The sequence below is a fragment of the Coregonus clupeaformis genome, chromosome 7 (assembly GCF_020615455.1).
Source record: "Coregonus clupeaformis isolate EN_2021a chromosome 7, ASM2061545v1, whole genome shotgun sequence".
NCBI lineage: Eukaryota > Metazoa > Chordata > Actinopteri > Salmoniformes > Salmonidae > Coregonus > Coregonus clupeaformis.
This window is the reverse complement of record NC_059198.1, coordinates 35094406-35216301: the sequence shown is the minus strand read 5'-3', so window position 1 is coordinate 35216301 and position 121896 is coordinate 35094406. Positions and strand designations below refer to the sequence as shown.

The window sequence follows — 121896 nt, the reverse complement described above, 5'->3', positions numbered from 1 at the left end:
CAGACAAGCAAATATTATTTACATCATCAACATAGCAATCACTACGAAACTTATTGTCGGACCTCTTATACACTATATTAGGCCCAGCCTTTGGAACTTTGGTTTTCCTAGATATGGCTACTATATTTTGATCACTACATCCAATGGATTTGAATACAGCTCTAAAGCAGATTTCTGCAGCATTTGTAAAGAGGTGATCAATACATGTTGATGATTTCGTTCCTGTGCTGTTAGTAAATACCCTGGTAGGTTGACTGATAACCTGAACCAGGTTGCAAGCACTGGTTAAAGTTTGAAGCTTTTTCTTGAGTGGGCAACTTGATGAAAGCCAGTCAATATTAAGGTCACCCAGAAAATATACCTCTCTGTTGATATCACATACATTTTCAAGCATTTCACACATACACTACATGTATTGTCAATAATCTCATTCCAAAATCATGGGCATTAATATGGAGTTGCCACCCCCCCTTTGCTGCTATAACAGCCTCCACTCTTCTGGGAAGGCTTTCCACTAGATGTTGGAACATTGCCGTGGGGACTTACTTCCATTCAGCCACAAGAGCATTAGTGAGGTCGGGCACTGATGTTGGGCGATTAGGCCTGGTTCGCAGTTGGCGTTCCAATTCATCCAAAAGATGTTTGATGGGGTTGAGGTCAGGGCTCTGTGCAGGCCAGTCAAGTTCTTCCACACCAATCTCGACAAACAATTTCTGTATGGACCTCGCTTTTTTTGCACGGGGGCATTGTCATGCTGAAACAGGAAAGGGCCTTCCCCAAACTGTTGCCACAAAGTTGGAAGCACAGAATCGTGTAGAATTTCATTGCATGCTGTAACGTTAAGATTTTCCTTCACTGGAACTAAGGGGCCTAGCCCAAACCATGAAAAACAGCCCCAGACCATTATTCCTCCTCCACCTAGCTTTACAGTTGACACTATGCATTCGGGCAGGTAGCGTTCTCCTGGCATCCGCCCGTTCTGTGAGCTTGAGCTTGTGTGGCCTACCACTTCACGGCTGAGACGTTGTTGCTACTAGACGTTTCCACTTCACAATAACAGCACTTACAGTGGACCGGGGCAGCTCTAGCAGTGTAGAAATTTGATGAACTGACTTGTTCGGAAGGTGGCATCCTATGACGGTGCCACGTTAAAAGTCACTGAGCTCTTCAGTAAGGCCATTCCACTGCCAATGTTTGTTTATGGAGATTGCATGGTGGTGTGCTCGATTTTATACACCTGTCAATAACGGGTGTGGCTGAAATAGCCGAATCCACTAATTTGAAGGGGTGTCCACATACTTTTGTATATATAGTGTTTTATCCAGATACTGACTGTTAGCACTTGGTGGTGGTGAGGCAGGTGAACCTGTAGCCATATTACTTCAACACTATTTAACATGAGCTCCTCTCTGAGCTTTACAGGAATGCGTCTCTGTATATAGGCCACAACACCATTCGCATTTCTGTATTTTCTGTAGATGTTATATATAAATATAGACCAATGAAGACAACCCTTACAAAAAAAGATTGCAGTTAGAGTGCAGTATAACTGCAGGGTGCTGCAAATACTGCATCCCAATTTTTTTTTTACTGCACTAGTTTTGCAGTGTAACTGCAGTTACAGTACAGTATAGCTGCAGTTCAACTGCAGTACACTGCAGTTATTGTGCAGTGAATGTGTCCAAAATACCACAATCGACTGCAGTTACTGCACTTTTACTGCAGTTTCTAAACTAAAATATTTTTTTGTAAAGGAATGTTTTAGATAACGTATAGTGTCAAGAGAAGAGATGATATGGTTTTGCACAAATAAATGCTTTTCGCCACGGGAATTGCAGCTGCATGTTTTTTTAAAACGCCTCTGCAACAATAGCGTCAGAAAAGGTACGATTCATCACAATAAAAGGCAAAGGTCTTCAGGCGAATTGATGATGACGAACAAATGGAGCGCGTGCGCGCGCGCGTTAGCGTCGGCAGGGGCGCTGATTGGTTGAAAATGACATCACATACAATTGTACTATTCTTAGTTTGTAGAAACAGCATTACCTCATCCTTTTCCCCTCGCGCAGGTATAGACGTACAACAACAAATAATGTTACAGTCGCAGACTGGACGAGGACGATGAAGGGAGTGGAAGTCGAGAGAGAGAGAGAGAGAGAAAGAGAGAGAGAGAGAGAGAGGGAGAGAGGTCTATACTCTACTGATGATTAATTAAGCATAACATATCCTTTTGGATTCTTCATCAATTTGCTTTGAGACCATTCGGTTGATTATATCGAGTTATATGGTGTGCAAGTTGATTTCTGCGATATTTCCAGTATCTTCGTTTGGAAAATCGTCACTGTAAGTACAATGTAATATTTATTGCATTTTGCTTGCATCATTTATGTCTGGTCTTATATTATCTTATGATCATCTAATGTATGTGAACTTGCAAAATCCATGACGTAATGTAAAGAGAACATCATTCTGCAGCAGCAATAGACCGAAGTAATGTTTTCTTAATTAACATTCATGCCAATAATAATGCTAATATATTTTACGCAACTGTTAAAATGATTGGCAAAGTTGCAGTATTTTCTTCGATTCCTATGTATTGTAGCCTAATACATAATTGTAATCCCTTCATATTGAAATGAACACAGTTTTCTCTCATGTTTCGGTACCAGACACAAAGGACAGAGATGGTGTTCTACGGGGAGAGAGAGAACGGGACACGCGAGCGGCCACCGCTGTCTCTCATCCTACCGCATCTTTACCTAGGTGCAGAGACTGACGTTACCCAGGTAATAATGTTTTCATTCAGTAGGTCAGTCTCTAGAATTGATAGCCTAGCTCTCGTCATTGGCCAAAGCATTGTATTTTCACAATGCACCGGAAATGCACCTCTTCCAGAAGACCAGAATGTATTAATATTGCCTGTTCTCGGTCTCTCGTTTCTCCGTGCTCTCCTGCTCGGCTGCAGGATTGCCTCGGCGCCCGCGGGATCTCATACGTGCTAAGCGTGAGCCGCTGCAGCCCGCAGCCTACTTTCCTTTCCCGTTCCCAGTACCATCGCATCCCCATTGACGACTCTCTCCTTGACGACCTGCTGCCCCATATCCCGGAGGCACTGCGTTTTATCGGTGAGAATAATGATGAGATTGTGTTAGTTATGTGTCAAATGGATGGCACTCTATTCCCCATATAGTGCAACTGCACTATTTTCGACAAGACAGAGAGCTAGTGCACTATAAGGGGAATATGTCATTGGAGATTTGACCAAGGCAAATCCTGCAGGTTAGGTAGTAGAACACTTCTGCATGTCATCATTATGCTATAGTCTGCATCATCATGGATACATTACACACTGGTGACTGTCTGTCTGGAAGAAACACAGATGACTCAGTTCAAGTGATGAGCAGTTATTGATCAGGGTTTCATGCCAGTTATGCTCCTATGGTTTCAGAAATATTGAATGCTGTTACAGCCCATTCAGTACCACGGAAATTGATACAAGCCTACTGTTGCAGGAAGCCCATTCATGACAGTTGATATAAGCTGTGTGTCCTTTGCACAGTTTGCAGTCTGGCTGATGTGATGTCATGCGATACAGTATGGATGATTTCAAATAAACAATTGACTTATCTATCTCTTCTCTCTCTCTCAGATGGGGCTATGTCATCAGGTGGATCTGTGTTAGTTCATTGTGCTGCAGGAATCTCTCGCTCCCCTGCCCTGGCTGTGGCCTACATTATGTACAACCTGGGGATGGACCTTGACCATGCCTACAGGTGTGTTTGACGGTGCTGTGTGTGTGTGTGTGTGTATGTATTCATGCATTTTAATGATTGGTTTGTGCGCATATAAAGCATCCACATCTAATCTTGTCTGTTCCTCACTTTCAGGTTTGTGAAAGAGCGCAGGCCTTCAATCTCCCCAAACTTCAATTTTCTGGGTCAGCTACAACACTTCCAGGGAACCCTTGCTCAGAAGGCCTCTAATGGCAACCCCACTATCCAGCCAATCAGATCACTGGACACATGCCTGCAGTCAAGCAATGAAAACATTAGCCGCGGTTCCTCTGTCCCCCTGTCAGCCAATCAGATCATGAATATTCAGGACAATGGCTATGTTGCTAAGGACTTTTTAGAGGTTGCTAAAGTGCATAATATGTACAATGAGAATTCCACTTGTAACATAGAGAACATAGAAACTCAGAGTCTATCAGAGAAGCCACAGCAAGATCAGAGGAGCGTATCGTCACAACTGACGCTGTCTCTCTCCAGCAGACTCAGAACGCTCACTCTCAACCTGAACCAGAACCAGAGGGAGGCCCAGAGCCTGTGTGGAGCAATGACTCCAAGCCCCAACGAACCAGCGATACCAACACCAAAGCCCAGTACACTACAAATCCCAACAGGCATTGTGTCTCTCTCTGAGAAGCGCAAGAGCCTCACCCTCTCCCTGTCTCCCGTTGGTGCAATTCCCCCTACTCCCCACCAGAATCAGCCAGAAAGCAGCAACAGCATTAGCCACAAGCCAATGCGCTCCAGCGCTTCCAACACCAACCACAAGATGGGGGTAGAAGGCACCAGTGGTTCAAAAAGGCACGGTCGACCTTCGACGGTGGCCCTTTCCTCCTCACAGACAGATGTACAACAGAGAGAGAGGAGCACATCCTGCGGTTGGCCCAATCGCTGCTCCTCCCGAACCCAGGCGAAGGGAGAGAAAGAGGGAAGAAGCCAGGGTAAAAGAGAGCCCGGCCAGAGTGTGGAGAAGGGGAGGCCTAACTTAACTCCAAAGACAGGGAAGGACCACAGCAAGGGAAGAGCAGAGAGGGAGACACTAACAGGGAGCCTGAGCAGCAGTTCTGTTTTGAACCAGCACAGTATCGTAGTTGACCAGCAGGTGTCACCAGCAGCTACGCTGTCTGCATCTGCAGTGGAGGCTGAGGAAGGAGTGGATGCTGAACAGGGCCACCTGTCTCCTCTCAACCTGACTGTCAACAAGCTGCTGGGCTGGGGTGAGAAGATGCTGCTGGGGGTGCTGCTCGGCCCCCGGATCAAAGTGGGACAGGCTGTTCTGCCCTATAGGTGCTGATGCAGTAAGAGACCACTGGCGAGGACAGAGAGAGGACTGATAAATGCCAGGAGATTGATTTGTGTGCGTGTGAGGAACTAAAGAACAGAGAACTGAACTGCATGTATAATATTTGTCTGCCCATACCATGTTCACGGAGCTCTGAGTGAATGCTTTGTCCTATAAATGCCAATTTATTGTTAACTTCCTTCAAAAGCACTATATATATTACATATAGGAGCAGTTTATGCCTCCAACACAATGCACATAGATTAAGTTTATGGCTTGATTATTTTTATTTTTATTTATTGATTGACATGAATCAAGTGATCAGTTTATTGTTGTTATTTATACAATTAATATTTTGAGGATGGTATTTTGGCACTGTTGTTTCTAATGGGATCACAGTGTTAATTAAAGATGACATATTTTACTCCTGTTCTCTCCTGGCTCTTCTACTCATCTCCCATGTATTTCACCATAAATGTACAATCATTTAGGCCTATGAGGAAAAAATCTGATTCACAATTCAAACTGATATGGTTATTAACTTATTTCATAAAATATTACAAGAATGCAGTCTTGAAAATAAAGTTTTGATTATTTTCACTTTTAGACGACAGTCTGCCCTTGAAAATCAACTAATTGTTTGGGTTAATATGGAGGGGTTGAGGGTGAATGTGGGTGTGGTAAAAATGAGCAACATGCGCATGTAAATGAGTCACATCCGGTTGAGGGGATGGGCAAATCAGGGAGGGAAAGGAAGACAAGAATGCTTTACCTGGCAAGAACTATTAGTATAAAGTACTTTATGCTAGGAGTTTTCCCTCCAATATCTCCTCATATTCTCAACAGGTAGGCTAAAGTCGTTTGAGGGTAATCATACAATACTCTCAAATGCATAGGCTAAAGTACTAAACGCGAAACAAAAATAATAATAAAGGGGTTATAAAACATTCCATGTGCCAAGGATCAATTCACCCCCCAATACGTTGCAAAAGCAGCTTTATAGGTCTACTCCGCTGCTCTAGCTATATGTACACCCTGCAGTAAAATTCCCCATTAAACAAATGAATGACTAGACCTAAATACAACTGGGCTCAATAGCCAAATAAGGTAGTACACGTAATGTAGTACACATAATGTGTGAATACTATATATAGTTCACTCATTTAAAATCTGGTTAAACCATATTGTTTCAGCTTCATGAATAAACGTGCAGTGTTGATTAAAGAAACATTGTAGAATGCATCTCATTCTAAAAGAGCCTTTGCTGATTCATGAAAAGAGGGAGATAGGGACGCATACATACCATTGAAAGGTTGAAGCGTGAGAATTTATACAATGAGGAAACAGTGTCGTTAAAACACGCCCATTTTTACATACGCATGAGATTTCGAGAAACCCTTCTTGGTTGAGAAAAAAAAAGTTGCCTTGGAGCGATTAAAAAATAAGTTAATGAAGACCAGGAAAAAATGAAGACATCGCCAAGAAAAACCCAGTAGACATCACAAACGTTATTATATAATGCGTCTGCAGAGATATGTAGATGGATCAATCTAGTGATAATTAAAGTTAGACAAGCGCGTTGAAGTTTGACGGTGTAGTTGATAATCAAGTTCATTTGTTTTTTTTTCTGGAGTCACAAAGTTGTCATCGATAGCCTAATTTACTTAAGGCGGGTGCGGAAGGATTTTCACCCGACAACAATTATGAGAGATAGGCCGATAAACCGTTAGATTTTAACAATAATACTTTATTTCTATTTTACCAGGTTATGTAGCGACCTATGAATTTTAGGAGCAGTGATACGAAACTCTATTGGTGTTAGAGCCTACTTTTGTGGATAGTTTACAACACTGGGCCAGACTAAAACCGTAAGCTTTTCAATGTTATGAAATATTATCATAAAACTAACTATACATTTTTATATTTGAGATATTGATAACCTATCGTAGGTAATTCAAGTTAAATATATTGGCGTCATACCGAGGTAAAAACCCAACTCCGCTACCTTCTAGGATTTTTCTTTGAGCTACCTTGATAAAAGTAGTTTGCTCAATCGTTGGAGAAGTGGACTTTCATTTTTTCCACTCATCTACCCTGCGGATTACTAAATTGCACTTCATCAATAGATCCTATCAGCTAATCAGTTTTATCATTTCGTTTTTCAACAACCGTTGAAAGTATTTTACCGAACTAATCATGTCTGCTGAGGAGGAGAGATTCAAACTGGTCGTCGTGGGCGGGGGCGGTGTGGGGAAAAGCGCCTTGACAATACAATTCATTCAGGTGAGAGAATCCCCCAACTGTTTGATCATTGTCAACTGTGTGTTGTTTGTCTTGAATTTGTCACATCTTCTGATATGACGAGTATGTTATAGTGGTAATTGAATATGTGCATGTTAACCCATATAGGCTAAATAGTGTAGGCTATTTGGTTAAAAACATCGCTTTCCTCATAACCACCAAAGCAATAATCACCACTTTTACCAGACAACAAACACAGTCTTCACCCATGCTCTCCCATCTCTTTCGCAGTCATACTTTGTATCGGATTATGACCCCACCATTGAAGACTCCTACACCAAAATATGCACAGTGGATGGGAAAGAGACACGATTAGACAGTAAGTCATACTGTAGGTTTACTGACATTCTTTGCTCCAAACATAGAGGGAAAGCGTAAACTACTTGAGCCAGTCTGTATGATTCACCCACATCTGCTCTGTTGGGACTTGCAGTTGGCAGATGTTGATACTCTAAGCCAAGGTGTAGTCTTTTCACTATGCCGTAACAAAATTGTTTCTGTCCATCTGTGTTCATATTCAAGGGATATAACAATATGTAAGTGTACTTACTATGGCCTGTTGGCCTTTGTCGAGTCTGTTAACCCTGGGCATTTACATCTAAAAGGACCCATGAGGACCAACATGAAGTTCATAGGAGCATGTCAAATGAAAGCTAAGTCTATATAAAAAATAAAGACATAAATACATTTTCAACCATTTTCCATCCTAAAAATGAGGAACAATCAAAGGCTTTGATTTCTGTTCGAACAGAAAATTGTCTTAGACAATTTTTTAAAGGTATTATAAATACATCAAAACACAATAATGTTGAAGTAAAGACCCCTGCCAACTAATATCAACACTTATATTTAGTTCTAGAGAAATGATTTGCCTTCTGTAAGTTTAAGAAACATTGCCTTGTCTTGTAATAACCCACATATCTTTAAGATATTTTCTAATGAAAGTTCACAGAAGTAACAAGCAAAGGTAGACCTACTAATTAGTTATAGGGTTCGTACTGATATCAAGTTTGTTTATGAATTATTAAGTGATTAAAACGTGGCATTCTGTTATCAAATCTGTAATGGAATTACTGAACAATCAGTAAAGGAATTACTGCGATTGAATTGGCTAAAATGGGAAGTCAGTAGTCACAAAACATTTAGATTTTTACAATTGTGTCATTTAGCAGATGCTCTTATCCAGAGCGACTTACAGTAGTGAGTGGATACATTTTTGTACTTTTTCTCCATACTGGTCTCCCGTGGGAATCAAACCCACAACCCTGGCGTTGCAAGCGCCATGCTCTACCAACTGAGCCACATGGGACATTTGGGTCCACAGTTGGGTCACCTGCTACTGTCCTCCCTTCCACTGGCATACTGTTATGTTCAGCTCATAACTGTTTTCTTTCTCTTTCTTTCGTCTGGTGGTCAAAGCAAGACTGCGAAAACAGTCTGGACAACCCCTCTCTCTCTTTCTCTTCTTTCTCTCTCCAGTTAATGTCACCTCACCCAACTCTTACTGACACCTACTACCCTCTTTCCATTTACTGTAACAAGCATCCTCAACCACTGAGCACCAACCGACACCGGACCTCCTTGGATGTTAAAAAGTAATAAAAATTTGGTCAGTTCGCCCTGGCCGGACCAAATCTGAACCAATCATAGACGTCTATGTTTCACAAGTTTGGACAGTACAGTAAAGAAAATGTAGTACAGCAGAGCACACTAGAGTACAGTATATTATACTGTACATAACATATCTACTGTTCTGAACTGTACTCTACTGTGCTGTACTGTAATGTCCAAACTTGAGAAACATAGACGTCTATGATTGGTTCAGATTTGGTCTGGTCCGGACCAACCAAATCTGGTCTTGTTTGGGGGCAGAGCTCATTAGAATAATAGCCAGTGTGTACGATAATACCCAAATATGCAAAATAAGGATATTGCATATTTCTACCTTTTGTGTACTGTGTACGGTAGCGAGGGGTGGCGTAAACAGAGGAAGAGTGGGCTTTTTTAAGTTGCAAAAATCTAAATGATATATTTAATGTTCACCAAATGAAACTCGGCCGGTTCAAGAAAGGGGAAACAAAATCCATGCCCGGTTCAGAGCACTTCACTTACAAACCAAAGATCCTTTTGATAATCACCTAATTAAATAGTCTATTTTGTGGCCAAACCTGGCTTTGGCTCGCGGCTACGGGAATCCCTCACGCAAGCTCTTCCTCTTTTAAGCCGTTCTTTGTCTCTCAATGTCCTCTTCTGTCATTTTTATCCTCTCTTCGTTCTATATTTCTCCTTATTTCTTTGTCCGTTCCTTTCTCTCCCCCCCCCCTCCTCTTTTTCTTGTGCGTAATTGCCCCCTTCCCTTCACCTGTGCTGGTAATAAGGGGTGTGTTAGGGGAATCCTGTGATGTCGGCGGGATTCCTGGAGTTGCCCTGCCCTTCTGACTCCCATTGGCCCCCACACCTCTGGATGGTTCAGGATACATCACCATGAAGAGAATGATATTCATATCCATAATTATGCATTTCTGTATAGTACAGATCAGGGATGTAAATCCACTTCACCTACTGTAGTTCAATAACCAAAATACTTTATTTTAAACTCAAGGTGTCATGTCATAACTGACACCCCATTCTTTCTGCAGACATCTTTTAATCTTAATTTGGAGCAGATATTTAACAGTTTTTGGAAAACGTGACAAAGCAAAAACTGGTTTTAGAGATTTTTTTCAAATGTATTAAAAATAAAAAACAGAAATGCCTTATTTACATAAGTATTCAGACCCTTTGCTATGAAACTCGAAATTGAGCTCAGGTGCATCCTGTTTCTATTGATCATCCTTGAGGTTTCTTCAACTTGATTGGAGTCCACCTGTGTTAAATTCAATTGATTGGGCATGATTTGGTAAGGCACACACCTGTCTATATAAGGTCCCACAGTTGACAGTGCATGTCAGAGCAAAAATCAAGCCATAAGGTCGAAGGAATTGTACGTAGAACTCCGAGACGGGACTGTGTCGAGGCAGAGATCTGGTGAATGGTACCAAAAAATGTCTGCAGCATTGAAGGTCCCCAAGAACACAGTGGCCTCCATCATTCTTAAATGGAAGAAGTTTGGAACCACCAAGACTCTTCCTAGAGCTGGCTGCCAGGCCAAACTGAGCAATCGGGGGAGAAGGGCCTTGGTCAGGGAGGTGACCAAGAACCCCAATGGTCACTCTGACAGAGCTCCAGAGTTCCTCTGTGGAGATGGGAGACCCTTCCAGAAGGACAACCATCTCTGCAGCACTCCACCAATCAGGCCTTTATTGTAGAGTGGCCAGACGGAAGCCACTCCTCAGTAAAAGGCACATGACAGCCCGCTTGGAGTTTGCCAAAAGGCACCTAAAGGACTCTCAGACCATGAGAAACCAGATTCTCTGATCTGATGAAACTAAGAATGAACGCTTTGGCCTGAATACCAAACGTCACGTCTGGAGGAAACCTGGCACCATCCCTACGGTGAAGCATGGTTGTGGCAGCATCATGCTGTGAGGATGTTTTTCAGCGGCAGGGACTGGGAGAATAGTCAGGATCGAGGGAAATATGAACGGAGCAAAGTACAGAGAGATCCTAGATGAAAACCTGCTCCAGAGCGCTCAGGACCTCAGACTGGGGCGAAGGTTCACCTTCCAACAGGACAACGAAAAACCTGTTTTTGCTTTGTCATTATGGGGTATTGTGTGTAGATTGATGAGGGGGCAAAAACAATTAAATACATTTTTGAATAAGGCTGTAATGTAACAAAATGTGGAAAAAGTCAAGGGGTCTGAATACTTTCCGAATGCACTGTATGTCACTGTATCCATATATTTATCTCTGTGGACGTACATCTGAATCTGTGTGTGTGTGTGTGTCAGTCTTGGACACAGCAGGTCAAGAGGAGTTTGGGGCAATGAGGGAGCAGTACATGCGCTCAGGAGAAGGCTTCTTGCTGGTGTTTGCTCTGAATGACACTGGCAGGTAAGAATCGTGTGTGTGTCTGTCTCTCTGTTTGGGTGGATGCATGTACACAGTCGATCTCGAGTCACAGGCAAACTGTAGATTCAAACCAGTGTTCCCAACTACACAACATACTCTGAAGTCCTCAGAGCTAAAGCATTTGTCAGGGCTACAGTACTCAAGGTTTCAGGAAGGCAACTTCACTGTTTTGTGATTAGGGATGCACATTTCGGTGAATTTTGTTGCCGACTAACTGACCCTCATTAAACGGTCAACGAACTGTAAATTTTTTTCCAAACAGTCAATTTACGTGACCAACAGAAAATACTATCAGAGATCTGTATATAATGTTGAGACGCTTATGTTTTTGCTCTAACAATGGGAGTCGTCCCAAGGCGGGAGGGCAGGTGACAAGCCTAGGCCCAAAATAAGCCCAAAGAAACGCATTGGACAGTATTTGACAGATTTTGGCGCTTCGCCTCTTCCTCTCTGATACTATGCATGCATACAAGGACCAGACATTTTTCATTAAGAGCTTATGGCGAATGGGAGACGTGCTTTACGAGTTGAGATTGAGAAATAAAATAGCTCCTTTTTAACACGCAGTTGCATTTAGAATTGTTATTTGTTGCGCAATGACTGGGCTTACAAAAGCAGGTTTCACTCCAGTAGCCTGCAGGCTTTTTGAGGAGCTACTCTTGTGCTGTCTGGTAGGCTATTCCTCTCCTTAAACTAGGCTCTCTGTATGCTGTGCATGTGTGATAAATAAAATGTTTGATGACTAATGAATACACATGCTGCAATTTAATGTAACAAAATTATGCAAAGTAACCTATAGACCAGGGTTCCCCAACTGGCGTCCCGAATTTGGCCTGTGGGTGGTTTTATTTGCCCCCCCCCCAAGTTTTCTGAGCAAAAATTAAATAAATACATTTGCATTTTCATTGTTGGACATAAGACTAAAAATACCATGAAATCAGCTCCAAGTGTATTTAATTTAGGAAATCTGTTCCCAAGTATTCCAACGCATAATAGAGAGACGTGACCGTAAACAAATAATAAATAATAATTGATTGGATTTATAAAGCACTTTTCTACCAACTGAGGTACTCAATGCGCTTTATATAGTAGGGGGAAACTCACCTCAACCACCTCAGTGATGCACGGCAACCATTTTTGTGCCAGAACTCTCTACACATCAGGTGGAGAGGTGAGGAGTGATATCTGCCAATTAGGAATGAGGGGGATGATTAGGTGGACATGATGGAATGTGGCCAGGTAGAACATTTTGCCAGGACACAGGGGTGAACACCACTACTCTTACAATAAGCGGCATGGGATTTTGAATAACCGCAGAGTCAGGACACCCGTTTAACGTCCCATCCGAAAGACGGCACCCTGCGCAGGGCAATGTTCCCAAATGTAATCAAGGTTTGAAATGATTATTTTAGTATAACATTATATCTGTTTAGGCTTCTTGTGGTCAATTTGCAGTCTAACTTTTTTTTATTGATTATTATGTTCCGGCCCCCCCGACCATCCGCTCAATAAAAAATTGGCCCGCAGCTGAATCTAGTTGATGATCCCTGCTATAGACCGATAATCAGGACTGGTCAAATGAAGTTTCAGCAGCTATTTGCGACGCAAGCGCAGTACACTCATGGTCAAGTGTTGAGGCGTTCAAGCCATGGTCAGTATTACACTTAGTCTATACAGTGTTTTCTGATTGAGGCTATGCAACCCTAATCACAGAGTGATGCTACAGTAACTAGGGGAAGTGAGACTTGTTATAGGCGTTCACCTCTCATAAGAGTCGCATTCATGACATGGTGTCAAATACAGGCAGCATAAAGAGCTGCTGTAGTAGTTCTCTATGACTTGAAAGGTGGATGGGTGCAAGTGCACCTAAACAGAGTTTATGTGTGATGTTAGTTTAGATTGGTTGTGAAGCTCCTATGAATTGCAACAAACCTTTGCCCTCTTATGCGCTGTGTAATGCATCTTAAAGGTGCACTGCAGAAGTCCTGTCCCCATATAAACACAACATTCTAAGAACATATGTAAACCATAGAGCATAGCCTAGTATAACAATTGTCCGTATTTATTTATGATCTGTACCTCCCCCGCAGACTTGACTCCTGCCAGGTCACACAGGATGCCTGGCTTGCTTTGGCAGGGCTCGATGGGTGTCCTTTGTGTCCTGGTAGGACCCAGGCTACCCCTCCCACTTCTATTGTTTGTTGTCAAGTTTGAATGTTGGTTGTCACTGTGCTGTTGTTGTCTTTGTACATTTTAAATAAGAGTATTCAATAAAACAAGAAACAACAAAAAAGTAGTTGGATTTATGCCAATGAATATGACTCTTCTTTGCTTTAGGGGGCATATACACTCGCAAAGAGCCTCTCCTGACAATCCTCCACAAAGCTGCTTTTTTAACAGTAAATGTAACTAATGGATTGCACCTTTTTAAGGACATAAAGGACTTATGATCAGTTCCTAATGTGTTCTCATTTCGGCCACTTTCCTTTCCTTTTTTCAGTTACAATGAGATCCACAAGTTCCACACCCAGATACTGAGAGTGAAGGACCGGGATGACTTCCCCATGGTGCTGGTGGGCAACAAGGCTGACCTGGACCAGTCGAGAGTGGTACTGGCCTTCACTGTCACTCTCATTGTCATGTTAAAGGAGATATTCTGCTAGCTATAATAATGCCAATTTAGATCCTACTGGTTCAAAATCTCAGGCCTCGAAAAGACGTTTGAGTTGCCAACAGGTGGCGAGTGGCTACAAGTGTTTTTTTGGCTAGATCTAATACCACCTTCTTATTCTTACTCAGTTTACCGGAATAAGGAAATGAAACCGCTGCTGGCCTGGCGGGTGCTTTTAACCTGAGTGTATGTACCTCTCTCTGTCCTGTCTGTAGATCTCCAGAGAGGAGGCCCAGGGCTTTGCCAGAGAGAACAGGATCCATTACATGGAGGCCTCTGCTAAGAACCGCTACAACGTAGACGAAGCCTTCCTGGAGGTGGTGCGAGCTATAAGGTAACGTCATAACATTAACAGCTAGCTGCAAGGTAGGCTGTTTTAAATATATAATTATATTGCAGAAAGCTGTAAGGTACTTTATAATAAGTCATCATGTTTATAGCTAGATGATTAGAAGAGTTGGTGACCAGAGGCAGAGTTGAGAGCATGGTGCTTGTAACGCCAGGGTAGTGGGTTCGATCCCCGGGACCACCCATACGTAAAAATGTATGCACACATGACTGTAAGTCGCTTTGGATAAAAGCGTCTGCTAAATGGCATTATTATTATTATTATTATTATTATTGAGGGACAGACATTGTGGTGTCCATTACAGCCTACTGCTGAGTCGAAGTATCCAATGCTTTTTCCCTCACTCTCTCCCACTCCCTCTCTGTCTCTCTCTCTTTCATTCTCTTTTTAAAAAACACAGAAAGTTTCAGGAGACTGAGAGTCCCCCTCTACCTGCAAACCACACAGGAAAACGGAAGAGCGGTGGCTGCCCCTGCACCCTCCTTTAACTGCTCCCTCCACTGGCATAGCACTGTTGTCACAGAGACCAAAACCCCCTCACCTCACCACTGATGCAAGTCTTGTCTGACTTACCTGGAGGGAAATGGGAAGATTGGGCAAGGGAGGGAAGAGATATATACTTGGAAATGCAAAAAAATGTATGGTGAGGTTTGGGGAATGGGGCAGGGATGTGTGTGTGTGGGAGAGGTTGCTTACGTCAATGGTGGGCAAAGTGGTGGAGTGTACTTTTTTTTTATGGTTTCATTCACACTTAGAAATTAGCATCTTCAAACTTTTTTTTATATACTTTTTTTGTATTTGCGGTTTTGTTATTTCATTATTGAGCTAGGATGTATAGGGAGATGCGTTGCGCTAGATGAGAAGAGAGCGAGAGATGAGTCCACAGACTAAAGAGAGAAAGAAGAGGGATGGTAAGGAGGGAGATCTCACAGATACTGTGTTTTGGTTAGCTTCCTACGTTGGGTCAACCTGATGGAAGTCACTGGTTTGACATTGCTGAAAGGAACGGATCATTTAGAAACTAGAGGGCGCTGCCATTCATACCTACAACAGAAAAGGAAGGGAGCCCAGTTCAATGGAATAGAGTAATTCCATTTTTGAAAGACAGAATGGAAAAGAGTGAGATAAAGAAGAAGCAGAATGAGAGTGAAAGGATAAATAAAAAAATAAAAAATTGGTCATTTAGCAGACGCTCTTATCCAGAGCGACTTACAGGAGCAATTAGGGTTAAGTGCCTTGCTCAAGGGCACATCGACAGGTTTTTCACCTAGTCGGCTCGGGATTAGAACCAGCGACCTTTCGGTTACTGGCACAACGCTCTTAACCACTAAGCTACCTGCCGCCCTATGTATTTGAAACACTGGTACTTTTTCAGTGTAGTGTCCATGACCACAGAATATATCATATTTTTTGCACAACTTCATCTTATGAACTGGTAGGCAAAAGTAGTTTGACACTAAAGTGCTATTGTTTATTTTAAAATGACGGGGTGGATGTTTAGGCGTGTCCAGGTACTTTTGTCTATGCATACAGGTGTAGGCCTGCTTTTTAAGTCATTTTTATTGTAATGCTGTTTGCAACTGTTTTAATGTCACACCTGTACCAACCATGTGCATCAAGGAGTTCGTTTTTGAATTGTATTAAATGAATGAGTCAAAGCTAATGAAGATCTGTTGATAAGCTGAAGACAAGGCATCATTCCTGTCGACCAAAATAATTGTGGGTCCAACAATGCGAACAAATGCAGTATATTTATAATCTTGATGTTATGTAAAGATCAATATAGTACAGGCTTAACTGAATGAACAACAGAGACAGAATGCAATGTGGAATTTTATTAAATAGTTTGTGGTATGGCCTCGTCTCCGGGGATTGCTTCTCAGAGCCAGATGCTGATGACGGGTAGCCCTTTACTGGGCAGCTGGCATCGGAAAACAAACCCCCTGCCGGTTATTATAGCTGGTGGTTGTGGGGAGGTGGATGGTTGTCGACAACTGTTGATGTAAAACAGGAAGTTTGAGAACATGGGTAAGTTGACATATAAATACATCCCAAGATTTACGCCCATTGGTTGAGAGAGATGATGGTGATAATTGCAAGAGCGAGCCCATAGGTTGAACAGCAAGTATGAGGAATGTGCATTATTGTGCGGTGCTTATAGGTAGATGGGGGAATGACAATCCGCACGTGGCTAATAGGAAAGACGAGAAGACGCTATGCTGATGATAATACGTTTGTATTCATTCCCACTATGCCCGCATAATAGGAAGCTAAGTAAATTATGTTATGCTTACTTAATGAAGTTAACCGAGCATTCAGACAAGCATTCCTGATTGAACTTCCGTAAACTACATTTGTCTGGCATGAAATAACTTGTTTGTTTAGAGAGGATATGTAGTACTGGTCCTGTAAACCTTCATATCGATGTAATTAACATATGACTAACAGTTCGCCTACTTATCCCCTAGGCGATATTTCAAACAAAGCAGGATAGCCATCTAACTTTCTGAAAGATTCTGAATCTGCTCCATATTTGTGAGTTGAATCGGACTCGAAACCTTGACCCTAATAATATTTTAGATGTTTTGATAAATAATTTGAGTTATTGATGATTGGTTCTCAAAGCTGCCTATTTTCTTTTCTTTGTGATATAGAACCCGGTTGATGATGTAGGATCCACATTTGTCCCCCATTGTTTTTCACCAAATTCTAAAATAATGCATTGACTGTATTTGTATTAAATGAATGAGTCAAAGCTAATGGAGATCTGTTGATAAGCTGAAGACAAGGCATCATTCCTGTCGACCAAAATAATTGTGGGTCCAACAATGAGAACAAATGCAGTATATTTATAATCTTGGTGTTATGTAAAGATCAATAGAGTACAGGCTTAACTGAATGAACAACAGAGACAGAATGCAATGTGGAATTGTATTAAATAGTTTGGGCTATGGCCTCGTCTCCGGGGATTGCTTCTTATTACTGCAGTGTAATAAGCCACGAAAAATAATTGTAGTTAAGTCTGTTATATGTCATTATTTTTAACAGCAAAAAGCTGTTTGTCTTCTTATACCAATGAATCTCAAACGATATTTATCTTGCACCCTGTAATCTGCCAGTATTTGCCAAGTGTATTTTGTACTGAAATAAACCAAATACTTGTTGTACACGTTACACTTTCTATACATTATTTCTCAAATCTTGGAGTTTTTGCTCAGAATGTGTCCGAATGGAATAGGGCAGCTAGTTTGTCTGGACACACCCAACTTTTTTTTCTACTTTACTATTTCTCTTCAACAGCATTGGTGAACGCTTGGTGACAGGAAAGCAGTTTGGCCGAGGTCAAATATGATTTTTAAAAACTCCTGATGAATGCAATGAGAGAAAAAAATAAGCATGTAAATGTACAGATTAATAAAAAGGACTGTTTGAATTGGGATTGTGAAAATTCAATGTACTCAAACATGCGCTTATCTGGTGTTCATCTCATAAATATTATTTATGGTAGCTTGTGTGGTCCAGTGGTTACAGCCACTCCCCTTGATTCGCCCTCCCCTATCTTCCCCGTCTTTCCAACACTGTATCGCTTCAATAAAAGCAAAAAAACCCAATAATATATATATATATATATATATATATATATATATATATACAATAAAAAAATACCTTTAAAAAATATTCTACATGGGGTTGGGGGACCGCCACACGAGGGCAGCACAATACCAAATCCACTGCCCAAAGGGTTATCTCGTTTACCATCATACCTATGAATGGATGATAAGGCTCCTGTTTCAATGACAGAGCCCAGGGGTCACACATTCCTCACCTTAGCCCCCCTCCCTGTGGCTATAGCATAGTATTGAATGTCGTTACAGTAGTAAACATAACACATTTGTAACGTTTTAATTTAAAGAAAATTATAGTTTTATCATGGCAGTTACTAGGCTAAGTAAACTTGATAGCAATTGTTTGCCCAATACAACCGAAAAAACATTTTGATTAGATAGAAAAATTAAATGGTATTTCTTTATTTTCCTTATTATTTATAAGAGAGTAGGCCTACCTACGATAAGTAGGCCTACGATACGTTACAATGTAGGTATTTGTTCCTATGTGATTCAATTTTGTTACATGTCGAAACATTCTAAAGTAGCTTTTGTTTCTTTTTAACCTCCGCCTCTAGAGGGCGACATAGTCAAACAAAATGGCTGATTTTCAGGATCACCTTTTTCTGTTTGTTTATGTGTGTGTGTGTATGTGGGTGCCCCTTTTTACATGAAAAAAAATCACTGAATAATATGTTGAGTATGGCATATTTATTTAGAGCGATAATGAATAAATACATTTTGTTGCAGTTGTCTCTCCTGCTTGAGAGAGATATGTATTGGCATGCTGTTGCTGCTCCCCCTGGCTTGGGCCAGAGTTGTCTACAACCACAATGAAGGTAAACATACATCTGTTCAGTAGCGGTGCGTGGGTAAAATCACTGGGGAAGCCAAGCCAGAAAAAAAAGCCATATTACAACCTATGTGTTGTGATACTTGTGTTGTTTGCTCTATAACCTGTTAGTTCATATGCCTTGCCACCGTGATATATAGGCCTAAGGCCGAGACAATAAGAAGACACAGTGGGAGAATAAATTCAACCACTCCTTTGTTTCATCACAAACCCAGAGAGCAACCTCTGTCTGATGAAGTCCACAAAGCATATTACATGTAACAAACAGTTACATGACCTACAGCATCGTCAAGCAAGTTAATGTTTCCGACATTTTTTGACTACTAAACAACTATTGATTTAGAACCACGGACAGATACCGCAAGTCGCAAAGAAAACAGGAGCTACATCCACTATTCCAGCACCATTTCAACATCATCAAATCACTTATGCTTAGTCTAATACAGTGACAACTAAAAGATACCAAAAACAATTTAGACCATTCACTGTTGAGCTCACTCAATTTAGCTCAACGCTGATTTGCTATTATTTTATACTTTTTTTTTTTTCAAGGGAGGCCAAAGGTTCACTGGCTTCCCTTGCATGCTAGGGGCGGCAATAATGTCATACCCTTTCTGACCAGACAGCATCAGTTAGATGGGCATCACATACAGAGATAAAGGAGCACTGTCTCGGATGCTTTCTCCGATGACATACATTCAGCCTCTTCTTGCAAATTGAAGGAAAATTATGAAACACAGAAAGACTAAAGATAAATTATTTAATGTTATTTATTTATTTTGTCAATTTTTGGGGGGAAGCCTTGCTTTCTTTGGCATCCATGAATACATGCCACTGCGTCTGTTTGTCCTTAACACTCAAGTGTGCACACTAGCACTGAGAGGGAGAGAATGTGTCTGTCCAAATGTGCATTCAGTTCAACCTGTTTTGGAGGCAAGTTTACCCCCTCCTCTTTCACCCTATTTCATGTAGGGTCATATTAGGCCAGTGGTTCCCAAACTGTGAGGCATTAAGAAACTCAGTTGGGCTTTCAACTTACTCTTGAAAGTTGTAATAGTAGAATGCACAATGTGCAATTTCGTGATTGGATAGTGAATCAGCAGTCCTCTTGTCATGTCAGTCATTGCAGACCTTTAGAGAGCTATTTATAACTTGTCAGAAATGTTTTTTAGCCCATTGATTTTGTTGTAATGTTTGAGACACTCAGTTATCACATAAACACATATAAGACATGGCAAAATGTGTAGAATCGCAGGAAATTAGCTTTAAAACGGCAAAAGGTTTTCTCCACCACATGGCAAAATGTGTAGAATTGCAGAAAAGTTGCTTTAAAATGTAAAAAAAAATCACCACCCCATGGCAACATTTATAGAATTGCAGGAAATATGTTTGAAACCTGCAAAATTCTCTCCTCCAACAAGAGGGTTGTGACCAGTTTGTGTCATGGACAGTGTAGGGGTGTTCCCCAATGATGGAAGGGGGGCCCGAGTGAAAAGGTTTGGGAACCACTGTGTTAGGCAATTGTTATTTTGCTTAACTGTTTCTATTTCTATCTGATTGTGAGGTTATCCATTCAACACTGACTTTTCTCTTTTGTCTGTCGAGGTCAGACTTGTGATCAGTGATTGCTAGTGTGTGTATGAGAAAGAGGCTCTGTCTCTATCTCTGACTCCAATGCGATTATATGAACCTCAATATCATGCACATGAATATCCTCTCTCTCTCTTTCTGGGTCCAGTGTTCCTGGGACAACAGTCTGCGTCCTCATACCTGTCTCGCTCACTGCTCTGGAAGAGCTGGGACCTGGAGCTGGTGACGCCAGATAGCCTTGAGAGGGAGTGCATGGAGGAGATGTGCACCTACGAGGAGGCCAGGGAGGTGTTTGAGGGAAGGGGGCAGTGAATGTGGTGGTACCTTTCATGAAAGTCTGTTGGAAATTATGTATTATTTACACACATTAAGAATACTGTAACCTTGTTCAATTAATTGACTAGGAATTTACTTGGAATTACATTTATATTTTCCACAGAATGTATTTTGGGACACATATACCAGCAGTCACTGTAAGACCTTTTTGGGGGGGCTTTTAGTAAAACTATACTAAGTCTATGTTGACATTTACATTCTCACTACTGTCCTCATGTTTCTCTATGGATGATGATTACCTCCTGAGTGGCGCAGTGGTCTAAGGCACTGCTACGCAGTGCTAGCTGTGCCACTAGAGATCCTGGTTCCTATCCAGGCTCTGTCGTAGCTGGCCGCGACCGGGAGACCCATGGGGCGGCGCACAATTGGTCCAGGGTAGGGGAGGGAATGGCCGGCAGGGATGTAGCTCAGTTGGTAGAGCATGGCGTTTGCAATGCCAGGGTTGTGGGTTCGATTCCCACGGGGGGCCAGTATGAAAAATAAAAAAAGTATGTATGCACTCACTAACTGTAAGTCGCTCTGGATAAGAGCATCTGCTAAATGACTTAAATGTAAAATGCTAGCATTAATATAATGTACATTGCAAATGTATTCATTGTGTTGGTTCTTTAGACACAGTGCCCAGAGTGGATGTGTCGGGTCTAGTGGCAGGGATCTTGGCTACTCTAGTGTCTGCTGTCATAGCCGCTGGACTGCTACTGTTACAAGAACAAGGCTGGTAGGACGGCAGGCAGGTAAGATTGAGTGTGTGTGTTGTGTCTATGTATGTTAGTGTGTCGATCTTAGAGTGTAAGTATGTACAGTACAGTCGTGGTCAAAAGTTTTGAGAATGACACAAATACTAATTTTCACAAAGTCTGCTGCCTCAGTTTTTATGATGGCAATTTGCATATACTCCAGAATGTCATGAAGAGAGATCAGATGAATTGCAATTAATTGCAAAGTCCCTCTTTGCCATGAAAATGAACTTAACCCCAAAAAATGTCCACTGTATTTCAGCCCTGCCACAAAAGGACCAGCTGACATCATGTCAGTGATTCTCTCATTAACACAGGTGAGAGTGTTGACGAGGACAAGGCTGGAGATCACTCTGTCATGCTGATTGAGTTAGAATAACAGACTGGAAGCTTTAAAAAGAGGGTGGTGTTTGAAATAATTGTTCTTCCTCTTAACCATGGTTACCTGCAAGGAAACACATGCCGTCATCATTGCTTTGCACAAAAAGGCCTTCACAGGCAAGGATATTGCTGCTAGTAAGATTGCACCTAAATCAACCATTTATCGGATCATCAAGAACTTCAAGGGGAGAGGTTCAATTGTTGTGAAGAAGGCGTCAGGGCGCCCAAGAAATCCAGCAAGCGCCAGGACCGTCTCCTAAAGTTGATTCAGCTGCAGGATCGGGGCACCACCAGTGCAGAGCTTGCTCAGGAATGGCAGCAGGCAGGTGTGAGTGCATCTGCACGCACAGTGAGGCGAATACTTTTGGAGGATGGCCTGGTGTCAAGAAGGGCAGCAAAGAAGCCACTTCCCTCCAGGAAAAACATCAGGGACAGACTGATATTCTGCAAAAGGTACAGGGATTGGACTGCTGAGGACTGGGGTAAAGTCATTTTCTCTGATGAATCCCCTTTCCGATTGTTTGGGGCATCCGGAAAACACCTTGTCCTGAGACAAGGTGAGCGCTACCATCAGTCCTGTGTCATGCCAACAGTAAAGCATCCTGAGACCATTCATGTGTGGGTTTGCTTCTCAGCCAAGGGAGTGGGCTCACTCACAATTTTGCCTAAGAACACAGCCATGAATAAAGAATGGTACCAACACATCCTCCGAGAGAAACTTCTCCCAACCATCCAAGAACAGTTTGGTGACGACCAATGCCTTTTCCAGCATGATGGAGCACCTTGCCATATGGCAAAAGTGATAACTAAGTGGCTCGGGGAACAAAACATCAAAATGTTGGGTCCATGGACAGGAAACTCCCCAGACCTTAATCCCATTGAGAATTTGTGGTCGATCCTCAAGAGGCGGGTGGGCAAACAAAACCCCCCAAATTCTGACAAACTCCAAGCATTGATTATGCAAGAATGGGCTGCCATTCGTCAGGATGTGGCCCAGAAGTTAATTGACAGCATCCCAGGCGGATTGCAGAGGTCTTGAAAAAGAAGGGTCAACACTGCAAATATTGACTCTTTGCATAAACGTAATGTAATTGTCAATAAAAGCCTTTGACACTTATGGAATGCTTGTAATTATACTTCAGTATACCATAGTAACATCTGACAAAAATATCTCATAATACTGAAGCAGCGAACTTTGTGAAGACCAATACTTGTGTCATTCTCAAAACTTTTGACCAGGACTGTATAGCCTACCTAACCTAAGGCATATATTGCCTGGTTGCCCTATCTGTCAGCAAATTTCATATGATAAAATAGACCTATGTAATCCCGGGTAGCCCTATATAGCAGCAACACTATTTCAGAAATAAGCAATGGACCCTGAATCTTCCCATATTTTGTCTTGTCTGTGTGTGGCCAACATTACTTGTGTGTAGCCTAACCTAGTATTACTTTTATGTAATCTGTTTCAGTGCTCCAGTGAGGATGGATGTGGATGGCCAGCCTGCTCCAGAGACAGTGCCTCTCGCTGGGATCATCGCCCCAGGACTGCCCTCCTACGGCGAAGCCCTGACCCGCAGTGGGCAGCATGACGCGCCCCCGCCACCTTACTCTGGGTAGGCCTGTGTGTGTGTGTGTATCACAGGAGGTTGGTGGCACCTTAATTGGGGGGGACGGGCTCATGGTAATGGCTGGAGCAGAATTAGTGGAATGGTATCAAACACATGGTTTCTATGTGTTTGATGCCATTCCATTTACTCCGTTCCAGACATTATTATGAGCCATCCTCCCCTCAGCAGCCTCCACTGGTGTGTATGTATGTTCCACCATAGTTTAAGAATGTGTACTGTGCGTGAATGTATTCCACCTTTGTGTACTATGTGTAGTATGCATGTCTGTCCACTGTGTGTGTGTGTGTGTGTGTCTGTGCATCTTTCATTCATGTCACAACCTCTCTCTCTCATTTTTCCACAGGGGGGCGCCATCAGAACCTCCTGACCCAGCTAACAATACTGAGATTACTGCGAATACTGAGGACACTGAGTGAAAAGGGAAGGACATTTTAAAAAGGAAGTGTGGGTGTGTATTACAAGCTTCAATTGGAGTTCTGGACTGTTATAAGTGAGCACAGCTGTGAACATTTCCATTTCAATTCCTGTGAGTTGTTGAAGTAGACATGGTAAATGTCCATATAATAGGAGAGCGTTTCAATCCCTGTACTGATTGAAATTGGGATGTAATTGACCCAGTTCTAGTTTTTAGGACTTTTTTTATTTGGGGGGAGTTCATAGGGGGGCAAGGCTGAAGGATGTTATAGATAGAGAAATTAAGGGAATGGGATGAAAACTTGTTAAGAGGTTACCTGTGAGAAAGATATTATGTATAAACTAGCAGCTGGTACTGTATTTAGGTCAACATGTTGGCTAATGTTTGTTTTATCTCGGTTGTTTGTATCTGTATTGGTGCATGACAGACCGCTCTGAACCAAAGTCTATATTTATACACATTCCTTAATCAAAACATTTTAATTTTAAAAAATTACACCTAGCCCACTGGTCAGACAGTCATCTAGACTCCATAGAGTTGCATGTTTTCAAAAACGTCTTAAAATATGCCTGGGTGTTAGAAGTGAAAGTCATCGGATTACGTAACTCATTTTGACTAATCCAAAGGTTTACGTTACTGATTACTTTATTTTTCTTAACTATAATCAGTAACAGATTACATTTAAGTAATCTGCCCACCCCTGCATATATCTGCACTCTTTCAACCGAAGTGTATCTTGCATTGCTCCCAAATGTACCCTTTTTCTCCCTGGTTGAGAATTGGCCTGTGCTACACTATATTCTGTCTGAGAATGTCCTCTGTGTATATGACTACAGGCTTTACATGGTCAATCTGCATCTGAGGTGGCCGTATAGCATTTACTGCGATGCAGCCTCCGCAGACATCAGGCTTTTCATACCTGTGCCGAGCAGAGCTATTGTGAAGGAATTTGTCATGGAAGTGAGTTAGTGTTTATACTGCAATTCCCGCCCCCACCTACCGTCAACCAATCATGTCACTGCGGAGCTATACACGCACGGCGATGTGGTACAGAGATTGATTTGGCCTCTGCATTCCTCTGGTGGATCTGCAATTGCGTAACACCCTCCATACGAAGCCTCCGACCACATTTCGGATCAAGCATAAATTGGCTTTTAGCAAGAGTTGGAGTAGCAGACAGACTGCGTTTGAGTGTGCGCACTGGAGAGGGAGAGAAATTGAGTGAGTGGGGAGAGGGAGGGAGTGTGCTAACATGCGATCCAAACAGCAGCTCAAAAATGGCGTCTTCTGAAGAAAATGACGTGAAACCCTCACATCAAGATTCTAGTACGGCCGCGAAACCTCTCTTCAATTCTCTCTGGTCTATTTATAATTGTTTTTACAAAAGAACGCGAGGACTACTACAATATATTTGTATGCGCGGTACGAATATTGTAGTCGTCACTAGTTACCACAGCCAAAGTCAGAAGGTCCGCCTACTTGACCAATCAGATGAGGGAGTGTGATGACGCGTATGGCGGTTTACGGTTCGTGGGAAAAGACCAATCAGATGAGGGAGTGTGATTTCACGTATGCTGACCGGTTTGCATGGGCAAGACGAGAGACATGCATTTATGCCGCGTTCAAATAGTATTCGGAACTAGGAAACTGCCATTTCCAACATGCTAACTGGTTGTAGTTATACACGTGCCACGTTCAACGAATCTGCAAGTCGGAAATTTCAGAGTTTCCTATTTCCGACTAGCACGTGAACGCGGCACCATTTTATCTAGTTATCCATCAATGATTTGTTTATTTATTAGCTATAATAAAACCAACCGTTCTAAATGCAAAGTGCTAATCGGATGTCTTTTTCAAACTCAGCTTGAAAGCTTATCATCATGTTTGCCCTTACTCAGTTACTTGTCTTAACCCAAAATAGGTTTACTACAATATCTGCATTGTTTTTAAATGGCATGTAGACAAACAAATTGACACATCTTGATTTTATTTTTTCAACATCCACAAGTAATCCACAAGTAAAACGTACACAGTTTCAAAGAAATGTTCACAGAATTGTTTTTATTTTAAATCGGTTGATTTAAGACCAACTTCAACCCTGTTACTTTATTTGCCACCTAGGAACTTACTATAGTCATTTATTTAACTTAACAGTACACCTTTTTGGTATTTTGTACCAGTTTCCATCTCTGTACAAAGGCATGGTCTTCAAGTTATGGAAGATGGCAAAACATGTAATAACAATGATTAATTGGACTTACATGGCACTTTTTTAGACACCCAAAGCTCTTTACAGTGTAAGGGGAAACTCACCACCCTAACCCCACTTACAGTGCCTTCAGAAAGTATTAATACCCCTTGACTTATTCCACATTTTGTTGTGTTTTTTAAAATTATTTTTACCCATCTACTATCAGGTGCCCTTTGCGAGGCTTTGGAAAACCTCCCTGGTCTTTGTGGTTGAATCTGTGTTTGAAATTCACTGCTTGACTGAGGGACCTTACATATAATTGTATGTGTGGGGTACAGAGATGAGGTAGTCATTCAAAAATCATATTAAACACTATTATTGCATCCAGCATGAGTCCATGCAACTTATTATGTGACTTCTTAGGCACATTTTTACTCCTGAACTTATTTAGGCTTGCCATAATAAAGGGATTGAATACTTTCTAAAGGCACTGTACATATTCTTTATTTGTATTTATTTTATTGGCCCATCCACCCCCCTCTTTGGAGGACAAAAGTAACCTTGTTTTCCTTTTCTAATTGTATTTAAATTGTACAGATATTTTCTTCCATATACATTATTCATAAACTTTACATACATGGTAATTTTAAACACAGTATTACATGATAGGAATACAGTTTTATATACACATTACTCATCATTACATAATCTTGCAATAAGTGCCATGGGATCTTTAATGACCACATTTTACATTTTAGTCATTTAGCAGACACTCTTATCCAGAGCGACTTTACAGTTAGTGAGTGCATACATTTTCATACTGGCCCCCTGTGGGAAACGAACCCACAACCCTGGCGTTGCAAGCGCCAGCTCTACCAACTGAGCTACAGAGTTAGTACACCCATTTAAAGCCCCATCTTACATTTTATTGAGGTACATTCCATTGTTGGTTGGTACTAGTGTATGGTATAAATGACAGTGATAGGTCTTTGAACTTACTGCCTTCATGTTCATTTCAGCAGCATATTTATCTTTGGCTTTTGTGTGTCTGTCTTTCCCCTGGTGGCATAAAATGTATTTGTGCCCACAACTTCAAGTTGGGAGGCTTTTACTCTCCCAATTGAGTTTTTTTCCTGCCAAAGGCCGTGCATCTGTTGAAGGTCAAGAATATGATATATTACTATTTGAATGAAAGGCTTGTAGGGAAACTAACAACGTTGCTCCATCAAATAGAATAACTTCTCTGTGCTTGGAATGGAATCCCTTACGCTTGCTAGCTAGTTCATTTTAGATGAGAGTAACAAAAGTTAGCTACTAGTTATTTAAAAAATAAAAGAGAATTTACTATTTTCCCCAAAACTTTTGTCCTTTCTCAATGTTATGAATTTGAGTGACGTTGTGTATTTAGTTATTTGGTCATCACACACCCTCATCTGATTGTTCGGGTAGGCGGGCCTTCTGAGCCGGCTAGAGATTATCCAATCGCTGATTACTTTGTTTTGTACAACACCCTTGGCAGTCTCAGACTGAAGTATGTAGCGAACATAGAGCAGCCAAATAATTCAGTTTGATTCGTCAGGCAACTACGGGGGATACGAGTGTATTACCGTCTGGGAACATCAACCCTAGACAATAGTGCAGATCTAGCGCCCACTATCGGCTGCCTAGGCTACCAATATTGGGTAGGGGGTGTGTGTAAATTAATTTTGGAGAGGGAACTGGCAAGCCAAAATATAAACAATAGACACTGTTGCTATAATATAATCGCCCCATTTTATATATATATTTCAAATATTTTTGAAATGCAATACTTCAACAACGGGGGATGGTAAGAGATAGCGTGCTTCATTCTAGAGTGATAAATGGGCACCAAATATTTTGCTGTGCACAGACAGGTTAAGGCTACGCGCAAGCATGAGCTGAATCGCTGGTTGTGCCTAGGAGGACAATAGACATTTAAATATATAGCGGGCTGAAGAGGGGAGGGAAGGAAGAAACCGGATTTTTGTGGTGGTGGTTGGTGTGACCCCCCAACCACCCCCTCCTCCCCTCTCTGTATCCTCCATATCCCCCTCCTCCTTCTCCTCCCCTCCATTCCTCTCCCCCTCCGTGCTGGTCTCAGTCTTGAGGACTTGCTAGTGAATCGGGAGAAATAAACAGACACTGAACAGCGGGAAAAAAAGGACACAGGGAGTGATAGCGTGCGAGAATTTAAGACATCTCCTCCCTCCCCTACCCCCACACTATCTCTCCATCTTCATCCCTAGTCCTTTCTTTAATGGAAAGAAATTATCCTGGTACAGGGTTCGGTGATTTGGGCGCTGGTACGGGATGGAGTTACGAGAGATCGGCCAAGGCAAGGTAAGCATTTGTACCCGTACATGTGCGCCCTCATATATTGGATGCATAAATATGCTTAGCTTGCTGTAACAATGCCCATGCCAATAGAGGCAATGCAATCCGTGCTCCCTCTATCGCTCCGTTTATATATATATTTATAGATTACATTGTTTGCAAGCGCCAGGTAGGCTATAGCAAGGCTATCAGTATTGTCATTAGCAAGATTGGGGGGGGATCTTGAAAATGCAAGGAATGCGATTGAGAGTTAATACGTGATACGGAAGGTAGACCGAGACAGAAAAAAAGAGGGGGGAGAGGGGCGAAAAGAGGGGGGATGGGTTGGACTTGGGAGGATACAGCTAGCTTTAGCTGGCTAGTGTATAATCAGAAATGAAAAGAAAAAAATCCAGTAATGATATTTGCAGAGAACATTTGGATTTTCCACAATTTCCATAATTATATTAATGCATACTGGGTTGTCTTTACTAATGTATTGATTGCGTAATATATATTACAAAGCAATGGTTGGTGCTAATTAGCTATACAAACCAAATATATTTGACGATGCAAAATGCAATGTTTGTAGCTAGGCTACTGTCGGCAGATAACTGTACCTAGCACACTGTCTACAAATGAAATGGCCTTTATGCTAGAAATGGTGGTGCTGCAGGGTTGCTTTTCCCCGTCTCACAATTCTCGCTAATACACTGTAGGATGAGTGTAGGCTAAATCAAATCAAGACATGCAGCTATCATCAAACAATTAGAGTAAACACTTTCCATAACTTAGCTAATAACAGTGATAATTTAGTGACAGCTAGCTAGTAAATTGTAAGGTATTTTAATTAACTCACTCTGCAAGCACGAGTACATTAAATCCCATTATTAAAGCAGCAGCAGTTGCAGCATGGATGATAGTGCAAATATTTTTATATATTGGGAAAATAACCCCTAGATAGCTTTAAGCCTAGCAATTGTATTGATGGAAACGTGGATAAAATTGGTAACGGTACACCGTGTGTAATAACTGTCTAACTTCACTCTCATGCTTAGGTGATAGGCGTATTATTAACAGGTGCAATGATAGGTGTATTACTTTTTGGGGGGCACCAACTGCATTTTCATTCATGCGAGAAATACCTCTACCAGCTAGCCATTTTGGGGTAAAGCTAGCTAGCTTCAAGGTTTCAGGTAATTGTTGTCCTTGCTAGCTAGCTTACGTTAGTTGTTCAGTTCAAGTTAAATGATTAGGCATATTGACTCAATGCTGCAGGTCTTTGGCTACAAAGTAAAAACATAAGAATCGATCATAAACACCAATAAATGTAATTAGCTAAAACGATGGATTGTGTGATGTTTGCTAGAACTCGCTACCCAGCTAGCTAACTCATGTTATGCTGTATTGAGAGACAGTTGGCTAACTCTAACCACCTAGCTAGCTAGCTAACATTAACGTGTTAGCTAAGTTTACGGGCGTACTGGTAAAATATCTCAATAATCTTTCATTTCCGTTAACGCATGAATTAAAACGGGAATGAATTATATACTGTAAGAACGATATTAATGTAACCAAATGTTTCACATTTTGTGTCTTAAAATGCCTCGTCTCTGTGTTTTATGAATTGGGGCCTACTTACATTTCAAAGGCTACCCGGCTACGCACATTACCAGTGGTCGCCGGGACAACCAAATCAATCTTGCGTGCGTAACATGTAGCAACAGTGTAGCTCACAGTAAACACCTGTTTATTTGGATAATTTATTTTTAAAACGCAGATACTGTGAAATTCCAGATTTGGCGATAAGATTTAATATGAGCAAAATACGATTGCATAATGGTAGTAAGGGACATAACTCTCAAGTATTAGTCCCACAGGCAAATGTTGCATTCTGACTGAGGGTGTGCATGGAGTAATTGCTCAATTGCTGCAAGTCATAAAGCCCTAAATCGTGCCCTCTATTACAGTGTCATTCACTGGGAGTGCCACTTATTATATTGTCCTTATAAAGTGTTACCATATTTTTTTATTTTGGGTCTGAATACTCATTGGTTCATCAAAGATGCAAATGATCAAATCACTGCAAAAACACATTTAAATCTATAGTAATTGCTTATGCAGAATAGGCTATTGTATATAACCTTGATAACTGACAGTGTTGAGATACATAAAATACAGTAGTAGGCTACATACAATGTTGTATCTTTGATGAACCAAGGATTATTTAGACCCCACATTTATATATATTTATGTTATTTTGCCGGTCAGCTGATCTAGCCTAGCCAGCAGTTTTTTTTATGGCTGAATCCCAGAGTCAAGGGCATCTCCAAGCCCACAGGCAGATTGATGTAGTCCTGGTGTTCTTATGATGACCTCATACTCCCTAATGTGGGATTGGCTAGCTGCCTTTTTTGCAAACCGTAAAGGAACAGAAACTACTACTACTTTACTGTTCTACTACTGTTCTAGGGTAATGAACCTAACCAACATTGGATGACAGTTACAAAATATTTTCTCTTCAGCCATATTGATTGAAGTGAATACATTTATAGAAACCTTTATTTTAATGTGCAATACATATTTGAATATGTTAATTAATTGTATGAGTAATTTAATCAGTTAATTGATTGTAGGTGGTTACACCTATTTTGGTATCATACCTGTACATACTGGCATGTAGCCTTGACAACATTTTGGTAGTCTGGCCCATTGGTAGTCTGAATCATATTGTATTGTAAATACAGCGGAGTTCCAAAAAAAGCCCTCTGCTGCACTCAACTAACCATAGCAATAATACCAGTAGAATACATTTGTTTAGCTCAGAATCTGCATACCAAGCTCTTACTAGTCCCAGGCATGTCTGTAGAAGACAAATGTCTAGTGTATTAAACTAGTGAGCCTATTATCATCATACACCTGCCCGGACGGAATGGCAGGGTGAAATGAACAGTGGTTGATTGCAAAAGCAGTCTTAATGAAGGATTAATAGCTCCCCCTCCTTTATTCATCCCCTCTTTCACAATCTTGAGGACTGCAGCTCACTCCATCATGGTTATACGGCCCGACAGAGAGTTGGAGAGGAGGGGAGGGTGGGGGAGAAGAGATGGAGTGAGGGTAGAGGAGAGGAGAAAAGAAAGAAGGAATGGTTGAATTTGGAAGAGAGGAGAGGATATGTAGGGAGGAGAGAAGAAGAGGAGATGATGGAGAGAGAAGAGGAGTGATAAGGAAAGGAGGGTGAGTGAGCAGTCGTAAGAGAAGTCTGTAGAAGGGGAGAGAAAATATTGGGAAGAGATGTGGAGAGGTTGTGCGCTCATTTGAAAATTGCATCTGAGCAGTACCAGAGATTAGCACTCAACTAAATACATACTATTGATTAATTTGCTTAGCCCATTGAATTCTCAATTTACATATATTCTGGGAAAGCGGAAGTACTGAACCTGACTGCGTCTAGTATCTAGTGTCTAGTTCCAGAACCATTCATTTCAATGGAACCAATTTCTTAAACATAGAAATCCACATTTTAGGGATTAGGGTTCAGTTAGATATTTTAGCATTTAGCCATAAATATTTATATTGTTAACATATTATGAAGATTTTAATAGAATATATGGATGTGTCAAACTCAAGAATACTGAACACACTGACGGGTCATAGTCAGAGAAAGAATAAACACACACACTCTGATTCCTGAGTCAGAGAGTGGCATATGCTAACCGAGCCGTGGCTAAACTTAGCACGGCTGCTGCTGCGGAGGAGTCAGCGACCTACACACTCAGACAGTCACCACGCTTTTATTAATGAAACCACTATTGGTCTCGCCTGAACACGTTGTTTTCCAGCCATAACCGCTCGCCTCTGCTGCTAGCTGTCTATGCATGACTGGGGAACAGCATTTCCAATCAGCTAAGGTGGTTAGCCACAGTCACACGATTGGTTGATTAGTGACAGAGTGGTGGCCAATCAACATCATATTACACTGAAGAGAACCGAAGGGTGCTATGGCGGCTTTCTCATTTAAGTAAAAGACCATCCTCCGTCCTCTCTCCTCCGTGACCCGGAAACCGATGAGTGGTCGAGGAGTGAGTAAATTCATTAATAGGCAAACAGAAGGCAGTCCTCCCCTCATTGATGGCCTCCTTTTGGCGAGGAAGAACAAGTGTATTCTACCTGAGTCCTTCACGGAAGAGTTTTGAAATCTGCCACACCCCCTTCGAATCAGCTATTTTTTTATCGAAGGAGAAAAGTATGCAAACATTTAAAAACAATATGCTACTTATCCTTTTATCTATAAAAGGTATTTCACTAGCTTAATTGTTTTTATCAGTTTATACATTTAATTTGGGATTCCACCCTGTAAACTTAATTTGCCTGATGACGTGCGATTGGAGAAGGAGAGTCTCATTTCATACAAGCCATTTTCGTCCACTTTCCCTCTCCTCGCCGCCTCTCCTCAATTACCTTTGACCTTTTTCAAAAGGAGGCGAGAGAGGACACAGGAGGTAAGCAAATCTAATTGATAAAAGGCCATGGTTATCGGGCAGTTCAAAAATAGAACCAGAGGACTTCATAAGTAAACAGTTAATAATACCTTTCTTAATAAGGGTAGGTAACAACACATCTGCCACGCTGATCCTCAACACGGGGGCCCCTCAGGGGTGCATGCTCAGTCCCCACCTGTACTCCCTGTTCACCCATGACTGCATGGCCAGGCACGACTCCAACACCATCATTAAGTTTGCAGACGACACAACAGTGGTAGGCCTGATCACCGACAACGATGAGACAGCCTATAGGGAGGAGGTCAGAAACCTGGCCGTGTGGTGCCAGGATAACAACCTCTCCCTCAACGTGACCAAGACAAAGGAGATGATTGTGGACTACAGGGAAAAAAATAGGACTGAGCATCCCCCCATTCTCATCGACAGGGCTGTAGTGGAACAGGTTGAGAGCTTCAAGTTCCTTGGTGTCCACATCACCAACGAACTATCATGGTCCAAACACACCAGTCGTGAACAGGGCACAACAATGCCTATTCCCCCTCAGGAGACTGAAAAGATTTGGCATGGGTCCTCAGATCCTCAAAAAGTTCTACAGCTGCACCATCGAGAGCATCCTGACCGGTTGCATCACCGCCTGGTATGGCAACTGCTCGGCCTCCGACTGCAAGGCACTACAGAGGGTAGTGCGTACGGACCAGTACATCACTGGGGCCAAGCTTCCTGCCATCCAGGACCTCTATACCAGGCGGTGTCAGAGGAAAGCCCTCAAAATTGTCAAAGACTCCAGCCACCCTAGTCATAGACTGTTCTCTCTGCTACCGCACGGCAAGCGGTACCGGAGCGTCAAGTCTAGGTCCAAAAGGCTTCTCAACAGCTTCTACCCCCAAGCCATAAGACTCCTGAACAGCTAACCATGGCTACCTGGACTATTTGCACTGCCCCCACACCTTCACCCCATCTTTTTACGCTGCTGCTACTCTGTTAATTATTTATGCATAGTCACTTTAACTCTACCCACATGTACATATTACCTCAACTACCTCAACTAGCCGGTGCCACCGCACATTGACTCTACACCGGTACCCCCCTGTATATAGCCTCCCTACTGTTATTTTATTTTACTTCTGCTCTTTGTTTCTCAACACTTTTTTGTTGTTGTTTTATTTTACTTTTTTATAAAAAAATAAATGCATTGTTGGTTAAGGGCTGTAAGTAAACATTTCACGGTAATCTCTACACCTGTTGTATTCGGCTCATGTGGCAAATACAATTTGATTTGATTTGATTATTTATGTATAATAGTTTTGAGTGTATTCCACATTAATGAATGCAGGAAATAATATAATTTAAATGTAGAGACTACACTTCATGGTGACTCCATGACTATGCCCAACCTTTGATTTCTTGACTCTGTGGAGATTGTCTGTTCTCTGAGACTCTGGTTGCATCCCAAGTGGCACCCTATGCCTACATAGTGCCCTACTTTTGACCAGGCCATTTGGGACTGTCTCTATGTTTGGGTGTTGATTTTTCCCTCTGTGCAAGTAAGTGATTGGAGGTGGAGGTGGGTGTGATTGTTAAAAATCTTTCTTTTAATTCAGTCTTTCATTCAAATGTTGCTCCCAGTTCTATTTAGCAGCTGATATTGATGAACAATACCTTATTTTGAGTGTTAGGTTACCCTGTGTAAAGTGTAAGACTGGCTCAGATTTTATATGGTGTGGGCTGGAAAGGACGATATTGCCCTTATACAGTATGGAGTATGCCTATGTAAACAACTCTACAAGAGAGTATAGGTAGATTAGAAAGGTAATCCATCACCAAAGCCTGAGAGACACTGTCAGCCGGGACCAGAATGCATTGTTGTTGTTGAGGCTTTGTGGTTAGAACAGGATTTTGTCTGAAGTCGGTGCAGAGAGCCTTGCAGTTGCTGATTCCCTCTCACTACCACTAATGGAAGGACACTTTAAACATTTATCCATTTGCCATATGCCATCACCATTTTGTTGGATGTTTACAGTTGTTTTGGTTGAGAAATGAACTATTTATTTGTTATTTGATTATAGGATGTTATTGAAAATCAAGAAAATAGCCGTATCTAGGCCTAATTGACAATGATGGGTTATCAGTAATATCCTGTACACACAATGCTTCTCTTGCCTCACTATTCGTATACAACCCTCAAATTCAAATCTTGACCTCAGTCAGTTTTACTGCTTTTTTTGTTCTTCTCCTAGTAAGATTTGAATACCCCTGGTATACAACATGAGTATCCCAATTCGCATGTATCAAGTCTGCAGCACTTCTGGTTTTCATAATTGATTGATTGAAGGGCTATTTGATGATTGAAAATAAATATAAAGTCAATGCTGCCTGAGACAACATTACATACATTCACCCTATAATCAGAGACTGATTCAGACCTGAGACACTAAGTGAGTGGACTCTCTGGCCAATCAATTAGGCTACATTAATCAATCAATTATCTACCAAAGAGAAAAGAAAAACAGCTGTACTGCAGATCTCGATACCAGGATTTAGATAACCCCGATATAAAAGTATAATGAAACTTTTCATTAATGAATGATTAATTTAGCTCCCCTTCCTCCCTTCTTTCCTCAGCCTGGTGTATGGAAGTTCTAGGTCTTCCCATCCGGACTCAGAGCTGCTCCATCGCCAGGCTTATGGCACACCCCACCCTCTGCAGGGCTACGCAACCAATCACCATCCTGGCAGCTCTGGACAGGGCGGGGCATGGGGGGCTGGGAGGAGTCTAGGTAAGGGGCCGGGCTAATATAAACTTTGATTCAAATGTAAAATTGAGGTCTCTGCATGATTCCAAAAGGTTGTCAATATAGAATTTTAGTATACCTGTTATTACAGTACAATATTGTCCTATCCTATACACACAGTCAGGGAGCATTTTTCTCTCTATCAAAGTTTTTTTAGTTTAGATTAGACTTTTGTTTATTTGAGTCACTGTAAACAGAAAAATGTGCGTGGTTGAGTAAATGCTTTTGTGTCTATGTCCTCTAGGGTTATCTGGGCTGTTTGATACTGGGCTACACCATGCCAGTCCCTCTGGTCCAGACCCGTCTGTCATGAACCTGATTTCAGCACTGGAGTCCCAGGGTCGGCAGCCGCCCCCCTCAGCCTCCTCCCTCCTCTCCCAGTTCCGAACACCCTCCTGGCAGACTGGTGAGTGCAGGAGCCAGTCATGAGTCATGTTCAAGTACAACTGAGTGTGTTCATCATTTTCTAAGTGTTATGAAAGACAGCAGCACATTTCTAATAATCTCTGTTACTTGTCTTTCTCTCTATCTCCATTTCCCATAGCGATGCACACTCAGCCAGAGCTCTTCATCGGGTCTGGCTCCTTCCCCTCCTCCTCCCTCTCGGCCTACCAGCACCCAGCCTCCTTCTCTGGGCGGTCCTTCCCTGGCGCCTCGCTCTCCCTGCAGGACTCCCCCACCTTCAGCCCCACGTCCAACGGCCTCCTGTCCTCCCACGACCCCCTGCTGCACATCAAGACGCCCTCCCAGTCCAGCCTGGGCTTCGACCGTTTACTCTCCTCACAGGGCGCCGCCTACCGTGGGTCGCAGGACCCCACAGGCCCACCACAAACAACCTCCTCCTCATCAGGCCGCCACCTACCCCCTCCCCAGTTTAACCTGCTGTCCTCCCAGCTCCAGGACCAGTCCTCCCAGTTGTACAACGCCTCTGTGTTCTCATCGGCACCCGCCCCGCCGCCACCCCAGCCACCCCAGGAGAGGGCCATACCCCGGCAGGACAGCGTGATCAAGCACTATCAGCGCTCCTCTCCGGCTCAGTCGCAGCTCTCCTCCTCAGCCCCCCACCCCCTGCAGCACTACCTCAGCTGTGGGGCATCGGGGTATCAGCAGATCTCCCACCACCGGCATGGAGGGGTGTCCTGCAGCCCGCTGGGGGAGCAGAGCCCTTCAGCAGATCCCAAACCCTCCCCCCGGTCAGATCAAGTGTACCGCCCCATCATCCAGACCTCGTACACCTCCTCAGCCGCCTCCTCGTCAGGTGGAGGTCTAGGAAAGGGGGCTAAGAACTCCAGCTCCAGTAGTGGCTACTCTTCCTCGGGCTCCTCGTCATCCCGAACCCCCCACACCCCGCCCTCAGCCTCCTCCACCTCCTCGTCCTCCTCAAACTCCAACCCTTCCTCCAGCTCCTCGTCGGCCCCCTCTAGACAGCAGCCCCCAACTCAGTCTGCACCCCCACCTCCCCCTCCAGTCTCCTCCGCCCCGGCCCAGCAGCCTCCTCCTAAACCCTGCCTGTCAGCATATGGCTCCCCTGTGGCCCCCGTCAAGCCCACTGCAGGCCTCCCTGGACAGACACCTCCCCAGCAGCAGTCCTACTCCCCCAGCCAGCCCCCTCCCTCACACCTCCCCTCCCACCAGCCCTATGGGGGCTTCAGCTCCCCCCAGGCCCAGGACCTGACCTCTGGTACTGGGGGTTCTGGGAAAGGGTATGGAGGACTAGGGCCAGGAGGCCGCTCCTTCTCTGCCGAGGTGGTCTACGGGACGGACTCAGGATACGGCTCGCTGCCTACCTCCCTTGGGGGAGCGGGCAGTCCTTCGTTGGGGTATGGTGGCCCAAGGCACTCCCCTGCCCTCCTGGGGTCTGGAGGGGGTGGAGGGTCAGCCGGCAGCGGGGCAGGGTCCGGGGTTGGTGGAGGTGGATCAGGAGGTGGGGGTGCAGGATCAAGTGGTAGCAGTGGAGCTGGAGGAGGCAGCTCATACAACCTCCCTGACTCCAGCCCTTCTCCCTCCAGCAACTCTGGCATCATTCGACCTGGGCTGCACTCTCCTGCTCCCGCCCGCCCTGCCCAGTCCCCCGGGGGAGCCGGGGGTAACAAATACCTCTCCTCCGTCCTCTCCCCTGCCTTCCTCTCCTCTCCGCAGGGTTACCCCGACACCCGAGGCCCCCAGCCTCAGTCCTACCACCCCACGCCCCCCAAACCCAAGCCAGACACTGACATGCTGGGAGTGGAGCGCTCTCAAGACGAGGAGGATGACGATGACGATGACTTCCTGATCCAGCACTTGCTGCATGCCCAGAGCCCTGCGCCACACCCGTCCCAGCACCACTCCCAGCAGCAGCCGCCCCAGTCCATCCCTCAGGCCAGGGATGGGGTCAAAGGTCTGGCCTACGACCTGAACAAGGCCTCTGAGGAGCGCTACCACCTCCAGAGCGTAATCCGCACCAACAGCGCCACCAACAGCACGGGCCCCGGTACTGCAGGTAACGTCAGCGGAGGTGGCCTGGAGAGCCAGTTGGAGATGTCTCTGAAGAAACAGCAGCAGCAGGCCAAGAACGAACGAGGGCTGTCTGGAGCAGGGGCCAGCGGAGGAAGAGGGGGGGCAGACTCCCTCTCACACCCCAACCCTCACGTCCCCTATCCGCACCAACACGACTCCCTCGGCTCAGTGGTGCACTACGGCAGGGGCGACCCTTACTCCCAACACCCTCACTCCCAGCACCCCCACCATCCCTCGCAGGCCCCCTCACACCCCCAACACACCCAGCACTCCCAACACGCCCACCCCCACTCCCACGCCCACCCTCACATGGAGCTCAAAAAGCCTCCCGACCCGTCCGAGCTGCCATACCTGCGGAAGACACCTGAACTGCAGCAGCAGCCCCGACAGTCCCAGTCCTCTCTTTCCCTCATGGACTCCCCCCCAAATCAGCCCCAGCAGCCTCCCTCTGGCCACATGCTCCAGTCTGTACTGTCCCACACTACCCGCAACAAGATGGACACCCAGCAAGCTGCTTCTCAGCAGCAGCAGCACTCCATGAGTCAGCAGGCCATGATGGGGGCAGGTGGAGAGGCAGAGCCTGGGGGACAAGCGGGGGTGGATCCCCAGCCCCATTCTCAATCCCAGCTGCAGCTCCAACTCCAGTCCCAGGCTATGGAGGCCCACTACAGCCAGAGCCAAGCCAGCCAGAACTCGGTATCTCCGCTAGACATGCTGGAGCGCACCCTGTCTCGGGCCAACAGCAGAGACAGTGGAGGGGCCGTGGAGAGAAGTGGGGTAGGGGGAGGAGATGGGGGCAGTAGTGACGGACACAGACAACAACAACAGCAGCAGCACAGGCTGCCATCTCATCACCACTCCCAACAAACTGCCTCCAAGCTTCACGACTTCCTCTCCGAGCCAGATCTGGGCATAACCACGCCCTCCCACCTGCACCACCTCAACCCACACCACCCCCACGTCCATCACCAACAGCAGACCCACCCGCACCACCCCCTCCCGCACACCCATGCCCACCCCCACTGCCACCACCTGGCGACCAACGCAGGGCCGCAGCAGCAGCAGCCTCCGCCCCATCAGAGGGACCAGGAGCCCCAGCTCTGCCAATCCCAGTTGGACCAGCTCAAAGAGCACCAGTTTGACACCGTGAGCCCCGTGGGGAAAGCGGGCCAGAACCAAGGCCAGCAGCAGCAGCAAAGGTTTGTGCCTCTGACCTCCATCTGTTTCCCAGACTCCCTCTTACAGGATGAGGATCGCTCCTTCTTCCCCGGCATGGAGGATATGTTCTGCTCTGACGACTACTCCAAGTCAAGCTGCGCCGGGGGTCCCGGGGCAGGCCAAAGGGTGCAGGAAGGTATGTCTGAGGCACGTGGACAGGGACCAGACAGCATGGAGGACGTCAAGACCAGTGATGGAGGAGGTGGCTATGACATGATGGGTCACCATGGCGACCATGGGTATGGGTACTGCCACGGCCTCACGGAAACAGAAAACAGCACCATGCATCTGGACCTGGACTCCCTGAAAACCCACGAGCTCCCCTCCACTGTGAACACAGAGCAGCTCGGCCTCATCCAGTCCCAGACCCCGGGCCTTGGCTTGGGGGGTCCAGGGGGAGTTCCTGGGGATGGCTCCGCCAACAAGATGATTGGAGGTACAGGCGTGGGCGGAGGTTCCGGTCTGGCCGGGCTGACGTCGCCCATCTTCTGCTCCTCCCGACCCAAGAAGCTGCTGAAGACCAGCTCCTTCCACCTGCTGAAGCAGCGCCGCGACCCGCAGCCGCAGGCCAAGAAGAACTACGCCCAGGAGTACGAGTTCGAGGACGACGAGGACAAGGCTGATGTTCCCGCTGACATCCGCCTGAACAGCCGGCGGCTCCCTGACCTCCTCCCCGACCTGGTGTCCAGCTGCAGGAAGGCTGGAGGAGGGGCCTCTGGGGTGGGCTCCCTCAGCCCTCTGATGGGCGACCTGGACTTCTGCCACCCGTCCGGCTACCCCTCCCTTGGCCCCCCTCCCCAGCTCCTACCCCACGACGGGCCCAAGAAGAGGGGCAGGAAACCGACCAAACCCAAACGTGAGGGGCCGCCTCGGCCCCGAGGGCGCCCTCGCATTCGCCCGCTCCCGGAGCCGCCCTACTGTAGGGGGCTGATGGGAAATGTAGGCGGGGAGACCCGCAGGGGTCGTGGGCGGGGTAGGGGGCGTGGCAGGAAGGAGGAAGGGATGATAGAGATGCACCGAGACAAAGTACCCGACCTCCAATATCAGCAACAACAACAGCAGTTCCACCAACAACAGCACTTTCAACAACAGCAGCACCAACACCATCACCTCCAACAGCAGCAGAATCTACAACCTCAACATCAACAGCAGCAACAGCAGCAGCACCTACAACACCTTCATCAACAACAACCACAGCATCCACAGCACCAGAAACTTTTCAAGCCTATTAAGGTAAGGGAGACATGAGCAGAGTGATATAATTTTTAGATAGCGAGTTGTATGGACTCCGTAAAGCTTACAGTGCCTTCAAAAAGTATTCATACCACTTGACCTATTCCACATTTAGTTGTGTTGCAGCTTGAATTCAAAATTGATTAAATATTATTTTTTTCTCAACAATCTACACACAATACCCCATAATGACAAAGTGAAAACATGTTTTTAGAAATCTTAGCAAATGAATTGAAAATGAAATACAGACATATCTAATTTACATAAGTATTCACACCCCTGAGTCAATACGTTAGAATCACCTTTGGCAACGATTAAAGCTGTGAGTCTTTCTGGGAATGTCTCTAAGAGCTTTGCACACCTGGATTGTACAATATGTGCATATTTTTTTTGTTGGTGAATTCTTCAAGCTCTGTCAAGTTAGTTGTTGATCATTGCTAGACAGCCATTTTCAAGTCTTGCCATAGACTTTCAAGCCGATTTAAGTCAAAAGTGTAACTCGGCCACTCAGAAACATTCAGTGTCGTCTTGGTTAAAAACACCAGTCGTGGTCAAAAGTTTTGAGAATGACACAAGTATTGGTCTTCACAAAGTTCGCTGCTTCAGTGTTATGAGATATTTTTGTCAGATGTTACTATGGTATACTGAAGTATAATTACAAGCATTCCATAAGTGTCAAAGGCTTTTATTTGGCAATTACATTTAGTTTATGCAAAGAGTCAATATTTGCAGTGTTGACCCTTCTTTTTCAAGACCTCTACAATCCGCCCCATAGATTTTCAATGGTAAGCAACTCCAGTGTATATTTGGCCTTGTGTTTTAGGTTATTGTCCTGCTGAAAGGTGGATTTGTCTCCCAATGTCTGTTGGAAAGCAGACTGAACCAGGTTTTCCTCTGTGCTTAGCTGTATTCCGTTTCTTTTTATCCCCCAAAAAACTCCTAGTCCTTGCCGATGACAAACATACCCATAACATGATGCAGCCACCACCATACTTGAAAATATGAAGAGTGGTACTCAGTGATGTGTTGTGTCCATGCAACTTATTATGTGACTTGTGTGACTTGTTAAACACTTATTTAGGCTTGTCATAACAAAGGGGTTGAATATTTATTGACTCAAGACATTTCAGCTTTTCATTTTTTATTAATATGTAAAAAACAGAATTCCACTTTGACATTATGGGGTATTGTGTGTAGGCCAGTGACACAAAATCTCAATTTAATCAATTTTAAATTCAGTCTGTAACACAACAACATTTTGAAGAAGTCAAGGGGTGTGAATCCTTTCTGAAGGCACTGTAAATAATCAGTCGTGTTATTTCCTCTCTTACCCCAATAACTCTCTTTCTCTCTGCATTTTCTCTTCCTCTATCCCTATACCCCTCACTTCAACTATCCCTTTCTTTTTCCCTCGCCATTCCCCTAATACCCTCATTCCTCCTTTTCTCCATCTGGCTCTTTTCCTGTTTTCCCTCCACCCCTCACTCTCCTCCATCCCCTCTTTACATCTCTCAGATCAAGCTGCCTATCCCCTCTATGTCTCCCTCGGACTCCTTGCTGAGGACAGACTCTCTGTCCAGCACCGACCCGGTTCTCTCTGACGGGTCAGTGGGCTCGGCCCCCTCCCTGGGCCTGAGTCCTGGACCCACCGCTGGGATGGACATGAACATGACCAGGAGCCAGGAGAAGATGAAGCAGAAAGCTCAAGCCCAGGAGGTGAGTGCATCTGCCTTTGTATTTTTTTGATTCTACCTGCTGTTTAAGGGCCTTTTTTTTCCATTAACCTCTTCTGACATCTGGACTTATTTAAAGGGAAAGGGCAGGGAGTTGCATGAATACCATTTACTCACCTTTGTATTTGGTAAATAGTACCTATTACGTTATTATTGTTTGCGTTAGTGTTTACTTCACTCACCATCTGTAATTTTGTGTTCAGCTTTACCCCAACTTATTTACCACTACTTGTACATCTCTGGGCAAGGGGGATAGGTAGGCCTCTCTCCTATTGGACACTAAGGGATAGTTTCAGAGAATCAGTAGTGATCCATTGCGAAAAAAAAAAAAAAAACTAAGATAACATTTTTTAATATTTCATCAGCAATTTTGTTTATTTTTTATAATTTTCTACTGAACTCACTGATCAGTCCTTCATTGTTGATTTGTTGTTATGCACTGTAGCTACAGTATCTGAGGTTTAAGAAGAGATTCCTTCTCATTAGTGGGTGTACCTGATATACAGTGGGGGAAAAAAGTATTTAGTCAGCCACCAATTGTGCAAGTTCTCCCACTTAAAAAGATGAGAGAGGCCTGTAATTTTCATCATAGGTACACGTCAACTATGACAGACAAATTGAGGAAAAAAAATCCAGAAAATCACATTGTAGGATTTTTTATGAATTTATTTGCAAATGATGGTGGAAAATAAGTATTTGGTCACCTACAAACAAGCAAGATTTCTGGCTCTCACAGACCTGTAACTTCTTCTTTAAGAGGCTCCTCTGTCCTCCACTCGTTACCTGTATTAATGGCACCTGTTTGAACTTGTTATCAGTATAAAAGACACCTGTCCACAACCTCAAACAGTCACACTCCAAACTCCACTATGGCCAAGACCAAAGAGCTGTCAAAGGACACCAGAAACAAAATTGTAGACCTGCACCAGGCTGGGAAGACTGAATCTGCAATAGGTAAGCAGCTTGGTTTGAATAAATCAACTGTGGGAGCAATTATTAGGAAATGGAAGACATACAAGACCACTGATAATCTCCCTCGATCTGGGGCTCCACGCAAGATCTCACCCCCGTGGGGTCAAAATGATCACAAGAACGGTGAGCAAAAATCCCAGAACCACACGGGGGGACCTAGTGAATGACCTGCAGAGAGCTGGGACCAAAGTAACAAAGCCTACCATCAGTAACACACTACGCCGCCAGGGACTCAAATCATGCAGTGCAAGATGTGTCCCCCTGCTTAAGCCAGTACATATCCAGGCCCATCTGAAGTTTGCTAGAGTGCATTTGAATGATCCAGAAGAGGATTGGGAGAATGTCATATGGTCAGATGAAACCAAAATATAACATTTTGGTAAAAACTCAACTCGTCGTGTTTGGAGGACAAAGAATGCTGAGTTGCATCCAAAGAACACCATACCTACTGTGAAGGATGGGGGTGGAAACATCATGCTTTGGGGCTGTTTTTCTGCAAAGGGACCAGGACGACTGATCCGTTTAAAGGAAAGAATGAATGGGGCCATGTATCATGAGATTTTGAGTGAAAACCTCCTTCCATCAGCAAGGGCATTGAAGATGAAACGTGGCTTGGTCTTTCAGCATGACAATGATCCCAAACACACCGCCCGGGCAACGAAGGAGTGGCTTCGTAATAAGCATTTCAAGGTCCTGGAGTGGCCTAGCCAGTCTCCACATCTCAACCCCATAGAAAATCTTTGGAGGGAGTTGAAAGTCCGTATTGCCCAGCGACAGACCCAAAACATCACTGCTCTAGAGGAGATCTGCATGGAGGAATGGGCCAAAATACCAGCAACAGTGTGTGAAAACCTTGTGAACACTTACAGAAAACGTTTGACCTGTGTCATTACCAACAAAGGGTATATAACAAAGTATTGAGAAACTTTTGTTATTGACCAAATACTTATTTTCCACCATAATTTGCAAATAAATTCATAAAAATCCTACAATGTGATTTTCTGGATTTTTTTTTCTCATTTTGTCTGTCATAGTTGACGTGTACCTATGATGAAAATTACAGGCCTCTCTCATCTTTTTAAGTGGGAGAACTTGCACAATTGGTGGCTGACTAAATACTTTTTTTCCCCACTGTATTTGTTAAATTATTCATGTTCGGCAGAGCTTCTCACTTCAAAGTGGTGAATTTGGGATTTGTCTCTGAGAACGACAAAGGTATTTGAAGTGTAAATCCGTCTGTCATGCACATAGTGTAGGAATGGTCATTTTTTTACTTATAAAAAGGGTTGGGGGTGGGGGGTGAATCACGTCAAATCAGTAATACTTTTACTATGCTAATTTATGGGGATTGACGCTCTGTGGAGTGTGACCAAACCTGAGAGTTTTCTCCTCTTTCCTCTCACGTTATACACACCAGCCTGGGAGAGGGGTCACTAAAACGGACAAACATTTTGCAAAGAAAACTGAAATTTTCTGATATGAAAAAGTAGGCCCAAAAAAGAACTTGGACATCTGCTAGATGTGATAACGAGTATGTTTTTAATCTACATCTGACTTTATATATTTAAATTCAGCATATAAAGTATTCAATATTTACAGTGACTTCAGAAAGTATTCATGCCTCTTGACATATTACACATTTTGTTGTGTTACTGCCAGAATTCAGAATGGATTAAATATTTTAAAAAATTGCACCCATCTACACACAATAGCCCATAATGACAAAGTGAAAACATGTTTTTAGAAATGTTTGCAAATGTATTGAAAATGAAATACAGAAATATCTAATTTACACCCCTGAGTCAATAAATGTGAGAATCACCTTTGGCAACGATTACAGCTGTGAGTCTTTCTGGGAAGGTCTCTAAGAGCTTTGCACACCTGGATTGTACAATATTTGCACAACAATTCTTTTTTAAATTCTTCAAGCTCTGTCAAGTTAGTTGTTGATCATTGCTAGACAGTCATTTTCAAGAATTGCCATAGATTTTCAGGCCGATTTAAGTCAAAACTGTAACTCGGCCACTCAGAAACATTCAGTGTCGTCTTGGTAAGCAGCTCCAGTGTAGATTTGGCCTTGTGTTTTAGGTTATTCTCCTGCTGAAAGGTGAATTTGTCTCCCAGTGTCTGTTGGAAAGCAGACTGATCCAGGTTTTCCTCTAGGATTTTGCCTGTATTTAGCTCCATTCCGTTTATTTTTATCCCCCAGAAATCCCTAGTCCTTGCCGATGACAAGCATACCCATTGATAATGATGCAGCCACCACCATGCTTGAAAATATGAAGAGTGGTACTCAGTGATGTGTTGGATTTGCCCCAAACATAACGCTTTGTATTCAGGACATAAAGTTAATTTCTTTGCAACATTTCTTGCAGTTTTACTTTAGTGCCTTATTGCAAACAGGATGCATGTTTTGGAATATTTTTATTATTTACAGGCTTCCTTCTTTTCACTCTGTCATTTAGGTTAGTATTGTGGAGTAACTACAATGTTGTTGATCCATCCTCAGTTTTCTCCTATCACAGCCATTACTTTTATTTTTATTTCACCTTTATTTAACCAGGTAAACCAGTTGAGAACAAGTTCTCATTTACAACTGCGACCTGGCCAAGATAAAGCAAAGCAGTGCGATAAAAACAACAACACAGAGTTACATATGGGGTAAAACAAAACAAAGTAAAAAATACAACAGAAATACATATAATATACAGTGTGCAAATTTAGCAAGTTATGGAGGTAAGGCAATAAAATAGGCTATAGTGCAAAATAATTACAATTAGTATTAACACTGGAATGATAGATGTGCAAGAGATGATGTGCAAATAGAGATACTGGGGTACAAATGAGCAAAATAAATAACAATATAGGGATGAGGTAGTTGGACGGGCTAATTTCAGATGGGCTGTGTACAGGTGCAGTGATCGGTAAGGTGCTCTGACAACTGATGCTTAAAGTTAGTGAGGGAGATAAGTGTCTCCAGCTTCAGAGATTTTTGCAATTTGTTCCAGTCATTGGCAGCAGAGAACTGGAAGGAATTGCGGCCAAAGGAGGTGTTGGCTTTGGGGATGACCAGTGAGATATACCCGCTGGAGCGCAGACTACGGGTGGGTGTTGCTATGGTGACCAATGAGCTAAGATAAGGCGGGGATTTGCCTAGCAGTGATTTATAGATGGCCTGGAGCCAGTGGGTTTGGCGACGAATATGTAGTGAGGACCAGCCAACAAGAGCGTACAGGTCACAGTGGTGGGTATTATATGGGGCTTTGGAGACAAAACGGATGGCACTGTGATAGACTACATCCAATTTGCTGAGTAGAGTGTTGGAGGCTATTTTGTAAATGACATCGCCGAAGTCAAGGATCGGTAGGATAGTCAGTTTTACGAGGGCATGTTTGGCAGCATGAGTGAAGGAGGCTTTGTTGTGAAATAGGAAACCGATTCTAGATTTAACTTTGGATTGGAGATTCTTAATGTGAGTCTGGAAGGAGAGTTTACAGTCTAACCAGACACCTAGATATTTGTAGTTGTCCACATACTCTAGGTCAGACCCGTCGAGAGTAGTGATTCTAGTCGGGTGGGCGGGTGCAAGCAGCGTTCGGTTGAAGAGCATGCATTTAGTTTTACTAGTGTTTAAGAGCAGTTGGAGGCTACTGAAGGAGTGTTGTATGGAATTGAAGCTCGTTTGGAGGTTTGTTAACACAGTGTCCAATGAAGGGCCAGATGTATACAAAATAGTGTCGTCTGCGTAGAGGTGGATCTGAGAGTCACCAGCAGCAAGAGCGACGTCATTGATATACACAGAGAAAAGGGTCGGCCCAAGAATTGAACCCTGTAACTGTTTTGATGACACTCTGTAACTGTTTTGATGTCACCATTGGCCTCATGGTGAAATCCTTGAGCGGTTTCCTTCCTCTTCGGCAACTGAGTTAGGAAGGACGCCTGTATCTTTTTAGTGACTGGGTGTATTGATACACCATCCAAAGTGTATTTAATAACTTCACCATACTCAAAGGGATATTCAACGTCTGCTTTTTATTTTATTTTTACCCATCTACCAATAGGTGCCCTTCTTACTTACTTCTTCTTACTTAATACTTATTGACTCAAAACATTTATGCTTTTCATTTTTTATTAATTTGTAAACATTTCTAAAAACATAATTCCACTTTGACATTATGGGGTATTGTGTGTAGGCCAGTGTCACAAAATCTCAGTAGAATTTTTTTTTCATTCAGGCTGTAACACAGCAAAATGTGGAAAAAGTCAAGGGGTGTGAATACTTTCTGAAGGCACTGTATATTTATATTCTGTATTTGTATGATAATGATCGGAATCTCATAGGAAGTAATTAAGATGGTACATATAATGCCACATTTAACGCCTAACCTTTACATTGCCCTTTTCCAGGTGCTCATAGCACTTAGTCACCTCATCCTCTATCAATATGTGATTGTAGTCTGAGCGTTACAGTGTAGCAGCAGCCAGCCATGTATGATATTAGGTGGGGGGGTGGGGCTTTTGAATGTTGGCCTAGAGATAGATAAGATGGAGTCTTTTTGTGTGAGTTTGATGTTCTGGATTCCATCTGTTGATGTCTGCTGGTTGGTCATGGTAAAAGTAAGATGGTGGCTGTTGCCTCAGCAACAGGGAGAGTGTGGACACAGGAAAGTGGCCAATGAAATGAACAGTGTATATTTCTGTGCGATTTGCAGGGGTAGGGGGGTAGGGGGGTGAGGAGCGGTATCCCCCATCTAATTAAATCTCTCCCTAACTCTCATCACTTGCCTTTTACTCATTGTAAAGCGGTTGTAATTGCAAAAATATACCAGTATCAATTGACTTTAATGCCTTTTTAACATAATGCAGTAAATTTAATTGATGAGATGATACATTTTCACAGTGGTGCAACAAAGACTGTTGTTTTGTCTTAATCAAGTGTGTTCAGATGTCCATATTGATTGAAGCGTGTTGAACAGCCAAAACAGTGGCGGCCGGTTTCCTCACGTCAGTCTATAGAACATGGAATATAACCTCAACTAGACAACAATGCAAAGTCAATCAATCAATTAATCAATCATCAATTTAATCATTAATTCAACCTCTCTTGTAGCACACAGCAGTGCCGATATGCCAGAAAATGTAAATGTAAATGTTGCCCCATGAAGGAAGTGGGCCGGACAACGCTTTTGATTGAATATGGGTTTAGTTTTTTGAACATATGATTAATGTCTTTGCTTTGTGTCCACCACAGATGACGTGGGAGAGGGACATGGATGAGCAGCTGACCCCAGAGGCCTGGGCTGCCATGCAGAAGCTCTCCAACACGGTGAGAAACCTCAATCCGTCCCTAGCTACACCTCCTAATAACCCACAGTATCATCTATAATTCATTACTCATATTTCACAAGTCATATAACTCAGAGATCCCTTCAGCGCTTGGTAACTCGCCAGGCAAGAAGGCTGCAGGGCTCTACCCCAGTCAGAACAGTGATGGGCTAACGATGACTGGAACACAAACATCCAAAGGAAAGTTTATGTGTGTAGTTAGAGTTTGTGGTTAGGGGGCTCCACAAGTGATATTTCAAGCTTCCGAGTGAAGTCGGGGAAAGACAAAAGAGAACGCAATGGTGTGTGTTAGTTTTTTTCAATCACTTTGGTGCTATTTTCACAAGTGTGTGGGACATTTTCACAACTCTAAACATTTTCGATTAACTGAGTACAACAAAGAACTTCACAAAGTCACTTGTTCACTGCATCAAATCACTCTTTCGATTTTCTTGTCATTTTTTAACAAACAACTATCACTTAATCAAACTGCTAAAAAACGGATAACTGCTGAACCAAAAGTATGCAATGCCTAGTTACTGTAACGTATATAATTTGATAACTTCTGAACACTACATTTCTATATTTTTCTCTTATAAATGTATCAAATTTACATCAAATTATGTTGGAAGGTAAAACCAAATCATATATATGGATGTGGCTGTAAATACTGCATTATCATTCTCCATCAGCCAGTGTGCTTCAATAGGGCAAAGTAAAAAGAGTCACTCTATGCTACCAGTTGGAATTATAGTGTTGTATATAACAATATACAGTGAGCTCCAAAAGTATTGGGACAGTGACACATTTTTTGATATTTTGTCTCTGTACTCCAGCACTTTGGATTTGAAATGATACAATGACTATGAGACTATGAAGTGCAGACAATCAGCTTTAATTTGAGGGTATTCATCCATATCGGGTGAACAGTTTAGAAATTACAGCACTTTTTGTACATAGTCCCCCCATTTTAGGGGACTAAAAGTATTGGGACAAATTCACTTATATGTGTATTAAAGTAGTCAAAATATTAGTATTTGGTCCCATATGTCTAGCATGCAATGAATGCTTGTGACTCTACAAACTTTTTGGATGAATTTGCTGTTTGTTTTGGTTGTGTTTCAGATTATTTTGTGCCCAATAGAAATGAATGGTAAATAATGCATTGTGTCATTTTGGAGTCACAAATATTATACCCCCAAGACAAGCTAACCTCTCACTGTTACAATAACAGGGGAGGTTAGCATTTTGGGGGGGAATGATATTTGTGCGTCTGTAACTTTCTCACTCATCATTATTCACAATTAATTCAGGACTCTCCGTAATCTTGGTAGCATCAACATTAATGTAGAAGTGTTTAGAAACATATTCTATTCTTATTTACAATAAAAGTGACTCCAAAATGACAGAATACGTTATTTACCATTTATTTATATTGGGCACAAAATAGAAATGAAACAAAATACCCTCAAATTAAAGCTGACAGTCTGCACTTTAACCTCATAGTCATTGTATCATTTCAAATCCAAAGTGCTGGAGTACAGAGCCAAAACAACAACAAATGTGTCACTGTCCCAATACTTTTGGAGCTCACTGTATTCCACTCATTCATTGATACTCTGTAAGATGATGAATTTCAAGCAGACAGGCGATACTGTATCAGTTGACAAGTCACGTAGAAATGTTGCATGGGGCTGAAATGGCATACAACACTGTGCTACGTTTTTACAGTAGCAAACTGCTTGTCAATACTCCTATTTCTGATGATTTATCCTACGTATGTACTGTATAAGGATAATGAAACTGTAAGACTGGCATACACTACATTACCAAAAGTATGTGGACACCTGCTCGTCGAACATCTCATTCCAAAATCATGGGCATTAATATGGAGTATGGGACCCCCTTTGCTGCTATAACAGCCTCCACTCTTCTGGGAAAGCTTTCCACTAAATGTTGGAACATTGCTGCAGGGACTTGCTACCATTCAGCCACTAGAGCATTAGTGAGGTCGGGCACTGATGTTGGGCAATTAGTCCTGGCTCGCAGTCTGCGTTCCAATTCATCCCAAATAATGTTTGATGGGGTTGAGGTCAGGGCTCTGTGCAGGCCAGTCAAGTTCTTCCACAAATATCTCGACAAACCATTTCTGTATGGACCTCGCTTTGTGCACGGGTGCATTGTCATGCTGAAACAGGAAAGGGCCTTCCCCAAACTATTGCCACAAAGTTGGAAGACAGAATTGTTTAGAATGTCATTGTATGCTGTAGCGTTAATATTTCCCTTCACTAGAACTAAGGGGCCTATCCCGAACCATGAAAAACAGCCCCAGACCGAACCATGAAAAACAGTCCCAGACCATTATTCCTCCTCCACCAAACTTTACAGTTGGCACTATGCATTGGGGCAGGTAGCGTTCTCCTGGCATCCGCCAAACCCAGATTCGTCCGTCGGACTGCCAGATGGTGAAGCGTGATTCATCACTCCAGAGAACGCGTTTCCACTGCTCCAGTGTCCAATGGCGGTGAGCTTTACACCACTCCAGCCGATGCTTGGCATTGCGCATGGTAATCTTAGGCTTGTGTGCGACTGCTTGGCCATGGAAATCCATTTAATGAAGCTCCCGACTAACAGTTCTTGTGCTGACTTTGCTTCCAGAGGCAGTGTGGAACTCGGTATTGAGTGTTGCAACTAAGGACTGACAATTTTAATGTGCTTCGGCGGTCCCGTTCTGTGAGCTTGTGTGGCCTACCACTTCACTGCTGAGCCTTTGTTGCTCCTAGACGTTTCCACTTCCAAATAACAGCACTTACAGTTGACCGGGGCAGCTCTAGCAGGAAATACATTTGACGAACTGACTTGTTAGGAAGATGGCATCCTGTGACGGTGCCATTTTGAAAGTCACTGAGCTGCCAATTGATACAAATCATAAAGAAAATGTGTGCATGTCAAGTTATAGCCAAATACTGTATGGAAAATTATATTTACCATCTACTATTCTTTCTATTCAGGACTTCAAAAAGAACAGTGTTGAAATGTGTATCTTGTATTTTTTGCTATTGGATTGAATGGTAGTTAAATTGACTAAATGGTGAGCCTATCATCATTATCTGATGTATTGGTGACTAAATAACATTTTCTCATGGTATTTCACAAAAAACGTGGATTTTGCATGAATGACTCAGGGGTGAAAGATGTGTGAAACCCCAATGAATGAACAATCAAATGTTCTGAACATAAGATAGGTGGGCATTACAAGTGTTTTGTACTTAGAGTTTAGAAAATATCCCACTGGGTACAAACTGGTTGAATCAACGTTGTTTCAATGTAATTTGTCAACGTATTGTGACGTGGAATCTACGTGGAAAATACATTGGATTTGAAAAAGGTAATCAACTATCGTTTTGAGGTTGTCAACCTCAGGATTATGTCATCATGGTAACCAAATTTAAACATAGACAAACATTGTATAAAATATGTTGAATTTGTATTGTACCTTTAAAACAATGTCAGATTTTCACTGTTATATCCACTGTCAGAAGAAAAAAAACTATAGGCTGGGCAGCACCTCCAGCTGGAGAATTGATCCATCTTCAGCTACATTTTACATTTTAGTCATTTAGCAGACGCTCTTATCCAGAGCGACTTACAGTTAGTGAGTGCATACATTTTCATACTATAGCTACCCTCCCATCCAAAGTTTTAACCAAGCCCAGCTATTATATTTGTCACTGACTTTTAGCAATGTGCTATTGTGAGAGTGATTGTTGAGAGATCTCCATTTAATAACTAAATAGAGTCACTGTTGCTATCATTCCAAAGGGTAGGTTTAACAGAGCAAATATGTGACCATACTATTGTTTCAATTCAACCCAGATTTAAACTAAAAATAGACAATACATTAGGCCTAGGGTTTCAAATGTAATTATATTTAGTGATATTGAATTTAGTGTTTGGTTATCAACGCAACCAAATATGGCCAAGCTTCCTGCCATCCAGGACCTCTATACCAAGCGGTGCAGAGGAAGGCCCTAAAAATTGTCAAAGACTCCAGCCACCCTAGTCATAGACTGTTCTCTCTGCTACTGCACTGCAAGCGGTACCGGAGCGCCAAGTCTAGGTCCAAGAGGCTTCTAAACAGCTTCTACCCCCTCTTTTACGCTGCTGCTACTCGCTGTTTATTATCTATGCATAGTCACTTTAATAACTCTACCTACATGTACATATTACCTCAGTTACCTCGACTAACCGGTGCCCCCGCACATTGACTCGGTACCGGTACCCCCTGTAAATAGCCTCGCTATTGTTATTTTTACTGCTGCTCTTTAATTATTTGTTACTTTTATTTATGTATTTGTTATTCTTTCATAAAACTGCATTGTTGGTTAAGGGCTTGTAAGTAAGCATTTCACTGTAAGGTCTACACCTGTTGTATTCGGCGCATGTGACAAATAAAATTAGATTTTATTTGATATCAACATTTGAAGGAGATGTATCTTCTGCTTGAAATGTTCCATCTGTGCCACTGACTTAAGTCTGGCTTTAATTCCAGTTTGTCTACAAATTAAAAATGAATATGTTGGATTCACGTCTCCAACTCAAACAAAAATCGAAGTTAAAGAATAGGACTAAATCAAATCAAACTGTATTTAAAGTTAATTTAAAGTTTGATTTGATTTAGTCCTATTCTATAACTTAGATTTTTGGTTGCGATGGAGACGTGAATCCAACATATAAATTATTAATTTGTAGACAAACAGGAATTAAAGCCAGACCAAGCAGAAGATCAAAATCTTCTTCAAATGTTGATATTTGGTTGCATTGACAACCAAACTCAATTCAATATCACTTTTGAAATACAATAATATGAGTAACCCATCCATGGCCACATTTTGAGGTTACTGTAACTATACATTTCTTATGTTATCATATAAAACATACATGTTCAAGATTGCATGCATAGGTCATCGCAGGTCTGTGGAGATCTTCACAACTGCTGTAATAATCTCTGCAGAATCTCGAGCGGCATTGATCACTTGCACCATGTCCTTTTATTGTAATCTCAACTGCAATCCAGGTCATTTGGTTCTGCTATTAGATGAAGCACAGTGATATCACATTAATCTATTGTATAAATAAACAAAATATCTGACTTTGTATTCCCATTTGAACTTTGCTGTGCATTTATATGGTTGAAAGCGCAGTGATAGACATTTGGGTGACAACTAAACCAAAAATCGGACATTGTTTTTCTATTGGAATTTGGTTGTGCTTTTAGATGTTTGAAAGCATAGTGATAACACATTGGAAAATTCTACTAACTTTTGGCATTTTTTTTGAGTGGGTGAATATCGATTGTAATCTCATTGATCAACGTCTCAACCAAATATTTGCCAATGATCCACGTTGAAATGACGCAGTGTGCCCAGAGGGATACCACTTACATCTGAAAAATGTACAAATGTAAAAATGTGCCAAAGTGATTGAAAAGAAACTGTCAGGACAGCCAAAACAGATGACCTCACCATTTGGCTGTGCTTTGAAGATGCATTAGAGGTGTGTGTCTATGTGAGGATGTGTGTGTGTGTGTGTGTGTGTGTGTGTGTGTGTGTGTGTGTGTGGTATCTACATATAACTGTGTGTGTGAGGCTGTGTGTAAGGCTGTGTGTGTGTGTGTGTGTGTGCGTATCAGCAGCCTATAGAGGGCGAAGCGGAGACATGAGTCTGAGGTGATTGACAGCAGCCTCTCTGACTGACAATAAAACAGAGAGAAAGGGAGAAGAGAGAGAAGGCTGTTGCCAGGGTAGCTGTTGCCATGGTTACCCAATTATATTTTATTACCGCCCTGAGACCCCCCCTGCTGTTGTTAAGGTGAACTACCTCTATTCAGAGGAAGATAAAGGTTTCTAAACCCCAACACAAAGCATGGAAAAATACAGTTATATAGCATTTATGGAGATATTACCACTGGTTTTTGTCCAAGCTTTATTATAATAAAATATTTAAAAATATATATTTTCCCATTCACACCTTTTTGTCATTATTTATCCTGCCATTCATTTTCTTGTTATTTCTTTCCTCTCCTGTCTTATCTGCACCTCACCTTTCCTCTCCCCTCTCTTTTCTCCTCTCCTCATCTCCTCTCTCCCCTCCTCTTAGACAGAGGACAAGCCCCCGGAGCTGAAGTCTAATTTCATGGCCTCCTTCCTGGACTTCCTCAAGACGGGGAAGAAGCAGCCTGAATCTGGACCTGGTGGACCACAAGACCTCGGAGGGCCGGTGGAAGGAGCTGAAACTACAGACTCTTCCTCCCTGAAGGGTAGGATCCTGTCCCCGCCTCCCCCTCCACTGCCCCCTCCTCCACCCCCTCCGTTTGGGGACAGTAGCGAGGACGGGCTGAGCCCCTGCAAGCGTCTGGACGACGAGCTGAAGAGGAACCTGGAGACGCTGCCATCCTTCTCCTCCGACGAGGAGGAGGACTCTGTCAGTAAGAACCAGGACCTGCAGAAGAGCATCTCCTCTGCAATATCTGCCCTTTACGACACGCCCCATTCGCTGGCTGCAACCGTGGCCCCGCACCCTCCCAGCCCATCTCCGCCCCAAAGCCCATTGCTGCCACCAACGCCGCCACTCGTGGCCCAAACGCAGCTGGACTTGGCCGATCTGGAGGAGCAGGACGATGACGTGGAGACACACATGCAACTTCACAACACGCAGGCCAACGCACAGCCAAATACACCGTCCCCAGAACAGGTTGGACTGAATGGAATGGACGGAGAGGACGAACAACAAGTGGAGATGGAGGAAGAGGAGGAGATGGAGAAGGAGGAGAGGGTAAAGGAAGACCAGAATGTAGAGCGCGGGGGTGTGGAGGAAGAGGTAGAGGAGAGGGAAGAGGAGGAGGAGGGGGAGGAGGAGAGAGAGCCTGAGTTTGAGATGCTGGATGCTCCTAAAGTGGAAGGTGAGTAGCCTACAATCTCAGATATTCTGAAATGGTCTGACAAACAGTAGTTAATTTCCAAAGACGTAATATACTCTGAACCCCTCCCCAGATTCTCCATCCAGGCCTCCCCTCGCCCCCACAGCCCCCCTCTCCCCCCATCCCTCTCCCCATCCCGTCTCACTTCTTCCTCCCCCTCCCCCCTACCTCCCCCACCCCTCTCCCCACCCTCCCCTCTGCCCTTCCAGCATGTGGATGATAAAGAGGAGCAGCAGCAGCCGTCCCCCAAACAAACCCACCACCCCCACCACAACCCCTCTGCCTCTCCTCCCCCCAGCTCCTCTCCCCCCGACCCTGCCCTCTCCACCCTCCCCTTCCCCTGCAATGCCCCCCTCCACTACCCCCCCTCCCTCCTCCTCCCCTCCCCTTTCGGATGCTCCAGAGCTGGCCCAGCCTTCCTCCTCGCCCTCCTCTTCCCCACCCTCACCCCCCACCCCTGAGGATGCGCCAGCCCCCAAGATCACCTCTCTGCACCTGGCCAAAAAGCAGGACAATGCGGCCATCGCTGGAGAGAGCGAGGAGGAGGACAGCGAGAGTGGCGGTGAGGGCATCTTCCGGGAGAGGGACGAGTTTGTGGTGCGGACTGAGGACATTGGCACGCTCAAGGTGAGGGCTTCTGGCATTCACTGTGGGGGGTGGTATGTCATGTCTTCACACACACACACACACACACACACACACACACACACACACACACACACACACACACACACACACACACACACACACACACACACACACACACACACACTTACAATGCCTTCAGAAAGTAGTCATATTCCTTGACTTTTTCCACATTTTGTTGTGTTACAGCCTGAATTAAAAATGTATTAAATTTAGATTTTGGGGGACTGGCCTACACACAATACCCCATAATATCAAAGTGGGATCATGTTTTTATAATTTTTTACAAGCTAATAAAAAATGAAAAGCTGACATGTCTTGAGTCAATAAGTATTCAACCCCTTTGTTATGGTAAGCCTACAAATGTGCTTAACAAGTTGCATAATAAGTTGCATGGACTCCCTCTGTGTGCAATAATAGTGTTTAACATGATTTTGAATAACTACCTCATCTCTGTACCCCGCACATACAATTATCTGTAAGGTCCCTCAGTTTAACTGTGAATTTCAAACACAGATTCAACCACAAAGACCAGGGAGATTTTCCAATGCCTCATAAAGAAGGGCACCTATTGGTAGATGGGTAAAAAAACAACAACATTGAATATCCTTTTGAGCATGGTGAAGTTATTAATCCTTAAGAGACACACCCGTGCGTCAATCTAAGTAACATAATAAAAAAAAAAACATCAAAATCCTTCAGTTTAAGCTAGAGATATCAATCCACCCCATCCGCCTTGTCGGCCTTCCGCATCTGCAGTGGAAGGTGGCCGAGCTACAGCGGTGTTTGTCAGACCATGAGACATCCCGAAAATCGGTCTTCTCACGAAAACGTCTGTAGCGTCCGAACGGCGCTAAGACCCCCACAAGTGTCACGGGACTCGTCTGAAGTCGGTAACGCTGATGTGCCAACTTCTGTCTGTAGCGTCCAACCGTTTGGGCAACAAACTAATATCCGTTTTGCTCTACGACCCCCACAAGTGTCACAGGACTCGTCTGAAGGTAACCCATACAAATAAATGGAAGTATGGAGGTAGTTTAGTGCAAACAACAATAAGGGGTTAAATATGTGTCGAAACAATATATAATATTTCCTGAGCTTTCTTATATCTCCTAGATATAGGACAGACACTTCAAAACCGTATTCTTTATTATCAATTTTTAGCCAATTTTTTTGCCATTTATGAACGTGATTTTCTGTCACGATCGTCGTATGGAGTAGACCAATGCGCAGCGTTAGTTGCAAACATATTTATTTATTTAATGAATGCACGAACAAAACAACAAAACGAAAACGTGACGTCCTCGGTATAACACAACCGACACGGCAACAAACCAAAACGGAACAAGATCCCACAAACACAAAGGGAAAACAGACAGTTTAAATATGGCTCCCAATCAGAGACAACCCGCAACAGCTGACACTCGTTGCCTCTGATTGGGAGCCACTCTGGCCAACATAAAAATACAATAACTAGACACTCAAACTCAGCACACAAACACAATGAATCTACACACCCTGGCTCAACATATAGAGTCCCCAGAGCCAGGGTGTGACATTTTCAATGCGTTTCTATGGGCTATAGTAGTAAAGGCGAAGTTCAATATTTTATCAAATAATAAAAAATAAAAAAATTGGGTTACCTAAAGGGGTCTTAAAATTCCAAATCAAATAGCTAAATGATCCATGGCATGACCATATTAAAACAATCCCGCCCCTCCCCAGAGGTTAATTACACTTTGGAATACAATACATCCAGTCACTACAAAGATACAGGTTTTCTTCCTAACTCAGTTGCCGGAGAGGAAGGAAACCGCTCAGGGATTTCACCATGAGGCCAATGGTGACTTTAAAACAGTTACAGAGTTTAATGGCTGTGATAGGAGAAAACTGAGGATGGATCAACAACATTGTAGTTACTCCACAATACTAACCTAAATGACAGAGTGAAAAGAAGGAAGCCAGTAAATAATAAAAATATTCCAAAACATGCATCCTGTTTGCAATAAAGTAAAGTAAAACTGCAAAAAATGTGGCAAAGAAATTAACTTAATGTCCTGAATACTAAACGTTATGTTTGTGGCAAACACAACACATCACTGAGTACCACTCTTCATATTTTCAAGCATGGTGGTGGTGACTGCCATCATGTTATGGGTATGCTTGTCATTGGCAAGGGAGTTTTTTGGGGGGATAAAAATAAACGGAATAGAGCTAAGCACAGGCGAAACACATGTATGTGACAAATAAAATGTGATTTGATTTTATTTGGGTGTGAATACTTATGTAAATGAGATATTCCTGTATTTCATTTTCAATACATTTGCAAACATTTCTAAAAACATGTTTCCACTTTGTCATTATGGGGTATTGTGTGTAGATGGGTGAGAAGAAATATATATTTAAGCTATTTTGAATTCAGTCTGAAACACAACAATATGTATAATAGGTCAAGGGGTATGAATACTTTCTGTAGGCACTGTACATACTCTATTTGTCTCTGCAGATGGCCCTGCAGACCGGCCGTGAGCCACCGCCCATCTGGAGAGTGCAGAAAGCCCTGCTGCAGAAGTTCAGCCCCGAGATCAAAGACGGACAGAGGCAGTTCTGTGCCACCAGCAACGTGAGTTACTCACATCCCCTTTAAGACTCTCTCTTTAATCTTAAAGTACAATCCAGCGATGGATGCAAGGATTTACAATCCAGCATGAGATCGTCATGATATTTGTACATATATTTTGAAGCTACACATTGTTTGTTTATAATGACTCAAATTATTATCTCTCTATAAATATTTCTCTCCTTTTCTCTCTCTCTCTCAGTATCTGGGCTACTTTGGCGATGCCAAGATGCGGTACCAACGTCTCTATGTCAAGTTCCTGGAGAATTTCAATAAAAAGGATTATGTCCGTGTGTGCTCACGGAAACCCTGGCACAGACCTGGACTCATGTTGAGGTAGGTTTGTGTTGTTTGTCCCTGCGTGTTTGCCGTACTCCTCTGGGTCTTGATTCATACGTGCCCAACCCCATGTAGAATCGTAGCCCTACCCCCATGCACTTGTGTAGATCTGAAATTATTAGATAGGTGTAACTGTAAGCAATATCCTGCAAAATTACTCATTTTTGTGTACCTTGATAGGCGTCAATCACTCCCATCGCTTCCCAAGCCACCTCCCCCTGCCCTCAGTCAAACTCCACCCCGATTGGAGCGAGATGAGAGGGAGCGGAAGGAGAAAGAGAAGGAGCAGAAAGAGAAGGAGCAGAAAGAGAAGGAGCAGAAAGAGAGGGAGCAAAAAGAGAGGAAGCAAAGGGAAAAAGAGAAGGAGCAGAAAGAGAGGGAGCAGAAAGAGAAAGAGAGGAAACAAAAGGAAAAAGCGAGAGAGCAGAAAGAGAAAGAGAGGGAGCAGAAAGAGAAAGCGAGAGAGCAGAAAGAGAGGGAGCAAAAAGAGAAAGTGAGAGAGCAGAAAGAGAGGGAGCAAAAAGAGAAAGCGAGAGAGCAGAAAGAGAGGGAGCAAAAAGAGAAAGCGAGAGAGCAGAAAGAGAGGGAGCAAAAAGAGAAAGCGAGAGAGCAGAAAGAGAGGGAGCAAAAAGAGAAAGCGAGAGAGCAGAAAGAAAGAGCGAGAGAGCAGAAAGAGAAGGAGCAAAAAGAGAAAGCGAGAGAGCAGAAAGAGAAGGAGCAAAAAGAGAAAGCGAGAGAGCAGAAAGAAAGAGCGAGAGAGCAGAAAGAGAAGGAGCAAAAAGAGAAAGCGAGAGAGCAGAAAGAGAAGGAGCAAAAAGAGAAAGCGAGAGAGCAGAAAGAGAAGGAGCAAAAAGAGAAAGCGAGAGAGCAGAAAGAGAAGGAGCAAAAGGAGAAAGCGAGAGAGCAGAAAGAGAAGGAGAGGGAGCAGAAGGAGCGAGAGAGGAGGGAAAAAGAAAAGGAGCGAGAAATGGAAAAGGAGAGACAGCGAGAGAAGGAGAAGAAGGAAAGAGAAGAAAAAGAGAAGAGGCATCCACCACCTCAGGAGAAGGTGGAGAGAAGGAGCAGTGAAGAGGACCGAAAGAGAGTGAGGGAGGAGAAGAGAGGAGGAGGAGGAGATAAGAAGACAGAGCGCACGTCGAGGGCGAGGCCCGTGAAGGCGGAGCCTCCACCCAAGAAGAGGAAGAAGTGGCTGAAGGAAGTCCCCTCTGACTCAGACTCCTCCCCCGATGGGCCGAGTGAGGACCAAGGTGAGGGACTGTGTATGTTTGTGTGTGTGTGTGTAACTGTATGTTAATGCAATTTTTGTATGTATATTTATATGTAATGCCTTGGCTATAATTCAGAGAGTTAATTCTTGTGACGCACTGGAGCCCCAGGTTCAAACCCACTCAGTGACATATTCTATCTCTCACTCGCTCTCTCTCTGTCTCTCTCTCTCTGTGTCTCCCTCTCTCTCTGTGTGTCTCTCTCTCTCTGTGTCTCTCTCTGTCTCTCCCCTGTAGCCCCATTGAGAGGGGGGGTGAACAGTCGAGCCATGAGGGAGATGTTCAGGAGTTACATAGAGATGCTGGTCAGTACGGCACTAGACCCCGACATGATTCAAGCCCTGGAGGACACAGATGGTGAGAGGGATGGGGTCGTGGTGTGAGCAGACGAGTGGGTGATGATGTGATCAGGTATGGGGTCAATTCAATTTCAATTCAGTCAATTCAAGAAGTAAACTGAAATTAAATTTTTCGCAATGCTTCTCTATGATAATTTGGAATTAGAATTTCAGTTTACTTCATGAATTGACTGAATTCAAAGGGAATTTACCCCAACCCTGAGTGTGAGAGAAAGAGAGTATTGATCAAAAATAAGTGAATGAGAGTAGGATTAAGGAAGAAAGATGTCATGAGATAAGTCATAAGGACTCTATGTCCCTCCCTCTCTGGCCCCCAGACGAGTTGTACCTCCCGCCCATGAGGAAGATTGACAGCCTCCTCAACGAACAAAAGAGGAGACTGTTAAGGAGAATCAACATGAGTGGCCAACACCAGGTACGTCTGTCTGTTTAGTTGTAGAAATGCTGATACCTGATGTGATACCTAATTATGAAAAGTACCTGTTGTGTTTGGAGTTTTACCATATCTCCATTCAACTTTCTCACTATCATATTGACAAGTGAAAGCTTTAAAACAGTTGAAATTACTACTTCTCCCTCTCCCCCTCGCTCCCTCCATCTTTATATTTTTCTTCTTTAGGAGACTCTGCATATGTTCCCCAAAATGACGGCGGACCCCCTGGACTCTGGAGTGGTCAAAGTGCACCTCGGCGGTGAGTGCTACAACCGTAAAACCCTCAACTGCATCAAGAAGAGCACCACGCCCAAACAGCAGGTGAGTGAACCACATCCGGTCACACCAATGTATCCAATCTGCTGCACTGTGGCTAACCCTGGCCTCGAAAATGGTGTCTGTGTGTTGTGGAAGCCGAGTAGAAGAGACAATTCTGTCTCACAAGAACTGGAGTAATATAGTCTGGACCTGTTAGTCACTTTGCTTTGTACATTAACTTGTATCTTTTAACTCGGTCTGGATGGTGCAAACAAAGCTAAACCATGACGCCGTCCTTCTTTACACTTGCGTTGTCTCGTTCTTTCTAGTCTCGCGTAGCCATACCTCCAAAAACGTTGTTGTCACGTCCTTTGGAGGTCTGGAGAATTTTGTATAAGCCGAAACGGTTTGAATGGTCTACATCTTTAGGGATTTTACATTTCAAGAACTCTCCCCCCACATGCCCGTTGAAGGAGTGCTGCATGTTAAGCCTCGCCCAAGCAAAGCATTTGATTGATTTGATGTGTTTGATTGTGTTTGATTGGTGCTGCGTGTTAAGCTCCGCCCAAGCAATGCATTTGATCGGTTTGACGTGTTGCAAGGCGTCACTGATTGACTCCGGGTCTCCACCCCTTTTTAGCCACTTTCGGCCATAGACTTCACCAGGCTTCCTGGTTCTCGACGAGGCTGTTTCTTCTTTTAGCGTTGTACAAGTGTACTTGTATTTTTAGTGGTCCTCTGAAAGTATGTGAAGTGTGAAAACATAGTAGACTAGGCCTTTTCCCTATTCTACCTCAGTCCAAGAGAACCGGGGAGATTCCCTAATAAATGTTTTCCTCTCTCCTTTCCCTCCATCCCGTTTTCCCCTCTCTCTGTGACTCTCAGGACCTCAAGCTGTCCACAGAGACGTGTCGTGTCTATAGCCTGTATCATTCCCTCCATCACTACAAGTATCACACCTTCCTGAACTGCAAGAAGGAGGTAAGACTCAGCAGCACAATCGCTTTTCACAACACTGACCTTCCAACACCCCTCTCTTTTCTCTACGGCATTGTTGTTCTTCTCTACTTTCTTCCTGTTTCTCTCTCTCTCTCCCCTCTCTCTCTCTGTTTCCATTGTGGTACGAATAATTCAAATGGAGCACTGGGTATTCACTTTTGTTGTGAAAGGTTGGCTGTCATATGTGGGTGGCTGTGTTGTGCTTGTATAAACATAATCACTTTATTATCCATCCTAGAGTGGATATTTGATTTGAATAGCATCAATTCATGTTTGATGTATATGCAACATGTCTATACTCTGGCCTTGAAGACTGAATAAAGCGGTAAATAGATGTAGAGAAATATAATTGAGAATAAAGGTTTTGAAGTATGGTAAAATACACTACATGACCAAAAGTATGTGGACACCTGCTCATCTAACATCTCATTCCAAAATCATGGGCATTAATATGGAGTTGGTCCCCCTTTTGCTGCTTTAACAGCCTCCACTCTTCTGGGAAGGCTTTCCACTAGATGTTGGAACATTGCTGCGGGGACTTGCTTCCATTCAGCCACAAGAGCATTAGTGAGGTCGGGCACTGATGTTGGGCGATTAGGCCTGGCTCGCAGTCAGCGTTCCAATTAATCTCAAAGGTGTTCGATGGGGTTGAGGTCAGGGCTCTGTGCAGGCCAGTCAAGTTCTTCCAAACCGATTTCAATAAACCATTTCTGTATGGATCTCGCTTTGTGCACGGTAGCATTGTCATGCTGAAACAGGAAAGGGGCTTCCCCAAACTGTTGCCACAATGTTGGAAGCACAGAATCGTCTAGAATGTCATTGTATGCTGAGCGTTAAGATTTCCCTTCACTGGAACCAAGGGGCCTAGCCCGAACAATGAAAAACAGCCCCAGACCATTATTCCTCCTCCACCAAACATTACAGTTGGTACTATGCATTGGGGCAGGTAGCGTTCTACTGGAATCCGCCAAACCCAGATTTGTCCGTCGGACTGCCATATGGTGAAGCGTGATTCATCACTCCAGAAAATGCATTTCCACTGCTCCAGAGGCCAATGGCGGCAAGCTTTACAACACTCCAGCCGGCACTTGGCATTGTGCATGGTGATCTTAGGCTTTTTTGCGGCTGCTCGAACAGTTCTTGTGCTGACTTTGCTTCCAGAGGCAGTTTGGAACTCGGTAGTGAGCGTTGCAACCGAGGACAGACCATTTTTTACGCGCTACGTGCTTCAGCACTCGCCGGTCCCGTTCTGTGAGCTTATGTGGCCTACCACTTCGCGGCTGAGCCGTTGTTGCTCCTAGACGTTTCCACTTCACAATAACAGCACTTAGAGTTGACCGGGCCATCTCTAGCAGGGCAGAAATTTGACAAACTGACTTGTTGGAAGGGTGGCATCCTATGATGGTGCCACGTTGAAAGTCACTGAGTTCTTCAGTAAGGCCATTCTACTGCTAATGTTTGTCTATGGAGATTGCATTGCTGTGTGCTGGATTTTATACACCGAATCCACTAATTTGAAGAGCCGCATACTTTTGTATATATACTGTAAATAATAATAATAATAATTATCTTTCTTGGATAATAATAATATATTCTATTCTCTTTCTCTATCCCCCCCAGACGGACAGTATAGAGCAGGCAGCGGAGGACCCTGGTCAGGAGGAGGTGGTGCAGCAGTGTATGGCCAACCAGGACTGGCTGGAGACCCTCTTCAACTCCTTCATCGACCTGCTGACCCTCAGCACCAAAACCTGATGAGGGAGGAGGGGGCCGTGTCCGAAATATTACCCTATTCCCTACATAGAGCACTACAATTCCCCAGGGCCTATATGGAGAATAGGGTGCCATTTGGAAAGCAGAATGTGGGTTGGAGAAGGGAGGGGAGGGAGGAGGTATACAGTATTTGGGAGACAAAGCAAGAGAGTTGGAGTGGAGAACACTGGACTGTACCAAGATGGAGAGAGAGGGGGGTTTCAGACCCTACCACTCTAGTTCTTGCCCAGCGAGAAAGAGAGAACAGGCTATGTTTGGTCTGTGAGTACGGTTGAGTTTTAACTTAAAATTGATGCTACAATGAACTGTTTTTAGCAGTTTTTTTTTTTTTTTCTCTCACAAAGTATCTCTTGACTAAAGAAAAGAGAAGGACTGAGGAGGAGGCGGAGTGAAAATAGTGAATGTGTGAAAGGGTACGACGTCTGCCACTTGACCTGAACGGGGAAAGCAGGAGACCACCGTGAATCAGTCAGCACTACAGGAAAGATTGCGATCTACATCCAAACATGCACGGGCACACACACATACACACATAAATACACACACGCACACACACACCAACATACAAACACTATATATATACGTATATGTATTAATAATTATGATTTGTATTATTTATACAAGGAAATTACCCTCCCTAGCTGGGATTGTTTGCTGTTGTTATTTTAAATAATGTTTTTTATTAGGGTATACATGAAATGGCCTAACCGAAATCCTTTGCTCAGTCCCCCTTTACTGCTGAAGGAAGAAACGAGTGGAGGGGAGCAAAACTGAGGTGAAGGGAGGGAGGGGAGAGGGAGGTGAGAGGAGTGTGTGATGTTCCCTTTTTTCTGTCTGCCTAAATAAATTGTGAGGGGGGAAAATGTATTTAAAAACTAAGCAAACTGTGTTCTTTATGTTTGTTCTTCAAAAGACAATGAGAGCAGAGTTTACACCTGAAGTTAATAAATTAAAATAAATATCTGTTCGCTTTCTAAAAGAAAGCACTGTGGTTTTAGGGAGGTGTAACGGTTAAAAAGCGTATAAAATCTGTGTTGACTGTTTTTATTTGATCTGTTTGTTGTTTATGATAATTATTATTTTTGAGGTTTACCTATTTGTTCAAGCTCTTTTTTTCTCTGTAAATATTGTACAGTTATTTCAGTCTCTAAAGCCCAGTTCCTCTTCTGTACATGATATTCCTGTATTTGACAAAAGCAAATAAAAAATTGAAAATGATGAAAATGACGGGGAAAAACAACTTTAGCTGTAATTTTGTTTTTCCTCCTAAAACTTTATAAGAGAATGCATTATAGTAAGTGTGTGGTTGACCACATATCAGGGTTGAGGTCAAATCCATTTAAATTCACTGAAATTGCAGTTCCAATGAGACATTTTTTGAAATTGGAATTGGAATTTGGTGTACTTTCTGATTTGGCTGGAAATAGGATTTTCCCAACCCTGGACCACATGTACTATTGTTAGTAAAGTACACTATATATACACAAGTATGTGGACACCCCTTCAAATGAGTGGATTCGGCTATTTCAGCCACACCCGTTGCTGACAGGTGTATAAAATTGAACACACAGCAATGCAATCTCCATAGACAAACATTGGCAGTAGAATGGCCTTACAAATGTATTCCCTGCTAGAGGTGTCCCGGTCAACTGTAAGTGCTGTTATTGTGAAGTGGAAACGTCTAGGAGCAACAACGGCTCAGCCACGAAGTGGTAGGCCACATAAGCTCACAGAACGGGACCGGCGAGTGCTGAAGCACGTAGCGCGTAAAGAATGCTCTGTCCTCGGTTGCAACGCTCACTACTGAGTTCCAAACTGCCTCTGGAAGCAAAGTCAGCACAATAACTGTTCGAGCAGCCGCACAAAAGCCTAAGATCACCATGCACAATGCCAAGTGTCGGCTGGAGTGGGGTAAAGCTTGCCGCCATTGGCCTCTGGAGCAGTGGAAACGCGTTTTCTGGAGTGATGAATCGCGCTTCACCATATGGCAGTCTGACGGACAAATCTGGGTTTGGCGGATGCCAGTAGAACGCTACCTGCCCCAATGCATAGTGCCAACTGTAATGTTTGGTGGAGGAGGAATAATGGTCTGGGGCTGTTTTTCATTGTTCGGGTTAGGCCCCTTGGTTCCATTGAAGGGACATCTTAACACTCAGCATACAATGACATTCTAGATGATTCTGTGCTTCCAACTTTGTGGCAACAGCTTGGGGAAGCACCTTTCCTGTTTCAGCATGACAATGCTACCGTGCACAAAGCGAGATCCATACAGAAATGGTTTATTGAGATCGGTTTGGAAGAACTTGACTGGCCTGCACAGAGCCCTGACCTCAACCCCATCGAACACCTTTGAGATGAATTGGAACGCAGACTGCGAGCCAGGCCTAATCGCCCAACATCAGTGTCCGACCTCACTAATGCTCTTGTGGCTGAATGGAAGCAAGTCCCCGCAGCAATGTTCCAACATCTAGTGGAAAGCCTTCCCAGAAGAGTGGAGGCTGTTATATCAGCAAATGGGGGACCAACTCCATATTAATGCCCATGATTTTGGAATGAGATGATGGACGAGCAGTTGTCCACATACTTTTGGTCATGTGGTGTATGTTGACCTGAAATTGTCTGAAAAAATACAGGAATGAAACAGCTCAGATTGGGGACGAGGGGATATAACAAAGGTGGGTAGGGTTTCAGAGGTACAGACTGATCCAAAAGAGAGGAATATAAAGACAGCAAATAAATCAAATGGAGATGCTGTGTATGAGTAAGTCCCCAGCAAACCAAAATTGTTTATTTGAAAGTTCCCAGAACATTCGTTAGGTTGAGGCAAATGTTCTCAAATCAGAAACTGTCCAGTTGTGCGGATGATTATACAATGTACAGTGGGGAGAACAAGTAATTGATACACTGCCGATTTTGCAGGTTTTCATACTTACAAAGCATGTAGAGGTCTGTAATTGTTATCATAGGTACACCTCAACTGTGAGAGATGGAATCTAAAACAAAAATCCAGAAAATCACATTGTATGATTTTTAAGTAATTAATTTGCATTTTATTGCATGACATAAGTATTTGATACATCAGAAAAGCAGAACTTAATATTTGGCACAGAAACCTTTGTTTGCAATTACAGAGATCATACGTTTCCTGTAGGTCTTGACCAGGTTTGCACACACTGCAGCAGGGATTTTGGCCCACTCCTCCATACAGACCTTCTCCAGATCCTTCAGGTTTCGGGGCTGTCGCTGGGCAATACAGACTTTCAGCTCCCTCCAAAGATGTTCTATTGGGTTCAGGTCTGGAGACTGGCTAGGCCACTCCAGGACATTGAGATGCTTCTTACGGAGCCACTCCTTAGTTGCCCTGGCTGTGTGTTTCGGGTCGTTGTCATGCTAGAAGACCCAGCCACGACCCATCTTCAATACTCTTACTGAGGGAAGGAGGTTGTTGGCCAAGATCTCGCGATACATGGCCCCTTCCATCCTCCCCTCAATACGGTGCAGTCGTCCTGTCCCCTTTGCAGAAAAGCATCCCCAAAGAATGATTTTTCCACCTCCATGCTTCACGGTTGGGATGGTGTTCTTGGGGTTGTACTCATCCTTCTTCTTCCTCCAAACACGGCGAGTGGAGTTTAGACCAAAAAGCTATATTTTTGTCTCATCAGACCACATGACCTTCTCCCATTCCTCCTCTGGATCATCCAGATGGTCATTGCAAACTTCAGACGGGCCTGGACATGCGCTGGCTTGAGCAGGGGGACCTTGCGTGCGCTGCAGGATTTTAATCCATGACGGCGTAGTGTGTTACTAATGGTTTTCTTTGAGACTGTGGTCCCAGCTCTCTTCAGGTCATTGACCAGGTCCTGCCGTGTAGTTCTGGGCTGATCCCTCACCTTCCTCATGATCATTGATGCCCCACGAGGTGAGATCTTGCATGGAGCCCCAGACCGAGGGTGATTGACCGTCATCTTGAACTTCTTCCATTTTCTAATAATTGCGCCAACAGTTGTTGCCTTTTCACCAAGCTGCTTGCCTATTGTCCTTACACAGCTCTCTGGCAAATTAATTACTTAAAAATCATACAATGTGATTTTCTGGATTTTTGTTTTAGATTCCGTCTCTCACATTTGAAGTGTACCTATGATACAAATTACAGACCTCTACATGCTTTGTAAGTAGGAAAACCTGCAAAATCAGCAATCAAATACTTGTTCTCCCCACTGTATGTATAAAACATTTGCCTGCTGTTGCAAGAACGTTCCCTTTCACATTTAGTTGCGGCAGTATGTTCTAAAAATATTACTGGTACATTGTGTTATTACATTAACTGGAAACCTAATGAGAACGTTTGGGAAATGTTTGGTGGTGGTTATTACAGATTGTTGTGCACAACATTTTAGTGAATGAGAACATTCCAAGGATATTTAATTGAAAAAGTTTTCTGGAAGAAAATAATAATTTGTTATCAAAACATTATTTGAATGCTTTTGGGATGTTATCATCCTATTGTTAGATAAAATCTTAACTAGAACTTAATGGGAATCTTATTACGCCAGTTACAAGTCTGCATCTGTGAAGTTTCTGATCCAATCAATTTAATAATTTATTCTGTGTGAAAATGCTGACAAAACGTATTTTCTGTGACAGCCCCAGAAGAGTTTCAGAGGATTTTACCCCTATTGATTATTTTTCCTATCCAAGGCAGACACTGTGACAGTACTGTACAGCAGGAATGGTTTATTTATATTTCAACATGAGAAACCATATGCATTTTACACTACAGCAAATGTTGGAGGGGAAAGGAAGTATATACACAGAAGAATGAATGACAACATGTTGGAAGAGAAAAATGCATGTTACTCAAAAGTAGTGATACCCTTTCCCTTCACTTGACAGGGACAGACACCTGCACAATAACTGCTCCCACATCATTGATTACAATCATCATGTACCTGTTATTCCCTCTCCAGTCCAATTGTGATATATGTTCCACATTGGGATAATGTCCTCAGAGTGGAGTGTCTCCTTGTTTGGGTGGAGTGTACAATTACAGGTACAGGAACACACAAACACACCACACACTCAGCCAGATCTTTCCCCCTGTTACAAGCAAATGGCATTGCACACTTGGACATAAGTGGGGGTATCTCCAGGAGAGGAACCAGAGTGGAAAATAGAGGATATGGAAGGTAAACAACGATTGCCAAGGAATCTGAGGACTCTATTCTCTGCTCCTTGTCCTTTCTCTAGCGTTTTTCTTTTCTTGATGAATGTACCTGGCTAAACAGTGATTCTAAGAGTGGTGTTTTGGTGGGTGATGCTACCGTATACAGTACATTCAGACTAGTGCTACACATACTGACAGATGAGGTGGGGTACAGAAACACGCTTCAAAGTAAAGTGCTTTCAGGTAAATGGATGAAAGGCGCTATATCAGTGGTGTAAAGTAACTAAGTAAAAATACTTTGAAGTACTACTTAAGTATTTTTGGGGGCTATCTATACTTTAATATTTATATTTTGTACAATTTTTACTTTTACTCCACTACATTCCTAAAGAAAATATGTAGTTTTTACTCCCATACATTTTCCCTGACACCCAAAAGTACTTGTTACATTTCGAATGCTTAGCAGGACAGGAAATGTGTCTAATTCACGCACTTATCAAGAAAACAGGTGGTCATCCCTACAGCTTCTGATCTGGTGGACTCACTAAACACAAATGCTTTGTTTGTGAATGATGTCTGAGTGTTGGAGTGTGCCCCTGGCTATCCATAAAAAAAATCAAATAAATTGTTCTGTTTGGTTTGCCTAATTTAAGGAATTTGAAAGGATTTATAGCATTTACTTTTAATTTTGATACTTAAGTACAGTACCAGTCAAAAGTTTGGACACACTTACTCATTCCAGGGTTTGTCTTTATTTTTACTATTTTCTACATTGTAGAATAATAGTGAAGACATCCAAACTATGAAATAACACATATGGAATCATGTAGTAACCAAAAGAGTGTTAAACAAATCAAAATATATTTCATATTTGAGATTCTTCAAAGTAGCCACCCTTTGCCTTGATGACAGCTTTGCACACTGTTGGCATTCTCTCAACCAGCTTCATGAGGTAGTCACCTGGAATGCATTTCAATTAACATGTGTGCCTTGTTAAAAGTTAATTTGGGGAATTTATTTCCTTCTTAATGCGTTTGAGTCAATCAGTTGTGTTGTGACAAGGTAGGGGTGGTATACAGAAGATAGCCCTATTTGGTAAAATACCAAGTCCATATTATGGCAAGAACAGCTCAAATAAGCAAAGAGAAACGACAGTCCATCATTACTTTAAGACATGAAGGTCAGTCAATCCGGAAAATGTCAAGAACTTTGTTCAAGAAGTTTCTTCAAGTACAGTTGCAAAAACCATCAAGCGCTATGATGAAACTGGCTCTCATGAGGACCGCCACAGGAAAGGAAGACCCAGAGTTACCTCTGCTGCAGAGGATAAGTTCATTAGTGTTAACTGCACCTCAGATTGCAGCCCAAATAAATGCTTCACATAGTTCAAGTAACAGACACATCTCAACATCAATTGTTCAGAGGAGACTGTGAATCAGGCCTTCATGGTCGAATTGCTGCAAATAAACCACTACTAAAGGACACCAATAAGAAGAAGAGACTTGCTTCGGCCAAGAAACACGAGCAATGGACATTAGACCGGTGGAAATCTGTCCTTTGGTCTGATGAGTCCAAATGTGAGATTTTTGGTTCCAACCGCCATGTCTTTTTGAGACGCAGAGTAAGTGAACGGATGATCGCCGCATGTGTGGTTCCCACCGTGAAGCATGGAGGAGGAGGTGTGATGGTGCTTTGCTGGTGACACTGTCTGTGATTTATTTAGAATTCAAGGCACACTTAACCAGCATGGCTACCACAGCATTCTGCAACGATACGCCATCCCATCTGGTTTGGGCTTAGTGGGACTATAATTTGTTTTTCAACAGGACAATGACCCAAAACACACCTCCAGGCTGTGAAAGGGCTATTTGACCAAGAAGGAGAGTGATGGAGTGCTGCATCAGATGACCTGGCCTCCACAATCACCCGACCTCAACCCAATTGAGATGGTTTGGGATGAGTTGGACTGCAGAGTGAAGGAAAAGCAGCCAACAAGTGCTCAGCATATGTGGGAACTCCTTCACGACTGTTGGAAAAGCATTGAGAGAATGCCAAGAGTGTCATCAAGGCAAAAGGTGGCTACTTAAATTTGGATTTGTTTAACACTTTTTTGGTTACTACATGATTCCATATGTGTTATTTCATAGTTTTGATGTCTTCACTATTATTCTACAATTTAGAAAATAGTAAAAAAATAAAGAAAAACCCTTGAATGAGTAGGTGTGTCCAAACATTTGACTGGTACTGTATATTTAAAACCAGATACTTTTAGACATATTATTCTTTTACTGGGTGACTTTCACCTTTACTTGAGTCGTTTTCTATTACTTTTACTCAAGTGTGACAATTGGGTACTTTTTCCACCACTGTGCTATATAAATACAAACCAACCTCTATCTCTCTTCCTCACCCTCTCTTCACCATCCTATGCTGTAACTTCATTCTATACAGTAACTTCTTGTAATCTTTATTTTCTCTCCTCCCTACTTTTCCCTCTCTTCCTCACTCTCTCCCTCTGATTCCTCCTCTTCCACAGTGCTCCCCCTCATCTGACCACACAGGGGCTCCAGTCTCCCCCCTGTCGTTACTCCCACTGGTTGGATGATCTTGTCCCTGAGAGAGACAGAGGGAGAGAAAGAGAAAGAGAGAGAGAGAGAGAGAGAGAGAGAGAGAGAGAGAGAGAGAGAGAGAGAGAGAGAGAGAGAGAGAGAGAGAGAGAGAGAGAGAGAGAGAGAGAGAGAGAGAGAGAGAGAGAGAGAAATGGCAACATCCATCTATTTCACACACTTGGATAGTCACTAGCTAAAACAGATATGTACTCACACACACACACACACACACACACACACACAACACGCACACACGCACTCACCGTGAGAGCCTGTTGAACAGGCTGATGAGTCTTTGTGCCTCCTGCTCTTTCTCCTGCTCTGTCATTCCCTCCATGGGGTCTGGCTGCTCCTTCTCCACCCTCCCCGTCACTGGGTTGATGCGCCCCTTAGCTTCCCTGTGGAACACAGTTACAAACACCTCCCTTGTAAATACTGTCCACTCCTAACAAGTGCACTTCATAGGGTTCTGCTAAACACTTTCCCAGTCTCAATTCAATTACCTTTTTCGAAAATTGCTCCTGTTACTTGTTCCGATTTATGCTGTTTCGATAGTTCCAAGTCCAATCTATTAGTCCCTAACGATGCATTGTGTCCCTATACAGTATTACAAAGTGTTGTGTTTGTGACATTATCAATTGTTGTTCTACACACCTGTATTCCTCTGTGTCAGAGTCTGAGTCGCTAGAGTACTGGGCGTGGGTCACCTGACCTCCACTCAGCATGCCCCGCGCTGCCAGCAAACCTGCTGCATTACCATAGCCTGTGTACTTCACAAAACGACTCACTGAGAGACAGACAGAGGGGTGGGGGGAGTGAGAGAGAAGAGGGAGAGAGTTATATGAGTTACTACATGTGCTATGAGGGGTAATAAGCATGCTGTGATACGAGTGGGTTCTTCTAGCTAAGAGTTACTTTGAAATGAGGAGCTAGTAAGTGTGACAGGAGTGTGATATGATATGGGCACCGTTCTCTTTGCAGAGCACAAAGAGGAGCTCAGCAGCACAGTGCTTGATGTCCGTGTCCACGTGGGTCATCAGGCGCACCAAACGTCCCCTCACTGTGGCACCCTGCTCCGGCCTCAGGACCACATCCCTCAGAGGGGGGAGGATCTGTAGCAGTGTACAGGTAGAGGCAGGTGTTAGTGCTGTGTGGGAGCAAAAACCTGCTCAACCAGTCAGCTGCTATCCAGGAGGGGACAGACAGAGGCTCCAATATCAAAAGTCGAAGCAGGCTTCTCCAACAATGTAAACCGAACATCAGACTAGCATTATCATACTGTATTAAAGCCACAATAATCAGTTGGAGTTTCAGCCCAACAGGAGAGAACAGTACCTGTTGTCTGAGGTAGTGGCGTGTCTCGCGATGCGCACGGCAGCTCTCAGTCAACAGATTCAGGACTGGAGTCAGTTTCTCCTTCAACTTCTGACCCTTCATAACAAATACATAGGTGATTTTGTCAGCTTATGACCCTTTATAAACATCCAGTATGCTTCCATAGCTATATACTATTGAGATGCAACCCTCCACTGCACACCATGGGGAAGCAAACAGCATCCTCATATGAGATAGGTGCCTCCTTTCCTCCCCACTTTCCTCTCTCTCTCAATCCCTCCCTCCCTCTGCCTCACCCTGTCCAGGCGTCTCTCCATGAAGGTGAGTAGGGTGTGGACAGTGTCCATGTTGACCCCCTCCCACTCCTGTGAACTCTCCGTCAGATGCACAGACAGCAGCACGTCCAGACATTGCAGGGGCAGGGCAGAGAGCACGTTCACTGTGTGCCTAAGGAGGGTTATAGGTTAAAGGTCAAAGGTTAAGGGTCAGGGATCAGAGGTAAGGAGACATGGGGAAAACCTGAAATGGCACCCATTTCAAAATGATTCAGAACATATCTTTTCCACTTTGCCACGAAAAAGGAAACCTAGAATGGCCACCATTACTTTCAAAAGAAAGATGCAAATAGAAATGCATGGATAGACAACAGAAGAAGCCCTCGTACGTACCCCTGTAACTCCTCAGTGAGTTCTTCTCCGTCACAGGTCAGCAGCAGGCAGTGACGTAGCACTGCAGCCAGGCGGCGATAGAGAGCTGCATCCTCCTGAGAGGGACATAAAGAGAAGAGGACAAGTTAAAAAGGCCTCCTGACCACAGTTCTAGGATCAGTTTTAACTAACCCTCACTCTTAACTTAAAAAATACTGGATCAGTATTTTGAGACAGCTCCTAGCTACCTACTCCTACCTACTCAGAAACTAAAAGCCAGGGATGCTCCATAGAAGACGGACAAGGTACAGATATTGGAGTAGATCATGCTATAGGGACAAAGCCACATTTTAATTCTATGGGACTCTCCTCCACCCACCTCGTCTGGCTCCTGTCTGTGGAAGCTGTATGTGATGTTGAACAGGGTCTTGAGGATCTCCACAGCCCGCTGTGACACTTCCTTAGAGACAGGGGGAGCTCTGTGGTCGCTCAGCACCTCGTACTCTTCCCCCCACTGCACAGACAGACACTGCTCCAGAGCTGCAGTCAGCATGGACACCCCTCGCTCCTGACAGGGGGAGACAGGGGGATATGGAGAGAGAGAAAAGAAAGACAGATGGAGAGAGTGGCATACAGTAGGCCTACCCACCCCAAATCATACCCCTAACCATTAGCAGGGAAACCACAACTCCATCCTCCTCTAGGCTGTTACCTGCTGCAGTTGCACCCTGAGCTCTGGTCTCAGAGCCGTCAGCAGAAAGAGCAGCCGTAGTTCATAAAACTGACCACTGTGAAGAGCTTTGGCACTGATCCCCTGCTTCAGCCTGTCTGATAGACCATAGAGCAGTCTGAGAGAGAGAGAGAGAGAGAGAGAGAGAGAGAGAGAGAGAGAGAGAGAGAGAGAGAGAGATGAGGGAAGTGATGCCATACTATAAATCGTTTTTGTTGTACTCCAACAGTTGCACTCCCTTACCTCAGAGCGCTGACCCTCTCTTGCGCCCTCTGACTGTTGTAGATGATATTACACAGGGCTTTCAGGGCTTCCCTCCTCCCCTCCTGGTCATCTTCCTCTTTCTCTTCTTCATCCACCTCTTCATCCCTCTCTTCATCCCTCTCTTCCCGGGCATGACCCGGAGAGCAGTGGTGCTGGGCAGTGCAGGTTTCCGTGGAGACAGAGCGCAGGTTGCCATGGCAGGTTTCCGTGCTGAGGGTGCAGCAGGGGTCCCTGGCCACCGATGGCAATGTCATCGCTCCACCTTGGCTGTTGTTGGCCGTAACCAGGGCTGGACAGGTCTGAGTGGAAGCCTGGGCCAAGGAGTGCTGGGTCGGGCTAGCACCGACAACGTTAGCATCCACGTTGCTAACCGCTAACGAACTAGTATTAGCATTAGCGCCCCTACTGCACCCACCCGTGTCGCTCTGTTTACAGGCATCCGAACTGACGTCACTAAGGACATGGCCGTAATCTTCTCTCTCAGCATCATGACCTTCCTCCTCGTCTTCCTCCTGGCCCTCGGGGATGGGCAGGGAGGTTATGCCGCCCAGGTGGGCTAGGGTGAGGAGAGCGGTGTCGGTCACTAGGGGTGCCAAAGCCTGCCGGTCGCGGGACAGGATACGTAGCGTACGCAGGGTCACTCTCAGAACCCCCGGCTGGAGCTGGGTACGGATAAACCACACCAGGGCTGCAGCCAACCTCTGGGGAGAGGAGAGGAGAATTGAGTTTAACCGAAAAGAGCAACAGGTAGAAATAGAGAAACACATGCACACACACACCCTAACTCACCCGTCTGAGAAGGAGATCCGGGTCCTCAGCGTCATCTGAGTCTGAGTTGAAATCAGGGTCCGAGTCGGGAACAAAGTCCCTCATTTTGTTCTTCCTGAACTGGTGAGGGTTAATGGGGGAGTATGTTGAGTCATTACACACAATTAGCTTTGGAGTACACACACATACACACACACACTTACATAGGCCACACACACGCACACACTCATAGGCACGCACGCACTTACACACACGCACACACCCACTAATAAAACACTGCGCTGAATGGAGATTAGTGTAAGGTAGAGTAAGGACCTGTCAGCTCAGCTCTCCCCCTCCCTCTATGTCTCGCTCTCTTCCTTTTTCTCTCTATTCCTTTCTCTCTGGCATGGCATGGGTCCTCAGATCCTCAAAAAATTCTACAGCTGCACCATCGAGAGCATCCTGACTGGTTGCATCACCACCTGGTATGGCAAATGCTCGGCCTCCGACCGCAAGGCACTACAGAGGGTAGTGCGTACGGACCAGTACATCACTGGGGCCAAGCTTCCTGCCATCCAGGACCTCTATACCAGGCGGTGTCAGAGTAAGGCCCTCAAAATTGTCAAATACTTCTCTCTCTCTCTCTCTCTCTCTCTCTCTCTCTCTCTCTCTCTCTCTCTCTCTCTCTCTCTCTCTCTCTCTCTCTCTCTCTCTCTCTCTCTCTCTCTCTCTCTCTCTCTCTCTCTCTCTCTCTCTCTCTCTCTCTCTCTCTCTCTCTGTGTAATGAGTCTTTGTCTTTTTACCTCATCCAGCTCTTTTTGCTGCAGTCATTTGCACAGCCAAAGAAGACATAGAAATGATGAGTAATGACGTCATTAACATTATGAAGAGATATGACAGAGAGAGAAGAGTGGAAGAGAAGGGGATGACATGAGAGAGGGAGAAGAGGGGATGAGAGGGTGAAGATCACTGTAAGGGAGGGAGGGGAAAGAACCATCCCACTGGACAAAAACTGTTTGAATCAACATTGTTTCTACATCATTTCAACAAAAAGATTAAATGTGATAACGTTGAATCAACTTGGAAAACTGATTGGATTTGCAAGAAGTCATCAACATAAGGGAATTATGTCTTTTTTTCACCCAACTTTTAACCTAAATTCAATGACATGGTGACCTTTTTTGTTGATTTCACATTCAATTCACGTTATTTGACAACATAAACAAATGTAAATCAAAACTAGATATTGAAATGACGTTTGTGCCCAGTGGGATGTAAGAAAGAGAGAGAAAGAAAGAGAGAAAGAAAGAAAGAGAACTGCAGATAGACAGGACAGCGAGATAGGGAGGGGAGGAGAACGACAGGGATGGAGTATAAGTGAAAGAGGGAGATTAAGATGAGTGGCGGGGGATGAGCAGGATTCTGACTAATTACATGGTTAATCTGAGCCTCTGGTGGCCTGACACTGAGAGGACATGGACAGGCCATGGGAATAGACAGAGAGAGAGATAGGGAAGGACAGAGGGAGGAAGAAATAGAAAGTAAGGGATGACGGAAGAATGAAAGAGAGAGAGGCAACGGAGAAATTATGCAAAGGAATGACAGAAATAAAGAATAGTTCAAGTATTTTCTTTGTCCTCACCTTTCTTCTTTCCCTCTCCTCAATATTGAAGAAGAAGCATTCAGCATACTGTGGAGAAGATGGTGGGGGGGGGGATATGTGGGAGGGAGGGAGAAAGATAATTGGAAAGGGAAAGAGAAGGAGAGGGTATAAGAATACAGTCAAGGATACATGGTTTAGTCATGGAGTATTGTAGTCATGGAAACAGACAGCCCCATGGTGTGTTAGTCATGGTTACAGACAGTTGTTTACAGTAGTGTGGTAGTCACAGTAACACAGGCAGTGTAGTACCTGAGTGTTGTAGTGGTCCAGGTGTGTCTGGACACTGACCTGGTCTCCTTGTTTGATGCACTGAATGATCCTCTCCAAGTCCATATCCATGCTTTCACACACACACACACACACCATTACAATGCTGAACCAAAGCAGTGTGATCAAGCATTACTTTTCATCCTAACATACAAGATTCAATACTATCACCTTCAGTCATGCAATAGCAGCACACATTCCACCTACATCTACACCCCACAAACCTGGTGTCCCTTCAATGGCAGGATACAGATAGCAACCTTGGTCTTGTCTCTTTGTCTCTCTGTGTTTCTCTGTGCAGTTTCTATCTCCTAAACCCTGTATGTAATCTAATCTAATCTCCCTCACCTCTTTCTCGCTCTCTCCCTCTCTCTCTCTTTTCACAGTACAATAGGCCATGGATTATATTGTGAACAGTGACTAGTAAATGGACAGAGACTGACAGGAAAATAAGGAATGTTTCACAGATTAGAAATTGGAACAATACAGAGAAGATAGCCTGGTAGTGAAGGGAAAGCAAAAGCGTGAGGAAATGAAGGGATGCTTCACAAATGAGAATGTTTTTATATTTTATCTTCCTCATAGACAGACAGACAGACAGACATACTTTTAGGAGAGTAAGTGGTCACCATCAAAGAGATAGAGGAAGAAAGAGAAAAAGAGAAAAGACGGCAAAAAAATGAGAGGAGGGCGCGTTGACAAGGTACTATTACTGCTCATACCTGTTAAAGAAGGGGGGGTGAAAAGAGAGTTGTGGAAAGGGGGAGTCGGAGAGATGAAAGCCTGTGAGCCTATTTACTAATAAGGGTAATTAAAAACAGAAAGAGGTATGGATGGATAGATGGAGGGAGGGATGACGGGAATGGGGGTAATTATGAATGCTCTTAGTGAGGATCTGTCTTTTTCAGCCATTGATTTCCTGTGTTTCAGTGGTGCAAAATCCACTTGTCACTTAAACCTTGATGGATTGATTGCTTTCATTTTACTCCTGTGAGTTTGATACTCTTGCATGTGCCTGTTGTTTTTTCCGTTAACGTTATGACCGCGGAAATCTTTCCGTTGCATCCAAGAACGCTAATGCTTCATTGGGGACTTAACACATCTTCTTGACACTTACATCACTAGAAAGAGAAGAACATATGTAGGTAAATCATTGACATAATGATTTGAGCGTGTAAAATAGATTTGTAGTAGTATACACAATTTGCAAGTGTGTAACTGATGAGTTGTTAACATGAAATAGTAATCTGTAGTTGTAAAAACATTCTCAAACGTGTAACTGATGAGTTGTGAACATAAAAATAAAGATTGTAGCAATAATTGCATCTGTATACCCGCGCATGTCAGTTTTGCATGCTCAGACTTTTGGCAGTGCTTTTTACCATGACAAAAATATTTGTAGATGTGCAAACAGCGATTTGCAAGGAGAGAGAGAGCGAGAGTGTCACGACTTCCGCCGAAGTTGGTGCCTCTCCTTGTGTGGCCGGCTATCGGCGGTCGTCGTCACCGGCTTTCTAGCTGCCACCGATCTACGTTTCTTTTTCTATGTTGTTTTGTCTTGATTGTACACACCTGGTTCCCATCACGTTATGAATATTTCCCTATTTAACCCTCTGCTTCCCTCATGGTTTTGTGCGTGATTGTTCTATGTTTGGTGTTGTCTACTGTTGTGAGCTGTTTTATATCCCTGCGTGGAAATTAGATTTGTTGTTTTGCGAGTAAAGTTTGTTTATTACTCAGTTCTGTGTCCTGCGCCTGACTCCGTCCTACCGCTGCACACTAACACCTGACAGAATCACGCACCCGCTATGGAGTCAGCAGGTGCACCCAGTCCTCCGGTACCGGTGGAGGAGCGCGTCCAGCAGCACAAGCTGGGCACAGCAATGGATCGCGTGCTGCACACCATGGAGCGATGGGAGAGAGAGGGGTTTTCCACACCCCCATCAACTTCACCTCAAACCCCACCACTGTCCACCCCTCCGTCACCTGGACCCAGTGGGATTCGGCTCTCGCTCCCGAAGGCCTATGATGGGACGGCTTCCGGGTGCCAGGGGTTCCTGCTCCCGGTCTACCTGGCGACCGGTCAATCTCCATCTCCACACCTGACGCGGACAGGCGGTGTCCTAGGAAGGAGATGGACTCTTGGAAGAACAGACATTTCTCCGCCTTCACATACAGGTCATGCTCCAACAGTCGACCAAGCACCTGACCCACCAGGGACACATGTTCGGCCTGTGTAGCGGAGTATATGAGAATGTAATCTATATACACCACTACACCCTCTCCGTGCAGGTCCCTGAAAATCTCATCAACAAAAGATTGGAAGACTGATGGAGCATTCATCAAACCGTATGGCATGACGAGGTACTCATAGTGCCCAGAGGTGGTACTAAATGCTGTCTTCCACTCATCTCCCTCCCGGATACACACCAGGTTGTACGCGCTCCTGAGATCCAATTTCGTGAAGAAGCGCGCCCCGTGCAATGACTCCGTCATACTCGCAATCAGAGGTAGTGGATAGCTGTATTTTACAGTGATCTGATTAAGACCACGGTAGTCAATGCACGGATGTAAGCCACCATCCTTCTTCTTCACAAAAAATAAACTCGATGACACAGGGGAAGTGGAAGGCCGAATGTATCCTTGCCTCAGAGATTCGGTGACATATGTTTCCATTCTTCCTGTGGTCCTCTGTAGCTCAGCTGGTAGAGCACGGCGCTTGTAACGCCAAGGTAGTGGGTTCGATCCCCGGGACCACCCATACACACAAAAAAATCAAATAATGCACGCATGACTGTAAGTCGCTTTGGATAAAAGCGTCTGCTAAATGGCATATTATATATTATATTATTATACAGAGGATACACGTGACACCGGGGAAGCGCAGCGCCTACCTGGAGGTTTATCGCACAATCCCCCTGTCGATGGGGTGGTAATTGAGTCGCCTTCTTTTTTACAGAAGGCGAGAGCCAAATCGGCATATTCAGGCGGAATGTGCATGGTGGGAACCTGGTTTGGACTTTCCACCGTAGTTGCCCCTTCGGAAACACCTACACACCTCCCCGAGCACTGACTTGACCATCCCTTGAGAGCCCTCTGTTGCCATGAAATAGTGGGGTCATGAGAGGTTAACCAGAGAAGCCCCAACACCACTGGAAACGCAGGAGAATCAATCAGATATAGACTAATTGTTTCCTCATGCCCCTCCTGCGTCTTCATCCAGAGTGGAGCTGTGACCTCCCTAATCAGACCTGACCCTAAAGGGCGACTATCTAGGGCAGGGTTCTTCAATCCTGGTCCTGGAGGGCCGAACACCTCTGTTTTCTCCTCTCTCAATCAGCTAATTCAGACCTGGGAAAACCAGGTGAGTGCAATTAACTACCAGGTAGAAATAAAAAAGTGGGCCCTCCAGGACCAGTTCTATCTAGGGCATGTATAGGAAAGGGCACATCAACTGGCACAATAGGAATCCCTAACCTACGGGTAAACTGACGATCAATAAAGTTCCCAGCTGCGCCTGAATCTACTAGCGCCTTATGCTGGGAATGAGAAGAAAACTCTGGAAATACAACATCTATACACATATGCGCAACAGGGAGCTCTGGGTGAGTTGGGTGCCTACTCACCTGAAACGGTCCACCAGTGCTCTGCCTACTGCCTTGAATCATTGAAGGCAGTGTGTCCTCTGCGGCCACAGTTGGTGCAGGGGACGGCCCCTCTACCGGTCGCCCTCAGAGCAGCACCTCCGAGCTCCATAGGGGTAGGGTCGGAGGTGCTGGGGGATGGAATGGACGGCCCCTGATCCGGACGTGTGGCCAACAGGTTATCCAGTTGGATTGACATATCCACCAATTGGTCCAGGTTTAGGTTGGTGTCCCTGCAGGCCAGTTCCCGACGAACGTCCTCCCTTAAGCTGCAACGGTAGTGGTCGATGAGGGCCCTCTCATTCCATCCTGCGCTGGCAGCCAGAGTCCGAAAGTCCAGTGCAAACTCCTGCGCGCTCCTCATCCCCTGTCTGGTGGAATAGACGCTCACCCGCCGCTCTCCCCTCCGGTGGATGATCGAATACCGCCCTAAAGCGGCGGGTAAACTCTGTATAGCTTACAGTTGCGGCGTCTATTCCCCCCCACTCGGCGTTGGCCCACTCAAGCGCTTTACCGGACAGACAGGAGATGAGGGCGGACACGCTCTCGTATCCCGAGGGAGCCGGGTGGATGGTTGCCAGGTAGAGCTCTACCTGGAGCAGAAAACCCTGACACCCGGCAGCTGTACCGTCATATGCCCTCGGGAGTGAGAGCCAAATTCCACTGGACCCAGATGGTGAAGAGGTGGACAGTGTCGTATATGATGAATGGTGGCAATTATTGCTGTCAACAAAGAGTCCGTTATGCTGCATCATGTTAGAAGTTTTATTCATACCACGAGGTTACAGCATAAATTACAGACACGCGTTGTCCGGAGAGCGACTCGTCAGATTGTTATGGCCGTTCTAACGTCTCATCGTTTAACCCCTATTTATAAACCCTGATGCCCCCTCTTCTGGCCAATCACCAGTCTCCCCTGTCTACAACCCACCTCCTGTCGGTGATATGTGGTATTACACCTAAAACATTCCCTCTTGATACTACCATAAACAACATTCCTTCAGTTCCATTTAAAAACATTTAACACCATCGTATTGTCAATACACTACATTCCCCCCTTTCGAGACGAACTAAATGTCTCGAAACCAAACAGAATAAGATTATGACTAGTAACAACTTATCTTATTGAGTATCTTTAACCTTAAACCCAAAAACATTCTCCTCTAGAATGTAAAATACCTTTCTATGACATATGAATAACTGTTTATGAAGTGTGAACACATTACTATGAATTATGAACAAACTGTTTATGAGGTGTGAACACATTACTATGAATTATGAACAAACTGTTTATGAGGTGTGAACACATTACTATGAATTATGAATAAATCTTTATGGAGTGTGAGAGCGAAAAACCTGTCCGGCAACCTTTGTTCCAAATCCATCCATCCATCAATCAATCAAGACAGTAAAATTCTCTCACGGTCCCTCTGCCCCAGGCAACCACCGCAGTACTCCAGATAAACTCATAAATCATGTTAAGACATTTGAAACTATGATGCCATTAAATACACATGTTTCCCCTTTAAACAAAATCCTATCCAGAAATATCCATTGTACGGCTGGTCAACCCATCGAATCGTACAATGAATCTCTCCCTTCCTAGACCTTCTGTCCCTAAACCCCATCGAAATAAACAAAAGCATCTAAGATCCTCATCTGCATTCAATAACATCAAACATCATTCTACTAAAATCAATACCTAAGAATATGACACAATTATGTATTACACATCAAATATGTCTATATTTCATTGCAGACACTGGAATGTAGTCCACTACACTTCATCTCCTCCGTATTCTTCTCCTCCAATCTCGACTTCCACTGCATCGTTGATGATGGAATCAGCCACACCCTCCTTGTTTCATCTCCTCCAGTCATATTGTCCCTTCATATTGTCTTTGTTTGAGTCACATGTTCCCCCAAATGCTTCTGGAATGAAAAGAAACGACCAAACAGTATCCTTTGCAAAACAACATTTTCAAATTAAACCTCCACATCAATTTAAAAGAATATAAAAATGACATATCAATGATGTATGAATCACATTATCCATTCCCCCCTTTATTCATAAAATCATTCTAAAATCATATTAAAATCAGCCTACAAAATGTTTTCTTTGAAACAATAAAAATAAAATGATCAAATAATCAAAAAGGATATTTATCCATCAGTTCCACTTGTCAATCTTTATCCAGATCAGGAACAGTCAACACCGGCATCTGAGTGTTGTCTCCAGGCACCACTTCTCCAACCTATCTCAATCTCATAACTTTATCAAAAGTCAGTACAAACATCACACAGTGTTATCAAAGCTGAAACTAAAATCTGACCCATCACTGCCCCTACTGGCCTAACTGATCTTGCAACCAAATCTTCTCAGATCTCCCAAATGTTACACCATATCATGGAAGAGGTCCCCCCTTCTCCCTTAGACTCATTCTCCAATGGTAGGCTTGAAGACTATGACATGTAGCCATGTCACCCTTTTAACCCTAGATTTAGCTGTGTTCGGTGCTAACTCTCTTTTAATAGTAAAAGCCTCATATGGAAGCTTCAATGTTGACATGTAACCAAATCCTGTCCATCCCTAATGTAAGAATATAGATGCTTTATCACCCCCAAACCCCTAAATATCTCTAAGATTCCCCATAGTCACATTGTCAGTCAAAAGCTAATCATTTAACCATCAAAGTCCTGCTTTTCTACTACCTGGTACATAAAAATTACATTATATTTGTCATCTCTAACCTTATGTTCATGCTTATCCAAAGTTATCATATAACATCCCAATATGATATTCCCATAAACATACCCTTTACCTCATATGTTTTATTAGAACAACAACAACTTTTATCCTCACTGTTTCACCTGAATACTTCAGGGTTCCGTTGTTACCTGATTTTCCTTTCCCATTGAACAATTCCCATAGGGTACTCCCTTTACCCAAGAACACTTAAACCCTACTGTTCTGACAACTACATTATTTTATCTGTCAATGACTGTTGCCGATACCACAGTCATGACAAAGCATAACCCTGACCCAGACCCGCTAGAGGCTGCGCAACCGTCCAACACGTCTTGGGCTGGCATCCCCAACAGACATCAACCCTCAAGATTCCTCACTGACCTTACAGAATGAGTTAATCTATCTCTAATTTTCACAACAGAGGAACGAGCAGCACTGATCAGATGCCCCCCCCCTCTGTCATCAAAATCAAAAGACCCCATCCTGCAGCTTCCATGATGAATCTCTCTTCTCCGTTTCAGATTAATCTATATTGTTCTCTACTACTATCTGCTCTGCTTTTTAACCCTATTCGTCGTAACCTAAACCCCTGAGTCTCTCTTGCTGCCTCCTTTAATTTCAGAAAAGTTGTTGTCATCCTTCCTACATTTGCTATTACCATCGTATCATTAATCCCTTCCCAAAGTTACCGTTAACGTTGTTGATTTAGTTGATGAATTAAAACCCTTAATTCCCTCTAGTGGGAAACTACCAACATCCTATTCGATTATTCCCTGTTGGAGTGACTACTGTAATAAACTTATCCTTAACTCCCTCTGTGACTGTAGAAAGTTTTACAGACTTCAAATCTTCCATTATAAGCATCACCTTATAAATTACATAGCCCTTTAACCCATAATTCTTAACCGGAACAAATTTCTATGCTTTCACTAGATAAGTACACATATTCTCCCTGATCTTTATCTGTAACCTTACACAAAATAATCCCTTATTTGACTAAGTGCAACAGCTTCTACTTCTGATCCTGCTAACAATACTTATTCTCCCTAATTATCTCTCTCTCTCTGTGAAAGAAACGTCATCATCCTAAATGGCATATTATTATTATTATTATCCTAACTCTAATAACAGTATTTTCCCCCCTATAATTGATGCTGGACCCTTATAATCAAATGCGCTATATTTATGGCTTTAATAACTATCAATGTTGAAAGAGTTAAATTACTTCTCACTGTTGTTTTAATAGACTCACGTGGTGATGTCATTATTGTTACTACCTCATCCCAAAGCTCTGAACTCTTTACTTGTACTTCCATCCATCACCATTAGTGTCACTTTTTCCCCCCTTTCAGTTCTACCTCTAAACTTTAAACCTTTTGATTATAACAAAAAGTACCCACAATTACCTTGATCTTCCTATTCTAAAGTGTCATTCATTACTGTTCTCTCTCTCTCTTACTACTAACTTTGAACTTAGCTCACTGTCTCAGAGTTCCTTCACCCCTAGTTCTCCTAACTTATTTTAATCTAATCTTCTCCTACCCTTTAAACAAACCTTTTTCCACTGATTTATTGACAAAATTCCTTCCCCACCAATTTTTAGAATACGTGATTGGGAATTCCCCACCTGCTCCTGACTCCTTTACACAGACTTGGCAAAACGACTAAACACCTTTTAGCCTAACCTCAAATCTCTTAATGTAAGAATGTAACCCAAAATAACAGTCACCCCTATTAAGTTTTTTCCCAGACAGATTGTCTAACAGGCAATCTAATACATTATCATCCTTCCTATGATATTATCTTTTAAGCAAATGATTCCCAAAACCCTACTTCTTAAAATATTCTACCAGACAGTCAGTCGTCTAGTGTGCCTCTGATTGAACACTTCAATTTACACCATGCATCTCTTCCCACAATATCCTTGATATATTGTCCTAATATTAGTATGTCTATTGTAATTCCTATTTGACTTCTATAGCAGAGCTCAATTGATTCCCGAAGAGTAAACTGTTTTACTACCTCAAATCCCTATCCTAACCTAATTAATTTTACATAGTGAGATGTTTAACCTCTTTAGGCCTAAACCCAAATAAGTTTTTCCCCTATTCACTATCACTTCTAATGGTCGGTTGTTTTTACTTCAATTGTTGGCTATTTTCTCTTCTTCTCTAATCGATGCTCTCAGCTGATACCCCCCTTCCGGATATTCTAGACACTCTAGAATATTTAGTGTTCACCTGAAGCACAGGTGATCTTCACTTGCTCCTTGATCTTCCTCTGTTTCTTCTTCTCCAATTCTGTGTCTGTCCAGAAACTGACAGTGGATATGGATAACCTGGTACCCCCCTTGGCTGGTACAATTGCACTTGACATTGTCCAGTTGAAGCTGTAACAGTGATTGTTGATTTGGTTCACTCTGATTCTTCATAACCAACACTTCTTTTCTTCTTCTCCACCACCAGTTATAAGTTGTATTTGATTGAGTTTTCTTCGTCCGGTTCTTCTCGTTGTGGACCTATCAGTATTCTTCCAAAGGTTCTCTTCTAAGTTCTGTTCTTGAAATATCATCTTCTTACCAGTGGCCTTTCCTTTGGCCTCACTGTATTATTCTTCTCCTTCAATTCTTGAGGTCTTCATCCAGTCGTGTTACTTCTTCCACTTCTCCATTTCTTCTTTGCTCTTGTACCTTCAACTTTCATCAGAGATCAAATCTCTAGTATCCATTTCTTCTTTCCTCTCTTGCCACTTCCCTCTGATCACAGAGTCACCTCCACCCATGACCTCTCATCAATCACTCTCATCTCCTTCACGTTCCAGACATCTCATTTTCTTCCATCTTCATCTTTCTGAACCTCCTTCTCTTCGTTTCCAGACATGTCGGTTCTTCTTACTTCTGGAGTTTTGAATTCATCTTCATCGTTGTTTCTGCTGGTACCCTATCTATTATTAATCTATATTTCTGATGCAATAATCACTCCTGGATAATCATTGTAAGCTGAGAATAAACCTCCCTAAGCTCTACTTTTTAAACCTATCTTATCGCTGACATATTTTATCAATTTCTGTTTGAGAATGAAGGGCAACTTTTGTTTCACTTGCCGGATACCCTAGCAACACTTTAGTTAAAGGATTACCACTATGCACTATATCAACCCGTGTAATGACTTTCATAGTCCTGATATCTTTTTCCCCATTGTAACAACCCTTTATATTCCTTTATTGTGAACCATCTTATTTTAAATTATATAGCCTATGTAGGCTTCCCCCCTGTAATTCTTAATATAACCTAAACAACTCCAAATAAATCCAAATAAGTCAATTAAAAAATCATGAATAATTAAAACCAATTTTTATTCCTATCTCCTATGTCCCCAATTTATCCATTAGTGTTGACTATATTACCACAACCCATCAAATGCAAGTAAATTAGTCAACTTCAAAGCAATCCCAAAAACAAAGCCTCTAACCCTTCAATAAATGATACACAGAGCATCCAAAATGCAATTTTTAATGAAATAGTATTTGCCAAGCCTATGCAAAATCGTCATAAACTCACATATCTTGTAACAGTAACCTGTTTGATGATTTGATCCCTCCACCGCGTCACGTGATCACTTCCTGTATCTCCTCACTCCCCCTCTCTCCTGTCTCTCATGACAAGGGACAAAGACACAGAAACAGCTTTTAATAGTTAATGCCATCACTGAGTGTTTCCAACCATTCAATATTCGTTCGTTCTACATTCACTCTAAAACTTTAACTCAGGACTAATTATAGATCGCCCAAAAACATTTTGCTTTTAATCCGTCATTTAATTATTTAATTCACTCTATTATAATCCGCCACCATATATTTAATTTATAAATTCAATAGGTCCCAAAACAAGTTTCATCTTAACCCACCGCCGTGTAAACTTCGTGTTAAACTCTCCTTGTGCCTATTTGTTCCGTCGTCTGTGTTCCTCTGTCTCCCCCTGCAGTTTAACCCATGTGTTGTTTTGCAGAATCCCACGCATGCGCAAATATCATTTATTACATAGATCGCTCCAAAACATTTCATTTAATTTTAATCGTCTTTTAATTTAATTAATTATACTCCGTCAACATATATTTGATTTATAACTTTACTACATATCGCCAAATAGTTTCCCGTTCGAACAACAGCCGTTCAACACCTAAGAGATTTTTCCCCAAAAACCCCCCACATGGGACCTATGACCCTTACCCATAATGCCGTGCTTTGTAGGCTTAGCACATAACCACATGTTGTAGTTTTTAGCCCCGTAAAATCACACATGCGCAAATATCATTTTAACCTCACTTGAGTCTCAGCATCCCCTCATGGTGCCGTAAAACAAAACGTTCCCTAATCTCGTGCCATAAACTCCAACTCCCACGTTTGGTACTGTAGTGTCGCAAAATTAAACGCATGCGCAAATATCATTCCTCACTACACTTTCACCGTGAAAGGAAGATTCTCTACTCTCTCTCTCCAAACAGAATACCAGTCCAGCGGTAATTCCCCATTTCCCCCTTATAGTCAAACAACATTTACCAGCGCTCACAAAACATATAACCTGACTTACAAACACATAAACAAGTTTAAGAGACTTTCACCCGTCGCAACGGAATCTCTAAGGATACGTTAGCATGTAGCACGCAACACAATTAGCATGTAGCATTAGCATTTAGCTTAGCCTAAGGTACACTATAGCATGATTCACACTTTAGCCTTACAAAGATTAGCCTGAGCAACGATATACCACGTGGCCCAAAACAATCCAGCCTTAGCTTCAGCCTCTAGCCAACTGCAGCCTACTACACAAATCAATATCCTGCACCGTTGCCAAATAAATAATCGTCCAATTCTCCCCGTCTAACTTTATGCTGCCTTGAAAGATGAATCTCATATCAAGAGGTTACCCCCAACCAATTTCCCGTCGACCAGAGGAGGAGTATAACGTAGCTACAACCATTCACTTCATAATTCCCGCTTAAGGAATCAACCTGACTCAGTCTAACTAAGACCTGGATTTCTGGCCCACTCCTGTGAGTCGCCCCATTTTGAGGTCTTTCCAGATTAACGGTGCCCTAAAAATGCATACGTATTCCAACATTAATTGCCAATCCATTGTCACCCGTTACCAATGAAATATAAAGTTCTACCGTTCATCCTTGTCCATAGTTACCAATGATCATTGTCCATAGTTACCAATGAAATATAAAGTTCTACCGTTCCTTTTGCTCTAAATTGGTCATTGTCACCCGTTACCAATGAGATAAATGTTAGCAGACTCAGTCGACCAGCAACAACGCCACCTGAGGCTAGGTTATAATGGAACATCTCCTCAGTGTACACAAGTCATATCCAACCTAACAAACTCCGAAGCGGTAAGACCACTCACCCTTTTTCCCATGCCTCAGAGAGAGTTAGCTCGGCGATTGACTGAAACACAGAAGAGACGCAAGCCAGCCCCACGTTGGGCGCCATTATGTCGTATATGATGAATGGTGGCAATTATTGCTGTCAACAAAGAGTCCGTTATGCTGCATCATGTTAGAAGTTTTATTCATACCACGAGGTTACAGCATAAATTACAGACACGCGTTGTCCGGAGAACGACTCGTCAGATTGTTATGGCCGTTCTAACGTCTCATCGTTTAACCCCTATTTATAAACCCTGATGCCCCCTCTTCTGGCCAATCACCAGTCTCCCCTGTCTACAACCCACCTCCTGTCGGTGATATGTGGTATTACACCTAAAACATTCCCTCTTGATACTACCATAAACAACATTCCTTCAGTTCCATTTAAAAACATTTAACACCATCGTATTGTCAATACACTACAACAGCGGTGTTGGTGGTGGTGTAATTGGAGGAGGTATAGGGATACCTCCTCTCTCCCATCGCTCCATGGTATTAACCACTCATTCCATAGCGGTGCCAAGAGCCTGGATCATGGCCACTTGTTGTTGGACGCGTTCCTCCATCGATCCGGCTGGCATTGCTGTACCTGCTGACTCCATATTATGGTGGGTGTTTCTGTCAAGGCATCAGTGTAATGCGGTAGGCAGGCACAGAGCTAATCAAAAACCGTACTTTACTCGTAGGTAAATGACATGAACAAAACCTCCACGCAGGGAGGAAACAAACCCGCACACTAACGACAAACAAAACATGAACAAACACGCACAACACACAGTGTGAGACAGAGGGTTAAATAGGGAAGACATAACTACATGATGGTAAACAGGTGTGACCAATAAAGACAAAACAAGTCGAACATAGAAACATGGATCGGTAGTAGCTAGTACTCCGGTGACGACGAACGCCGAAGCCTGCCCGAGCAAGGAGGAGGGGCAGCCTCGGCTGAATCCGTGACAGCGTTACCCGTCAAGCTGAATAGGCACCTTCTAAAGTAAACAATCCCAGAGCCCCTCTCTTGTAATCATTGTCATTTTGACCTGTTGCATTGACATACTGTTCTGTACAAACTGTCCCAGGGACATAAACTAGTCAAAATATGAAACCTGTTGTTTAACAAATCTGCTAGGACCTTCAGAAAGTTGGTGCTGGCTTTCAGCTCAATATTCGGTACTAAAACGTTTACTTGGGTCTAGGTATTCTTGACACAGTTCCATGTAATGGAAACATATTGTTTTAGATGACATTACCTTCTTACTTAAATCACTGGTGCTAACCAAATTATAGAATTTAGTAATAAATTGTCAAAAACGTGTCTTATTCAATTATTCCTACCGCTGTCCCAAATTTCCCCACTGTGGCTCTTCCAGCCTGTTTGACTTCAGTGTGTACTGGTGGCTATCTATTGTTCCACAGGAAACTTAACACTAACCCAAACACCAGATGGCGGCCTCTAATTTAATATCAGTCCCAATGCTCAATCCTTTTGTTCGTAATGTGACCTTGTATTGAAACATTTACTTCTTCAAATTACTAAGATATTGCATTATTAGAGTGCTATCTGAAAGCCAAATACCATTCACTTTGTTACTTCACACTTATTAAATGTCTATTATTTAAAAATTCATATGTAATGCTTTGGAGGGATCAATATGTATTAACTGGGCTGGCACTGTCTATCAGTCCCAAGTAGATGGCATGCTCTGTCCATAATAAGTCTCTACCTCAATCCATTTATTATCCAAATTTCAATCAGCTTAATATGTTATATCTCACAATCACACAACTTTCACATCCACATTCATTTAGTACTATTCCCAAACACACTCGGTAATCTCCCTTATGCATCTTCAATGATTCTCTTGTCGTTACTTGCTATGCACCATATATATTTACACATTTAATAACACCACGTGTTATTGAAGTGGCTGCAGACCACGTAGACACTTCTTCAATAAATGCCTACAGACAGCTGTCAGTGGGGCTTTCCATGGTACCGTTATGCCCTCGCTCTAGTCTTCTCATAAGACTAGTTAATAGCTTTCTCTCTATAAGATTATGGGTACCTTTTTATGTGTTACTCGCCTTAATTTTATTTTGTACCATTTATTTTTATTTTTTATAAAGATTCATTAAAATTGACTTACTGAAATTCAGTTGACGTCCCTCAATTGTTCGCGGATGATGTGTCTCCTCCTGGGCAGCTCACAGTAAGGGTCTGGTCTGGGCGGGTCTGGTCGTCTTTCAGTCAGACGGGAATTTCCCTTGCGTTTCATAAAATGCGCCACCGGTTTTCCTCGCAGACCCCCACTGGAAAGCTCCACAAGCAGAATCAATCATCCTGTTCGTTGACGCCAAAATGTCGTGGAAATCTTATACAGAGACACTCGAAGTCAATCTTAAATTAATGTCTGGAGTTAATGGAGCAGGTGTGGATATACTCCAAGCTATCCTCCCAGTCTGCCACCGAAATGTCAGTCCCTAGTTCTTCCTCCCATTTTGCCTTAATGGCATCAGTAGAGGGTGCGCTAACAGATTGAAAAGCGTCATATAGACAAGATATCAGTTTGTCTGAGGTGGGGCATATTTTTATGCATCCATCAAACATGGAAGGTTTAGCATTCCCAAATGTTGGGAGGTGTTTTCTAACATAGTCTCTAATTTGTAGGTATCTGAAAAAGTTACTTTCGGAAGGTTATACGTTTCCCTCAGCAATTCAAAGGAAGCAAAGGTCCCTCCTATATATAAATCCCCTATGGTACTTATCCCCAACTCTCCCCATCGCTCAAAGGTGTTATCAAGGTTAGAGGGGGCAAAGGAGGGATTCCTGGCAACAGGGAGCATGAATGATATTGGTCTAAGCTCAAAGTGGACTTTCATTTGGTTCCAGATTCGGACTGTGCTATGTATAATAGGGTTGTTACGGTAAAGTGACATCTCCAGATTGACAGGTGACAAAATCACAGTACCAATAGAGAAGGGGTGACACTCCTCACGCTCCATACTAAGCCAGCTGGATGGCGGGGGTGCATCATCCAGCAAAAAACGTAACAGCGCGGAGGTTAGCGGCCCAATAGTAAAATATAAAATTTGGGAGTGACAATCCTCCTTCCATCTTGGATTTACATAGGTGTTTTTTACCTATCCTGTGTGTATTATAATCCCAGATGAAAGGATTGATAATAGAGTCCAGTTGTTTATGAAAGGATTTAGGTATGAATACTGGGATGTTCTGGTATAGGTAGAGCAGTTTTGGGAGGAAGAGCATTTTAATGGCATTAATTCTTCCGAGCAGAGAAATTGGGAGAGTTCTCCAAAATTGTATGTTTGCCTTGAGATTTTGCATCAGAGAGGGGAAATTATCTTTAAATAGTAAGGAGTATTGTTTGGTAACTACAATTCCAAGGTAGATACATTTTTCTGAAGATAACTTAACTGGAAGATGTTCTAGCCAGGAGGTGTTTTGCAACCGTATGGGCATTAATTCACTCTTGTTCCAATTTATTCTGTATCCCGAGAAGGTACCAAACAAATGAATCACCTCAAGAATAGCTGGAATACTAGCTTGGGGTTCTGTTACATAGAGGAGAATATCATCTGCGTATAGGGAAATCTTATTTAGAGTATCTTTAGTATTATAGCCGTGTATTGCTGAATGAGATCTGATCGCTTGAGCGAGAGGTTCAATAATTAGGGTGAAGAGCATAGGCGACAGCACACAACCCTGCCTTGTCCCTCTGTAAAGGTTAAATCGGGGCGACAGTGATTGGATAGTGAGTATTCTCGCACAGGGGTTCCTATATAAAAGCTGGATCCAATTTATGAACCCATCTCCAATATTAAATTTCTGTAGGACCTTGAATAGATAGGGCCACTCAACTTGGTCAAAGGCCTTTTCGGCATCAAGAGATATAATGGCAAGGTCCACGTTAGGTAACCTCTGAAAATACATAATGTTGAAGAGGCGCCTGAGATTGAAGAATGAGTTTCTGTTAGGGATAAAGCTGGTCTGGTCCGAATGGACCAATTTGCCAATTAAAGTGCTAAGCCTGTTAGCCAGAGTTTTTGCTAAAATCTTTTGGTCTGTATTAAGGAGGGATATTGGTCTGTATGACCCTACCTCTTCCGGATCTTTACCCTTCTTATGTATAACTGTAATAAACGCCTCATCCAAAGTAGATGGGAGAGCTCCATCCTCATTGGCCCGAACCAACATTTTGTGCAGGTAGGGAGAGAGCATGTTGTTGAATGTTTTATAGAATTCACCAGGGTATCCATCTGGGCCCGGGGTCTTGCCACTCTTTAGAGATTTAATTGTTTCTCTAATTTCTTCAAGAGATATTTCCTTATTCAGGAAGTTAGAGTCTTCCTGGTTCAGGGCAGGAAGATTACAGTCCTCCAAAAAGTTTTGCATAATTAAGGGGTTAGGATCCGCTTTAGGATGACGCACCGCCGCCATAGAGTCTCATAAAACTGGCGGAATCTGTCATTGATGTCTTTGGGGGAGGAGAGTAATTCCGCAGATTTAACTTTGTGAATCATTCGGTCACTCACATTTTTTCGAAGTTGTCTGGCGAGTAATTTGTGTTGTTTGTCACCAAACTCAAAATATTTTTGCTTGGCATAGAGAAAAGATTTGGCAATTTTAGCCGAGAGGATCTGATTGTATTTAAAGTTTAAAGACATAATTTTTTTATGTTTCTCCATAGATGGATGTCTAGCATTCTCCCTATCCAGTAAGTGAATTTGTCCCTCCAGTTCTACCAATTTTATTCTGTTTTGCCTACTCCTGGCAGTCTGAAAGGAGATGATACAGCCTCTCAAATACGCCTTCAGCGTTTCCCACAATAAGGCTGGGGAAGTCTCTGTGTTGTCGTTGGTATCAAAGAAAAATGTAATTTGGTCTTTAAGATGTTCACAGAATGTTGGTTCTGTGAGGAGCTGAGGATTCAACCTCCAGACCCTCTCGTTTGGTACGATGTCACCCAATCTCAGGGAGAAGGTGAGTGGACTGTGGTCAGAGATATCTCACATTACAGGTATAGGGGAGTAGTTTAGCATCAACCAAAAAGTAGTCAATTCGAGTATATATATTGTGAACATGAGAGTAAAAGGAGTATTCCCTACCCGTAGGGTTAGAGATCCTCCATATATCAAATAAGTTAGAGTCCTCCATATATACATTTTTTATGTAGGTATTCAAGAATTCGCTTGAATAGGAGGTAGGGGGTCGCCGGGTAGAGGATCTATCCAAATATTGGTCTAGTACACAGTTAAGGTCCCCTCCAATGACCAGATTAGTATGGGAGATATCTGGAATCAGGGCTCTTTTGAAAAAAGAGGGGTTATCAATGTTTGGCCCATAGATACAGTGGGGAGAACAAGTATTTGATACACTGCCGATTTTGCAGGTTATCCTACTTACAAAGCATATAGAGGTCTGTCATTTTTATCATAGGTACACTTCAACTGTGAGAGATGGAATCTAAAACAAAAATCCAGAAAATCACATTGTATGATTTTTAAGTAATTAATTTGCATTTTATTGCATGACATAAGTATTTGATCACCTACCAACCAGTAAGAATTCCGGCTCTCACAGACCTGTTAGTTTTTCTTTAAGAAGCCCTCCTGTTCTCCACTCATTACCTGTATTAACTGCACTTGTTTGTACTCGTTACCTGTATAAAAGACACCTGTCCACACACTCAATCAAACAGACTCCAACCTCTCCACAATGGCCAAGACCAGAGAGCTGTGTAAGGACATCAGGGATAAAATTGTAGACCTGCACAAGGCTGGGATGGGCTACAGGACAATAGGCAAGCAGCTTGGTGAGAAGGCAACAACTGTTGGCGCAATTATTAGAAAATGGAAGAAGTTCAAGATGACGGTCAATCACCCTCGGTCTGGGGCTCCATGCAAGATCTCACCTCGTGGGGCATCAATGATCATGAGGAAGGTGAGGGATCAGCCCAGAACTACACGGCAGGACCTGGTCAATGACCTGAAGAGAGCTGGGACCACAGTCTCAAAGAAAACCATTAGTAACACACTACGCCGTCATGGATTAAAATCCTGCAGTGCACGCAAGGTCCCCCTGCTCAAGCCAGCACATGTCCAGGCCCGTCTGAAGTTTGCCAATGACCATCTGGATGATCCAGAGGAGGAATGGGAGAAGGTCATGTGGTCTGATGAGACAAAAATAGAGCTTTTTGGTCTAAACTCCTGTTTGGAGGAAGAAGAAGGATGAGTACAACCCCAAGAACACCATCCCAACCGTGAAGCATGGGGGTGGAAACATCATTCTTTGGGGATGCTTTTCTGCAAAGGGGACAGGACGACTGCACCGTATTGAGGGGAGGATGGATGGGGCCATGTATCGCGAGATCTTGGCCAACAACCTCCTTCCCTCAGTAAGAGCATTGAAGATGGGCTGTGGTTGGGTCTTCCAGCATGACAACGACCCGAAACACACAGCCAGGGCAACTAAGGAGTGGCTCCGTAAGAAGCATCTCAAGGTCCTGGAGTGGCCTAGCCAGTCTCTAGACCTGAACCCAATAGAAAATCTTTGGAGGGAGCTGAAAGTCCGTATTGCCCAGCGACAGCCCCGAAACCTGAAAGATCTGGAGAAGGTCTGTATGGAGGAGTGGGCCAAAATCCCTGCTGCAGTGTGTACAAACCTGGTCAAGACCTACAGGAAACGTATGATCTCTGTAATTGCAAACAAAGGTTTCTGTACCAAATATTAAGTTCTGCTTTTCTGATGTATCAAATACTTATGTCATGCAATAAAATGCAAATTAATTACTTAAAAATCATACAATGTGATTTTCTGGATTTTTGTTTTAGATTCCGTCTCTCACAGTTGAAGTGTACCTATGATAACAATTACAGACCTCTACATGCTTTGTAAGTAGGAAAACCTGCAAAATCGGCAGTGTATCAAATACTTGTTCTCCCCACTGTATATAGTAGAGTTACAGAAGTAGAGTGGATCTCTCCTATTACGATCACATAATGACCCTCTTTATCCACAATAGTGGTTTTATGTAGAAAGGGAATTCCTTTCCGTACCAGAATCGCTGTGCCTCTCGTTTTGGCAGAGAAGTTAGAGTGATACACTTGCCCCACCCACTTACATTTAAGTCTGTTATGAGAATTGTTTTTCAGATGGGTTTCTTGCAAAAATATAATATCAGACGAAAGTGCTTTCAAGTGGGCTAGGACCTTGCCTCTCTTAATTGGTTCGTTTAAACCCTTGACATTCCAGGAAGTGAATGTAAGCCCCGCCCTCCTCTCATTTGTAGTTCCTATGGTGGCCTGCATAAAAGTGTAACTCACTAAAAAGGTAAGAAAGCGCACCAAACCATCACGATCAGCATATGTAGCACCTACACCCAAGCAGTATCCAACCCACCCCTCCCCCCCCGCAAGCACCTTTACTCTCCACCCTGTTCCCCTACTTTCCCCAACCTTTACCCCCCACATCAACCCACATTTAACAGGCATACACAAATAGGACAGAAAAAAAATATGAAAATAAAAATAACAAACACATTGTCTGGCCGATGCCAAAAAAGCACGGCGTGACCTCGAACAAGAGGTAAAACAAAAATAAAATCCCAACTATACGTTCACCTCTCACTATCCTAGAACTTCTACTAATATATGAACTGAGGAGGCTCCCGCACTTAAAGTGTTCAATTAGCATCTAATAAACCTAAACAGAATAAGTTGCAACTTCACTGAACTTAACTTAACTCAGTAACCGACATAGACAGCAGTACAGTTACATATTGTGGATTAGGAGATGGGAACAAGGATTTTGATAAATTGAACGTACCCCCCAATCAAAAAAATAAATAATAATAAATCAATTAAAAATAATTTTAAAAAATTGTGATTTATATATATATATATGTGCACACATACACATATACACATCCACACACACACATACATACATGTGCATACCTACATACATACACACACACACACACACACACATATACACGTGCGTATATATATACGTACACACACACATATACACACACGTGCACCCACACACATACACACATATATACATACACACACACATACACACACACATACATACACACACACCTACACACACACCTACATACACATACAAACACATGTATATATACACAGACAAAAAAATATACATATAAAATAAATATTCTTAAATATATACAGATACATACACACGCATACACATACATACATCCATACACACACATCTACATACACAAACATTCATACCCCAGAATAATAATCTATACTAATTTAAAATATACACATACATAATACTAAAATGCTAAGAGAAAATAATAATAAAGTACAAATAATAATTATTATATGTACGCACACCTACACAGACACAAGCACCACGGAGGGCTGGTGGGAATCAAATCGTGAGAGCGGGCCAGGCTATGACAAAGGCAGAACAGCACAAAGCATTAACTTGCTATCCAGGTGTCTGCGTCTGCCCCTTCCCAAACAGGCATCGAAAAATAAATAACGAAACAAAACAAAAATAGGGGAATATAAGTATATCCATTCGAAAGTGTCAATGATCCGACCTGGAAGGCCTCCCAAATAGGCATCGCTCTAAACCCAGTCGGAATGAATGTGAAATTAACGTTAAATGAGAGCTCTGACCGCCCTCCATTGGTCAGCTCAGCGTATTACATGTTCGGTAGCCCTTGCTGAGATCGTTTAATACGGTTTCACCCGTTATGGTATAGTATGGATTCGAGTCCATGAGCAGACCCTAACACACAATGACAAGGCACTCTAACCTGTACGGGGGATTGGCGTATATTCCCGGATAAACTTCTCTGCGTCCAAAACCGAGGAGAGCCAAATCTTCTCCCCGGAAGGCGGGGTAATTCTTAGTCTTGCAGGGAAGAGCAAGGCTGGGCGAAGATGGAGTTTGTAGAGTTTGGTCATGACATCTCTGTAGCCAGCGCGGTGCTTTGCCACATCGGGCGCATAATCCTCATAGACACGAAAGGGGTGCCCTTTATGTAACAGGTTACCCCTCATTCGAGCCTCGCACAGGATAAGATCCTTGGTCTTGAAACTGTGACAACAGATGATTACTGGGCGAGGACGCTTGCCCGGTCCAGGCACTGGGACAAGGGCGCGATGTGCATGGTCCAGTAGGGGATCCGAAGCCAAAACATCCGGTCCCATTGCATCCTTCAGTAGCTTGGCGAAGAAGTCGGTGGGGCGAGAGCCCGCCTCCACCCCTTCTGCCAGACCCACAACGCGAAGGTTATGACGCCTGGATCTGCCCTCCAGGTCGACCACTTTCACAGAAAGCCTCTGCACACTATCCTGCAATGACGTGCATAGCTTCTCTAACTCGTCAATCCTACCAGCGTTTAATTCAGAAGCTTTCTCAAGGTCCACAATACTCTGGCCCTGCGAAGCGACCGTTCGAATGGTGCTCTCGATTTTAGTGTCCAGTTCAGCAATAGTAGCCTTAAGATCATCCGCTATAGCAACACGTAGTTCTCCCAAAGCCCGGGTAAGTTCTGTAAGTGTCACGTTGTTACCTGTGCCTTCCGCCATGTCTGTCTCGTTGTTTGGTGGGGAGTAGGCCTCCGATGTGGATTTATTGTCCTTTGGTCGCTTATTACTCAGCATTTTCACATAGAAAGTTACAATATTGTATTAGAAAGAAACATTTGTTGTAACAAGTGCCATAAAGTAAGTTAGGTTAGATTATTTCGCAAAAAAGTTGCAGGAGCCTCTCACACACAGCCGTTCACTCCAACATGCTAGCTCCGCCCCCTCAAATTAATAATTGTTTATTATCAGTGCGCTGGAGAGGTTCCAACCAACTCAATGCACCAAGTACACATGTCGGTCATGAGATCTACCCGGGGCAGTCCCGTTAGTTTTCTTATGTACAGACAAGTTATATTTGCATGATTTAGCTTATTCATCATTCATAATTAATTAATCATGAACATTTGCTTCCTTCATGTGACTGACCAATACTGGGTCATACATGTGACCCTCACAAGGCTTCTTCTCTCTAAACTGAGACCTTGAAACGGAGATATCCCTTTCTCAAAACAAGGTTCAGGGCGTACTGCCAAATTGCAGATACTGATAGTGAGGATTTGTTCAATCAGTCACTTGCATGAACACAGAAATTTGTTATTAAAAAAGCACATGAATAGAACACAGAAATTGGTTATTAGAAAAGCATAAACATAAAAATGTACATCACAGTGTGTAGATTGATGTGGAAAAAAACAATTGAATCAATTTTATAATAAGGCTGTAACGTAACAAAATGTGGAAAAGTCAAGGGGTCTGAATACTTTCCGAATGCACTGTATATACAAAAATATGTGGACACCCATTCAAATTTGTGGATTCGGCTATTTCAGCCACACCTGTTGCTGACAGGTGTATAAAATTGAGCACACAGGCATGCAATCTCCATAGCCAAACATTGGCAGTGGAATGGCCTTACTGAAGAACTCACTGACTTTCAACATGGCACCGTCATAGGATGCCACCTTTCTTTCCAACAAGTCAGTTCATCAAATGTCTGCCCTGCTACAGCTTCCCCAGTCAACTGTAAGGGTTGTTATTATGAAGTGGAAATATTCTAGGTGCAACAACGGCTCAGCCGCACAAGCTCACAGAACGGGACCGCCGAGTACCCGAAGCGCGTAGCACGTAAAAATCGCCTGTCCTCGGTTGCACTCACTACCAAGTTCCAAACTGCATCTGGAAGCAACTTCAGCACAATAACGGTTCATCGGGAGCTTCATGAAATGGGTTTCCATAGCCGAGCAGCCGCACACAAGCCTAAGATCACCATGCGCAAAGTCAAGCGTCGGCTGGAGTGGCGTAAAGCTAGCCGCCATTGGACTCTGGAACAGTGGAAACGCGTTCTCTGGAGTGAGGAATCAAGCTTCACCATCTGGAAGTTTGACGGACGCTACCTGCCCGAATGCATAGTGCCAATTATAAAGTTTGGTGGAGGAGGAATAATGGTCTGTGGCTGTTTTTCTTGGTTCGGGCTAGGCCCCTTAGTTCCAGTGAAGGGAAATCTTAACGCTACAGCATACAACTACATTCTAGAGGTCCTTACAGAAATGGTTTGTCGAGATCGGTGTGGAAGAACTGATCGGTGTGGAGCCCTGACCTTAACCCCAACGAACACCTTTGGGATAAATTGGAACGCCAACTGCGAGCCAGGCCTAATCGCCCAACATCAGTGCCCGACCTCACTAATGCTCTTGTGGCTGAATGGAAGCAAGTCCCCGCAGTTATGTTCCAACATCTAGTGGAAAGCCTTCCCAGAAGAGTGGAGGCTGTTATAGCACCAAAGGGGGGACAAACTCCATATTAATACCCATGATTTTGGAATGAGATGTTCGACGAGCTGGTGTCCATATACTTTTGGTCACATAGTGTAATATCACACAACATGAGAAAGAGACACACATTGAGAGCATCATGCCAAACAGGAAGTGTAAAGAAGGGGCTTTCCTTGAAAAACGGGAAAGGAGAGGAGGGTCTCAGCTGAGGTCCAAGAATTATGATATGTTCTGTCCAGTTGTCCTTTAAACTGTCCTGTAGGTGTAGGTGCCATCAACCAGCCTACATACCATCTGAGTGAGTGAACTGTGAGGATGGCAGAGAGAGAGAGAGAGAGAGAGAGAGAGATCAATTATCACTGTTGAGCATTTCATTTAAAAATAGTGTAATACTGTTCTAGAGTCAGATTGTCTCAGCACGGCAGGGTACAGCAGAGTTAGAGAGATATGCAAATTTACAGTCGTGGGGCCAGGCTTTTTTCTTCTCATCACGGTGTTGTAGGAGGTTGGTGTATTTTTTGGCAAATTAATATTTCCTATTACATGACAAGACATAAAACGAGTAAAGGGTAATTCCTTGTTTATTTGATTTGAATCTGAAATCAAACTACACATAAATGGTTTTGTTTTTAGTTTTTATTGTCCAAAGGAAATATTAAATAACGATAAACGGAATAATGATTAAATTAATCAAATGTTGTGTTTTTAATGATCGGTTCTAGTTCAACCCTTGCACCTTACGTTTCGGCAAATTAATAGTTGTGGCTTCCTGACATCACAGAAAATGATAAATGGGTCGTTCTTCATGTTTTTGATCTGCATATGTAATCGAATAAACAGAAACATTATTTATTGATATTTTTTGTTTCTCATTCCAATGATTTGATGATTGACACTCACTGTAGTGGGTCATGTCCTGAGTTCAAATTGACCTAGGTCAGTTAGACAGTCACTTCCACCACTTTTACAACCTATTATCACGGCTCAGGAGAAGACCCAGATGCAGACAGTTCGAAGTAACAAAAGATAATTACAAGAAAAAAAGGGGGCAGGCAAACAACAGGTCTAGGGCAGGCAGAGGTCAGTAATCCAGGGCAGTGTCACAAGGTACAGAACGGCAGGCAGAATGGTCAAAACCGGGAAAACTAGAAAACTGGGACTAGAGAAAAAACAGTAGTACGGGAAAAATGCTGGTAGGCTTGACGAGACAAGACTAACTGGCAACAGACAGAGAACACAGGTATAAATGCACTGGGAATAATGGGGAAGATGGGCGACACCTGGAGGGGGGTGGAGACAAGCACAAAGACAGGTGAAACAGATCAGGGTGTGACACCTATAGCGCTAACCTGTAGCCTACGTAATTGTGGATAGGTTCAACAACATGCCACCAATCACCACAAGCTTCAGTGCCTATGAGCTGAGACAACATAACCACATGGGCAGGCAGCTGCATAGACAACATAACCACACGGGCAGGCAGCTGTGGTCTGGTGAAATTCGCGGGTCATGACCCATGGAGAACAGTTTCTAGTTTTGCCTATGTCAGGATCTGGCCATTTGTGAGGAGCCTATAAGCTACATCAATAATAAGATATGGTATAAAAACTGAGCTCTGTCCACGGACCTATAGCACATGAAATGTCCATTGAAACTCTCCGATGCGCATGCATACATAAAGACCAGGGCCCGGTTTCCCAAAATCAGGGATCCTATGGTTCTAACGATGAACTTAGCCATAACATGATTTTGGGAAACCGGGCCCTGGGCCTCGTTTTCCAGAGCCTTCGTAACGTTAAGATCATTTCAGTACCGAACAGCACCCTGTATGGTGTGAACCCTGTGGAAGATTGAACACTACTCCTGTATGCAGTCATCACATATGGGAGTATCTCATCCAAATTTTGTTGATTGTCATCATTCATCAAAAAGTGACAGCATATTGATCAGAGTTCTGTTCATTTTTTCCACTAAACCATCTGATTGTGGGTTGTACTGAGTGGTTCGTGTTTTGTTCATTTGTAAAAGATTGCATATTTCTCTAAAAAGAGTAGATTCAAAATTTCGCCCCTGGTCGCTATGGATAGAGCGAGGAATGGCTAGCTTCAACACAAATTCCTCTACCAGTTTCTTGGCCACTGTTACTGCTTCCTGATTTGGTATGGCATATGCCTCTGACCACCTAGAAAAGTAATCTAACACTACCATAATGTGTTTGTTACCTCGTCCCGTCTCTGTAAACGGATCCATTAAGTCTACAGCTATCCTCTCAAAACTTGTCATGGGCGCTCTGGGGGCTGGACCCTGTAACTTGTAAGCAGCGCACGCCACACAGCCCTTACACCACTACTTTATGTCTCTCTGCCAGCCTGGCTGTCACGGATCCCCCCAGTACTGCTGCTCATCCCGTTCATCAGCTCCAGAGGTCTACGTCACCGGCCTTCTAGGCGTCACTGACCTGGTTCATTACCACCAACCCCGGACTGTCTTGTCTCATTACGCACACCTGGTTCCCATTCCCCCTGATTAGTATGTGTATATATGTGCCCTCTGTTCCCCATTGGCCTTGTCGATTATTGTCCCATGTCTGTTGGTCTCGTGAGTACATTGTATTACAGCTTACATAGTCGGAAGTCGGAAGTTTACGTACACCTTAGCCAAATACATTTAAACTCAGTTTTTCACAATTCCTGACATTTAATCCTAGTACAAATTCCCTGTCTTAGATCAGTTAGGATCACCACTTTATTTTAAGAATGTAAAATGTCAGAATAATAGTAGAGAGAATGATTTATTTCAGCTTTTATTTCTTTCATCACATTCCCAGTGGGTCAGAAGTTTACATACAGTCAATTAGTATTTGGTAGCATTGCCTTTAAATTGTTCAAATTTAAATTGTTTAACCAAGCTTTAACTTCCTGACTGATGTCTTGAGATGTTGCTTCAATATATCCACATAATTTTCCTTCCTCATGATGCCATCTATTTTGTGAAGTGCACCAGTCCCTCCTGCAGCAAAGCACCCCCACAGCATGATGCTGCCACCCCCATGCTTCATGGTTGGGATGGTGTTCTTCGGCTTGCAAGTACCCCCTTTTTCCTCTAAACATAACGATGGTCATTATGACCGAATAGTTCTATTTTTGTTTCATCAGACCAGAGGACATTTCTCTAAAAAGTACGATCTTTGTCCCCATGTACAGTTGCAAACCATAGTCTGGCTTTTTTATGGCAGTTTTGGAGCAATGGCTTCTTCCTTGCTGAGCGGCCTTTCAGGTTATGTCGATATAGGACTCATGTTTACTGTGGATATAGATACTTGTGTACCTGTTTCATCCAGCATATTCACAAGGTCCTTTGCTGTTGTTCTGGGATTGATTTGCACTTTTCGCACCAAAGTACGTTCATCTCTAGGAGACAGAACGCGTCTCCTTCCTGAGCGGTATGAGGGCTGCGTGGTCCCATGGTGTTTATACTTGCGTACTATTGTTTGTACAGATGAATGTGGTACCTTCAGGCGTTTGGAAATTGTTCCCAAGGATGAACCAGACTTGTGGAGGTCTACACATTTTTTTCTGAGGTCTTGGCTGATTTCTTTTGATTTTCCCATGATGTCAAGCAAAGAGGCACTGAGTTTTAAGGTAGGCCTTGAAATACGTCCACATGTACACCTCCAATTGACTCACATGATGTCAATTAGCCTATCAGAAGCTTCTAAAGCCATGACATCATTTTCTGGAATTTTCCAAGCTGTTTAAAGGCACAGTCAACTTAGTGTATGTAAACTTCTGACCCACTGGAATTGTGATACAGTGAATTATAAGTGAAATAATCTGTCTATAAACAATTGTTGTGAAAATGACTTGTGTCATGCACAAAGTAGATGTCCTAACCGACTTGCCACAACTTTAGTTTGTTAACAAGACATTTGTGGAGTGGTTGAAAAACTAGTTTTAATGACTTCAACCTAATTGCATGTAAACTTCCGACTTCAACTGTATGTACGTGTTTGTTTTGGGCTTCGTCCCCGTCGTTTTCCATGACATACCTTATGTTGAGTAGAGTAATAAAAAACCCTATTACACATTCCTGCGCCTGTCTTCTATCAGTATACAACGTGACAAAATAATCGACCAATAAAAATGGAAAAAGCAGGAAAGGCCGCGCTGGCGACCATCATAGAGACAGTCCAGCATCACGAGGACTGTCTCTCCAGACTCTGCAGTGCCATGGACAGCGTGCTGGCAACCATCCTACGGTTGGAGGGGAAGTGCAGTCCCTCCAGTCTCCAGCACCGGTTCCGGCACCAGCCCCCACACCACCACTACCTGCCTCCGTCCCACCTGAGCCGGTCCGCGGAATACCCCTGTCCCTCCCAGAGTGCTTTGACGGCGCGCCAGCGAGATGCAAGGGATTCCTTCTGCAATGTGACCTGTACCTCGCTCGCTACACCGAGGTTGTCTCTGGGTGAGACAGGGTTGCCACAGTCATCTCGGCACTGACCGGATGGGCCCTGGACTGGGGTGCCGCGGTCTGGGAGACGGGCGGACCCGAGGTCGAGTCCTACGAGCGCTTCACCCTCCTCTTGGTGTTTGATCATCCTGTGGAGGGCCCGAGAGGGAGGTGAACGTCTACTCCGACTATGCCAGGGATCTAGGACCGCCTCGGCGTTCGTCCTGGAGTTCCGGACCATCATGGTCTCCACCGGATGGAGGTTCTGGTCACCGTTTTCCGCAGTGGACTGCAGGAGGAGGTACAGGTGGAGTTAGCGTGCCGTGGTGACAACCTGTCACTCGACCAGCTCATCAGCAAAGCAATCCGGTTGGACAAACTCCTGTGGTCCCGACGAAGACCTGCGCGGAATCCAGAGCCCATGGCTACACCTGCTCCGTGGCCAGAGCCGATGGAGGTGAGCTCTGCACGTTTGCCCTAGGCAGATTGTAGGAGAAGGAGGAATCTGGGCCTCTGCTCCTATGGTGGAGAAAGGGGTAATTTCTCCCCCCGACCTGCCCTCTATCCACTAATAGGTGAGGAGGTGACAAACCAGGTAATTCCCCTGCTCCAACCCAGGGAGGATGCAAGATCTCCTCTCCTTTTCTGTCAACTCTACCAGTGTGTTTTTCCATTAAGTTCCCTGAATACCCTAGCCCCTCACTCCCGTTAGCTCTGATTGATTCCAGAGCAGCCAGAATATTTTAGATAGCGCACTGGCCACTGCATTACTCATTCCTTTGGTTTCCCTACTGTCACCCATACAGGTTCGAGCCTTGGATAATCGTCCAATAGGGACAGGGCTCGTACATCACATCACTGTTCCCGTTTCTCTGCTGACCCATGACACTCATTTAGAACAGATCACCTTTTTGATTATAGACACCCCCTAGCACCCCGTTGTTTTAGGTCTCCCCTGGTTGGCATAACCCTAATATGTCCTGGTCTGAGAGGAGACTGCTGGGTTGTTCGCAGGAGTGTCAGGGGAGGTGTCTAGCTGTGTCTGTCAACACCACTACGGTGGAAAGTCCAGACCACACCACTCAAGTGGTTTTACCAGAGGAATACCAGGATCTGGACCGGGTTTTCTCTAAGACCCAGGCTACATGCCTGCCTCCTCATTGCCCCTGGGACTGTGCCATTGATCTGCTGTCTGACGCAGTCCTCCCGAGAGGACACGTCTATCCCCTCTCCTACACGGAGACCGAGGCCATGGAGACCTACGTACAGGAGAGCCTCCAGCAGGGTTTTATCCGCCCCTCTACGTCACCAGCCTCCTCAAGCTTATTTTTTGTTAAGAAGAAGGATGGGGGACTGCGCCCCTGCATTGATTGTCGAACACTGAACAAAGCCACCGTTAAGTTCAGCTATCCTCTACCCCTCATCCCAACCATCATCGAACAAATGCACGGGGCGCAGTACTTCACGAAACTGGACCTACAATCTGGAGCGCACCGGAGCCCCTCCAAATCTGCGACCCTGCGCCTTCTACTCCAAGCAGCTGAGCCCTGCCCAGAGGAACTACGACGTAGGGGACCGGGAACTCTTGGCGGTCAAGAAGGCTCTGAAGGCGTGGAGGCACTGGCTGGAGGGGTCCAAACACCCTTTCCTGGTGTAGACAGACCACCGCAACCTGGAGTGTATCAGAGCAGTGAAGAGACTAAACCTGAGACAGGCCAGGTGGGCTCTATTCTTTGCCACGTTCCAATTCATGCTTTCCTATAGGCCAGGCTCGAGGAACATGAAGGCGGACTCCCTGTCTCGCCTCTATTACTGTGCAGTCTCCCTGGCCAGTGGACAATATCATAGTCAAACTGATCCAGTTTCTCTAACCATCTAGCCAACTGTCCCTCAGGTTGTTTGAAGTTACTCAGCCTCCTCAGTCAGCTGTGATCAGTTCTCAGTAGAAATTCCTCCCCAGCAAAAAGTGTCCGAAAAGTTTAAGAAACATTACCACAGCAAGAAGCTCCTTCTTGGTAGAATACTTCCTCTCCTGTTTTGACAGTGCCCGACTGGCATATGCTACTACTCTCTCTCTACCCTCGTGTTTCTGGGAGAGGACTGCCCCTAAGCCTTGGTCACATGCGTCAGTATCCAATAGGAAATCTAGATTTGGGTCCGGGAAAGCAAGAATGGGGGATGTGATAAGCTTAGACTTTAATTCATTGACCACAAATACAAAGTAGCATTTCACCATACCTGTTCGTTTACCATGGAAACCTGGGCCCCCGAGTCCACCATGACCTCACACTCGAAGTCAGCAATTTTGCACTCCAGGTAAACCCCACTCTCCACAACAATTGAATTCATCCTAGCTGTGGACTGGTCAGCGTGCATGTAGTCAAAGCCGATGCTGCGCTGTCCTTTTCCATGTAAGGACAGTTTTTTTTTCATGTGCAATGTGCAACCACAGTGCCAGCAGGCCCTGCTATTGGTTGACATAGGTCGTCCTCTGTCGCTACCGGGGGAACCTAGATCTCCCTCTCCCCTGGTCCAGTCTGTATCCTCCCGCGGCGTCTGCCGTTGCTACTGTAAAAGACCCTGGAAACGCTCTGCTGCTTTGGTATGTCTCCCTCTGATGTGGCTGCCTCGCTGCCAGATACTGCACCTCGGTCCGCAACTGTGCAGCGCTCTCACACAATGACTCGAATATCTCTTTTTGAACTCTGACATTGTCTCCAACTGGAGGCAGAGTAACCTCGCTTGTCCCATACATGTTCACTTTGTGTTGTGCAGTGTCTTTGCTTTCCAGCAATTCTAGCTGCCTTATCTGATCAAGCTCTGTAGCAATGCTAATTGCCTCTTCCAACATTTTTGGTACTGCCTTGCGCAGGTGCATACGAAGATAACTGCACCCAATGTGTGTAATAAAATGGTCTCGTGCCAGAGAATCACGTGTGCTCGCGTTATAATCTGGATAAGCCTTTAAAGGTAGCCTGCTTAAATCATGCCCAAAGTCACGAATGCACTAAACCACTTGATGTTTTCTGTCCTGAAAAAATGCACGATTACAGTCAGCATGTTCCGGTGGCTCAAAATGCCTCTGCAAAGCCACTTTCACGCTGTTGTAATCGTTCTTGGTATCATGAGGTAAAGTACTACAAAATCTCTGCGCATTTCCCCTCAGCAACAGCATGAGAAAATTCAAACGATCGGCCGCATGCCATCCATTCACTTGCGCTGCTAACTCAAATTGTTCAATCCAAACAAACCATTCGCCTTCTTTCCCCTTGAAAGATTCTGACATGAACACCAGCCGGTCAATCTGCCTGTCCATGGCACCCGGCTGATCCACCACCGGCTGTCGGTCAGTCGGTGGTTGTTGATTTTCCCACGCAGCTAACCAGCTAAAGTTAGCCAAGCTTGCGAGTTGCTGTTAGCTAGTTGAAGTGCTGATCCCACCACTGTCACCAATTTGTAACGAAACTGTAATGCCATTACAGTATAGAATCTAATGTAATATTTGAAATATGTAGCCTATTTGTAACATTTTGTCAAGCTTAGTTTTGTCCCAAGTTGAATCTTATCCAGCACAAATTGGAAACTCCTGGAACAATATAAATGCCAAGCCATTGTCAGACGTCAGAAGAATAACAATAATACAGCATATGGCCGCGCAGTCGGTTGGTGTATATAAATGTGCATATTCACAACAACCTGAGCCCGTTGCAGACTCACAATGATGGGGCTATCCTTCAGAAATACAGGGTCCCACGAGAGGAGATACTCAGACTGCTTGACCTTGTCTTCCTCAATCAGCCAGCCAACCCCCTGCAACTTTGCGCTGAGTGCTGAGGTGTAGCTTCTTCCAGGTCCTTTGGGATGGACACGTCCTCAGAATGAAAAAACAAAATGTGTGCAGTAGAGGGTTAGTTAGTGTATATATTTGTGGGCTGAAAGGAAACTATCTGAGACAGATATTGATTTTATTATTACGTTTATTTGGCAGGGACAATGCACAACAAAAATATAGGCTAAGTCAAAGAGCACCACATTTTGCTAATCCTGTAGCTCATTTCCATCTGTAGTCCCTAAAACATATACATATGTGAACATCTAGACATGAAACATTATATACAAAACAGAAAAACATAAATACATCATACAGTAAAAAAAATTATACAGATCAGGGACCGGTTTCCCAAAATCACCTTAAGGCTAAGTTCATCATTAGAACCTTTGTAGGAGCATCATTAAATCTCTGAGCTGTTTCCCAAAACCATCAGCATTACAGTTGCACTTGAAAACGCTTGTAATCTAACGCCAAAAAGCTATACAGCTGCACCTTCGAGAGCATCCTGACTGGTTGCTTCACCGCCTGGTATGGCAACTGCTCGGCATCCGACTGCAAGGCGATACAGAGGGTAGTGCGTACGGCCCAGTACATCACTGGGACCAAGTTTCCTGCCATCCAGGACCTCTATACCAGGTGGTGTCAGAGGAAGGCCCTAAAAATTGTCAAAGACTCCAGCCACCCAAGTCATAGACTGTTCTCTCTGCTACCGCATGGCAAGCGGTACCAGAGGCGCCAAGTCTAGGTCCAAAAGGCTCCTTAACAGCTTCTACCACCAAGCCATATGACTGCTAAAGTGTTCATCAAATGGCTACCCGGACTATTTGCATTGACCCCCCTTTTCATTCAAATAATCAAATCTTGATGATTTGGTTATTTGAATCAGCTGTGTAGTGCTAGGGCAAAACCCAAAACATGCACCCAGGGGGAGCCACAGGACCAATTTTGGGAAACCCTGTACTATACTATAATGACATATTTCTCTCTGTTTTAGAGGGACAGGGACAGTGTGTAATGTACGATTAACTAAATTGACTTTGTATTTGACTCTCTGTGTGTAGAATCTTCATTCTCCATAGAGACGCTGGGGGCAGAATTACAGTCCCTTACAATCCCTCACATCCTACACATGTTCAGTAGAGAAGAACATCCATAGACATGGAGCTGCTGCAGCAGCTAGACCACTTCCTACAGGTAACATGCACACAGGAATGGATGGATGAGCACACACAGTCATAATTTCCACATAGAAAGGCTTAAAGTCTGCACCGAGAATCTTATGACATTTTATTTGTGTGTGGATGTGTCTGTGTGGTGTGTATGCAGTGGTGGAAAAGTACCCAATTGTCATACTTGAGTAAAAGTAAAGTTAATAGAAAATGACTCAAGTAAAAGTGAGTAACCCAGTAAAATCCTACTTGAGTAAAAGTCTAAAAGTATTTGGTTTTAAATATACTTTAATATTTAAAGTAACAGTAATCGCTCAAATATACTTAAGTATGAAAAGTAAAAGTATAAATAATTTCAAATTCCTTATATTAAGCTAATCAGGCGGCACCATTTCCTTGTTCTGTTTAATTTACGGATAGCCAGGGGCACGCTCCAACACTCAGACATAATTTACAAATGAGTCATGTGTTTAGTGAGTCCGCCAGATCAGAGGCAGTAGTAGGGATGACCGGGATGTTCTTTTGATAAGTATGAGAATTAGACAATTTTCCTGTCCTGCTAAGCAGTACTTTTGAGTTTCAGGGAAAATGTATGGAGTAAAAAGTACATCATTTTCTTTAGTGAAGTAAAAATAAATAGTAAAGTAAAGTACAGATACCCAAAAAAACTACTTAAGTAGTACTTTCAAATATTTTTGCTTAAGTACTTTACACTACTGTGTGTATGTGTGAGGTAAGGGGGAAGAGTGAGTGTTTTCCGATGTGATCTATTAGAGGGTATGTATCTGAAGGCTCTAACCTGTGTGTTTGTGTGTGTGTGTGTATGAAGTGAGGAGGCAGACTGTGTCGTACCCTCTGTCCTCTCTGAAGGGGTTTTTGTGTGAGGGCTCTAGCCTGCTGCTTCTGATGCTGCTCCCTCTGAGGAAGAATGTCCTGAAAAACATGACCTTCCTTCCTCTCCTTTCACCAGGACACACACATCTCAACCTACACATATGTGAGTGTGTCTGTGTGTGCTTTTGTGTGTGTGTGTGTCAGTTGTTTTAGTCTGCCGTACTCATAATACTAATAAAAGTGCGTGTTTTTTGTGAGAGATAAGCTTGTGTACACTATTCTATGAAGTTTATATGTGTTCTCAGTTGTGTTTGATTTAATCTCGTTCCCAGACACTTCCGCCCAAATGCGTGAAGAGTCTGGTGGGCCAATGCGTCAAACTGTGGTTAGAGAGAGCTGGGGTGCAGACGTCAGACAGCAGACGGTGGTGGAGGTGTTTGGGGTGGAGAGGACGGTGGACTCAGTGGAGGACATCCCAGCCACTTGGCAGTGTTGACACTGCTACTTCCTACCTGATGGGTAAGTGGACATCAATCAATCAATCAATTTTATTTTATATAGCCCTTCGTACATCAGCTAATATCTCGAAGTGCTGTACAGAAACCCAGCCTAAAACCCCAAACAGCTAGTAATGCAGGTGTAGAAGCACGGTGGCTAGGAAAAACTCCCTAGAAAGGCCAAAACCTAGGAAGAAACCTAGAGAGGAACCAGGCTATGAGGGGTGGCCAGTCCTCTTCTGGCTGTGCCGGGTGGAGATTATAACAGAACCATGCCAAGATGTTCAAAAATGTTCATAAGTGACAAGCATGGTCAAATAATAATCAGGAATAAATCTCAGTTGGCTTTTCATAGCCGATCATTAAGAGTTGAAAACAGCAGGTCTGGGACAGGTAGGGGTTCCATAACCGCAGGCAGAACAGTTGAAACTGGAATAGCAGCAAGGCCAGGCGGACTGGGGACAGCAAGGAGTCACCACGGCCGGTAGTCCCGACGTATGGTCCTAGGGCTCAGGTCTCTCAGTTGGCTTTTCATAGCCGATCATTAAGAGTTGAAAACAGCAGGTCTGGGACAGGTAGGGGTTTCGTAACCGCAGGCAGAACAGTTGAAACTGGAATAGCAGCAAGGCCAGGCGGACTGGGGACAGCAAGGTGTCATCATGCCCGGTAGTCCTGACGTATGGTCCTAGGGCTCAGGTTCTCAGAGAGAAAGAGAGAACGAGAGAATTAGAGAGAGCATACTTAAATTCACACAGGACACTGGATAAGACAGGAGAAGTACTCCAGGTATAACCAACTAACCCCAGCCCCCCGACACATAAACTACTGCAGCATAAATACTGGAGGCTGAGACAGGAGCGGTCCGGAGACACTGTGGCCCCATCCGAAGAAACCCCGGACAGGGCCAAACAGGAAGGATATAACCCCACCCACTCTGCCAAAGCACAGCCCCCGCACCACTAGAGGGATATCCTCAACCACCAACTTACAATCCTGAGACAAGGCCGAGTATAGCCCACAGAGGTCTCCACCACAGCACAAACCAAGGGGGGGCGCCAACCCAGACAGGAAGATCACGTCAGTAACTCAACCCACTCAAGTGACGCACCTCTCCTAGGGACGGCATGAAAGAGCACCAGCAAGCCAGTGACTCAGCCCCAGTAACAGGGTTAGAGGCAGAGAACCCCAGTGGAGAGAGGGGAACCGGCCTGGCAGAGACAGCAAGGGCTGTTCGTTGCTCCAGAGCCTTTCCGTTCACCTTCACACTCCTGGGCCAGACTACACTCAATCATATGACCTACTGAAGAGATAAGTCTTCAGTAAAGACTTAAAGGTTGAGACCGAGTCTGCGTCTCTCACATGGGTAGGCAGACTGTTCCATAAAAATGGAGATCTATAGGAGAAAGCCCTGCCTCCCGCTGTTTGCTTAGAAATTCTAGGGACAATTAGGAGGCCTGCGTCTTGTGACCGTAGCGTACGTATTGGTATGTACGGCAGGACCAACTCGGAAAGATAGGTAGGAGCAAGCCCATGTAACGCTTTATAGGTTAACAGTAAAACCTTGAAATCAGCCCTTGCCTTAACAGGAAGCCAGTGTAGGGAAGCTAGCACTGGAGTAATATGATCAAATTTCTTGGTTCTAGTCAGGATTCTAGCAGCCGTATTTAGCACTAACTGAAGTTTATTTAGTGCTTTATCCGGGTAGCCGGAAAGTAGAGCATTGCAGTAGTCTAACCTAGAAGTAACAAATGCATGGATTAATTTTTCTGCATCATTTTTGGACAGAAAATTTCTGATTTTTGCAATGTTACGTAGATGGAAAAAAGCTGTCCTTGAAACAGTCTTGATATGTTCGTCAAAAGAGAGATCAGGGTCAAGAGTAACGCCGAGGACCTTCACAGTTTTATTTGAGACGACTTTACAACCATCAAGATGAATTGTCAGATTTAACAGAAGATCTCTTTGTTTCTTGGGACCTAGAACAAGCATCTCTGTTTTGTCTGAGTTTAAAAGTAGAAAGTTTTCAGCCATCCACTTCCTTATGTCTGAAACACAGGCTTCTAGCGAGGGCAATTTTGAGGCTTCACCATGTTTCATTGAAATGTACAGCTGTGTGTCATCCGCATAGCAGTGAAAGTTAACATTATGTTTTCGAATAACATCCCCAAGAGGTAAAATATATAGTGAAAACAATAGTGGTCCTAAAACGGAACCTTGAGGAACACCGAAATGTACAGTTGATTTGTCGGAGGACAGACCATTCACAGAGACAAACTGATATCTTTCCGACAGGTAAGATCTAAACCAGGCCAGAACTTGTCCGTGTAGACCAATTTGGGTTTCCAGTCTCTCCAAAAGAATGTGGTGATCGATGGTGTCAAAGGCAGCACTAAGGTCTAGTAGCACGAGGACAGATGCAGAGCCTCGGTCTGACGCCATTAAAAGGTCATTTACCACCTTCACAAGTGCAGTCTCAGTGCTATGATGGGGTCTAAAACCAGACTGAAGCATTTCGTATACATTGTTTGTCTTCAGAAAGGCAGTGAGTTGCTGCGCAACAGCTTTTTCTAAAATTTTTGAGAGGAATGGAAGATTCGATATAGGCCGATAGTTTTTTATATTTTCCGGGTCAAGGTTTGGCTTTTTCAAGAGAGGCTTTATCACTGCCACTTTTAGTGAGTTTGGTACACATCCGGTGGATAGAGAGCTGTTTATTATGTTCAACATAGGAGGGCCAAGCACAGGAAGCAGCTCCTTCAGCAGTTTAGTAGGAATAGGATCCAGTATGCAGCTTGAAGGTTTAGAGGCCATGATTATTTTCATCATTGTGTCAAGAGATATAGTACTAAAACACTTAAGTGTCTCTCCCGATCCCAGGCCCTCGCAGAGCTGTGCAGATCCAGGACAGCTAAGCCCTGGAGGAATACGCAGATTCAAAGAGGAGTCCGTAATTTGCTTTCTAATGGTCATGATCTTTTCCTCAAAGAACTTCATGAATTTATTACTGCTGAAGTGAAAGCCATCCTCTCTTGGGGAATGCTGCTTTTTAGTTAGCTTTGCAACAGTATCAAAAAGAAATTTTGGATTGTTCTTATTTTCCTCGATTAAGTTGGAAAAGTAGGATGATCGAGCAGCAGTGAGGGCTCTTCGGTACTGCATGGTACTGTCTTTCCAAGCTAGTCGGAAGACTTCCAGTTTGGTGTGGCGCCATTTCCGTTCCAATTTCCTGGAAGCTTGCTTCAAAGCTCGGGTATTTTCTGTATACCAGGGAGCTAGTTTCTTATGACAAATGTTTTTCGTTTTTAGGGGTGCAACTGCATCTAGGGTATTGCGCAAGGTTAAATTGAGTTCCTCAGTTAAGTGGTTAACTGATTTTTGTCCTCTGACGTCCTTGGGTAGGCAGAAGGAGTCTGGAAGGGCATCAAGGAATTTTTGTGTTGTCTGAGAATTTATAGCACGACTTTTGATGCTCCTTGGTTGGGGTCTGAGCAGATTATTTGTTGCGATTGCAAACGTAATAAAATGGTGGTCCGATAGTCCAGGATTTTGTGGAAAAACATTAAGATCTACAACATTTATTCCATGGGACAAAACTAGGTCCAGAGTATGACTGTGGCAGTGAGTAGGTCCAGAGACATGTTGGACAAAACCCACTGAGTCGATGATGGCTCCGAAAGACTTTTGGAGTGGGTCTGTGGACTTCTCCATGTGAATATTAAAATCACCAAAAATTTGAATATGATCTGCTATGACTACAAGGTCTGATAGGAATTCAGGAAACTCAGAGAGGAACGCTGTATATGGCCCAGGAGGCCTGTAAACAGTAGCTATAAAAAGTGATTGAGTAGGCTGCATAGATTTCATGACTAGAAGCTCAAAAGACGAAAACGCCATTTTTTTTGTGTAAATTGAAATTTGCTATCGTAAATGTTAGCAACACCTCCGCCTTTGCGGGATGCACGGGGAATATGGTCACTAGTGTAACCAGGAGGTGAGGCCTCATTTAACACAGTAAATTCATCAGGCTTAAGCCATGTTTCAGTCAGGCCAATCACATCAAGATTATGATCAGTGATTAGTTCATTGACTATGACTGCCTTTGAAGTGAGGGATCTAACATTAAGTAACCCTATTTTGAGATGTGAGGTATCACGATCTCTTTCAATAATGGCAGGAATGGAGGAGGTCTTTATCCTAATAAGATTGCTAAGGCGAACACCGCCATGTTTAGTTTTGCCCAACCTAGGTCGAGGCACAGACACAGTCTCAATGGGTATGGCTGAGCTGACTACACTGACTGTGCTATTGGCAGACTCCACTAAGCTGGCAGGTTGGCTAACAGCCTGCTGCCTGGCCTGCACCCTATTTCACTGTGGGGCTAGAGGAGTTAGAGCCCTATCTATGTTGGTAGATAAGATGAGAGCACCCCTCCAGCTAGGATGGAGTCCGTCACTCCTCAGCAGGTCAGGCTTGGTCCTGTTTGTGGGTGAGTCCCAGAAAGAGGGCCAATTATCTACAAATTCTATCTTTTGGGAGGGGCAGAAAACAGTTTTCAACCAGCGATTGAGTGCTGAGACTCTGCTGTAGAGCTCGTCACTCCCCCTAACTGGGAGGGGGCCAGAGACAATTACTCGATGCCGACACATCTTTCTAGCTGATTTACACGCTGAAGCTATGTTGCACTTCTACTTATACAATCAATCAAGCAAAATTATATATGGCCTTTTTCTTGTCACAAGGTGATTTTACTATAACCCGGCCTACACCAGGGGAACCCGGGACATACAGGGCACCACTGCTCCTGCCATCTCTTTCACCCTTTGTGATGTCATATCCTCTTCCTGTTTAGGCACGCTGACAGCTGAGTGCAGGTGGGCTCTCCCATCAACATGAGGCTCCTGCTGCTCCTGCCGGAAATACACACAGGTACACACATACACAGGTACACAGACACACTATTAGGAATGTTCCTCTATTTACATGTATGTGTGTTGTGTGTCAGAGTTGAGGGATGATAAGCCAGTGTTTGAGAAGAGGTGTCTGGTGTGGGAGGAGGACATGCAGATGCACTCAAAGTTCCTGGACAGAATGGTGACATATTAGTATTTTCCCTTCAGCCTACCATTACCCCCTACTCTCACCTAGCCCCTTACTCTTAAACCACTAACGCCTAAGTTTCCAACATGACCTGACGTGTGTGTGTGTTACAGGACAAGTTTAAGGAGGAGCATGCCTCGTACATGCGGCAGCACCCGGAGCTCCACGCCATGATGGCCAACTTCTTGCAGTTCCTGTTACTACAGAAACCGAGTGATGTCGTCATGTTCATCCGCGAGGACTTCTCTCCATTCACCTCCCGCCGACCCCCGGGGGTCACCTTCAACACCTCCTCACCTTGAGGACACACACTGTGTCTCAATAGTCTAGTAGACAGGCATGGTCTGTCCTGGGCCTTATATTCAAAGTTCCGTTTTCACATTATAATCACCAGACCTGTGCGCACACACACACATTTTTCCAGGAGCTTTCTCGATCGTCTTGTAAAAAGAGTTCAGGGAATAATTTTTCCAGTTTCTTTCACATACTTGCAATGGGTTTTTAGCTGGTTTTTGCTTCCCTCTGGAAAAAACATCCACCTTCACATCTTACTGCCACAATATCACATTTTGTATTTACTTAACATAAATGTAATGCCACCATCATATTGTAACACCAGCACACCGTTCTTATGTCTCTCATGTCAAATTAATCTCATTAGTGTTATAGTTGACCTCATTCCGTCAGTAGAGGATGCCTGGATGTTCTTCAAAAGTGCTTTCCTCTCCATCTTAAATAAGCATGCCCCATTCAAAAAATTCAACTAAGAACAGATATAGCCCCTGGTTCACCCAAGACTTGACTGCCCTTGACCAGCACAAAAACATCCTGTGGCGTACTGCATTAGCATCGAACAGCCCCCGCGATATGAAACTTTTCAGGGAAGTCAGGAACCAATATACACAATCAGTTAGGAAAGCAAAGGCTAGCTTTTTCAAACAGAAATGTGCATCCTGTAGCACTAACTCCAAAAAGTTTTGGGACACTGTAAAGTCCATGGAGAATAAGAGCACCTCCTCCCAGCTACCCACTGCACTGAGGCTAGGAAACACTGTCACCACCGATAAATCTACAATAATCAAGAATTTCAATAAGCATTTTGCTACGGCTGGCCATGCTTTCCACCTGGATACCCCTACCACCAGCTCTGCACCCTCCGCTGCAACTTGCCCATGCCCCCCCCCGCTTCTTCTTCACCCAAATTCAGATAGCTGATGTCCTGAAAGAGCTGCTAAATCTGGACCCCTACAAATCATCTGGGCTAGACAATCTGGACCCTTTCTTTCTAAAATTAGCAGCCGAAATTGTCGCAACCCCTATTACTAGCCTGTTCAACCTCTCTTTCGTATCGTCTGAGATCCCCAGAGATTGGAAAGCTGCCGCGGTCATCCCCCTCTTCAAAGGGGTGACACTCTAGATCCAAACTGTTACAGACCTATATCCATCCTGCCCTGCCTTTCGAAAGTATTTGAAAGCCAAGTTATCAAACAGATCATTTCGAATCCCACCGTACCTTCTCCGCTATGCAATCTGGTTTCCGAGCTCGTCATGGGTGCACCTCAGCCACGCTCAAGGTCCTAAGCGATATAATAACCGCGATCGATAAAAGACAGTACTGTGCAGCTGTCTTCATCGACCTGGCCAAGGCTTTTGACTCTGTCAATCACTGCATTCTTATTGGCAGACTAAATAGCCTTGGTTTCTCAAATGACTGCCTCGCCTGGTTCACCAACTACTTCTCAGATAGAGTTCAATGTGTCAAATCGGAGGGCCTGTTGTCTGGACCTCTGGCCGTCTCTATGGGGGTGCCACAGGGTTCAATTCTCGGGCCGACTCTATTCTCTGTGTATATCAATGATGTCACTCTTGCTGCTGGTGACTCTCAGATCCACCTCTACGCAGATTACACCATTTTGTATACATCTGGCCCTTCACTGGACACTGTGTTAACAAACCTCCAAACGAGCTTCAATGCCATACAACACTCCTTCTGTGGCCTCCAACTGCTCTTAAACGCTAGTAAAACTAAATGCATGCTCTTCAATCGAACGCTGCTTGCACCCGCCCGCCCGACTAGAATCACTACTCTCGGCGGGTCTGACTTACAATCTGTGGACAACTACAAATACCTAGGTGTCTGGTTAGACTGTAAACTCTCCTTCCAGACTCACATTAAGCATCTCCAATCCAAAGTTAAATCTAGAATCGGCTTCCTATTTCGCAACAAAGCCTCCTTCACTCATGCTGCTAAACATGCCCTCGTAAAACTGACTATCCTACCGATCCTTGACTTCGGCGATGTCATTTACAAAATAGCTTCCAACACTCTACTCAGCAAATTGGATGTAGTCTATCACAGTGCCATCCGTTTTGTCACCAAAGCCCCATATACTACCCACCATTGTGACCTGTACGCTCTTGTTGGCTGGCCCTCACTACATATTCGTCGCCAAACCCACTGGCCCCAGGTCATCTATAAATCACTTCTAGGCAAATTGGTCACCATAGCAACACCCACCCATAGTATGCGTTCCAGCAGGTATATCTCACTGGTCATCCCCAAAGCCAACACCTCCTTTGGCCGCCATTCCTTCCAGTTCTCTGCTGCAAATGACTGGAACGAACTGCACAAATATCTGAAGCTGGAGACACTTATCTCCCTCACTAACTTTAAGCATCAGTTGTCAGAGCAGCTTACCGATCACTGCACCTGTACACAGCCCATCTGTAATTAGCCCACCCAACTACCTCATCCCCATATTGTTATTTACATTGTTATTTATTTTGCTAATTTGCACCCCAGTATCTCTATTTGCACATCATCTTCTGCACATCTATCACTCCAGTGTTAATACTAAATTGTAATTATTTTGCACTATGGCCTATTTATTGCCTTACCTCCATAACTTACTACATTTGCACACACTGTATATAGATTTTATATTGTGTTATTGACTGTACGTTTTGTTTTTGTTTATTCCATATGTAACTCTGTGTTATTGTTGTTTTTATCGCACTGCTTTGCTTTATCTTGGCCAGGTCGCAGTTGTAAATGAGAACTTGCTTACCTGGTTAAATAAAGGTGAAATAAAAATAAAATAATGCACATATGATTTCATAACTGTGTTTTCTTAAAGAGCCTACATTTCTTATTGTCCTCTTACTGTTTAGGGGTCTGTCTGCTTGTTACTTTGTTAGTACTAACTCTTAGCTCAAAGTAGTGCGCACACACACTTGTAATCTTTGTTTCTGTGTATTTTATAGGAGCTTTCTCGATCGTCTTGTAAAAAGAGGTCTGGGAATAATTTTTCCAGGTTTTTTCCCCCCATACTTGCTTCTGGTTTTTGTTTCCCTCTGGAAAAAAACATCCACCTTCACATGAATGCTTTTTATATTGTATGTAGAGTATACATATTTTTTCAATAACTGATATCATTGTATATATGAGTGCATTCTAAGATTTGTTTGTTGTTTCAATTTTACAATAAATTGAATACCTGAATCAATGTCACGACTTCCGTCGAGGCTGCCTCCCCTCCTTGTTTGGGCAGGTTTCAGTGTCACCGGCTTACTAGCTACTGCCGATCCATTTATCATCACTCCATTTGTCTTGTCTTCAATCACATACACCTGGTCCTTATTCCCTCATTAGTCATTGTATAAGTGTTCCCTCTGCTTCCTTGTCTGTGTGGGTGATTGTTTATTGTGGAGGTTAGTGAAGCTTGGTGGAGCTCGTGTATTTTGTATTGACGGGAGTATTTTCCTGTGTGCCTTGTATTTTCCAGTGCGCCTGTTTTGTGCCCTGGAGTATGTTTGACACATTTCTGCGTAAACCTGTATTTTGCGGATCAAAGCCTATTATTCTGTGATTTACCCTCCTGCGCCTGACTCCTTCAACACCACCTCATCTCAATCAGGGTTGGGTTCTATTTAATTTCAATTCCAGTCAATTCAGGAAGTACACTGAAATTCCAATTCCAATTATTTTCAATGCTTTCAAATTAGGAAAATGTGTCATTGGAATTTGGTTTATTTTCTGAATTGACTGGAATTAACATTTCATTGACCCCAGCCCTGACCTGAATTCCCACCAAAATCCCTGAACTCATTCATTATTTGTCCATGCCAGTAAAATATTTTATGTGCTATAATTTAAAAAATGCAAATAGGGGGGGTGAGAGAGAGAGAGAGAGAGGGTGAGTGAGTGAGAGAGAGGGTGAGAGAATAAGGAGGTAAGGGATACATATCGATAACACAACAGGAACACGAAAGGTTGGAGAGGAGCAAATCATCTTTGGCATGTGGACATGAGCACATAGAGGAACTCACAGACTGAGCTGACACTGAAAGTAAAAGCCCTAACAGCCAGTCAACAGGGTAAGTTAACTGTACTTTAATACTCTTCTTAAAACTCTACTTGCATTTCCGTCTTTGCCTTCACAGCAACTTTTTTCTTCGTCGCTCATCCTCACCCTCAATCTCACCTCTCTCTTTCTCTCTTTTTCTTTCCGCCTTTCTGTCGGGGTACTTCTTTTTCTACTCTTTCTTTCTAAATCTTTTTTTCTGTCACTTCTTGCTAACAAATTGTTCCTCTCCATCCATTCCTCTCTTGTTCTAACTTCTATCTAGCAGGCCTTTGTCTTTCTTTCTTTCTTTCTTTCTTTCTTTCTTTTCCTCTCTCTCTCTCTCTCTCCCCCTCCCTTCTTCCAACCTTCCTTTATTTCTCTCTCTCACAAACTGACTTGTCCCCCATCATGTAGCTCCTCTCTACTCTGTACTCCTCCTCTGTAGCAGTAGGATGAGCTTCCTTGGTCTCCCTGTCCTGCCTGCTCCCTCTGCCGTCCCTGTGTGGACGTTTGGCAACCGTAGTATGTGTGGCATCCAGCTGGTCGAAGCTCTGCTGTTGGTTTGTGGAGAGAAGGGGCTGTTCTACCAGTCTGGGAGACGGGTCAGAGAGGACAACATAGGCC

The 121896-nt window shown here is 43.7% G+C and overlaps 4 protein-coding genes and 1 pseudogene across 6 annotated transcripts; 4 read left to right on the top strand and 1 right to left on the bottom strand.

The window, feature by feature from the left end:
* The first annotated feature begins 2038 nt into the window (after nucleotides 1-2038).
* LOC121551180 (dual specificity protein phosphatase 16-like) lies at nucleotides 2039-5494 on the top strand. Its single transcript, XM_045221659.1, has 5 exons — nucleotides 2039-2343; nucleotides 2670-2786; nucleotides 2966-3125; nucleotides 3650-3773; nucleotides 3888-5494. Exons 2-5 carry the CDS (start codon nucleotides 2685-2687, stop codon nucleotides 5080-5082), a joined length of 1581 nt encoding a protein of 526 aa, XP_045077594.1. The 5' UTR covers nucleotides 2039-2343; nucleotides 2670-2684; the 3' UTR covers nucleotides 5083-5494.
* Nucleotides 5495-6461: 967 nt separating this feature from the next.
* LOC123491321 (ras-related protein R-Ras-like) lies at nucleotides 6462-15634 on the top strand. The gene is made up of 6 exons (XM_045221658.1): nucleotides 6462-7353; nucleotides 7603-7690; nucleotides 11265-11367; nucleotides 13886-13994; nucleotides 14272-14390; nucleotides 14806-15634. The coding sequence occupies exons 1-6, from the start codon at nucleotides 7267-7269 to the stop codon at nucleotides 14891-14893; spliced, it is 594 nt and encodes a 197-aa protein (XP_045077593.1). The 5' UTR covers nucleotides 6462-7266; the 3' UTR covers nucleotides 14894-15634.
* A 2455-nt stretch (nucleotides 15635-18089) lies between these two features.
* Nucleotides 18090-23954, top strand: LOC123491269 (annotated as a pseudogene).
* Nucleotides 23955-28196: 4242 nt separating this feature from the next.
* On the top strand, nucleotides 28197-65659 carry LOC121550781 (proline-rich protein 12). The gene is made up of 18 exons (XM_045221541.1): nucleotides 28197-28505; nucleotides 35603-35757; nucleotides 36017-36178; nucleotides 36317-40719; nucleotides 42235-42435; nucleotides 48676-48750; nucleotides 54909-55710; nucleotides 55802-55884; nucleotides 55954-56355; nucleotides 58880-58996; nucleotides 59196-59329; nucleotides 59513-59747; nucleotides 60282-60579; nucleotides 60835-60954; nucleotides 61274-61371; nucleotides 61576-61710; nucleotides 62533-62628; nucleotides 64267-65659. The coding sequence occupies exons 1-18, from the start codon at nucleotides 28423-28425 to the stop codon at nucleotides 64399-64401; spliced, it is 7734 nt and encodes a 2577-aa protein (XP_045077476.1). The 5' UTR covers nucleotides 28197-28422; the 3' UTR covers nucleotides 64402-65659.
* A 6157-nt stretch (nucleotides 65660-71816) lies between these two features.
* Nucleotides 71817-78478, bottom strand: LOC121550938 (synembryn-A-like). Of its 3 annotated transcripts, XM_045221657.1 has the most exons (15): nucleotides 78073-78478; nucleotides 77831-77921; nucleotides 77561-77608; nucleotides 76722-76739; nucleotides 75958-76056; nucleotides 75148-75869; nucleotides 74887-75022; nucleotides 74554-74742; nucleotides 74196-74290; nucleotides 73824-73974; nucleotides 73528-73623; nucleotides 73160-73304; nucleotides 72847-72979; nucleotides 72456-72590; nucleotides 71817-72196 (listed from the first exon to the last, which is right to left on the bottom strand). In XM_045221657.1, the coding sequence occupies exons 2-15, from the start codon at nucleotides 77918-77920 to the stop codon at nucleotides 72067-72069; spliced, it is 2187 nt and encodes a 728-aa protein (XP_045077592.1). In that variant the 5' UTR covers nucleotide 77921; nucleotides 78073-78478; the 3' UTR covers nucleotides 71817-72066. The 3 variants fall into 3 exon arrangements, with proteins under 3 accessions (XP_045077592.1, XP_045077590.1, XP_045077591.1); XM_045221655.1 differs by having other exon boundaries at nucleotides 77831-78478; XM_045221656.1 differs by lacking the exon at nucleotides 76722-76739 and having other exon boundaries at nucleotides 77831-78478.
* Nucleotides 78479-121896: the final 43418 nt, after the last annotated feature.

Excerpts from the sequence above, each read along its gene's own strand:
- LOC121551180 (XM_045221659.1), top strand. The coding sequence starts at position 2,685 with ATGGTGTTCTACGGGGAGAGAGAGAACGGGACACGCGAGCGGCCACCG. Across the intron at positions 3,126-3,649 it reads GGAGGCACTGCGTTTTATCG|ATGGGGCTATGTCATCAGGT; the intron begins GTGAGAATAATG and ends TCTCTCTCTCAG. Across the intron at positions 3,774-3,887 it reads GACCTTGACCATGCCTACAG|GTTTGTGAAAGAGCGCAGGC; the intron begins GTGTGTTTGACG and ends CCTCACTTTCAG.
- LOC123491321 (XM_045221658.1), top strand. The coding sequence starts at position 7,267 with ATGTCTGCTGAGGAGGAGAGATTCAAACTGGTCGTCGTGGGCGGGGGC. Across the intron at positions 7,354-7,602 it reads TGACAATACAATTCATTCAG|TCATACTTTGTATCGGATTA; the intron begins GTGAGAGAATCC and ends TCTCTTTCGCAG. Across the intron at positions 14,391-14,805 it reads GAGGTGGTGCGAGCTATAAG|AAAGTTTCAGGAGACTGAGA; the intron begins GTAACGTCATAA and ends TAAAAAACACAG.
- LOC121550781 (XM_045221541.1), top strand. The coding sequence starts at position 28,423 with ATGGAAAGAAATTATCCTGGTACAGGGTTCGGTGATTTGGGCGCTGGT. Across the intron at positions 61,372-61,575 it reads ACATGAGTGGCCAACACCAG|GAGACTCTGCATATGTTCCC; the intron begins GTACGTCTGTCT and ends TTTCTTCTTTAG. Across the intron at positions 61,711-62,532 it reads GCACCACGCCCAAACAGCAG|GACCTCAAGCTGTCCACAGA; the intron begins GTGAGTGAACCA and ends TGTGACTCTCAG.
- LOC121550938 (XM_045221655.1), bottom strand. The coding sequence starts at position 77,947 with ATGGTGTGTGTGTGTGTGTGTGAAAGCATGGATATGGACTTGGAGAGG. Across the intron at positions 75,023-75,147 it reads GAGAGGGTCAGCGCTCTGAG|ACTGCTCTATGGTCTATCAG; the intron begins GTAAGGGAGTGC and ends TCTCTCTCTCAG. Across the intron at positions 72,197-72,455 it reads CTGTTCAACAGGCTCTCACG|GGACAAGATCATCCAACCAG; the intron begins GTGAGTGCGTGT and ends TGTCTCTCTCAG.